This window comes from Rhinolophus sinicus, linkage group LG07 (genome assembly GCF_036562045.2).
Source record: "Rhinolophus sinicus isolate RSC01 linkage group LG07, ASM3656204v1, whole genome shotgun sequence".
NCBI classification, from domain to species: Eukaryota; Metazoa; Chordata; class Mammalia; order Chiroptera; family Rhinolophidae; genus Rhinolophus; species Rhinolophus sinicus.
In genome coordinates this window covers 82,217,301-82,347,876 of record NC_133757.1, presented here as the reverse complement: position 1 = coordinate 82,347,876, position 130,576 = coordinate 82,217,301, and the positions used below count along the sequence as shown (strand labels likewise).

Sequence of the window (130,576 nt, the reverse complement as noted above, 5' to 3'; positions counted from 1 at the left end):
TAGATGATGTATTATAGAATTGTACCCTTAAAACCTATGTAATTTTACTAACCGTTGTCACCCCAATTAATCTAATTTAAAATAAAGATTGTAATGGAACTGAAAAATTCATATCACTTGTGACATAGTAGCTGTCCTGATGTTGTAATGCAAGCCATTACTCAAATACTATTGTATTACAATTGCTTATAGTATTCAGTACAGTAACATGCTGTACAGGTTTGTAGCCTAGGAGTAATCTGCGATGCCCTGTAGCCTAGGTGTGTAGTAGGCTAGACCATCTAAGTTTGTGTAAGTGCACTCTGTGATGTCCCCTAATGACGCATTTCTCAGAATATATCGCCATCGTTAAGCAGTACTGTATCTTATTTCTTCTACAGCTTGCCTTTCTCACTAAAAATAAGATGCAAAAATCTGTTCAAAACAATAGATAGGAAATCTGACTCTTCTTTCTTAAAATTATGTATATGTCGTGTAGTATAGATAATACATACACATAGGAAAAGTTCAAATGAAGGTCTCAGTCCAACCCTAAATTTATCTCCTCAGCAACAACCACTGTAACCAGTTCCCTAATGTTTACATATCGATCACATGTATATTATTTCTTCAGATAAATATCTATAGAGTATCAGTTGATTGCTATACGCTAGGTGCTAAGGTTACAAATCTCCTTCCTGCAAAGGTGCTCCAAGTGGAGTTTGGAGGAGAGAGAGGGAGAAAGAGATGAGGTTAATCCACTCCAATAAAACTAACCCAACACATTGTTGCATATGACATATTACCAGAATATTTTTTAAAAACTGACAAGATAGGAAGAGAAATCAAGAAATTTGGCATTTGGTTGGAAGTGGGTCTTGAAGGATGAATATCAAGTCATAGGGAATGGTTAGTGCAGTGGGTAGGAAATGTTGTAAGTTGCGGGTATAGTGTCAGCAAAAACACAAAGGCATGGAGGAAATACAAGTTGTACGAATAGATAAATAGATCAAAGAAACGGAACTGCTCAAATCTTGTCTCAGGCATATAAGGACTGACAATTAAGTTTGAGAACTTGCCACAGTGTGCTTACGTTGGCAGCACTGTACAAACAGTTTGGTGAGGTTTTATAACCTTGGCAGTATATGTGTCTCACAGTTGTGCTCATGTCAACGTGTAGCGGTGTCTTGCTGAGTGGCATTCATTATCGTTATGTGTTTTTGTGTGCCATCACAAGAATGTCTAAGCTTAAATTAGAGCAATGAACATTAAATTTCTTGTTACAGCCTCTTCAATAAATGGTGCTGGGAGAATTGGATAGCCACGTGCAAAAGAATGAAACTGGACTGCTATCTGTCACCATGTACCAAAGTTAATTCAAAATGGATCAAAGACTTAAGCATAAGACCTGCACAATAAACTGCATAGAAGAAAATATAGGTACTAAACTTATGGACCTTGGGTTGAAAGAGCATTTTATGAATTTGACTCCAAAGGCAATGGAAGTAAAAGCTAAAATAAACGAATGGGACTATATGAAACTTAAAAGCTTCTGCACAGCAAAAGAAACCATCGACAAAATAAAGAGGCCACCAACTGAATGGGAGAAGATTTTTGCAAACAGTGCCTCCAATAAGGGGCTAATATCCAGAATATACAAGGAACTCATGCAACTCAACAACAAAAAAACAAACAACCCAATTGGAAAATGGGCAGACGACCTGAAGAGACATTTCTCCAAAGAGGACATACAAATGGCAAATAGACATATGAAAAAATGCTCACCATCACTAATCATCAGAGAAATGCAAATCAAAACCACAATGAGATATCACCTCACCCCAGTCAGAATGGCTATCATCAACAAGACAAATAATAACAAATGTTGGAGAGGCTGTGGAGAAAAAGGAACCCTCATACACTGTTGGTGGGAATGCAGACTGGTGCAGCCGTTATGGAAGGCAGTGTGGAGGTTCCTCAAAGAATTACGAATAGAATTGCCATATGACCCAGCAATCTCTCTCCTGGGTATCTACCCAAAAAATCTGAAAACATTTAGAGATAAAGACACGTGTGCTCCAGTGTTCATTGCAGCTTTGTTTACGGTGGCCAAGACATGGAAACAACCAAAATGTCCTTCGATAGATGAATGGATAAAGAAGTTGTGGCATATATGCACAATGGAATACTATTCGGTAAAAAAGATGATATAGGAACATTTGTGACAACATGGATGGATCTTGAGAGTGTAATGCTGAGCGAAATAAGTCAGACAGAAAAAGCAGAGAACCATGTGATTTCACTGATATGTGGTATATAAACCAAAACAACAAAAGAACAAGACAAACAAATGAGAAACAGAAACTCATAGACACAGACAATAGTTTAGTGGTTACCAGAGGGTAAGGGGGGTGGGGGGTGGGGGAGATGAAGGTAAGGGGGATCAAATATATGGTGATGGAAGGAGAACTGACTCTGGGTGATGAACACACAATGGGATGTATAGATAATGTAATACAGAATTGTACACCTGAAATCCATGTAATTTTACTAACAATTGTCACCCTAATAAATTTAATAAAATAAAATTTTAAAAAAATTATCCATACTAAAAAAAAAAAATTTCTTGTTAAACTTGGCAAGGGTGGAGTGAAATCAGGGACATGTTTATGGGGATAATGCCATGAAATAAACAGCAGTGTACAAATTGATTAAACGTTTTCCTGAGGGGAGAAAAACGCATCCTGATGAAGAGAGGTTGGGGCGGCCAGTAATGAGCAGAACTGATGAAAACATTGCAAAAATTCATCGAATTGTGCGTCAAAATCATCAGCTAACTGTGAGAAGCATAGTAGACCAAGTAAACATTGATAGAGAAACAGTTAGGAAAATCTTAACTGAAAATCTTGGCATGAGAGAGGTGTGTGCAAAAATGGTCCCGGAGCAGCTCTTGCATCACGACAATGCACCAACTCACACAGCACTGTCTGTGAGGGAGTTTTTAGCCAGTAAACAAATAACTGTATTGGAACACACTCCCTACTCACCTGATCTGGCTCCCAATGACTTATTTATTTACCCCAAGATAAAGGAAATATTGAAAGGAAGTCATTTTGATGACATTCAGGACATCAAGGGTAATGCGATGACAGCTCTGATGGCCATTCCAGAAAGAGTTCTGAAATTGCTTTGAAGGGTGGACTAGGTGCTGGCATCGGTGCATAGCTTCCCAAGGGGAGCACTTCGAAGGTGACCGTAGTGATATTCAGCAATGAGGTATGCCGCACTTTTTCTAGAGTTCGCAAACTTAATTTTCACACCTCGATGGGCATCCAGTATGTGTTAGAGGGAGTATTTCAGATCAATGGAGAAAGGAAACTGTTGGGACAATTGGCTAAAGGATTAAGTTGTTGCATCTCTATTTCACATCATTCATGAAAATAAATTCCAGATAGATTGACTCAAACATAAAAAAGAACTTTAAACTGTTAGAAGAAAAACAAGTATTCCTAACAGATTTTGCTTTATATTTTTCAAAGGTATGGTATTAGTTGCATAGCGCAATGATTAAGAGACCTTGGTTTTTGGTACTTACCACCCTGTAACTGTCACCTACCTAACTTCTCTGTGACTCAGTTGCCTAAACTGTTGAATGGGGTAATAGTGGGATTGTACTAAGGACTGGATGACATAATGCCTATATGCAAAGCACTTATCACGGTGCCTGATATGTAATAAGTGCTCAATAAATACTGGCTATTACCATAACAGTTTTTGGTGAAGTCACCTGATACCAGTATGAAATCTCCCCTCTCCCTTTTTAAATTGGGCTTTGAATTTTATTTAGTCTGTTTCTAATATTGCCATACTAGCTTCTTGTTGTTCTCGTTGTTGTCTGATAAGTCTCTTATTTTCAGCCTCTTTGCCATTTTATCTTACATGATGTTTTTTATAAACAGTACATAGCTGGATTTTGTTTTTTAACAAAGTCTGAAAGAAACTTTTTTTTTTTTTAACATTTTATTGGGAAAGGGGAACAGGACTTTATTGGGGAACACTGTGTACTTCCAGGCCTTTTTTCCAAGTCAAGTTGTTGTCCTTTCAATCTTAGTTGTGGAGGGTGCCGTTCAGCTTCAAGTTGTTGTCCTTTCAGTCTTAGTTGTGGAGGGCGCAGCTCAGCTCCAGGTCCAGTTGCCATTTTCTAGTTGCAGGGGGCGCAGCCCACCATCCCTTGCGGGAGTCGAACCGGCAACCTTGTGGTTGAGAGGACGCATTCCAACCAATTGAGCCATCTGGGAGGCAGCTCAGCTCAAGGTGCCATGTTCAATCTTAGTTGCAGGGGGCAGAGCCCACCATCCCTTGCAGGACTTGAGGAGTTGAACTGGCAACCTTGTGGTTGAGAGCCCACTGGCCCATCTGGGAATCGAACCGGCAGCCTTCGGTTAGGAGCATGGAGCTCTAACCGCCTGAGCCACCAGGCCAGCCCCTGAAAGTAACTTTTAATAGGACAATTTAATCCACTTACATTTAATGTAATTATTGATGTTTAATATATTTCTGCCCCTTATTTTACATTTATTTTCTGTTTTCTGTTTATTGTGTTTATTCGTTTTACATGGACTGAGCCAGGTCTCTTCATTCTTCTTCTCAATTTGCTCCATCTTTTCTTCAGTATGTTAATTTAAAGAAGTATAAAGTATGATCAAAATTAATTTAAGATTATTATTAGGTATTGTTTATCAATTATTTGGTACTGGGTATCAATTTATCTTTTTGCCTTTATTTTGTCATTTTATTACTAAAGTTTATCCACTTATAAAAATATTGTAAAGTATGAAAAATATTGAGAATAGGAAAATAATTTTTTATATTCTACATGTTCCAAAATTTCACTATGGTATACTCAGTAGGCTTGTTTAATATAGAAACCAGCGTCTTTCAGCTCTGGGAAATTGTTTTATGTTATTTTCTTGAATAATAGCCTCCTTTCTGTTTTTTTGTTTTTGTTTTTGCTTTTTTGTTTGTTTCTTTCTTTCTTTCTGAACCTCCTCAAACTCTTTATATTTTTGGTCTCCTTTCACACAGATTGTCAGCACTTTATATCTAATCCTTCTATTTAATTTTCATATTGGTTACCATTATTTTCATTTCTTAAAACTCTTTCTTATTCTCTGAAGGTTCCTTTTTATTGCAACTATTGTTGTTTAATCTTTTTGAAGATACAAATAAAAAGTATTTCTAAGATTTCTACTTGTTCCCAGAGATTCTTTTAGGACAGTTATGGAATCACCCTAACACTAACACTGTCACAACTGTGAATCTACTGAGGCTGTGAATTTAATTGAAGTTGTAATTCTGCTACCTGCAAGATAAAACTTTGAGGTTAGTTTTAGGTTGTTTTATCCCTGAGGCTATAAGAAATAAGGCATCATTTTAGTAAAGTGATACAAAATCCCTGATTCCCTGACAAGAGACTTGAACAAATATTTTAGGACTTTGAGCTAGTCAGTCTTTTTTTTTTAAAGCCCCACCCCATCACATATAGAAGCAACCAACTGGCCCTGTTGCCCTGAAATCCAGTTAGTGTTAAGGGGTGAAGCACTAATAGTGGAAAAACAGTTAGTTAATAATAACCTCTGGTGATCTGGAATGAGTGTCCATTGAAAGCTTTGGGACAAGTGACATTGAAGAGCAAGGAGCATGTGCATTTCCAACCTGAGTCCAGTGCATGAGTGTCCAGCACAGACCATAAACAGATTGTTCATGGAAGTCAACAGCGGCAGACAGCTGTCTGGCAGTAAGAGAAAAGTCTGTAGTGGAAGGAAGGAAGTGAGAAAGGAAGGAAATATGAGTGGGAGGGTGAGTGAGTGGGTGGGTGGATGGATGGATGGATGGACGTGGACGGACGAAAGTGTGGGTGGGTGGATGGATGAAAGGAAGGGCATCTGTGAGGTGGACCTGCAGGAGACTCAGAAATAACTGAGAAGATACTTTCAGAGGGTCATTTTCAGCATGAAAGTCCCTGCAGTTTTATGCTGTAATAACTTGGTTATAAACAAGGAATTATAATCTCATTTCGTCATCACAGGTAAAAGGCTAAGGACATTTGGTTTATACTTGTATGCTACTAAGCAGAGTGAGAGCATTAGAGAGCCAGCAAAGGCTTCTGGTTCATTTTTTGAATACTTTTAATAAATGCCACATCACCATACTCTTAATGAACCAAAAGACAATACCATGCAGAACTGGGTTCTGAAGACTCAAGCGTGTGTCAGAATCACTAGAGGACCTGTGTAAACACGACTTGCTGGGCCCACCCCAGGACTCGAGAATCTGAATTTCTAACGAGTTCCCAAGTAATGCTGATGCTGCTGGTCTGGTGACCACATCTTGCGAACTACTGATCTGGAAAGACATGGACGAGGATAGCTCTGTGTTTATAGTAACTTTGAAGATTCAGAATGTAAACAAGTTTCAAGAATATCTTAACCAGTTTGTTTTCCACTTCTGTTTTCCTTTTCATCCAATCAAAAGAGTGATATGTGACAAAAATTCATTTCTAATTAAGTTTACAATACCTCATTCAATAAGAATAAAATAAAAATTCTAAAGAACAAGAAAACATTGTGTCATAATTTGTTAGATTTGGTGGTACATAAAATAATGGTATACTTTAAAATTGATGATACCTTAGATTTGATTAAATATGTTATGAATAGAGGAGGGAGATTCTAACTCTATGGGGTGTACAAAGGAGGCAGAGTGGGGCTCTAGGGACCTACCTTGGGGGTTATGGAAGGATATACAAAAGAATGCACACTTAAAGGACTTGGCCAGGGGCAGAGCAGTGGGGAAAAAAGGCAATTCCAGGCAGAGGGGACCACATGCAAAGGCCTGGAGGCTGGAAAAAGCAAGTAGCTCAGGGCAGGTGGGCAGCCTGAGGGAGAAAGGTGGGCGATGAGACTGGAGAGGTGGATTGGGGCAGATCAGGTGGACTTTATGTGCCTACTGAGCACATTTACCCTGCGAAGTGTCCGTGGGGCTGTGAGGCAGGTGTGTGATGAGCTCAGATTCATGTTTCAGAAAGTTCTCCTGGCTGTAGGCAGAAGGATGAGACAGAGGACACCAGTTAGGAGACTGTCAAAGTTATCCCAAATCAGAGAAGTTGAGTAACTTTCCCCAAGTCATACAGTATTAAGTGGCAGAGCCAATATTTGTACCTAGGCAGTCTGGCTCTAGAGCTAACGCCCTGTAATAGCATCGGTCTGACCATTAGGTGGCACTACCTGTCCTTCTTGATCAATTCTTGCCTCCAATTATCACCCCAACCCCAGAGGACTACAGGGAAAGAACAGCAGTGCTACTTTGCTATAGAGAAAGAGAACATTGGAGGAAAAGCTGGTTTGGGGGAGAGAAACAATTCAGTTTTGGACAAGTGGATTTTGAGGTGCTGTGACTTCATGTACATTGTATATATAGCCTGGATCACAAAAGAGAGGACTCCCCCACTCAGCCAACAAACATGGTAATTAAAGCCCTGGTAATGGATTAGGTCATATAGGGAGAGATTGTAGAGAGAGAACAGAACCCTGAGTAGTATTTAAAAGTCAAGTAGTGAGGAAGTGGCTAATAGACAAGACAGGGCAAGAGTGGACAGAGAAATTGGTGGAGATGAGTAAAGTGTGGAGTCATGGAGGGCAAGGAGAGAGAGCAGACTGAATTAAGACTGAAAAACGTTCACAGGACAGAGCATGAAGGAAGTTGTTGGTATTCTTAGCAAAAGCAGTTCCAGTGGTGAGGATGGTGGTGATGGTGGTGAGCAGATGAGGGTGATGAAGACAGTGGAGGTGGTTGTGGTGATGGTGGTGGTGACCCACCCAGTTGCCTAAGCAAAAGAAAAACAACCAGGAGTTAACTCCTCTCTCTCACTTCCCAGCCCCCGCCCCCGACTTACTTCCAAGTTCTGTAGATTCTTTTTCTTTTGCCCCAGAAACTTTGTTTTTTCAGGGTTTTTTTTCTTTTTCAATTACAGTTCACATACAATATTATCTTAGTCTCAGGTGCATAACATAGTGATTAGACTTTTATATAGTTTATATAGTGATCACCCCAATAAATCTAGTATCTATCTGACACCACACATAGTTATTACAATATTATTGACTATATTCCCTATGCTGTACTTTACATCTCCATGACTATTTTGTAACTACCAATTTGTACTTCTTAATTCCTTCACCTTTTTCACCCACCCTCTAAACCCCCTTCCATCTGGCAACCATCAAAATGTTCTCTGTATCTATGAGTTTGTTTCTGTTTTGTTTATTTTTTTAAGGGGAACAGGACTTTATTGGAGAACAGTGTGTACTTCCAGGACTTTTTCCAAGTCAAGTTGTCCTTTTGATCTTAGTTGTGGAGGGCGCAGCTCAGCTGCAGGTCCAGTTGCCGTTGTTAGTTGCAGGGGGCACAGCCCACTACCCCTTGTGGGAGTCGAGGAGTTGAACGGGCAACCTTGTGGTTGAGAGCCCGCACTCCAACCAACTGAGTCATCTGCCACTGGCCCATGTGGGAATCAAACTGGCAGCCTTTGGCGTTAGGAGCACGGAGCTCCAACTGCCTGAGCCACCAGGCTGGCCCTGCTTTGTTTATTAATTTATTTTATTCTATGGATTCCACAACATATGGCATTTGACTTACTCCTCTCAGCACAATACCATCTAGGTCCATCCATGTTATTGCAGATGGCAAGATTTCATTCTTTTTATGGCTGAGCAATATTTCGTTATATATACATATATGCCACCTCCTCTTTATCCATTCATCCATTGATGGACACCCAGGCTGCCTGCACATGTTGGCTATTGTAAACAATGCTGTAATGAACATATGGTTGCACACATCCCTTCGAAGTAGCGTTTTGGTTGTCTTCAGATAAATACCCAGAAATGGTAATACTGGGTTGTTCTTTGTCTCTTTTTTTATTTTAACTTTTTTAAAAATTTTTTTAAGTGTGGTTTTCCAGGACCCATCAGTTCCAAGTCAAGTAGTTGTTTCAATCTAGGTGTGAAGGGTGCAGCTCACACTGACCCATGCAGGGATCAAACGGGCAACCCTGGTGTTACAAGCATCAAGTATTGTGCTCTAACAAACTGAGCTAACTGGCTGCCTCCTTTGTATCTTGTTATAGCCTTTGTTTTAAAGTCTGTTTTGTCTGGTATAAGTATTGCTACTCTGCTACTTAGGTTTTTTGTTTGTTTGTTGCCATTTGCATGAAATATCTTTCTCCGTCCCTTTACTTTCAGTCTATGTGTGTCTTTCGATATGAAGTGAGTCTCTTGTAGGCAGCATTTGTAAGGGTCTTGTTTTCTTATCTGTTCAGCCACCCTATATCTTTTGATTGGAATATTTAATCTATTTACATTGAAAGTAATTGTTCATGAATATGTAGTTATTGGCATTTTATTCTTCATATTTTTATCTTTTTCTTCTTCTCCTTCTTCTCCTTCTTCTTCTTCTTCTTCTTCTTCTTCTTCTTCTTCTTCTTCTTCTTCTTCTTCTTCTTCTTCTCCTTCAAGAAGTTCCTATAAACATTTCTAGAAATACTGGTTTGGTGGTGATGAACTCCTATAGCTTTTTCTTTTCTGGGAAGCTCTTTATCTGTCCTTCAATTCCAAGTGATAGCTTTGCTGGGTAGAGTAATCTTGGTTGTATATCCTTGTTTTCCATCACTTTGAATATTTCGTGCCACTTCCTTCTTGCCTGCAAAGTGTCTGTTGAGAAATCAGCTGACAGTCTATAGAAGCTCCCTTGTAGGTAACTAACTGCTTTTCTCTTGCTGCTTTTAAGATTCTCTTTGTCTTTAACCTTTGGCATTTTAATTATGATATGTCTTGGTGTTAGAGTCTTCTTTTTCATTCTTTTCCAATTGATCCATCAATTCATTCATTCAGCAATGATATCATGGGAAGCAAGGTAGATAAGAAAACTATGAGTTTACATTCTAGAAGGGAGAGACAGACAAATAAACAAGATAATGACAGATTTGGGTAATACATTTGCGGAAATAAATAGGGTGACTGAGTGTAATTTGGCAGAACTTCCTTTAGTGGGTGATCAGGGAACACCGTCTGAAAAAGTGCATTTGAAGTTGAGACACGAAAGACAAAAAGGAGGCGAACATGTGACTGTTAAGGTAGAAAGCATTCCAGGCCATGTGGAAGCACGTATCAAGGCCCTGAGGCAGAAAGGAGTGTGATGCACTCAAGGAACAGAAGAGACCACTGTGGCTGAGGAATAGGGAGCAAAGGGGGACTCATAGCAAATGAAGTGTGTCGTGCAGGAGACCCTGCTTGCTGCGCCATTTGTCATGCGCGGAGGCCTTCTCGCCACGCCATCTTTCAGGCAGGGCGGCCTGCGGGGTCTTTGCTCCCGCTCCCCACACAAGAACGCAGGATATGGTGAGGCCGAAAAGGAACACCCACGGAGCCATAGGTAGGGGAGCCATACCACCACTGTCTCACTGGAGGCTGGGCCCACCGGCCGCCAACCGACCGACCGACGACTCTTCTCCACTCTCTCAACTCTGTTCCTCTCTCTTGGATCTCCTCTTCCGCTCTCCTCGGCCCTCCGTAGTTGCAGCAGTTATAACAGCGGCCAATTGGCTAACCGGCCACAGCCGACGGCCAATCAGCCACAGCCGACTTCCATTTACCACCCAAGCCAGTACCCCTTCACGTGAGGCCGAGAGCCTGTAAACTACTCTCTGGGACTCTGTCCCCACAAAGTGTAAGATGTAGATGAGGAAAAAACATGGAGGGGCTTATGGGCCACAGAAAGAAGTCTGGTTTTTATCCTAAGTGAGATGAAGAGCCTTAGACTGGTTTAAGCAGGGGAGTGATAGAGTCTAATCTGTTTTGACAGATAACTATGGCTGCTTGGTTGAGAATGTTTTCGAGCAGAGTAGGAAAATAAGCAGGGAGACCACATAAAATATGTTGCAAAAGTGCATTAGCTATGCCTGGATTATTGTCCACCCTGGACCCCCATATCCACACTAGCATCCAATCCATAAAGCATTCAGAGAAACTCTCCCCAAAACAGAGCCAATCATATCTTCACACTGCTTTAAAACATTCAGTAATTCAAATTTCCTCTAAACTCCTCCCCAACACAATTTAAAGACAGAAAAGAAAAAGAGTGGTGTCTTCCCTACTTGAGAGATAAGAAAGCAGTGACTTTAAGACATTTTTCTGCATGTCATGAATGGAATCTCTGTTTGCGTTTTTACGATACTTTAGTAATTACTTTTTTGTTTATCGCTTGGATCCTGAATTTCTTGGATTGCCGGATGTCCAAAGAAGCACCACCTTGCCACTACTGAACCTTGAGGTAGGTCAGTTCCATAAGGACTATACTTATTTAACTGTCTGGCTTCCCCCACTAGCCTCTAATTCTATATAGGAAAGATTGTGTTAATTTTGTTCACTGTTGTAGCCCAATGAGATAGTGCAGATCCTGTCACTTAATAAATTTGTCTTAGTTAATATTTGTTGGAGGAGAGAATGACTTACAGGTCTTTTCTCCCAAACCCTACTGGATCGTGCTTCTTTAACTGTCTGGATTGCCCCTAAATGACCAAATAATATATCACCTTCTACCAGATTTGAGACTCCAGTCATATCTGGTGAGTGCCATCTTCTGGGGGGCATAATAGCCCAAGATTTGTGAAAATGATTTCCCCAGAAACTTTACATACCAACAAAGACACCCTAAATTCTGGCTTACCCAGCTCAAAAACCATAGGGCTATTTAAGGTTTATTTTGACTCCAAAGTCACTTCCTCAGACAATGCTATGTAACTGAAGGGCATGCCTTACCTAGGGTCAATTGATTCTGTCATCCCAAAAGCAATCAACAATAGCTAGAAAAACTTACTACCAAGGAAGCATACGAAAACAGTGCAGACAAGGTATAGAAAATAAATAAAAAGCAGAACCATGGGTCTGATGGTGAAAGATGAGAAGTTCACTTTTCTGAGAAAAATTTCCTGTCAGCTGACCTAAGATACTTACGTCAATTCTCATGAGATTTCCTTGAGATAGGAAAAGTGGTTGGCTTAAAGCGCAGTAGGGAGCTTCAAGAGCTGGCTGGCAAGGGTTCCCTGCATGCAGGAATGCAAGAGCCATCACTCCTTCCAGGTATGTGTAACCTTGACAATGACTGCATCTTAACCTACCCCCTATCATGAACTGCTTGGTTCAACAATTAACTGTCTTTTTCTTCTCCTCTTTCCTCTGAACTGCTTTGAACACTCCTTTTTTCTTGGATATGGTTTCCTTCCTCACCACCCTATTCAAGCTACGCTTTCAAATATCCCTAAAATTTTCATTATGGTCCAATCCAATGAGTTGTTCATCTTCTTCACAGGTTTTGTTTCATAATTGATATCCTCCCCTCCTTGATGAATTCTGTGACCTAGCGCTGCCCTGACTCTTCTCTGCCTCTCTTGCTATTGTTTCCTCCCTACTCTTTCCTTTTCCTGTACCAAGGTTATTATTAATAATAACCAATGTTTTTGAGCACTCACTATGCACCTTACGAGGTCTGCCAATTAAGTTCTCGAACTCATCCTAGGAAAAGTACTACATACCTCATTGCTGAATATCACTATGGTCACCTTTGAAGTACACCCCTTGGGAAACTATGCACCCATGCCAGTGCCTAGTCCACCCTTCAAAGCAGTTTTGGAACTCTTTTTCTGGAATGGCCATCAGAGTTGTTATCGTATTACCCTTGATGTCCTGAATGTCATCAAAATGTCTTCCTTTCCCAATATTTCCTTTATCTTCGGGTAAAGAAAAAAGTCATTGGGGACCAGATCAGGTGAGTAGGGAGGGTGGTACAATATAGTTATTTGTTTACTGGCTAAAAATTCCCACACAGACAGTGCCCTGTGAGCTGGTGCATTGTCCTGATGCAAGAGCCATGAATTGTTGGTGAAAAGTTCAGGTCATCTAACTTTTTCACACAGCCTTTTCAGCACTTCCAAATAGTAAACTTGGTTAGCTATTTGTCCAGTTGGTACAAATTCATAATGAATAATCCCTCTGATATCAAAAAAAGTTAGCAACATTGTTGCAACAAGTCTGCGAACTTAATTGTCACACCTCGTATGTATATTAACCCATTTAATCCTCACAATAGGCCCATGAGGTAGGTACTATTATTATTCGCATCTTATAGCTGAGAAAACTAGGGCACAGAGAAGTTATGTTACATGTCCAGAGTCACACAGCATATAAATGACAGAGTCAGGATTCAACCCAAGCCATCTGACTCCAGATCATTGCTATAATGTTTTTTTCCACAGGATTCTGCCTGGTGTCTTGTCTTTGTCTACTCCCTTTCCCTAGAGGAATCTCATGATGCTGTGGCTTCAACCACCACTTCAGTGCAGATGGTTCCCCAACTCAGAAATCCAGTCCGTCCTTCTGGCTCCAGGTCAAATAACTATCAATAGCCACAATATCAACCAAAGCTTACATTTATCGAGCACCTACTTTAGCCTGGCATCAAGCTGAAATTGGTTTGCCCTTTGTCACACAGCATCTCCACATTACAGATGTGAAACAGCATCACAGAGAGGGTGTATGACTTGCTCAAAGTCTCACAACTATTTAGTTACAGAGGGAGGGATACACCATAAATTCTATCAAAATATAAGCAACTTGAAGGCAAATGACGTGTCCCCTCACCTTTGCAGCCCCTTCCTCAACATCTTACCTACAAGAGGTGTTCAGTATACTGGGGGTGCCAAAAAATGCATACAAGTGGACACTTTGGTCAATGTTGCTCAAGCAGTAGTTCGCCATAATCAGAAGTGTCTGGGCACAGATGGTAACTTTGAGCACCTCTTGTAATTGCAGGAGTCAAACATGACTTGTGTTCGTTCTTTGTTATCAGTATATATTGAGTATTACAATTTTAATAGTTTTTTCCTTTCTTAAAATGTGCATACATTTTTCTGGCACCCTCTATGTATCTGTGGAATCCAATTTAAGTGAGAGTGTGCAATTTAAATGAAAGAAGCCCAAACAAGATGTTTCCTGCTTTAGGGCAACTGGAGGCAGAGTCCTAGACACTTCTGAGATGGATTATTTGTGAATTTCGGTTATGTGTGAACTCTCTGCCTTCATCACTGGATGGAACAGACAGTGTAATAGAATGAGCATCAGGTCAAGAATTAGAATGGGATTCTCATGCAAATAAAATTATCATAGAGACAGCTAACATTTATGCAATGATTTCTGTACTTTTTTTCAAATTTTTCTTTATTATAGTTTCAGGTGTACAAAACAACGTAATAGATAGACTTTACACGCCTCAAACAGTGATAACTCCCCTCCCCCAATCTACTGCCCCTCTGACATCGCATACAGCCATTACATTTCCACTGTCTCTATTCCTTATGCTGTATTCCACTTCTTGTGAATATATATATTAAATTATAGTTGACATTCAGTATCATTCAGCTTCAGCTTCAGGTGTACAGTGCAGTGATCAGGCATTTACATCATCCCTGAAGTGGTCTCCCTAATGAGACAAGTGCCCATCTGACACCCTACAAAATCTTCACAACATTATTGATTATATTCCCCAAACTGTCTTTCGTATCCCAGCAGCAATCTTGTGGTTACTGATTGTGCTGTCTAATCCCCTCACCCTCTCCCTCATCCCCACCCCACTCCCATCTAGCAACCCCTCAGTTTTTCTCTATATCTCTGAGACTGCAGACACTGTACTTTATGCCTTTCCTCATTCAGGTCAACACCCCAACCCCAGAAAGTAGGTAATGCTGTCACCATGTTTCAAGGAAACCTAAAGTAACTTGCCCAAACTTGCACAACTGGTGTCTGAGCAAATTGAAACTGAGGATCGGTTTCCTCATCAACAAAAAGAGTTAGTGGATGGTTTCTGAAGTCTCTCAGAACTCGGATTCCAGCAGGCTGATGACACGTGCACATACCATTGAGCGCGGGGTTGCTGGCTGGGCTAGAAGGAGACCCTGAAGATTAGCCTTGAGAAAATGTGACAGCACTCAGACTGCCTGAGGAAGCAGGAAGCACTTCCGCCGTGTTTAACTAGTTGGAAGCTGTTTCTGGGCCATGATTATTAACAAATGGGGTGAAAGCATGGCAATATGAACAACCAACAGGGTTCTCTTAGTGTGCACTGGTTGAAATTTAGCTCTGGCGACTAATAACCTTATTGGCAACTTTGGCTACCCCCTAAGAAAGTGGGCCCTGCTGATGAATGGATAAAGAAACTGTGGTATATACATACAATGGAATATTATTCAGCCTTTACAAAGAAGCCAGTCCTGCCATTCACAACACTGTGGATGAACCTAGAGGACATTATGCTAAGTGAAATAAGCCAGACACAGAAGGATAAACTGCATGATTCCACTTAGATGAAGTATCTAAAGTCCTCAAACTCATGGAAGCAGAAAATAAAATGGTTGTTGCCAGGGGTCGGGGGAGGGAGAATGAGGAGTTGTTTTCCATGGGAACAAAGTTTTTCTTACACAGATGAATAAGTTCCAGAGATCTGCTATAAAACATAGTACCTGTAGGTAACAATAATATCAAGTATAACTCAATAAAGCTTTTTAAAAAGTGGGACCTGGTAATGGAAGGGTCTCTGTTTGCCAAGTGGGGTGATAGGTATATAGTTTGTTGGAGCTGGGATAGACTTTGGTTCCTGTGCAGCCTGACCGAGGCTGCCATGTCAGGAGGAAGCCCAAACAAGCCCAGGCTCTGACACCACATGAAGGGAAGTAATGCCCAGCCAGTTCCAGCCCCAGCCCCTGTCTAACCGCAACAATATAAGAAACCACCCAGCCAAGTCCTTCCCAGATTTCTGACCCACAGAAATAATAATAAAATGAGAGATAATAAAAATGAACGTTGTTATTTTAAGCCACTATGTTTTTCTGATGGTTTGTTATGCAGTAGTAGATAACTGATACACAGTCCACAGAGAATTTCCTGTAATGGTTCCTCCATAATTTTATGTCTCTTCCTTCTGCTTTCCTGTTCCAGGGCTCTGCATTCTGCTGAGTTTGTCAGGCGTCATGGTTCAGAAGGCCAAAAGTGAGTGCTCAAAGCCTGGCTCTTCCATAGCCAGAGACCAGGGAGAGAGTGGATCAAGAATGAACATGGGGTCACCCACACCCTCCAACACGCTGGAGGAAAGGGGCTTATGTTGGGAACAGAACTTGGGCAGGGTTGCTCCTATCTTGTTTTGTTCTTTAATTGATCATTTCATCAAATTTGGAAATCTTTTAATTTATCTTCTTATTGTACTTTTATTTGGATATTTGTTTGTTTTTAGTAAGCATAATGTGCCCAGTGTGGAAACAGAACAGTGAATAAAACCCACACAGTCTCATGAAGTAAATATTCTAGTGGGAGAGACAGCATGCTGGTAACCGTTTCATTCTGATCATAAGTCAACAGAATATGAACCAGACCATTACAGGTTAGCTTTAATCCCTTGGAAATCTCACTAGATTGTGATTCAGCGGGTCTGGGGTGGGGCCTGAGATTCTGCATGTCCAGCCAGGGGACTCATTCTGAGAAGCCACGTTCTGTGCTGTGTTCCCCGTCATGCTCCCAGCACCCACTCCCCATGAGTCTCTCCATGAGCCCCAAAGCTTGAGATATTTCCTCATCCCCATTCTTTCCTCAAATTAAAATTCTTAGTGTATCTCTGTCTAAATGAAGTTATCCATAGGATTACATAGGTAACATATACCATTAAAAGAATATACCTTCCATAGTACCCTCCAAATACAAATTTTTATGATCATAGCTGACACTTATTACGTGCCAGACACTGCCGAAAGCACTTTGTATGTATTAATTCACTTACTCCTCACAATAATCCATTTTACAGATGAAGAAATTGAGACACAGGAAGTTTAAGACTTGGGGAAAGACACACAGCTAGTAAGTGGTGAAACAAGAATTGAACCCAGAGTCCCAAGTCTTAACCAATGCATTCCTCTTTTATAAATTCTGCAATGAACTTGAGAATAGCACAATTATATTGCATTGAAATTTTTGTGTTAAAATTAATTTGTTTCATGCCAGCCCCAATCTTTTATTGTGCGTAGGAATCCCACTTTTTCTGGGTTTGAAACCTCTTAATTTTTTTTAGATTTTTTTAAAATGTATTTTTCAATTATAGTTGACATACAATATTATATTAGTTTCAGGTGTACAACATAGTGATTAGATATTTATGAAATCTTGCCATTTGCGACAACATGGATGGATCTAGAGGATACTATGCCAAGTGAAATAAGTCTCTGTTCTTCTCAGACAGAGAAAGACAAATACTGTATGATCTCACTTATATGTGGAATCTAAAGAACAAAATAAATGAACAAACAAAACAGAAACTGACTCATAGATATAAAGAACAAACTGATGGTTGCCAGATGGGGAGGTTAGGGGGTTGGGTGAAAAAGTGAAGGGATTAAAATGTACCAATTGCCCATTATAAAAATAGTCATGAGGATGTAAAGTACAGCATAGGGAATATAATCAGTAATGTTATAATAACTCTGTATGGTGTCAGTTGGGTCCTAGACTTACGAGGGGAATCACTTCATAAGGTATATATATGGTATCTCTAATTTTTTTAATGCACTGAGATCTCACAAAAAGAAAATGGTGCAGCCTTCCTCAGCCTCTAGAGGCCCTGCTTAGAGGCAAAGCCAAATGATAACAGGAGAGTTTTTGACCCCGGTGACATCTGACCTGTTGGGTCTTCTCCCCTCAGGTACCTGTTCCCAGTGTCCCCAGAATGCTTTCTGTGTCAATGGCACTTACTGTACCTGCAGTCCGATCCCAGACGAGGAAGGGCGAGCAGGACAGTCTCTACTTGGCTGATGCTATTGTTGCTATTTAGCCTCTGTGTTCCTGAGATTCAACTCTTTTGTCTCATGAGGGCCTTTGTAGGTTCTTTGAAAATAATTTCCCTCTCCCCGAATCACTCCCCTGAATTTCCCTTGATTACAGCAAATTCCTCCCTATATCTTCCTCATCCGAGAGGAATTTTGTGATTCGTCCAGCTGCTTCCTGCTGAAGTGCATTGCAGTCCCTCTTGGACAGAACCGAAGCAACCCCACACCAGAAATCTCTTACACCTGACCCATGTCTAGTTCTTGGAAAATAGTCACTCAGCCTTTGCCCAAGTGATGGGGTGTACGGGTGTGGTAGATATCTCTCCTTTGCCCGATACAAGCCAGTGGCTCACCCTTTAGATTTTTTAGGAGGAAATGGGCACCAGTCAACTGAGTCACCACAAGATACAGACAATGCATAGTTAGCTGAGTGAACTCCTTTCAATCCTCTCTCTCCGGGACTGAGATGAAGAGGAAAGAACCCACACATATTTCTCCTCTTGGGTGGGAGTGGAGGGGTTCACAGCACAGCATCAGCTCCCTCCAGATAAATCCTTCCCCTCTTATTTGCCAACTCCTGATCCTCAATATGAGTGAAGGATATAAGAATCATATGACCAGATTCCAGACACCTCCTCCCTTGCAAATATTGTATCTTGGCCAGTTCCTCACTTGGGAATGTGGTGTCTATTCCAGTTGATGCCAATGCTGAAACTTCCCGTTTAGTAACTGTTTTTATGACAGGTTAATGTCACCATATTAACTAACTATGTGCATTTTAAGAGATCATTCTGTCAAAAATGGAGGTGATATTCGAGCATATTTGTACTTGTGGCAAAGGCACCCACAAGTACAAATAGCTTTGGGTTGGAATATGTCTAACGGGTTCAATAAAAAGGAAATGAGGTCACTGTATCCATAGTCTGGGACGTAATAGGGACATGGGTTGGAGACAGAACTGGGGGCCAATCTTGTAAAGCCACCATCATCTTTTTTATTGAGATATAATTCATACACCATAAAATTCACTTTTACAGGGTACAATTAATGGATTTTAGCATATTCCACAGTTGTGTACCACTAACTATCTAATTCCAGAACATTCCACCATCTCAAAAGGAAACTCAAAGTCATTAGCAGTCACTCCCCATTTACCCCTCCCCCCAGCCCTTGGAGACCACTAATCAATCTGGTTTTTGTTTCTATGAATTTGCCTTTTCTGGGCATTGCATATAAATGGAATCACACACGGTAACATATGGCCTTTTGTGTCTGCCTTCTTTCACTCAGCAGAATGTTTTCAAAGTTCATTTTTGTTGCAGTATGTATGAGTACTTTGTTCCTTTTTATGGCTGAATAATATTCTATTATATGGATATACCACATTTTGTTTATCTATTCATCATTTAATGGACATTTGGGTTGTTTTCGCTTTGGAGCTATTATGAATAATGCAGCTGTGAATATTGTATACAAGTTTCTGTTTGACTACCTTTTTTCAATTCTTTGGGTTATATACCTAGGAGTGGAATTGGTGAGTCATATGATAACACTGTGCTTAACTTTTTGAGAATTTCTGAACTGTTTTCCAAAATGACTGTGCCATTTTACATTCACACCAGCAATGTATGAGAGTTGCAGTTTTCCCACATCTTTTTCAACAATTCTTATGATCTGTCTCCTTTATTATAGCCAGGCTAGTGGGTATGAAGTGGTATCACATTATAGTTTTGATTTACATTTCCCTAGTGAGAATCTTTTCATGTGCTTGTTGACCATTTCTATATCTTCTTTGAAGAAATGTCTATCAAACTATTTACACATTTTTTAATTTGGTTATTTGTACTTTTATTATTGAGTTGAAATTCCTTATATACTCTGGACATTCGTCCCTTACCAGATATCAGACTGGCAAAGATTTTCTCCCATCTGTGGGTTGCCTTTTCACCCAGACCGACTCATAGCCTTTAATTTCTTCCATAGTATCTACTCCAGGCTACTAATTCAAGCATATATTTTCCAAGTATCTAATATGTGCTAGACACTGGGAATAGAAAAACAATAAACCATGTTGCCTACCCTCAACAAGCTCACAGTCTGTGGGAAAGACAAACATATAAGCAGCTTGATTACAATACACCTTGCTAACAACTGCTGAGATAAAAAAGAAAAAAGTTGCCATTTACTGTGTGCCAGGCATTATGCTAGTACAATCTAGCGAGGAAAAGAGAAATCAACCCTGAGAAACGTAGCCACTGGTGCTGACACTCTACTGTGTCTGCCATATCTTTGTAATCTTAGGCAAAAGTAGGGGGAGTAAGTACCATGAGAAACAGCTTGTTTACATTACTTAGTATCAAAGTATCTCCTGACCAGATACTATTTGAAAGGGTGAAATAGAAGCTTTACAGTGGGAAAACTTTACAAAACACTGTTTCATCTGGGGATGAAAATAAGCATCCCCAGAAATTAGACAAATGGGCATCATGTGCCTCCTGATAAGGTGCTCAGAAAAACACGAACCAATTTTGTAGTATTGGTCATGCCAAAAATTCGCATAACCTGATTTTAATCATGAGGGAACATCAGACAAACCCATATTGAGGGACAGTCTACAAAATTACTGGCCTGCACTGTTCAAAATCGTCAAGGTCACTAAAGACGAAGACAGAGTTAGGAACTCTTCCAGATTCGCCTTTCCACTTTATTAATAGTGTCCTTTGAAGCACAAAAGTTCTTTTAATGAAGTCCGATGTATTTATTTTCTCTTTTGTTGCTTGTGCTTTTGATATCATATCTAAGAAACAATTGTTTCTGACAAATGCTCAGTCTGTATAATATATTCCTCCTTGTATTAAATAATGAAAGAATCATTTCTAATTTTTAAAAATTTATTAAGGATTTCAAACTAAGAGCTGAAATGTTCTACTTTTAAATTTTTTATTAGAAGCTTCTTTGTAGAAGCATATGATTGATTTTATGAAAAAAATGTATAGTTTCTGTTCAAGGAATGTGCGATTCTCTGCGTAGGTCTCTATCTTTTTCAATCTCTATTATCATCTCTTTCTACCTCTGTCTGTCTATGTGTGTGTGTGTCTTTGTCTCTCTGACTCTCTCTCTATATATGTGTGTGTGCTTATTGATTTTATTTATTAAATCAGTTTCTCCAAATCCTTACTTAACTTATCTACTAGATTTTTCCTTTGTTTGTGTGTGCTTATTGATTGTCATATTCATTTCCTTTCTATTCTTATTTATTTTTTATCTACTATCCTGTTTACGCAAAAATAAGACCTAGCTGGACAATCAACTCTACTGCGTCTTTTGGAGCACAAATTAATATAAGACCCAGTATTGTATTATATTATGTTATATTATATTATATTATATTATATTATATTATATTATATTATATTATACCCAGTCTTATATTATAGTAAAATAAGACTGGGTCGTATGTTCATTTTTGCTCCAAAAGACACATTAGAGCTGGTTGTCCAGCTAGGTCTCATTTTTGGGGAAACACGATAGTTGTGAGAGAAATATGTAAATTAAATATCCCAGTACAATTGTATTTTCATTTGTTCTTGCTTCTTGCCTTTCTACTTGTTTTTGCTTTCTGTATTTATCTGCTATGTTGTTGGTGGGTGCATATTTATGACTGGGATATCATTTTCTGTTAAGTAGCAATACCTACGAGTAGTACCCCACTTTACCTTGTTTAGAGCTTTGAACCTTAAATTCCACTGAATCTGATATTAATATTACCCATTCTGTTTTATTTCTGTTTTAATTCTCCTAGTATCTCTTCGTATACCCTTTATTTTTAACATTCTTATCAGTCTTCTGAAAAAAGCATATAGCTGAATATCGTTTTTTTGGCCCAGTGGTCCAGTTATCTATTGCTATGTGATAAACCCCACACTTATTGGCACAAAACAACCACTTTATTAGGCTCATGGAATCTATGGGCCAGGGATTCAGACAAGGTACCTCAGAGATGGGTCTTCTCTGCCCCACGATAGCTTAGGCCTCAGCCAAAATGCTCAAATGGCTGGTGGTGACTCAAATGGCTGAGGGTTGGAATTATCCAGAGGTACCTTCGCTCCCATGTCTAGTGCCTGGGCTGGGAGGCCTCAAAGACTGGAACCGCCTGCAGTTGTCATCTGGAGCTCCTGTACTGGATCCCTCCTTGTAGCTTCAGTTAATGGCTGAATTCTGAGCGAGAATGCCCCAGCCTGGAACCTGCAGAGAACAAGGCTTCCAAGAGACCCTGGCAGAGGTGCGTGTTCTTTATGACCTTATCTGTAAGTACCATTGTGTCACTTCTGCAATTGTCTGTTTACTGAAGCAGTCACAGGCCAGCTCAGACACAAAGAGATAAGAAAACAAGCCCATATCAAAATGGAAAGAGTGTCAAATAATTTGGAGGCCATGTTTTAAAACTGCCACACCCAATCTGCTTGTCGCTGTTTTAATAGAGGATTTCCATTTATATTAATATTTGGTGTAATGGCTGACATAGTTACTCCCTCCATCTTACTTTGCATTTTTTATTAATTTTATATTAGTATTGTCTTCTCATTTGCCTTGTTTCTTATTTGTGTTTGCTTGATCAAGCTGCTGTTAGCTTCATTTTTTTCCTTTATTTATTTGGAAGTCCTATACTTTTCTATCCTATTAATGGGTACCTTCTCTTTTCTCAATTTCAGTCAAACACTTGTTCTCTGCTATTATTTGAAAAACTCACCAATTATTTCCCCCATGAAGATGCATTCTTTTCCCTATCAAGGTGCTTCATTTCACCCTTGCTTCCCCTCCCCCATTAAAGAGATGCGATCTTTAAAATGCTCTTATTTTACTTCTCTCAATTCCTCCTCTTCCCTCCCACTTCCTCCATGAATATTAATTTTACTTCAAGGTTCATCGTTCATCCTTGCTTCCTCTTTCCTTCATCTTCCCCCAAGTTCAGGTTTCTGCACTTGCTACTTTCATACTTGTTAATCTGTTGTTCGCTTGGAGCCCTTTCTTGCATGTTTTCTTTAGATTGGGTACCTGAGTAATGTCGCTCTCAATTATTTCATAATCTCACATTTATTTCACTCTAACAAGTAGATTCTCTCTTGCCTTTTTTAGTTCAATCCTCTTATCCCAATAATCCATCTATGCATATCCCAGGAATCACATAAGCTGTCTTCAAGCTTATAGGGTTGCAGATAGGAATTCCAATATCAATTTGAGTTTCATTCCTTTTTTGTGAATTGTAACTTCTGTCTCACACTTTGTAAGGTTTTTCCCAGATCATTCTTACTTTTCAGTGGCTATCGGTGTCTCACATGACTACCCTAGCTGAAAGGGATTACTTGAGAGACTACTTGACAAATAGGAATAAGATTGCCATTTCTGGCCTGAGAAACGGTGTCTTATGCCATTTCTCAATCTATTGCTAGTAATGCTATAGGCTCGAAATTCTTGAGGAGCATTCACCTGGGCCTATGTGAGACATTGCCCCTTTCTAAATCGATGTCACAACAGGACCAACCCTTGTGGTTTATATTATGATTGCAAGATGCTCTTCAGCACTAACCATTAGGAAATTTTGAAAAGATACAGGTTTATTACATACAAGGCCTAGAAATTACACAACATACCAGAGGACACACAGCAAGGTCAGGGGTGGAAGGAGAGAGTGCACATGGGTTTCACAGGCTCACCCTTTACTGGTGAATTTAAAACATAAGAGTGGAAATTTAAAGCACAGGAAGAGAAAAAAAACAATTAGCCTAAATGGTCAGTTATCAAAATCAACCAAGATCTCTAAAACAAAGGAGCCTCAGTGTGGGGAGGTGGCCTGGTGCTTCATTTAGTCCAGTGGCTGGCAGTGTGTTTATTGAGATAGCTGTCTTTGAAGTGGATACCTCTTTGAAATAGATGCCTCAGCAATCAAAGCTTAAATCAGGCACTTGCATTACGAAAAAAAAAAAAAATGTCAGGTTTACACCACAAATAGAAACAAGAGTGACATGTCTGGGCTCCCAAGCAGAGAGTGGCTATGGAGTGGGCACTACGTCACACTCTGACAACCCCAAATTTCATGTTTTCTGTACTATGCAGGGAAATTACACATTTTCACGAGCCACTTGATATCATTTTAAAGGGGCTACAGTGACTGGAGACATATTGACTTAACAAAGCCATTCTAACTCGTTTAGTTATTTTAGCAGATGCATTAGTCAGCTTGGACTGCAATAACAAAATATCACAGACTGGGTGGCTTAAACAATAGCAATTTATTTAAATTCTGGAGTCCAGGAAGCCCATAATCAAGGTTCTCGTAGATTCAATTTCGGGTGAGGCCTCTCTTCCTGGCTTATAAATGTTGCCTTCTTGCTATCTTCACATGGAATTCCCTCCTTGCGTGCACGTGGTAATGGGGAAGGGGGAAGCGCTCATGTCTCTCCTTATAAGGCCTCTAATCCTATCAGATTAGGACCCCATTCCATTTTTCTTTTTCCTTTTTTTTTTTAACTTTTTTAATTTATTTAAGTGTGTTTTTCCATCAGCTCCAAGTCAAGTGATTGTTTCAACCTAGTTGTGGAGGGCGCAGCTCACAGTGGCCCATGTGGGGATCAAACCGGCAACCTTGTTGTTAAGAGCACCGCGCTCTGACCAGCTGAGACTACCGTCCGCCCCCAGGATCCCATTCTTATGACTACATTTGATCTCAGTTACCTCCTTGGAGGCCCCATCTCCTACTACAGCCGCACTGGGTGTTAGAGCTTCAACATATGAATTGAGATGGGATACAAACATTCAGTGCATAACAGCAGACATGGTTAATGTCCCACTTACATGCCCTCAGCATTCGCTATTCGTTTGCACACAGAGCCTGAAACTTTCTCTGGCTACTGGGCACCCCTCAGGCCATTCTCAGGACAGGTGGAAGTACTGAGGAGTTAACACTCCCTGGGAGCATTCCTCCACCAATAGATGATGAGATTTGGTGGGTAAATACCCCAGACCCCTTGCCCTTTGCATGCAGTCACTCTGAAGTGTTTGTTCTGTACGGCTCCCGAGAGGTTTCCAGAGGAATTGAGCCCCAGTTGCCCACTGTGGAAACTGGCTTGATAATATCCGCTTTATTTTCTGCCATTCCTGCTCTCATTTCACCAGTTCTCTTCCAGTGTTTTCTGGTATCACCTCCCAAATAAAATACTCGCTCTTGAATCCTTGTCTCAATGTCTGCTTCTTGGAGAACCCAACCAAAGTCAATGATGAAAGGAAAGAACAAAGCTAACCATTACCTAACTGATTTTCTTTGAAAACCAGGACAGACCCTGGCAGAAAGGGTATAGCCTCTGGCAAATATTAGATGCTCAATAAATCTTTGTCAAATGAATGACCAAATTTTTCCTTTGTGTTCCAGATACGGATGAATGTAAACCACCCATTAGTATATATTGTGGAGCAAATGCTGAATGTCAGAATGTTGAAGGAAGTTTCTACTGTCGCTGTGACCCTGGATATAAACTCCTCTCTGGGGATGCACAATTCAAGAATTCTAATGAGAACACTTGTCAGAGTAAGAAAGTTCTTGTCTTCCAGTCTCCCTTCCTCATTTTTCATTGAGTCTAACACCAGAAAAGATTTGTGTGTGTGTGTGTGTGTGTGTGTGTGTGTGTGTGTGTTTGTGGTGAGGACAGGATGTGTCCCTATTTCCTAGAAGGAAATGGATGATGGAAAGAGGAGAAAAAAGAAAAGAAGGAAGTTCAGAGAAATAATGGGGTTAAGAAGGCAAGTGGACTTAGGAGCCGGAGGTGACAAAGTGGTGAATGAGACAGAATTGTTTGAATTGCGAAGAAGAGAAACCCACCCAGGTTAACATAAGCAGAAAAGATGAGTTTATGATAAGGATGTAAGGATATGTCTTGGAACTCAAGGACAAAAATACAGCTGGGCTTCTGGAACGAACTGAAACTGGGGACTCAACACTATCAGGGTGCCCCAGTCTTTGATACTCTTCGGGTCTACTCCTGTCTTCTCTTTCATTACAAACTGACTTTCTCTGCTTCCTAGTCCACAGGACAGAAAATATGGCCAACAGCTCCAAGTCTCACCATTGTTGTTGATCCAACCACCCAAAGAGAGATCGATTGACTCTCTTTGGACCTAATTGCAAAGTCTTTGGAAATACACAAATTGGCCCAGTTGGAGTCGTATGTCCACCCTTGGATCTGTGTCCAGGGGGAGGTGCTATGTTGTATGAGCATGACCAGTCTCACAGAAACTACATAGATGGGGAAAGTCTATTCCCAGGAAACATGGGACTTAGTAGACTATCTATGAGGTACTGGCTACAGGTGGAATGTTAAGAGAGAGTCTTTAATGCTAAATTCCAGGAAGCGTATTACTAGAGAAACAATAACACTAATAGCTAAATACTTATTTCTTTTACACTATGTGCCAGGTACTACACTAAGTGCTTTACATGCATTATTTCATTTACAATAATCAGATGAGGTAAGCACTGTAGTTACAGATAAAGAAACTGAGGCCTCCAGAAGTTAAGTAATGTGCCCAAGGTCAGCCAACTAATAAGCAGGGTTTTAACTTGAGTCGACCTGGATTGAGAGTCCACACCTTTAGCCACATTTGCTGCACTGCACTGTGGGTCTCAGGGAAGCCATAAAAGGGACAAAACACTCCCTTTTTGGTATAGTAGTAGTAATAATAACAATAATAACAATAATAAAAAGTTATCTCTATATATCAGTTAAGATCCAGCCTGTAAAACAGAAACCATACAAGGTTCTTTCAAACATAAGGAATTTTATAGAGAGAATTGGTACTGGTGAAGGAAGAGCTGAGAATTCAAAAGGAGGATAGGGAGGCAACCCAGAGATTGGCAATAGCAGAAATCTGCAGTCATCCTAGAAGAACGGGAGGAAGTGGTATCACCAGGTTGGGTCCATCTAATGAGAGGTTGAAACTTGGAAGCCTATGCTGGAGACACACATGAAGCAGATGGAATGAGGAAGAAATACCCTGGCTCCTTCCTTCCTCTGCTCTCCAGTATTCTGCCAATATTTCCCATTGGCTGAACCCATCAGGAAGCCACAGGGCAAGAGGTCCTGGCAAATGGAACTCTTTGTGAAACAAAACAGAGCATGGAAAAGGTAGAATCTGAGGACAAATTGACAGTTGACCAGCAACCACTGTTTTCCAAGAATATGAAGGATTTTGCTTCCAAATGTAAGTTAAGGTGAGAGCCTGGTGAGACTGTAGAGGTAGTCTATTTCAACCTGTGTTGTTTAAATATGGCCGATGGTTCTTATGAGAGTGGAGGGATCACTCCCTTCTTTCCAAACTTTCTTCAAAAAACGAATCTATGAATCTCGCTTTGTACCTCTATATTCTTAAATATATTCTATTCTATTTTTAGCCTTCCTTATATAGATTCTCAATTTTTCTTTTCACTGCTGAGATTTTTGTTCCCTGGGTCCATAGCTGAGCCAAGGTTTAGAGTTGATGGTTCCAGTTGGAGGGTGGAGAAAAGATAATTGATAATGTTATGAGAGAAGCTGGCTGAAGAATGTCCCAAAGTGTTCTCATCCTTCTCACCATCACCAACCTTGTGTCTGTTAGGATGCTTTTGGCTTTAAGTAATATTATACCTGACTAAAAGTGACTTATCAAGAGGGATAATCAATAAATCCCAATATGACAAAAAACCCAGAGATAGACAGTTTCTCATTTTGTTAATGTAACATCTCAATAACAACAGAGCTCTGGTTTGGCCTGTGTTTGCTTTCCCTTGTGACTCCAAAATAGCTGCCACAGCTCCAAACATCACATCCTCATTCACAAAGAGAAGAAGATTGGTACTCCTGAGGTTCTCTCTCTCGTCTTACCAGGAAGAAATATTGTCCTCAGAAGCCTCCCTGTAGACTTCCCCTTATGTCTGTTTGGCTACAGCTGGGTCAAATTCCTAACCCTAAACAAGTTCCTGTAATAACAGAATGCAATCTCAGGGCTCAGTCCTGGGATTGGGGGCAGTGTCAACTTCACACACCTCAACAAAATAATTTTTTTGATAGCAAGGAAGAAAAGGAGCATAGCTGCTGGGTGGGCATTCTCCAGAGTGGGCCATGACCCTCTTTTCAGACCTGCGAATGGTGCATCTACCCCAACATTAGGTCCTGGAATTGATGGTGGGAATGAGAAAACTTCTCTTGTAAAGTCTCATAGATGATCCCAGGACGAGAAAAGAGTACATGTCTCTGGAATAGAGCCTTTCTCCTTAGCTGGTAGGACAATGGAAGTGAAGCTCCAGAAAGATGGCTCCCTTGTGCTCCTCTTCATTAAGGCCATGAGGTTGGAGATCCCACAGCAGATGGGGGAAGGTTGACACAGGTCACCGCATACCACCAGCACCCCCAGATCCTCTGAGGAGCTCACGGCTGTGAGCAGCACAAGCCTGCAGCTGGAGATCAGGAAACCTCACATCACAATTATCAGGCCAACTTTGCACCAATAACATTTGCACTAGGTCAGTTCTGCTGTTCCTTTTAACTTTAACAGGGGCATCCAAGACTCCAGAATCCTTCCACAAAGCCAAGAGTCTCAGAACAAAGAGGGACAATTATGCCAAAAGGGAAACAGGACTATCTGGGGAGCCTAAGACCCAAACTCCCTAAAAAGATTAAACCAAACTGGAGAAGGATGGTGGGAAGGGGCTTTCTAGGTGCAAAGACCCCATGGGAAGTGGGATGCCTCCTCCAGAGGCTGCACTAGATTACAGAGCCCCAGCTATTCCATAGCAGCGTCCTTAGGTGACTCAGTGGCCACAGGCGGGCATCACCGAGGATGCCTGTGGATAACTGACATTGCTTGTGCCCCATCCTGAGTCCTGTGTGTGCGTTTCCACAGTTGTGGAGGGATATGAGCTTTGCGCTTAGACAAATATGGATTTGAATCTGGGCTCTACCACTTACCCCCGCATGGCTGCAGACAATTCCTTAACCACACTGTGCCTCTGTTTACTCATCTGCTTAACTGATGTAACAAGAGAACCTGACTCACGGTGTTGTTGCAAAGATTAAATGAGATAATGCATGTGAAGTGGCATTTAGCAAATGGTAACTGATGATTTGGGGGCATGGTGCCTTCTTCTGTTGGATATGTCCACATCTTCAAGAGACAGCAGAGCAGACTGGTTAAGAACACTTTGCAGGGACATGGGAGCCAAATCCCAGCAGAATGCCCTTGGGCACATACTAACTTTTCTCCATCCTGTCATAAAATTGGGCTGACAGCCATCATCCTCTCAGGGCGTACACCTCACAGGGCTGTTGCAAGGACTTAATGAGGTACTATCATTTAGAGCACTTAGGACAGTGCTTGCTAATTTTGCTAGTATTGCATCTGATTCTAAAAACAAAAACAAAAAAAGGATAAAACCCCTGCTCCAGCTAGAAAGGTCATGGGAAAGTTCAGGTAGCTCTTACCATCAAGGGTATGTTTTCTGCCAATGGGAGGCGCTCCTGCAAGATTGAAGCCCAGGTTCTCCTATTTCCCCAGATCCCAAGCTGGAGCCCACACCAGGGCCTTGGAGCTGCATGAGCTCTGAATGTGAGGCTGGGGTCCAGGTGGGGAAGGTGAGAGGAAAGAGAACAGGGTGGATAGGAAGGGACTGCTGTGCCCTAAGTCCACCGCTATCTCAGACAATCAATAAATAGTTGTTGAATGAATGAAGAATGAATGAATGAATGAATTGAATTGAATTGAATAGATTGAACCCAAAGTAAATTAGTCTTTTACTAGGGATTAGGCACCTCTGTTGACAACATACAAACAGATCGAGATTCTACCTGAGTTCTGATGTTAACTTGTTAAATTCACCTTATTTTACAAGGAAGGGCAATGTCTTTGGTTGTTTTCCTAATTTTAAGAGCTCTTCACAGTCCTTTAACATGAAGTGAGCCCATCTGGGGTTAGTTATCGCCAAGGGTGGTAGGTCCTACAAAAAAATGTATGCAGCTTTCAGCCAAAAGCACAGCTTTCTACAAATAATGTGGTTTCCAGTAGCAGACACATTCTGAACTCAAGGTTATGAGTTAGAGTGCTTGCATTGTGTTTTTAAATTTATTTTTCAATTACAGTTACCATACAATATTATATTAGTTTCAGGTGTACCATATAGTGATTAGACATTTATCTAACTTACGAAGTGATCACCCCATAGTCTAGTAGCCATCTGACACCACACATAGTTATTACAATGCTATTGACTATATTCCCTACACTGTACTTTACATCCCCATGACTATTTTATAACTGCCAATTTGTATTTCTTAATCCTTTCACCTTTTTCACCCAGCCCCTTATTCCCCCTCCCATCCAGCAAACATCAGTTTGTTCTCTGTGTCTGTGAGTTTGTTTCTGGTTTGTTTGTTCATTTATTTTGTTTTATAGATTCCACATATAAGTGAAATCATATGGTGTTTATCTTTCTCTGTCTGACTTATTCACCTAGCATAATGCCCTCAGGTCAATCCATATTGTCGCAGATGGCAAGATTTCATTCTTTTTTATGGCCAAGAAATATTCCAAGTTCTTGCACTCTTAAGACAAAATCCTCAATATTACAAGAGAGCTCTTCATCCTTTTTGGCAAACAGACTCAGCCGAAAACCAAGATACAGGCTAGGTATAGATTTAATCTCAGTCTGATGCTAACAGATGCGTAAACATTTGCTAGCGTTTCCTCGTCTTTCTAAAACAGAGATGGTTGTCCTCACAGAGCACAATAAACACACATAAGGTCCCATTAACAGTTGATAACCAGCAAATGGACACTCCCAGTCCAGTTCTAATTCCCAGCCAGACTGTATTTAAAAACCTGAGGTAATTTTCTGTTTCCTCAGGCATTTCTGTTATAATGTCTAGCCGAGAGCGAAATAAAGAATTTGGAGCTGACACTTTCCTGCCTCCTCTATGCCAGGCAGGATGTCTCTCTCACAGCAATATTGACATTTGGGGTCCAATAATTCTTTGTGGTTGTGCATTTGCAGGGGGTTGAGCAGCGTCCCAGGCCTCCACCCACCAGATGCCAATAGCATCCTCGCCCCAAATTCTGACCACCAAAAATGACTCCAGCCACTGCCAACGTCCCCTGGGGGTAAAATAACCCCCAGTTGAAAAACACTGCTTTACAACATGACAAAGAACTTGGATGCTGATCCCCTCAAACAGCAAACAAGCTTGTCAATGACCATAAAGAGTACGACTTCAGACTTTCTAAATGCAGTTACTCACCTTACCCGCCCACCTCTCCACCCTTTCACTCTGGGTTCCAACAGTAACTTCCCATGATATCTTTTACAGAGATCACCTCCACAAACACAACCAGAGGCAACAAAGAGGTGAGTGGAAGCTGAGTCCTGGAACCTTGCCAGGTAACAAATATTTGCAAAGCTCCAGATTAGAAAATGATGGTGGATAATATGTATTCTATGTGTACTACATATTATATATCATACATTGATATATTATATATCGTATACATGATATAAATTATATTTTAATATATAATGTGTGTTAATTAGAATATATGTTTATAATATAACATTATAATGCTGTGTGACTTATATTATGTTCTATATTACTATGATATATACACATATCATGGTTGCCCATAGAACAGCATAGGGACACCAACCCCCCCCCCAAGCAGTTGAAAATCCAGGTACAACTTTAAACTCACCAAAACCTTCACTACTAGTAGCCTACTATTGACCAGAAGCCTTACTGATAACATAAACAGTCGATTAATGCATATTTTGTATGTTATATGTATTCAATGCTGTATTCTTAGAATAAAGTAAGCTAGAAAAAAGCAAAACGTTATTAAGAAAATCATAAGGAAGAGAAAATACATTTATAGCATTGGAAAAAAATCCACTATAAGTGGACCCATGAAGTTCAAACTGTGTTGTTCAAGGGTCAACTGTATATCACTATGTTTATGCCTATACTCATATACTCATATGTCACTATATGTCTCACTAGAGAGAGGGAGAGACAGACAGATACAAAGAAAGAACATGTATATATGGGTGTGGGTGTGTGTGTGTGTGTGTGTGTGTGTGGGTGTGTGTGTTTACTGCCCCCTAAAGATGGGATCCTATCCCTAAAGATAGGATCTATTCCAGACCAAGAAACACAGACTAAGCAAGACTGTATTAGGCTATGCTGAGCAGCTGCAACAAAGAGGCCCAAATAATCAATGGCTTTTAAAAGATAGATCTTTATTATTTCATGAGTTAACAATCCAGAGGTGAGCAATTTAGGCTAGTGAAGGGATTCTGCTCCATGGGACTGTTAGGGGCATGCACATTCTTCCCACATTGGATATTGCTCCACCATCACCTGGCATCTTGTCCTCAACTACATGGTCAAAGCTGAGTTGCTGCCGTGTTGCATTCCTACCAGTAGGGAGAGGGGAGAGGGAGTCTAGGGCAAGTTGGGTTGCAGGATGAAAACCGGGGAGTGGAGAGAGGGGATGCATCTACTCACTATACAAGTATGATATGCTGATAAGGTTGTGATCATTTCCTTAGAGACGTGTCTGTTTTTCTAATTTCTCAATTACTGTTGACATTCAATATTATGTTAGTTTCAGGTGTACGACATAATGATTAGACATTTCTATAACTTAAGAAATGATCATTCCAATAAGTCTAGTAGTACCCATCTGGCACCACACATAGTTATTATAATATTATTGACTATATCCCCTATGCTGTGCTTTGCATCTCCGTGACTATTTTGTAACTGCAAATTGGTATTTCTTAATCCCTTCCTCTTTTTCATCCAGCTTCCTGACCCCCCTCCCTCTGGCAACCATCAGTTTCTTCTCTGTATCTATGAGTCTGTTTCTGTTTTGTTCGTTCATTTATTTTGTTCATTAGATTCCATATATAAGTAAGATCATATGATATTTGTCTTTCTCTGTCTGACTTATTTCACTTAGCATAATACTCTCTAGGTCCATCCATGTTGCTGTAGATGGCAAGATTTCATTCTTTTTTATGGCTGATCAATATTCCATTGTGTGTATGTACCACATCTTTTTTATTCAATCATCTATTGATGGGCACTTGGGTTGCTCCCATATCTTGGCTGTTGTAAACAGTGCTGCAATGAACATAGCGGTGGGTACATATATCTTTTCAAATTAGTGTTTTTGTTTACTTTGGATAAATATCCAGAAGTGGGATTGCTGGGTCATATGGTAGTTCTATTTTTAGTTTTTTGAGGAACCTCCATACTGTTTTCCGTAGTGGCTGCACCAATTTACAATCCCATCAACAGTGCACGAGGTTTCCCTTTTCTTAGAGCTATGTCTTAAAATGACAATCCAGAAGTTGTACATATGGCCACCTACCTGCCAGGGAGATTGGAACAATATGGTGTGTACTTGGGCAGCATGGCCCAGATAAAAGTTGAGGAATCATTCAATTACTAAGAGGGGGAAATGGGTATTGCAGGACAGTTAAAAGGAGAGATACCAAGGAAGTGTCTGTTGGGCAGTAATCATTTAGTGTCTGTACACCAACTCTGAATTTTAACAAAAATAATGATCCATGTCGCTGAGGACGTCTAGTCAAGCAGCATGGGCTCATCCCTTCCTCTGTCCACTCCCCACCTCACCGTGCCCTACTTCAGAGGGATTGCTCACACCTTGCCGTCCCAATTCCCAGGCCTCCAGGTACGTGCTGTTCTCTCTACCTGAAATTCCTTTTCCCAGTTTCTCATCCAGCTTGCTTCCTTCCACTCTTCTTTCCTCAAGATTCAATTCAATTGTCATGTCCTCCTGGATGGCCTCCCTAAACAACCTCCATCTGTGTTAACATCCCTTCCCCCCATGTTCCAATGATGGGAGGATGCGGAGATTAGAAGTGTAGACAGGGGTTCAAATCCTAGCACCACAGTGGCAAGTGACATGGGCAAAGGACACACCTTCTCTGTGTTAGAGTTCTCCAGAGAAACAGAACCAAAAGGAGATCTGGATATATAGAGATTTATTATAAGGAATTGGCTCATGTGATTATGAAGGCTGACAGATCCCAAGATATGCAGTTGACAAACTGGAGACTCAGGAGAGCTGGTGGCGTGGTTCCAGGGGCCCGAGAACCAGGAGAGCAGAAGTCCTGCAGGCTTGAGACACAGGAAGAGCTGATGTTTCAGTTTGAGTGTGAAGATAAAAAGCCATTGTCCCAGCTCAAGACATTTGGGCAGTCAGGCAGGAGGAAAATCTCTCTTACTTAGATGTTTTGTTCTATTCGGTCCCCCAACTGACTGGATGAGACCCACCCCTGTGAGGGAGGGCAATCTGCTTTACTCAGTCTACCCATTCAAACGTTAATTTAATCTAGAAACACCCAGAGTGATGCTTGACCAAACATCGGTGCACTTCATGGCCCAGTCAAGTTGACACATAAAACTAACCATCACACTCTCCAAGAATTGATGTACACACCTGTAAAATGTAAAATGAAGGTAATAATGGCACCCAGCTCCTTGGATGGACAGGAAGAGTAGGTGAGATAATACATGTGACATACTTGGCACAGTGATTAACTCTGGACCAATCCCATCCATGTTATCCACGTTATGACCAGAAGACTGACAACATTTACGAGACGTGTTGTCACTCCCCTAGACTGTGAGCTTCTTGAGGGCAGGAATAAGACCAAGCCCACATTGGGAGTTCAGCAAATATTCATTGAAGTAATAAATAAATAATCATGTAATCAACTGGAACATTTCGTTATAAAATGTCATTGCCAGGTTCCTCAAAAAGTTAAACATAGAGTTACCATATGACCCAGCAACTCCACTTCCAGAAATATACCCAGGAGAACTGAAAGGACGGACTCAAATAAATACTTGTACTCGCATGTTCACAGCAGCATTATTCACAATCACCAAAAGGTGGGAACAACCCAAATGCCCATCAACAGATGATGGGTAAACAGAATGCAGTCCAGCCATACAGTTGAATATTATTCAGCCATAAAAAGGAATGAAGTTCTAATACGTGTCACAATGTAGATGAAGCTTGAAGACATTGTTAAGTGAAAGAAGCCAAGCACAGAAGTCACATAGTGTATGGTTTCATTGATATGAAATATCCAGAACAGGCAAATCCATAGAGACAGAAAGCAGACTGGTGGTTGTCAGGGACTGGGAAGGGAGGATGGGGAGTGACTGCTTAATGAGCTTTTTATTGAGGTGATGAAAGTGTTTTAGAACTAGATAAAGGTGGTGGTTGCACATCATCTTGAATGTACTAAATTGCTGCTGAATTGCATACTTTAAAAGGGTGATTTTTATGCTGTGTGAATTTCATCTCAGTAAAAAAAAAAAAAATGCATTGCTGGAAAAAGATAGGTATAAAGGCATCGCACTGGGTCAGACCCCACAATAGCAATTCTGAAGGCCAGTACTTCAGCGCCTACTCTGTACAAATGGGTTTAAATCAAGAAGACTTCAGCTGTCACTTAGAGGACAGAGAGAGAGATTTTCTATATCGGGCGGGCAATGTAGGCTGTTCCTAAACTAGCACACTCAGCTCAGAGTTTCCATGAAGACTCAGACTGAAAGAGCAGAACATTAAGGAGGTGTATGCGAGCCCCTAGTTCTGAACGTTCCTCCAGCCCTTTGTAAGTATCACTCTGCTTGTAACTCTTTGGCCTGCTAGCATGTTCCTCTTAAGAGCATTCGTTCAGTCCCTGGATTCTTACTGAGCGCCTACTATTCACCAAGGACTGTTCTAGGTGATGGGAAACAGCTGTGAACAAGACGAAGTCCGCATCCTGATGGGACTTGCTGTCTAATAGCCCCCTGGGTCCCCTGGGGAGCTTGTTAAAGGGCAGGTGTGGATTTAGTACAGCAAGAGTCTGCATCCCTACCAGGCTCCCAGGTGATACTGATGCTGCTGGCCCGAGGACCACACTTGGAGTACAAGAAAGTGGGCATCGGCATAAAAGCAGTCTTTCAACTCATTGAAGTTTCCATTTTTAAAGCTTCACCTTGGCTCTCATTCTTCTCCAGCAACTGGTCCATCTCTTTGCTATCCTTCGTAGAAAATTTCTTGATTTAAAAAAGCCAATCAGAGTGTCTTCTGCGCTAGAGTCTACCTCAGAGTTTCTCTTTGTGTAATGTTGTAATAGTCGAGACGTTAGTCATTCTTTGCTGTGTGGGCTGTCCCGTGCACTACAGGGTGTGGAGTAGCATCTCTGGCCTCCCCCCACTGGACACCAGGAGCACCCTTCAGTGGTGATAATCATAAATGTCTCCAGACATTACGAAATGTCCCCTGGGGGGTCAAAATCACCCCTGGTTAAGAGTCACTGGTCTATTTCTAGCAAACTTACCACTTCCCTGTGGTAAAAGAGGTTCATAATAACTAACCTCTATCTGGTATTTACCAGGCACAGACACATAGCATCTCTTAACTCATTTAATCTTGCCAAAAACTCCATGGGGTACTCTTACTGTCCCCATCCTAAGGTGGGGAAACTGAGGCACAGAGTGATTGAGTGACTTTCCGAAGGTCGCAGAGCCGGTGAGTGGTGATGTCAGGATTTTCACTGGGTCCTCTGGCTCCAGAATCTGCTTTCTCGTGCTTTCTACTATCCCTCCGGGTTGTGGGACCTATCAGGCTAGATTTTTTTTAATTCTTATTATTTATATCTTCAAAGCTACAACAGGTTGTTGAGGATTTTGAGTCACTTCTCACTAACACGACTCTGTGGGGAACAGGAGAGAAAAATAAAGTCGCATCTAGGGCCACATCTATTCTCCAGACTACGGAATCGAATGTTCTAGAAATTGCCTTGAAAACTCCAGATCAAGAAATCCAGAAAATTCAACACAGTATTATGGGTAAGAAGATGATAAGGCCTGATGCATATGGGGGGCTGGTTACTAGCTGGGATCTGGATTAAGCAATCAGAAAAATAAATAAGTATACTCCCTGTATGAGTCCATTTATAGAAAATGCAAACTAATGTATAGGGAGAGGAGGGTGGAAGGGATAAAATAGGGGCATAAGAAAATCTGGGGAACTTGGGGGTGATAGAAATGTTGCCTACCTTGATTGTGGTGGTGGTATTACAGGTGTATCTGCCAATAAAACTCATCAAATTGTATACTTTAATGTGTGCAGTTTCTTGCACATCAATTACACCTTCCTGAAGCTATAATATATATATATATATATATATATATATATATATATATATATATATATATATATATATATATATATATATATATATATTGTCAATGATTTCCAATTCTGGGTCTCAGATTTTGGCTCAAAAGTATTTTATTAATCTGGTGGCTATATAACCTAATAGCACATGTCGAAGAAACTTCTCACTACATGTTTTAAAGATAAAAATCCTTTTATTACACTTGTCATACATATCTGTTATATAACCAAGTGACATGTGTTAATTCACTTTAACTGTGGTCATCATTTCACCATGTAGATGTGTGTCAAATCATATTGTACATCTTAAATATACACGGTTTTTATTTTTTAAAATAAAATACCAAAGCAAAACCCAAGTATTGTTTTTTAATTGGAAAAAACATATGAACAAAACTAAATTAGACCAGCCAAATCTGCCCACAACCCAGTCTTCCAACCTTATACCCACATAGATACCTGTTTGATAAAAACACACGTATTTGTTGTGTGTGTCGTGGATACGGTTGCACAACCTGCTTTTCCACTCATTACCTCACTAACATCTTTCCATGTAAGCATGTAAAGCATCATTACCTACACTGTCTTCAGTCTTTTAAAGTTGCATTGTATGGGTGTGCCATAATTTATTTACTTCCCTATTCTGGGAAATGTGGCATTTTGCCAAACAACCCTGTGATAAAGACTGCTAAAAATTTATCTGTGCATATTTGTTTGGTATTTTCTTAGGATAAATTCATAAAAGAGGAGTCGATAGGTCAAAGGGAAGAAACATTTTAGACCTATGACACATATCACGGTATTGGCCTCCAGAAATGTTTATTGCACTTTTATTTGGCTCAGGGATTTCAAAGAATTGGTGTGTGCCTAACTAGCCATTTCTGTTTTACCAACTTGTCTGAGAAAATGCTTCATGCTCTGTAGAAATAATAAGAATGAAAATAAATTTGAAAGATAAAATCTAGTGCCTAACCATCTTGGGAAAGTAGATCTGGACACTTTCTTGCTAAAATAAACTATTTCCATGTTACAAGTAACTCATCTTTCCTGATTTGGCCAGTTTCTAATTGATCGGTAACCAGGGCCCTTACGTCAGTGGGCTTCAGCCTCCCGGTCTATAAAACAGGATAATAATATTATAGTACAAATAATGCACTTAGAAGTAGGGCTAGTAATTGCTATAATTTTGATTGTTGTAGTTTCCATTCTCTTTTATTACAAAATTTTATTTAAATAGTATTTTTTTATATTCCTATCTATTTATAATAGTATCATTCTTTGTTATTTTGTTACTTGCCTTCTGTACGTTTTTAAACATATACAAAAGGAGATGTAATAAAAACCCTGCTATAGCCATCCCTTAGCTTCAACAATTTCCAACTCACAGCCAATCTTCTTTTTAAGCTAAATATTTCTATGAGTTTGGCTCTTCATTGCAATTCTTCCATGACTTCATCTCTATTCCCCATTATAGCGATAAGCCACCAATTATTTAATCATTTCCTTCTTGTTGAACATTTAGGTCATTTCCTATTTGTTCGCCATCCTGGATCTGTGCTGCTATGAACTGTCTTACAGGTTTATGTCCTCTTGACCACAACTGTTCTGAGAATAAATTTCTAGAAATGGATGTGCTAGAGAATGGTAGTTGAGAACTTGGTTTCAGGAGTTAGAGTCTCACCTAATTTCTGACTTCAGTTTCCTCATCTGAGTACCGGTCCCTCATGGGTTATATGAGGCTGTCATAAGATGACAACGTATAAAGCTCTTAACCCAGTGCCTGGCACCTCCTAGATATCTGTGGCCTGTTTCTGTTGCTGTGCATATTTTTAAAGCTTATAATAACGGTAAGCTCGCCCGGTGCTTTTCTTACCAGCTGTAGAAACTCGAGTTGTTACAGACAATTGCTCCAAGGAAGGAGAGAGGAGTTTCACCTTGAACGTCCAAATGAACGCAATGGACATTCACTGCAATGACGTCATCCAGGGAAATATACAAGGTACATATAGGGTGGCTGCATTTAGAATCCCTAAGACACACATAGCAGTGTCACTGTGTGAGTCATGAGGAAATGTCCCAGTAGGTTCCTCCCTGATGGTTTTGTTAACCTAAGACTGTGTCGTTTGACTCTTTTCTGTAAAAAACAAACAAACAAAAAGAGACATCTTCCCAAAATGAAGGCTTTCTATTCTTCAGCATGGAAGAGACTTCTTTGCAATTTGAGGGCTGTTCTGTCTCTGTCTCCGTTTCAGTTCACCCAGAAGCATTCCTGGTAATGAGTTCAAGTGTAAGGATTGATTTTATTTGGGAGGTGACCTCCAGGAAGCAGCCTCTTCTTTGCCCCTCCTCCCACCTTTCATATCATTTTCTTCTAAGGGTAAACCCTTTCTTATGTAAATCAGCTTAAGCTCTCTTGGGTTTTCCCGTACTTCTCATCCCCCAAGATTTCCCCTGTTCGATAGAGAAAAAGTTCCTGGCTACAAACACCAAGTCTGACCCAGACTGTGGGAAGGGGAAAGTCACTGAAAATTTCAACGTATTTCAACCCTCCTCTATGTGAATGTGTGTGTGTGAATATATGTGGGTAAGCACATATGTGTGCATGTGTGTGTATCTATATCTGCACATATATATCATTTCAAAAAGGTAAATAATGACTCTCAGGCAAATGTAAATGAATCATGTCAAAAGACCATATTCAACTCGTTAATTAATGAAGGAACCAATAAAATAAGACAAGTTCAAAGGCAATTTGAACAGATATACACACATGAACGTATTCAAATATGGGACAGTCACAAATGCGAAATCAAATGCTAACAAATGCAAAACCCTATAGGGAATACAATGTAATATTTGGGCTTATATTTTCCATAGGGCAGAAATCAACTGAATATCTACCAGACAAAATGTATTTGTGTCTATGAAAAACACTATTTGTGCTACTATCAGTTTTCTACATGTTATCTTCTATGCTTACAGAGCTGTGAAACAAAGTTTTTGCTTGGCAATAGAAAATAAATATAAAGATGCAGCACTTCTATAGAATCAAATAATTCCCAATGCTCAGCTCTCCACTGGCTATCTTGTACATGCACGTGTATATATATATATATATATATATATATATATATATATATACACACACACACACACACCTAGAAAAACTCCAGAACTCCAACAGTGATTATCTCTAAGTGATGGAATATTATATGGATTTTATTCCATTTTTTCCTTTTTCTCATCAAAATGTTATCATTTGTTTTTACAACAAATAAACTGTGGCATATCAAATAATGTGACACTCCACAGTAACTGAGATAAATAAACCAATTATACATGTATTGGTATGACTAAAGCTTTAAAATATTAACTGGAGTGACAAAAGAAAGTTGCAAAAGGATACCCAAGGTGTGACATCATTTATGTGAATTTTTAAACACAGAAAACAAGACTATATGTTGCTATGGAAACCTACATATATGGTAAAATTACTAACGTGTTCATGGAAAAGCTACACTTCCACTTCAAGTCCATGGTTATTTCTGGAGAAGGAAAAAAGAAAATGAAATAGTGGGAGCTTAGACGTATCTAAAACATTTTATGTCTTTAAAAAATAATTCTGAAGCCAATATGGCAAAATGATAACATATGTTAAACCTGGGTGTAGATGTCAGTTATACTTTTCTGAGTGCTTGAAATGTAAGTTAAACATTATTAGGAGATTTTAAAAAAATGTTTGGCACTGTGCTGGGGGCCCTGTGGTTTGAAAATGAAGTCTCCTGCATAATCACACAAGAAATTTAGTGCTTGTTGGGAAAACAGAATTCAATCCATATGAAATAATGAGTGGACAGTTGAATTCACATCAGCATGGCAGGCGCTGCATTTGTTCAGAGAAAGAAGCATCCTAAGCTGGCTGAGGAGCTGGGGGAGACTTCCTGAGCAAGAGGCTGGCCCTGAGCTGGGTCCTGAGGATGAGTTGGATTCCGGGAGGAAGAGCGTGGGAGGAAGAGTGAACTTCCTAGGCACACTTAGGTGTGGCGATCATGGACGTGTGACAGGTGTGGGGCAGGAAAGGTGGCAGAAGGAATGGTGCTGGCACTTTATTTTTCTGTTGTCTCAGGTCCCAGTGCAGTTGCCTTTATTTCATACTCTTCTCTTGGAAACATCATAAATGCAACTTTTTTTGATGAGATGAATAAGAAAGATCAACTTTACCTGAACTCCCAGGTAGTGAGCGCAGCTATTGGACACAGAAGGAACACATCTCTCTCCAACTCTGTGATTCTGAGTTTTCAGCAAGTGAAGGTGGGTCAAAACTGCAATTTGAACTTGCTTAGGTTTCATGATGGTAGACCAAACAATTTGCAGAGCCTACCCAGTCAGTGGTTCTGGACCTGTGCTCCCCATATGGTACCCAGGAGCTACCTGTAACTATTAAGCATTTAAAGTATGGTGGGTACCTCATTATATTCATGATGGTCCATGAAGACAGAAATTTTGTTTTGGGCCCTCATCATCCAGACTATCCTAAACCTTGGTTCTCTGTTCTCTCCCCACACCCCGCTAATGAATAGTTAGCTCGTAACAGAAACTGTTTCTATTTATCAGAGTCTAGATGGGGGGAGAGCAGGGAGAGGCATAGCAGATGAAAGGGGGAAAGGTGTTGAGTAATCAATCCCCTTTTCACTTTTCCTTCATTTGCCGTTATGGCTTGCAATATTTATCTTAATAATGCCTCTAGTCCCAAGTGGCACAGATTCTCCTATGAAAGGAAGATCAAAGAAATGGATCGTGATGGCTGGGTGCAGAAATAAAAAATAAGGAGCGAGGACAGGCTAAGGAAGAAAGAGATAAAAAAGAAGTGAACACAGTGAGGGATGGTGAGTCCCGCTAGGTGATGGGGTAGCCTAGCTTGCTAACTCCTGATCGCTGAGCATGGTGTCATCCTGGAGACTAAAGGTTGCTAAGATGAGCTCTATGTTGAATCCACTTATTACTGTTTTCGGGTATTGAGACACTAGCTCTCCAAGGCATGGTTGATAGGGTATGCACATCAGAGATGCCAAGAGAAAGAAAAATTGCTCTAGAGAAAAAAGGAAGTGGTGGACCGGTGATGGAGAAGTAGAGCTGAGAGAGAGAAGAGATCAGGACAGTGTGAAAAAGGGGAACTTAGAAACAATAGAGACCTTAGAAGAAATTTTTTTAAATCACAGGAAGATAACAGTTTGCAGTTTGTTTTGCAATGTTAACCCTTTTTCCCAACATTCCACAATAATCTTGAACAAAATTCCCATTTTTTGTTCCTGAAAATAATTGATTATTTTAAATAAAATGTGGTGGATCTGGATTGAGATTCCAAAGATTAAGTATTTTGAAGACTTAGTATTTCCATATTTCAAAAACTTAGTAAGAAAAAAGCATGTAAAGTATCTCCTTAATAATTGTTATATTGATTACATATATTGGTTTATATTGTCATGTTAAAAGTATTATTTTGAATATAATGAATTAAATGAAATATATCATTAAAATTAATTTGACCTGTTTCTTTACCTTTTTTAATACGGCTAGTAGAAAATCTCAAATTACGAAAGTGGCTCACATGCTGTTTCTCGTGGGCAGCATAATTCTAGTGCACAGAATTATTTTGGTTGCTTATTTAGTTCATATTTACATCTATGAAATTTAACCTGAGACATAATACTCATTTCTTCACAGAAGCCTGGTATTAATTATTAAGACTACATAACTCAATCAGAACAAAACTTTCACTTAATCCATTGCCTTTTCCCATTCTCTGCCCAAGCTCTTAAAGGCAGGAAGGGGAATTGCAAGACATGGATGTGATAAAATTCATTTACGCTCTTCCCTTTCAGCTCTGTTAAGAAAATAAGAGTTGAGTTGGAGGAAGTCCTACCTTTTGTGACAACAGGGACTTTCAGGGTATGATGCTAAGTGACTTAAGTCAGACAGAGAGAGACAAATACGGATGATTCCACTCATATGTGCACTCTAAAAAAGCCAAACTCATAGAAACAGAGAACAGATTGGTGGTTGCCAGGGGTCAAGGGTGAGAGAATTAGGTGAAGGTGATCAAAGGGTACAAACTTCTCATTATAAGAAGAATAAGTTCTGGGGGATCTAACATACAGCATGGGGACTCTAGTTCACAGTTACTGTACTGTATATTTGAAAGTTGCTAAGAGAGTAGATTTTAAAAGTTCTCACCACAAAATAAAAATTGTAACTGTGAAGTGATGGATGTTAACTAAACTTACGGTAATCACTTCACAATACACGAGTATACATGTATCAAATCATTGCACTGTACACTTTAAACTTATACAATGTTCTGTGTCAATTGTGGCCCAATAAAGCTGGAAAAATTAATTTAATTTAATTTAATGTAAAATTTAAGAAGTAAGAGTTAAAGGGAAAAGGTGGGGAAATGTAGGTCTTCTCTACCTGATGCATAAAATCTAGGTTTAGAATTTGTTATGTATAACATAGAGCAGCAGGAGTGGAGCTAGAACTCTGGGAATGGACCAGTGGCTTATCAAAGGGATGCAGACCCCAAACAGGAAAGCATCTGACTCGTCTCCTTGGCCCTATGAAGTGTGCCTCTAGAAGCCCTGGCACAAACAGGGGTTGAAGGCTAATTTGATTCTCTCTCTCCTGGTGATGTTTTTTTCCTATACTACCTCTCTCATCACATGAGCAATTATTGTGTTGGCAGGGACAGAACTGGTGTGAAGGGACCAGGGGAATTTGTCTTAGAGAGTATTTGGGAGAAAACTTGGTGTGAGTCTCACACTTTGTTTTTTGTCTGACTCCCACAGTAAGGGACAAAGTCATAAAACCAATGACATGTTGTATGAGTCTGGCTCCCACAGAGAGAGAGGACCGTATTTTCTGTTTTGTGAAATCCCTATAGAGCCGGGTCTGTGGGGCAGGTGTCCTGGCGGTTGGTCATCCTGTTCACTTCAAATAGAATCACCGGTCACTTCTAAGCATGGTTCTCCTCGTTCGCCACCTCGGTGTAGTAACACTCTGAGAGTTTTCCCGTCTGAGCAGAACGCAACGAGCCCATTCTATTTTCAGGTGAAGCCCCTGAGCAAAAACGTCTTTTGTGTCTTCTGGAAAAGCACAGAGGAGGGTGGCCACTGGTCCAGGGATGGCTGTTTCTTGATACAAGTGAACAAGAGTCACACTATGTGCAAATGTACCCACCTGTCCACTTTTGCTGTCCTGGTGGCCTTCACCAGCCAGGTATGCTGAAAACACTAATTCCTCCAACTAGTACTTTTTGAGGCCCTAGTAGGTGGTGATATGTGCTATAAAGAAAAGGAAAATGAGCGAGGGGTTGGCGTAACGGCAGAGGCGTGCCTCTTCAGATAAAGCGGTCAGAGGAGGATTAAATATTCAAGCTGAAGCCTGAATATTAAGAGTCAGTAGTGCTACAAAGTGGATGAACCTTGAAAACATGATGCTGAGTGAGAGAAGCCAGACACAAAAGGCCACATAGTGTCTGATTCCACTTATGTGAAATGTCCAGAACAGGCAAATCCATAGAAACAGAAAGCAAATTGGTGGTTTCAGGGGCTGGGGGAAGGAGGAAATGGCGGTAACTGTTTAATGGGAATGGAGTCTCCTTTTGGACTGATGGAAATATTCTGGAACTAAATAGAGGTGATGGTTTCACAACATAGTGAATGTACTAAATGACACTGAACTGTACACAGTAAAATGGTGAATTTCACATTATTTGGATGGAAAAGTCAGAAGGAAAGAGTCTCAGAAACAGCATCCAAAGAAGAGATACATGTTTGTATAAAGACTCTGAAGAGAGAAAAATTTGGTGTGTTCAAAAAGGAAGTGTGGCTGGGGCAGAGTGAATGAGAGGGAGTTGGAAGGAGACAAGGTTGGAGAGATGAAACCGGGAGAAATGTGCTAGACCTCAAATGCCATGGTCAGGAATTTAGATTTCATTCAAATTGCAATGGAAAGGCAATAGAGGATTTCCATTGGGAATGCTGCATATTTGTCATTAGAAGATCCCTCTGGCTCCCAGGTCAAAAGTGGATAGTGATCAAGAGAGGACTCCCACAGAGAGATGATGATGGCCAGATTCAGGTGGCAGCAGTAGAGGAGGTGGGAGAAGGTCAGATTGGACACATGTCCTAGATGTGGGGTCAGAGGACTTACTACTGACATAGGCTGGGTGATAGCACACGGGAAGTCCTGCATCCCTCTCCTCTTCTCAGGGATGAAGGTGGTACCCCCAGAACATTTGGTGCAAGTCTCTAACCTCTCCTGTTACACAGAGCAGTGGGGAAGCTAAAATTGGTTTAAAAGCATCAAATACTTCTTTCATTCATCATTACATTTATGAAATTCATCTATGAGTTGGGCATAGCCTTAGTTCATTCATTTTCATTGATGTATAATATTTTCTTGCATGACTATACTACAACTTACTTATCCATTCTACAGTTAATAGGTATCTAGGTTGTTTCCTATTGGGAGCTGTTAAAAGCAATGCTACCTTTCTGGGATGAAGCATAGACAATTCCATGTGGGACCTTCCACAATGATGAGGAAGCAACATACTCCAGATGGTGCAGCTACAGGATGGTGAAGCCTGTGATATAATGGGTTTCAGAGTGACTTTGTAGAGCAGAGTATATGCCTATCTCCAAACTCATCAAAATGTATGCACTCAATATGTGTATTATTCTGTATGTTAGGTATAGCTCAATAAAGCTGAAAAGAAAGACTTAGTCTAACACATACTTCTCACACTCTATCATCCGGCTTCATGCCTGTTTGGGATACCTTGTTCCAAGGGGGGAAAAACCATAATCCCAGAGCAGCAAAGTGTGACTGTGATCTCTCTTCACTGGGTCCCAGGTGGAGGATCCCACCCTGGCTGTGATCACCTACGTGGGGCTGAGCCTGTCTCTGCTGTGCCTCCTCCTGGCAGCCCTCACCTTCCTGCTGTGCAAAGCCATCCAGAACACCAGCACCTCGCTCCACCTGCAGCTCTCGCTCTGCCTCTTCCTGGCCCACCTGCTCTTCCTCACGGCCATCGACAGAACTGAGCCCAAGGTACTGACACGGTCCCAAAGGACCCCCTGCCCTCACCAGGGGACGTGGAGTTCATGGGCCCCTGCTGCATCGACACCTTAATCAAATGGCCTTGGGTGGTGGGAAGGTTAGCGCGGTGAGTAGCCACTTTCACACCGAGTGACGCAACGAGCAGACAAACCCTCTTGTGACAACTCCTTCATACACATCCGAGTTCTCCCCAATGGCAAGGCACAGGAGAGGTCCTGGGGCCACGCTCCCCCTGACTCCCCGCCCCCCCCCCGTGACTCTCACTCCTCCCCCAGGTGCTGTGCGCCGTCATCGCGGGTGCCTTACACTACCTCTACCTGGCGTCCTTCACCTGGATGCTGCTGGAGGGCCTGCACCTCTTCCTCACTGCACGCAACCTGACGGTGGTCAACTACTCCAGCGTGAGCAGGTTCATGAGGAAGTTCGTGTTCCCTGTGGGCTACGGAGTCCCGGCTGTGATCGTGGCCATTTCCGCAGCGTCCAGGCCTCACCTTTATGGGACACCTGATCGGTGAGCTTGACTCTCACCCTGTGACATGGACAGTTGCGGGGAGGCAGTGTTAATGATGGTGATTGAGATATCCACAGCAAATGCACTCTAATTTTCCCTTGAGTGTAACAGCTCTAATTTTTCCCTGTGAAGCGGGGAAAGATGGTGGTATGAGCAGGGAAGGTTCTGGAAGAAGGGAGTTTTGTGGTTAGGTACCAGCTTTATTCCTCCCATAATTTAGAGTTTTCAAGTCTCAGTCCCCTCATTAGTAAAATGGGGATAACGATTGTCCCCATTGCCTCACACTCACAATACTAGTGTGAAAATTCAACAGGACTGTGCTTTAAAAATACGCAATGTAGTGAATAATCAAAGCCTTCATTGCCATCAGCTGACATCTTCAGGAGATGTTGGAAAAGCTCTTTACTAGGAAAAGGTGTCATTTCATGTTCATTTTTTGTGCTTTCTCTGACCTCTCTTTGTGTCCTTTTTCCCCTTGTTCCCAGCTGCTGGCTCCACCTGAAACAAGGATTCATCTGGGGTTTCCTTGGCCCAGTCTGTGCCATTATCTGTGTGAGTGAGTATGTAGCTCTAGTGTTCCTGATGGAAGAAGCCCCAGAAGTACTGGGAGCAAGACAGTACAAGGGGCATGCATTTTCTCTATTGTGTGGTTTGATCTTTCCACCTTCCACCAAGTCAATCCCATGCACAGGAAAGTAGGAGTTGTATGCAATTTATAATGGACATGGTACATTATTTTAACCTGCATTTTGCCTGGTCTGTGTCATTCCTGCAGGTGAATTTAATATTTTTTCTCTTGGTCCTTTGGATTTTGAAAAGAAAACTCTCCTCGCTCAATAGTGATGTGTCAACCATCCAGAATACGAAGTAAGATGGAGCAAATGGTATTTCTGCTCACCCCCTTCTTGTCCCTCATACAGAACCACACACATCAGGGTCCAGGGAGTAGCAATGCCACTGTTATCTCCCAATGTCACAATTAATAGAAGCTGTATTAGCTAGAGTACAGGCTAAGCTGATGAGACAAAAAAAAAAAAAAAAGACCAAAAAATAATCCGAAAAAAAAAGAGTGAAATAGAAGTTTATGTTACTTTCATGTCACAGTCCAGAGGTGAAAAGTCCAGGGATAGTAGGGAAGCTCTGCTCCACAAAGTGATCCAGGGAGTCAGGTTCTTTCTATTGTGTTTCTCCACCATCCCTTAGGATGTTGTCTTTGTCAGTTTCGCATCCATGGTAAGGAGGTGAAATGAAAGTTGCACATTCACCATTAGCTCATATCCCATTGTCTAGATCTTAGTCATATGGTGACGTCTAACTAACTGTAAAGGAGGCTGGGAAATATCACCTCTAACTTTGGTGGCCATGTGTCCTTGAAAAAATTCAAAGAAGGAAGGGCTCTAACCCTAAAAGGAAAAGGAGGATAATGGAAAAAAACAACAGTTTCTGCCACACAACACAAGACACACACAAGAGTACTCTTTTTATCAAAAACAACCGAGAATTCCTAATCCATCAGTTACTGAAAGCTTAAATTCTATAGAAACTCTAAGAGTTGTACTTCTGAAGGATGCCCCAACAAAACTGGGTTTATCGCAATTAGTAGAGACCAATTTGTCTAATTATAACAAACTTAAATGTATAACTAAGAGTTATGTGTAATGAGTTTGGGAAGGATTTAGATTAAGATCTATTTTGTACACTATTTCAAAAAATTGGGGACTATGAGCATTTTTTTACTTTGCAGCATCTATTTTATTGGAACACATAATTTTTTTTTTCATTTTAATCACAAAGATAACACATTAACTTTTTTCATTTTTTTTTCAAAATACATAAAGTAAAAAGTGAAAATGGATAACTGCCCCTTTTCCTGCTACTTCCACTTCCCAAGAACACCAGAGTTAACAAACCTTATAAGTATGATATGAAATGTATGATTTTTTTCCCAAGATTTTTCTGTGTATTTCTGTAGAACAGACAGGCACATATACAATAGCATTACACCACATAAATTGTTCCTCAACCAGCTTTTTTCACATAAAATATTATAGTTTAAAATTAGGGAGATGACAGATAGATAGATAGATAGATAGATAATGACCTTACATCTCAGTTTGCCTGGAACAGTCCTAGTTTATGCCTGTTGACCTGTTGTAGTTACTAATAACACCCCTTTTGATTTCAAAAGCCTCTCTATTTGAATAACAAATTATATGACCTCCTCATCTATAAATAATCTAGAGAGAGAGAGAGAGAGAGAGAGATAAAAAGTGCCTAGGTTTGGAATGCTTTAGGTATATATGGTACTGATTTTATTCTACATACTGTCCTAAATACTTTAGGTATGTTAAAGTCTCACTTAATCTTTGCAGCAGCCCTGGGAAATACAATTATTATAAAGATGAAGGACCCAAGTTACAGAAAGGCAAAGTAACTTGCCCCGTGTCACAGTTGGTCAGGGCTGCCTTGGGTTTAAATTGAGGCAGGCTCGCTCCAGCGTCTTGACCAGAAACAGCTACACTATAGGGGTGTCCATGTCCATTATTACCTTTTACACATTTTCCTATTTTACTCCCCTCAGGATGCTGACACTCAAAGCAACAGCTCAGCTCTTCATCTTGGGCTGCACCTGGAGTCTGGGCATCCTGCAGGTGGGCCCAGCTGCCCGCGCCATGGCCTACCTCTTCACCATCATCAACAGCCTGCAGGGCGTCTTCATCTTCCTGGTCTACTGCGTCCTCAGCCAGCAGGTAAACATTGATCCCTGTCTTTATTGTTTTAAAGTGAAGAAAAATTTGCAGGAATATAGTTTAATGAACATTTAAATCCATGTTCTCTAAATTTTTATATGAACTTGTGAGCAGTGTGTAAATACTACCTGTATCTTCTCTACTTTGAGATGCTATTGATTGTAAGAAATGTAAATTTATTAAAGGCCTTCAGAAGGTAAATAATTACTACATCAAGGAAATGTCATGTTTTTCTTCAGAATTCTCATTTGTAATAGTCAGCTATCGCTGTGTATCAAACAACCTCAAAAAAATCTCAGTAGCTTAAACACAAATATTTACTTTTCTCCTTCTCAAGTCTGCAGGTTGGTTAGAGTTCATCTGATGTTGGCTGGGCTCAGCTTGGCTTGGCTCCAGAATGCAGATCATATTCATGTCTGTTCTTTGTGATTCATCCTGAGGCTTGGAAGAAAGGGGAGCAGTTTCCCAACATAAATTCTTCTTGTGACAATGGCAAAATCACAGGAAGCCTATTTCAAGCCTTGTGATTCTGCTTGTACCTCCACTGATATCCCATTGGCCAAAGACAGTCACATGTCCAAGCCCAAAGTCTAGGGAGAAGACGCCTTCACCCACCATGAGGCTAACACAGGGTGTAATACCCGTGTTTCCCTGAAAATGAGACCTAGCCAGACCATCAGCTCTAATGTGTCTTTTGGAGCAAATTTAATATAATTTTAAAATATTTGGAGCAAAATTAATATAAGACCCGGTCTTATTTTAATATAATATAAGACCAGGTCTAATATAATATAATATAATACCAAGTCTTATATTAATTTTTGCTCCAAAACATGCATTAGAGGTGATGGTCTGGATAGGTCTTATTTTCGGGGAAACACGGTACTACAAGTATGACAGAGGAATGAATAATTGAGATGAATACTGCAATCTACCACACTACTTAAACACATAAATTCTTAAACACATTTCCATGTGGTTGTATAGTCTCCACACTAACATGTTTTAATAGCTCTACAATGACATTAAATAATCTATTTTTTCCAACATTTTATTATGAACATTTTCAAACATATAAAATGTTGAAAGAATTATGCAGGAAACACATATACAGTAAGCCCTGGATGAAACCAATTTTACCACAGGCTAATGAATATAAACAAGAAGTGAGCATCTCATTAACATTATAACAAAATGACATTGAATGACGTGATAGTATTCGAGGACATACTGTATATCAACCACCTAGATTAACATTGAGCATAGTTGTTTTATCACATAGTCTATCCACATATCCATCCTTCTATCCATCCATTCATCTATCTCTATGTAGCTTCCGTGAATAGTCAAAGAAAACTGTAGGCAACTCTTCTCACTGGCTGTACTCACCTGAAAGAGCACAATGCAAAAGACTTGTGTGTACTGTTCCCTCAATTCGTGTCCCTTCCTGAAGCACCCTATAGTGCAAGTTTTCAGTTCTTCAATATATATATTTTACATTCAGTATGGCTACTAAATACAAGTCAATTAATGTGTCTGCATCTTCACAAAAGAAACAGTGGTGTATGTCCAACGGGAAATACTGGCTGCTTTGGGCTCATTGAGATAAGCCTCTAAGATGGTGCCTTAGTGAGGGACACTCAGGAATCATTTGGACTGCATGCTGGCTCTAGAATTGAACCCCAGGCATGGTGAAACCCTACTGTATACTATTGAACTATGTTGACATACTTGTACCAAGATTTAGTTAAATTATACTACATCTATAGAACAGGATACTATGCAACCATGATATAGAATGTTGTAAAAGACTGAAACCCCAATGAAGCTGGGATCCACATAGTCCAGGAGGTACAATGGCCCAATAAACATAGCCCATCAACCAGAAGAAATACAAAATCACTCAAGGTCTTCATTTGTGCTTCTCATGAAGAAGACACATAGTTCATGGTAACCCTTTATTGAGTTCAGCCACTAAGATTTTGAGATTGTTTGTTACTGCAGCAAAACATGTCCTGACTAACTCATATACTTTCTTTCCTGGTACTAGTACTATTCTCCTCCTCCTCCTTTCTCTCTCTCCCTCTCTCTCTCTTCCCCCTCCTCCCTTTCCTCCATCCCTCTTTCTCTCTTTCCCTCTCTTTCTCCCTTCCTCCCTTCCTTTTTACCTCACTCCTGCGTGCAGGTGCCCAAAGAACCAAACTAAGGAAAGAAAAACATCTCCTCAGTGGATGAGGGAGAGGAAGAAACTGAGTGACAGAGCAGACACTTTCTGGAGAGCAGAGGACAAGCATAGGCGTGGAACATTAAATTGTTAATTTTTGTCCAGCCACAAGAATATTGTAGGACTGGAAGGATATTCCAAATATATTAGTGAAAAAGCAAGTTTCAAAATGTTGCTCCAGAAGGTTCCATTTTTTACATAATGTATATACACATTTATTGTTTATGTTGTCGTTATATACTTGCTTATGTATGGGTATGGGTGCACATGGTGAAGCACAACAGTTCTCAAGCATCCCCACAGGGGGCATATTTAGCAATGTCTCGGGACATTTTTGATTGTCACCCCTGGGGGGAGGGGTGCTACTGGCATCCAGTGGGTAGAGGCCAGGGATGTTGTTAAACATCCTACACTGCACAGGGCAGCCCCCACCACAAAGGATGATCAGCCCCACGTGTCAATAGTGCCAAGGCTGAAAACCTCGGTGCAGCAGATACTGTTGATTGCCCCCCTCATATTCCTTTGGCATTCATCTTATAGCTTATTGCAAACACCTGTGACTCTGTGCCTGTGGGCTTCTTACCGCCCACAGGACGTGCCTGGCCCATGCACAAAACAAGCTGGTAGTTCTAGAGAGTAATGGCCCTTGACAGCAGCCATCAGCCAATGACTGATGGGAGCTGGTGGATAAATGTCCCAGATCCCTTGCCCCTGAGGTGGATGACTCTGAGATGTATCCTGTGCTATCTCCCAGAGTTCCCCAATGACACTGAGCCCAGTTGTCCACAGGGGAAAGAATTATGCACTTGTTACTTGCTGCCTTCCCTTCCCTATATCACTTTCCCATTGATCTACTGGTGTTTCCTGGGATCACCCCTCAAAGGAACTCTTTATACTTGAACCCTTGTCTCAGGGTCTGCTTATGGGGGACCTCAAGCCAAGACACATGGAAAGATACCACCAAAACATCAGTTATTTTTCACTAGATTGAGGAATTGTGTGTGATTTCTATTTTCTTCCTCTGACTATGCATATTTTGTAAATTTTCTACAACAAAGATGTATTCTATTATATGGGAAAAAAACTATTATGGTAAAATATATATAACATAAAATTTACCATTTTAACCTTGTTTAAGTGTAGAGGTCACTGGTAGTACATACATTCACATTGTCATGCAACCATCACCACCATCCATCTCTAGAACTTTTTCATCATCCCAAACTAAAACCCTCTCCCCATTAAAGAATAACAGCTCATTCTCCCCTGCCAAGCCCCTGGTAACCACTGTTCTACTTTCTGTCTCAATTTATTTAATTATTATAAGGATCTCATACATATGAAATAATACTGTATTTGTCCTTTTGTGACTGGCTTATCTCACTCAGTGTAATGTCTTCAAGATTCATCCACGTTTTAGCATGTGTCAGAATTTCATTTCTTTTTAAGTCTGAATAACATTCCATTGTGTGTATAGACCACCTTTTATAGGAAAAGTTTTTCCATAATGTCATTTACCTTTTTTCTGACTCAAGCTTTTCTCTTCTCCAATGTTAACAAAACCATCCTGGTATTTTCTTTGATGTTCCAGGTCCGAAAGTGGTGGAGAGACATCATAAAATGTAAATCTGAGTCTGAGACTTACACACTTTCCAGCAGGTTTGGCCTTTACTCAAAATCCAGTGCGGTAAGAGAATTTGTGATTTATTCTCATGTTTCACCCTTGACCCCCCGAACTTCCTCTCCTTATCTTAATACGAGCTCCCCTTCCTGGAGGCATGGAAAAGAGTTCTCTTCCTGATGACCTGGTTGGCATTCCTTATTCTCACTGTACTGTTCCTAGTGACCCTGCTCACTAACAGTGCTTAAGCTGCCTTTGGTATCTATTCTTGTCATTCAAAGAAGTGTGGGTAAAACACATCACCAGCACCACTACCATCTAAAGTAGACTCCTTTGGGAGGAGACTTACAATCATAGACACAGCCGAGTGGTCGTCATCTGAACTCCTACTATCCCAAAGAAAGGTGGACATGAGCCCAGTGGAGCTGGTGGATAACATGAAAAGGACTCCAGGAGAGGGACTGCATGCCAGCTGCTCTACATAATTATAGGGGAGAAGTGCATGGAGTAATGGGACCTCCTGGGAGAGGAAATGGTCCTATTAGAAAGGGAACCTCTCTGGAACTTGGTTGTTGGTAATTTGTTCTTCCATTGAGCTAAGTTAGGCTCATTGCACCAAAGAATGAGCTTCTAGCACCATCTGAGACTCCTCTCCATATTATCCCTTATTTGCTCTTGTAGAGAAATGAGAGGACATACTTATAAGAAGCTATGTCACTAGATGAGCAGATGGGCTCAAAGTTCATAATCCATAAAAATGCTCCTAATCTCATTTAGTTTTTGACTCTCGTGTGCACATCCACCATCTCTGCCAGCCTAAAAGCCTTAAAATATGTTATTTTTAAGCTAAACAAAATTGAGGCATTTCTGATACATTATTATCTACATTTATTGAGATAACATGTGATTTTCTCTAACAGTGGAAATATTGAGATCACTGAAAAAACATCTGTCTTTTGTTGGAGGGAGTTAAGGGGAATTCACTCAAAAATTTTCAAAAAGACCAAAAGGAAAAAAAGTCTTGGGCACTTTAGGTGATCAGAAAGAAATTTTGTGAATATTAGGCTTAAACATTCTCAATAAGAGTAAAATTGTAGTAGGTGCTAACCATTGGCTGTGACCTTTGAAAGTTTTCCCAGATAATCCAAAATAATTCCGAAAGCTGCCAGCACCCTAGCTACTATTTCCCAAAAGAAATAAGGGAAATTACTATTATTATTATTATTACTATTATTATTATTGCTTAACATTGTGGAAATTGAATAAGTGCATCTTTTTAAAGGGAATATATAATAGATTCTTTATATATTATGTATTTATTTTTTATATTTTTAATATATACAAAACACATTAGCTCTCTTGAAGAAATATGTTTGCTTTAATTAAAAGAATATCTTGAGCTTTTATTTTTCTAGGCACAGGGTATGAATAAAAAGCGATCAAAACCCTTTCTGTGGACAAATTTGGCCCTGGGTTAACTTTCTAGCTCTGTTCCCTAGAAACTTGATAACATTGGAAGGTCAGTTATGGAACTAAGCAATACTGTCTATGGGGAAAGTCATACTTTACTGGACGCAGAGCTCTGTGAATGAGCCATGTCATGCAGGGTGTCGTGCGGGGTCTCTAGTCCCACTCCCTGCATAAGAACGCAGGATATGGTGAGGCCAAAAAGGAACATCCACAGAGCCATAGATAGGGGAGTCATACCGCTATATTCTTGCTGGCAGCTGGGTTGGAGACACAGGAAGCAGGAGCCACACTATCCGTAACCTGCTGTCCACTTCTCTGCAATTCGCAACCCACACTCTGCCGTGCTAACTGCAGTCCACGCTTGCCAGCCACCATCTTCTTGCTAGCCCCCATTTGCTGCTAGTGCAGCCACAGCAGTTATATTAGTGGCCAATGGCTCACTGGTTACAGCTGACGGCCAACTAGCCACAGCTGATGGCCGTTCAATCACAGTTGATGGTCATTTACTACCTGAGCCAGCACCTTTCCACGTGAGGCCAAGAGCCTGGAAACTGCACTCCCGGCTCTGTCCCCACAAGCCACATAAGGAGGAAAGGCATAGCTTTGGACTTCCTGAATACAATGACTCTCATAACTAGGCCAGGAACTCCTAGCCTCATGGGCTGCTACAGGAGATATTGGTTCCCCTGTGGAATCTGGGGCATCTGAACAAAGCTGTAACTTGTAGGGAGCAAACAACATATTTACTGAGTTCTATAATGTGCCAGACACTTTGGTAGGCAATGGACATATGAAAAGTAATAAGATCAACACAGTCCCTACCTTCATAAAGCTTAGAGTCTAGCCCTCTTCCCAGACAAAAACCAAGATCCAGGAGACTGAAATTCTCAAGCCGGGATACTATGTCCAGAAATTTTTCCCCAAAAAAATTCTTCATCTTGGATTTTTTAGAAGTCCTCCCAATGTAAGCTAAAGAAGGCAACACCTGTCCTAGGATTCCAAATGCTAGGAGATCATGCCATCCTTGCCTTCTGGATGGAACTCTCTGGTTTTAACCCACTCCTGCTCTTTCTCTGTTTTGCTGTTGTTGTTTGTTTGTTTATTTGTTTATTTTATCCTTACGTATACCTTTAACCTAAACATCTTTGATGGGGGGATGTCTTTCCAGGACAAGTGAAAAGAAAATATTAAAACTAGAACATGCAACTCCATATGGAAAGTCATATCCATGGATCTGGTTGGCATCATGAAGAATGAAGCTGAAGACAAGGGGAATCATTATACATATCACCCTTGGAGGAGAAATGTTTAACCTATGCTTCCTGAAGTGTTTGTGCTGCATAATGGGCTCTCAATAAATGTGTGTTGAATTGGATTTCTCTTTGCTATGGTGTGTTCAATCAATGCGTGTCCCTGGATACCCAAATCATGACTGTTGCAAACATTACCTTGACTTTTTGTAAATGGAGAGGCCCCATTCAAGGTCTTTCCTCCAGTTCTTTCTCTCACTGATCCGAAACTTGCTCTTTAAACTTATCCATTCCCTCAAACCATCAGCTTTACCTCCTTTTTTATCCAAGCTACATCTCATGATCAACTAGGTCAAATGATTCTCTCTCATACCTTCAACACCTTTGCTTTCTCATGCTGATTCCACACCAACCAGGAAAAACCCCAATCCAGGACTGACCCAAAGATGGCAGGCACTGTGCATTGTCTACTCAGCAGCCATCACCACTATCACATGTTCCTTATGAACATAACCTTGGTTGTTCTCAGATTTAGGACAGCAATGTGTCTAAACCCAGAGGTCAGGTGAGATTGGTCTAAGCTCAGTGATACTAAGAAGGGGGTGATCCCCCCACCCAGGGACATTTATCAATGTCTGGAGAACACTTTTAGTTGTCATGACTGGAACAAGGAGGAAAGCTACTGCCATGTAAGTGGTAGAGGCCAGGAGTGCTGCTAAACACCCTACAATGCGCAAGGCAGACCACATACACAGAGCAAAGAATTATTCATTCCCAAAATGTCGGTAGTGCTGAGGTTGAGAAACCCTGATCTGAACTAAACATAGTGATCTTATTCTTATTTGCTAGACATTGGTTTAGAAAATTGGTTTACCAATTCCAGCCAATGAGATATAAAAAAACCCACTGGAAAATACGTTTTTCCCTTGATAAAAATAGACAAATTTAAAAACAGCCTGCCTGTGACTTTCTTTTGTTGTCTATTATCATTTAATACTATGATGCTTGGAGAAAAATGTCATTGAAATACTAAGAATGCAAGAGTGGAATGATGGAAATAATCTGGGCTTTGATGATACGGTTGAGTTGCTGAACCATCCCTTGGGCTTTTGCCTATGTAAGACAAACTCCTTTTGTTAAGCCACTTTGGGTCAGATAATCTGTTACAGCCAAAGCAGCCTTCTTTATGAACCAACCATATTTTTTCTCCTCTCCTCCATCAAAGCTGTGAGATCCCAGAATCACTCAACTTGGAGCCATTACAAATGTGTGCTTTCTGATCTAATCAAGGTCCTCAATGTTACCTAAAACTCACTCTCCCTATCTTTAGTCAATTTTCCCACATGGGGAGTTCCTGTTTTCAATTCTTTCCTCAATTCTCATCATCTTACCCTTTACATAAGGTAGCAGACCTGTCTCCTACTTCACAAAGATAAACACCAGCTGATGGAAAGTCCCTCAACTTTCTGGCGTTCCTTAAAAATATACTCACATCCACACCCATTCTTGCTTCCTTCCCTCATCAATGCCCATTGTCTCCCCCTCCATTCTTCTACAACAACGGAGGGGTCCCTCCTCTTGTTTAAACCTAGCCCCTCCCTCTGTGCTTTGGATTTCATCCCCTCCTGTCTCTTTAGCAAATATTTCTCCATTGATTATCTCTTCTCTCTCAAGTCTTCCACATCCTTTCTCCTGGTTCTTTGTCAGTGGCATTTAAGTATACTAAAGCTAGGTCAGCAAATGTTTTCTGTAAAGGGCCAAATAATAAATATTTTAGACTTTTCAGGCCATATATAGTGATAGAAATGATATAGACAGGTGGATAGATGATTGATGATACATGGTAGATAGATGATAGATAGATAGATAGATAGATAGATAGATAGATAGATAGATAGATAGATGATAGATAGATAGATAGATAGATAGATAGATAGATAGATAGATAGATGATAGATAGACACACAAAATATATGGTCTGACAATTCAGTTTGAGAACTTGTTGCAATGATATTACTAACATTTTTTTATGTCAGAGGGATTATTCATTATGAATTTGTACCCACTGGACAAACAGTTAACCAAGTTTACTATTTGGAAGTGCTGAAAAGGCTGCATGAAAGTTAGACGACCTGAACTTTTCACCAACAATTCATGGCTCTTGCATCACAACAATGCACCAGCTCACACGGCACTGTCTGTGAGGGAGTTTTTAGCCAGTAGACAAATAACTGTGTTGGAATACCCTCCCTACTCACCTGATCTGGCCCCCAGTGACTTCTTTCTTTACCCGAAGATAAAGGAAATATTGGAAGGAAGACATTTTGATGACATTCAGGACATCAAGGGTAATACGATGACAGCTCTGATGGCCATTCCAGAAAAAGAGTTCCAAAATTGCTTTGAACGGTGGACTAGGCGCTAACGTCAGTGCATAACTTCCCAAGGGGAGTACTTAGAAGGTGACCGTAGTGATATTCAACAATGAGGTATGCAGAACTTTTCCTAAAATGAGTTCGCAAACTTAATTGTCAGACCTTGTCCTGCCGGGAGCACTGTGCTCCCAAAGCCAAGGCTGCAGGTTTGATTCCCACATAGTCCAGTGAGCTGCGCCCTCTACAGCTAAGATTGTGAACAACAGCTCTCCCTGGAGATGGGCTGCCTTGAGCAGCCAGAGGTTGGCGAGAGCTGCTGTGTGCTGCAGAGGGCTGCTGTGTGCTGTAGAGGGCTACTGTGTGCCACCGCGCTACTGTTTTAAGTTCTCAACCACCAGATCTGAGCCTCAAAGAAAAATTACAACCCTAAGTGGCCCAGAGGCCCCTGAAAAAAGAATGGATGGCCCAACATAATGGACACCCAGCAAAATAGAGCTTCTGAAGGAGAAAGACAACTTCAAACAAGAATAATGAAAATAAGAATGTAAGGAGATTCAAGTACAGCACCAAAAAGATCTATGGAACTAAGTGAAATGGGAATAATTAAAGAGGAATTTTGCTGAATGAATGAATTAAAGAAAATGTTGATCACTGTTCAAGAGCCAAATTAGTAGCTTAGAAGACCACGTGGAGAAATATATCAGAGCACAAAGCAAAATGCCCAAAGATGAAAATCATGAAGGGAAAAGATCAGTCTGGGAAACCCAGGATATCTAATATGGGAATAATGGTGGGTGGTTATAAAAGTAGGGAAGGGAGCATGTTCAGATCCCTTTTACCCAAAAAAATTTTCCCTGCTGCGGTAAGCACTATCTCTTTCTTTCTCTTCACAGCCAAAGTTCTAGAAAAGCTGTTTACACTGTGATGTGCCAACTTCCTCTCATGCCCTCACGGCTCAGTCCCCTGCAGTCTGACTTCTGCCTCCAATGTGCCCAAAAATTGTTCAATGTCCCAAAGCCTTCCTCAGTGCTAAGTCTAAGGGCTGCTTCTCAGTCTCTTCTAACTTGACCTTTGGGTGATGTTTGACTCCATTGGTCCCCTTTTCTTTTCTTTTTATAATCAAGTATTTTTTGTTTTATCCAGATGTATTGAGGTATAACTAACAAATAAAAATTGTGTATATTTAAGTACCACGCAATAATCTGATCTACGTCTGCTTTATCCCCTTTTCTCCCTGAGGCTTTCTTTTCTCCTAACTTCCCTGATACCGCACTATTTTCCTGTAAGGGTGGTCAGCTGATCCCGGTTTTGACCAGATTTTCCAAGCTTTGGCACTGAAAGTCCCACATCCCCGGAATTCCTCCGTCCCAAGCAAACCAGAACCGTGTCACAAGCTTGTCTTCTCCTGTCCTATAGTGTCTTAGTTTGAGTTCACCCAAGAGTAAACACCGAGACAAGGATTCAAGTACAAGTAGTTTATTTTGGAGGTGATCCCAGGAAACACTAGCAGGGGGGGCAACGTAGTGAGGGAGGGAAGGAAAGGCAGACGTATAAGATGCCTTCAAAGATGTGTTATCCAACAGGTGACTTATGTAGGCAAAGGGAGCTCAATGCCAGCAGAGGCTTCTGGGCAAACACAGAGACACGCATCTCAGAGTCATTTCACCTGAGGGGTGAGGGAGCTGGGGTATGTGTCCACCAAGTCCAGGCTTTCATAAGTGCTGTTCCAGGAAGCACTTTCCCACCGGCACTTCTCACTTGCCACATGCCAGACCAGGTGGACGCTGGTGGCAGCTGCTGGCCATTAGAAGTGACTGAAAATGTGAGGATCAAGCAGAGAAGCAGGGCGTGACCACACACAAGATCCATTCTTCACCCAAAAGAAGTTCTAAGAATTTCGGCAAGAGGTCATGAACCACGTAAATTTCAATGTATTGTGTTCATAAGCATTTTTTTCCTTCCCCATCTCTAAGTAATGATAACTCTGTTGCTTAAGCTGAAAACCTGGGAGTCTTTCCTTACTCTTCTCTTTCTCTCTCATCCCACATCAAACAAATCCCTTGAACTACATCTTCAAAATAGTTCCAGAATTCTTCCTACCCTCACAGTTAGCTCCTGGTCCCCCTCATCTCTCACCTGCATTATGGCGATCGCCTCAGGAGACCTACACATATTACTACCCACAGACCCAGAACTCAACTCCTGGTTTCCTATCTTAGCCCAGGATGTCTCTTCCACCAAACCACGCTGTTTCTTACCCATAATTGCCAGCTGAAATGAGAGCTACAAGGTCAGGGTCCTCAGAAATAATTCAGGTTTACAGACAGTGCCTCAAAGGCAGCTAATGCTACAGAAAGAGGTCAGCCATTGGAGTAATAGACTGAGTCCAAATACCAGCTCTGCCACTTATCCAGTAAGTGACAATAGACAAGCTATGACACCCCTCTGGGCCTTGGCTTCCCCAGCTATAAAATAGGGTTGGTCACTATTGCAATCTAACAGAGTCATTGTGAAGATTAAATGAGAGCTCCTGTGTCTGTCTGGTGCTCAATACATGCTTGATAAACCATGGCTTTTGTTATTTTTACCCACCAAGAATGGCCAACCTCTGCTCCCCTGGACCCAAAGTGGTAAAGGGGACCTCTCTCGGGTTTATCTCTCTACCTGAAAGTAGACAATTGTGAGAGATGCAAAAGAGAGATAGGTTTGGGCCAGCTCCACCATAGACCACTCAGTGTGACTCAGAGACATGACCACAGACCCCTGCTTCCCCATTTCTCAACCCACATCTAGGGGGAAACTGAAGTTTGCTCTCGTTAGGTGTGGAAACTTCCCCTGACCCCAGATAAACAGTCACTTGGACCAATGATCCCCTAGATGGAGGGCTTGTAACAGCACCCCCATCCACTCTGCAGTCTATGGGCTGTAGGCGAGGGATGGTTTCAGTACTGCTAAGTTAGGAACAGGTATGGAGGTGGGGGGAGATGAGTCTAGGAGGAAGAGGAAGTAGACACCACACCACACCTCCCTCATGTCCCCTCCTCAGAATTTTCTTTCCATTAACACTTGCTCTCAGACAAAACAGGAACAATTCTGCTATTAGTCATGGGCGTTTGTTGATCAATAAATTGATTGATTTGGAGAATGTCTTATCACCCCTGGATACAACTCAGGGATTGTCCAAAGGAATCACCATGTTGCGTTGTGCTCAGCTGGGGGTAGTACCAGCTACCTGGAGAATGTTTTTCATTGTCACAATGACTGCAAGGGGGATCTCTGACATTTTGTGGGTGTTACAAGCTTATTTGTTTATGTGTTGAAGTCCTAACCCCCAGTACCTCAGAATGTGACTGTATTTGGAGCTAGGGTCTTTAAAGAGATGAGTAAGTGTGACAACATGGATGGACCTAGAGAGCATTATGTTGAGTGAAATAAGTCAGACAGAGAGAAACAAATACCATATTGATCTCACTTAATATGTGGAATCTAAAGAGGAAAAAAAATAGAAACAGACTCATAGATACAGAGAACAAACTGATAGTTTGTTGGGCAGCAAGGTGAAAAGGGTGAAGGGATTAAGAAGTACAAATTGATAGCTACAAACTAGTCATGGGGATGTAAAGTGCAGCATAGGGAGTATAGTCAATAATATTGTAATAACTATGTACGGTGTCAGATGGGTACTAAATTTATTGGGGGGATCACTTCATAAATTATATAAATGTCTAACCACTATGCTGTACACCTGAAGCTAATATAAAATAATATTAAAAGTCAACTATAATTGAAAGTTTAAAAACATTTTTTAAGACAAGAAAAAAAAAGAGGTGATTAAGGTAGAAATGAAATCATTAGGGTGGGCCCTAATCCATTATGACTGGTGTCCTTATAAGAAGAGATTAGGGCACAAACACACAGAGGGAAAACCACTTGAGGACCCAGAGAGAAGAGAGCCATCTATAAGCCAAGGAGAGAGGTCTCACCAGAAACCAATCACACCGACACCTTGATTTTGAACTTCCAGCCTCCAGAACAATGAGACAATATATTTCTGTTGTGGAAACCAGTCTATGGTACTTTATTATGGTAGCCCCAGCAAACTAACACAGTGGGCAAGGACCCCACAATGAACTGACATTTTGAGAAGCTCTAACATGGCAAGAGCTAATGACCCAAGAAGATCCACTTTACATGGCAGTAAAGTGAAATACTTCACCGAAGATCTTTATACACCACAGACATCTCAGTTGGGTAGATATCTCCATGACTGTCCTGAAGATCTGACCAAGTCGCATTCTGGCCTGGCCACACTGGACAGGGAGTCTTGCCTTTCAGCTGGTCTGCCATTCTAGAAGTTCCATGGGCCAAATTTGGCAGAGGTCCGATTCTGCTACCTAGCTTGGTCAAACCTCACCCGGACACTGAGAAAATTACTTGTCAAGAATAATCTTGCCTCACCTGCTTCATAGTAGCTGTTGCACATCAGGAACGCAGTAAGGGAGCCCACCCCCAGCGCATTGTGGTTCAGAGGACCCAGAGTATTTTCAGCTCTGGCTCAATCAATGTCCGACTCAGAGCCCCCAGAGCCAGCATCACTTCCTAAGAGCCATGATCAAAGACTTGGTGATCATGACCCCAGAACGGGGAGACCATTACTAAGACCTGGTGTCCCTCCAGCTCACCATTGGCTATGGACTGAATGTGTGTGTCCCCAATAATTTTTATGTTGAAACCCATCCCCCAGTGTGATGGGATTCAGAGGTGGGGCCTTTGGGAGGTGATTAGGTCATGATGGTGGAGCCCCCATGGATGGGATTAGTGCCCTTATAAAAGGGACCCAGAGAGCTCCCCTGTGCCTTCTACCATGTGAGGACACAGCAAAAAGGCAGTGACTATGAACCAGGAAGCGGACCTTCACCAAACACTGAATTTCCCTGCACCTTGATCTTGGACTTTCCAGCTTCCAGAACTTTAAGAAATAAATTTCTGTCGTTTATAAATCACCCACTCTATGGTACTCTGTTATAGCAGCTCGAACAGACTAAGACACCATCCAAGTGAACCCTAGAAATGGTCTGACTCCAGGGAACTTGCCACATCTAGGCTGCTGGTTCTGCCAGAGGAGTGTCCAAGACAGATCGTTGAGGGGCAGGACCTTCCATGGAGAGGCAGTTCTCATCTCCAAGAGCCAAGGGGCACTCAGGTACAGACCCCAACCGGCCTCATCCCTGGGATTCAACAGGAACATTTCCGCTCACAAATCCAATACAACACTTTGTTGCAAGGGAGGTCATTCCAGGTGCCACCTTTGTTCATGCTGGCGCAATCCTCGTCATAGATGTTGTTGGGTTCGTCTGGGCCCCAGAAGCTGGATAAAAGAAAAAGTGGGTATGGGGAGGGGTGAACAGGTGGAGCACAGAGGATTTGGGGGAGCAGTGAAACTACTTTTTTTTTTCTTTTTTTTTTTTAAAATATTAAAAATATATTTTTCTAATTTCCCACCCCCCACCCCCCGCCCCCGTTACCCTCTATTTTACATGATACTGTGATGGTACTATTTTTACATGATACTGTGAAACTACTATTTTACATGATACTGTGATGGTAGATACATGACATCATGCCCATCACGCCAATTCTATGGGTTTATCAAACCCATAGAATGTACAAAGCTTGGCGTGAACCCTACTGTATAGACTTTAGTTAATAATAAAGTGTCCATGCTGGTTCATCAGTTATAACAAATGTACCACACTAACACAGGATGTTAATAACAGAGGAAACTGTGCAGGAGAGTATACTTTGAAGCCAGGTTTGTTGGCACTGCCACTTGCTAGCTGTCTACACTTAGGTAGGTTGCTTACCCTTTCTGTGTCTCAGCTTCCTCATCTCTAAAATGGAGATGATAATAATACTTTCCTTACAGGATCATTAAGATTAAATAAATGGGTTAATATATGTAGAGTGAAAAAAAAAAAAAAGTGAGATCCTGCTTATTCTTTTGGCAAATCTAAGTCTTCCTCTTCCTCTTGTCCTGTAGCCACTCCACCTTTTCTTTTTCCCCAAAACCATCAGCCTAGTGACTTAATGTATTTGAGCAGTTGTATTAAAAGGTGGCAATTGTTGCAAAGGAGGAAAATTTAAAAGGTACAAGGACCAGAAGCCCTATCAGAAAAAAGCACCTGTGCTTCCCCAGTCCAGCCCAGCCTGGGATTCCAGAGAATCTGCTGGCTTGGACTGCACAAGGACCCACAGTGAGGAGAGAGCCCAAAAACCCCGGATACTTGCCTCAAAGTGAGGGGGGACTCATCCAGCCACCTCCAGTCCCCTTCCTGGCCCCTGTCGGTCAGCCCCAGCCAGTGCACCCGGGGAGAGCGGTGAGCCTTGGACACGAAGTTCTGCAAGTACAAACTCCATTTAGCCATCAATTCTTCTACATGACCCTCAGGGTGAGGGTCATCCCTCTGCTCTGCCTCACATACATTTAGGGCTTGTGAATGCCATCCCCAATGTCCCTCTCAGTCCCCATGGCATCCAGAGCAAGAGTAACACCTTCCTCCCACTTGAGCATGTGCGGTGTTATTTTCATGTTATTTTCTCGCATGACCTATGAACCACTTTGTGCCTCAGTTTCCTCATCTGTAAAATGGGACGATAATAGTAGCCACCTCCTCATAGGGTTGTGAGGATTCAATGAGTTAATAGTATAACATGCTCAAAACAGTGTCTGGCACACAGTAAATGCTATAGCATCTTCCTATTCAACATTGTAACATTTAAGGAATGTTTTAATAATAATAACTGATGTCTTCATACTTTTGCCCTACCCTGCAGCCCTTATCTGCATCCAGGCAGAAAAGGAAGTCATTGCTTCAGAAAAAAAAAAAATGTGAAGTGGGGGAAAGGAGAGGAATGGGTCTTCCTAGATTTTGTGTTTCAAAAGCCCAGGACTTTGGGAGAAAAAAATAGGACTTGGGCCAAAGACAAAAGATTAGGAGGAAAACATCATGATTAAAAGCAACTCCCCTCGTGACAAACTGATCTATGGTGAGATAAACCAGATCAGTAGTTGCCTGTGATGGAAGTGGAGAGATGACGGGAAAAGGACCCTGAGGGAACTCCCTGAGGTGGTGGAAACATTCTAAATCTTGATTGGGTTGACAGTCACATGGGTGTATACATCTGTCAAAACTCACCAAAGGTACATTTATGATTTGTGTATTTTACTGTATGTAAATCATACCTCACTCACCCAATCTTGTTACAAGACTAAGATACTCTAAAAGGTGGAAAGGAGAGATTACAAAGGGAAAGTAGATGTAGATGTGATGGGTGCCAGACAGAGAAGCTCTGAGTTCATCCACAATGAGCCCCAAGTGGTGACCAAAACCCCAGATGGGTTTGGAGACTCTGACAACTAGAGGGGACCTAGTCCCTACTTCCTGAGTAAAGACCCAGAGAGGTGTCAGGAAATCAGAAAGACAAAAGGGCTGCTTGGCCTATCACATTAGACTAGTGCTTAGCACATAGTAGGTGTTCGGGAAATGTTGGCTGAGTTAATAAATTAATAAGTGAGCTATGCATTTTGCACAGATTATCTCATTTGGTCCTCATTATGACCCATTGAAGCAAGTATTATTATTATCCCCATCTTATAGATGGGAAAACAGAAAGGTTAAATAACTTGTCCAGGATCATTCAGCCAGTGTATGTCCTAGTGGATACCAGTTTAGAGTAAAGACATCAAGGACCAGACATGTGGCCCCTCAACCTTGACCCCACATAAGCTGTCCATTCAGACAAAAGATGGAGGATCCCAACTGGCTGAGATTTAATGTCCACCACCCTGGTATAATGGGAGCTCAAAAGAACTAACTGAGTTGTTTAAAGCAAACAAAGGTGTATTTCTTATGCACCTGAATTTAGGGAGTATGATTTCTACCTGCCCCACTTACATTATCTAATTTACTCCCCCCTAAACCTCTCTATATTAGCTACTCATACAAACGATGCTATGAAACAGAAGAATAAAAAACACAGAGAGGACCTACAGAAAAAAATAAGATAATAAATAATCTTAATAAAATAAATTTATTTATTTTTAATAAAAATATAATAAAATAATTAATAATAATAAGCTTAATAAAATCTAAACAAACCAATAATTATATTAAATATAACTGGCCTAAAAACACCAATTACAAGCTGGATATTGTCAGACTGAATTTTTTAAAAATACAACCAAACTATATGCTGTCTATAAGAAATCCACTTTAAAAATAATGACATAGATACCTTAAAAGTAAAACGATGAGGAAAGATAAACCATGCAAACACCTGGCTCAAATCCTGGCTCTGACACTTACTAGTTGCAAGGGACCACAGGCAAGTTGCTTAAGTGTTCAGTTTCCACATCTGTGAAGTACAAATATGTGCTACGTACAAATGGTATTACTACCTAACTGTTTTGGTATTAAGTCATAAAATTATTTTAAAATATTCCTGTTCTTCTAGATATTCTCCTTCTAGATATGCACTATTTTCCTACCACCTTAAAGCATATGAGTGCCCATGTGATTTGCTTTGTGAGCCCACATCAGTGGAAGCTTTAAGAGTCAGCATATGATCTGCCCCATACAGTTTTACCATTGAGCTATGGGGACTGCTACTTCAGCATAACATAAACTTTCCTGACTCACACAAAAATGTATATGGTTGTTATGAGGAATATGCTAATGCATGTAAGACGTAAGATGCTTGGAATACAGCCTGGAGAATAGGAAGTATTAACTAAGAGTCATTATTATCTCCATGTTAGAGAAAAAAACTGAGACTGGCAGAGAATAAGTAAAGACAATCAGGATTTGAACTCAAGCAGAGCATGTCATCCCTCTTAACTTCTGTGTGATATTATGTCAGTACGAGCTTGCTATTAAAAGTTTTAGCAGCTCAAAAGCAATTCCAATTTCTCTCCATCCAGGCCAGGGAAGGGTGTGTAAATCTGGGAGAGAAACAGGCTGGTCCCAGTGGTTCTCAGGGGCTTGAAGAAGACAGCTCACCTGCTCGGCTAAGCTACTGATGATGACCAAGTGAGAGTAATTCTCTTGGCAGAACTTCCGAGCTTCATCCCATGACTTGGTGCTTGTGGAGAAGTAGTAACATGTGCCCTCAAACAGGATCCAGCCCTTGGGGCAGGTGACCCTGTCATAGTCTGGGAACAGGATAGACTGCAATGAGAGTCGATCCCATGGATTTGTGTGATGTGCTGTCTCTGCCATACCCCCGTCTCAGGACAGTTCCCCAAGTCCCACTCACTTAATAAGGCCTGGAGTTCCACTAGGGACTTGTTGGTGTCAGCTCTTACACGGTCAATGTCCTTCTTCAGGCCAGCTAGCCCTGCCATGCCAGTCACTGTCAGCAGGAAAGGACTGAAAGGTTAGAGACCCAAACCCCCATTTACCCACTCACCCACCACTGACTGCAGACACAGTGGGAAGAAGAAAGAGCTGTACTCCCCACTGCACCCACAATCTAATGGGTGGTACTAGAACTCAAAAACAACATGCTGGGACCGGCCTGGTGGCTCAGGCAGCTGGAGCTCCATGCTCCTAATGCCGAAGGCTGCCTGTTCAATTCCCACAGGGGCCAGTGGGCTCTCAACCACAGGTTGCTGGTTGGACTCCTTGACTCCCGCAAGGGATGGTGGGATGCGTCCCCTGCAACTAACAACAGCAACTGGACCTGGAGCTGAACAGCACCCTCCACAACTAAGATTGAAAGGACAAGAACTTGACTTGGAAAAAGTCCTGGAAGTACACACTGTTCCCCAATAAAATCCTGTTCCCCTTCCCCAATAAAAAAATCTTTTTAAAAAAAAGTAAATAAATAAATAACATGCTCAGTGCCCGGGGGAGTCCTAGAGTGGATCAGAGGAGGGATTAATCCCTGGGGCTTAGGGAAGAGTGGGGATGGTGGGCTTCCTGGAAGAGGTGGGTGTTGAAGGAAAACGGTGATTCAGTAACTGTTTGGGGTATGGGGAGGCAGAGCAGGCACGTTGGAAGCAAAAGTACAGAGACAAGTATTTGGGGAAGGCTGGTGCAGTAGAGCTTGAGGGAACTTCACAAGAGTTTGAGCTCAAAGTAGGATGAGGGCCAATGTCCTGTTCAAGTCAAGGGCTTCTGGGTAGTGAGAAGCCATTGATTGATGGTTTTGAGGAAAACGGTGTGGCTTGATAGGAAGTGTGGGGTGAGGGAGCATGGAATGCAGCAATTTTCAGACTTCAGCAATCATGGTGAAGACCATGCCCGCCCAGAAGATTCTTCTACGACTAATGTGTGTATTTCCACTGCTCCCACACAAACTTGCCCTCCTCCAACATGCCCTAAGGTCATCAGTAGATGGCCCTTGAGTTAGAGAACACAGAAATACAAGATATATAAATATATAGATATAGATAAAGAGAGACAGAGATAGAAATGGAGAGAGACAGAGATAGAGATGGAGAGAGACAGAGATAGAGAGAGACAGAGATAGAGATGGAAAGAAACAGAGACAGAGAGATGCAGAGTGGCAGAGAAAGAGAGAGAGAACACATATATGTTATCCTTGACACCCTTCCCTCTCACCCATCACCATTTCCCAGGTCAGGTCAATTTTACCTCCTAAACCTTTCTACTTCACCTACTTCTTTCCATCCCCACAGCTACAACCCTCATTCAAGCTGTTATCACCTCTCACCTGTTCAATTACACCAATCTCCTCTCTTTTACTTCAATGCTGTTGCCTCCAACCACACAGCCTCTGCACATGCCTGACACCCTCAACACTTCACCTAGTTAATTATTTCTCCTCCTTCACTCACTTGCAGCACCATTTCCCTAGGGAAGCCCTGTATGACACTCCCAAAGATGAGGTCAAGACTCCTCATTAGTCTTTTTCAAAGAATCACCTTCCTCCTTTGGACTATTCATCAAAATTTGAAATGTTATACTCATGTGGGTGATAGTTTGGTAAATGGGTATTTATGCCTGTGCTGTCCAACAGAAACAAAATGTGAACCACATAGGTAATTTAAAATTATCTGGCAGCTACATTTTTTGAAGTCAAAAGAAACAGGTAAAATTACTTTGAATGTTATTTTTGTTTATCCCAAAATATCCAAAATATTATAATTTCAATGTGTAATCAATATTAAAGATTATCATGAATATTATTAAGATATTCTACATTCTTTTTTGTAGCAAGGCTTTGCAATTGGTGTGTATTTTAAACTTATAACACATCTCAGTTCAGAATGACCACATTTCAAGTGCTCGGCAGCCATAGTGGCTCATGTCCACCATATTGGGCAGTGGAGGTCTAGACTCACACACACACACACACGCACGCACGCACGCACGGACAATGTCTGATGTGTGCACCAACCTACCCATTCACCACTCAAGCCTGCTATCTAGCGCAGTGCCTGGCAAAGAAGGGCTTGATTGGTCTTGGAGCTGGGTTTGAGGATCACATTGATATTCAACATGCACGGCATGAAGGGATGATTGAAAATACTCACCATTTGCTTGCCACACCATCTGCTGAAAGGTTAACATCCTCAGTTCTTCCATCACCTCCTGGTCTATGAGAAGGAGTCCAACTTGAACCCAAGTCCTCCTGTGCCTCATCCCCAGCCCGTCCCCATGCCCCGCCCTCACCCTACTCACACTTGGCTAGGGTCACAGCCAGACCAGTGCAGCTCAGGAGCACTGACAGTGCCAGCAGCAGACACAGGGAAGCCATCAGTCGTTTCTCCTGGTAGCACCCAGGAGCCCAAGACTTCTTACTGAGCCAGGGCACTGGAGTTGCTAGAGGTGGGGATCAGGACAGAGAGACCAACACTGGTGCTTCAGAAAGTGAGGAAGGGACCCTTGAGCCTTTCTCCAAAAGCAGGGGATGGAAGTCTATGGTCATGATTATATCACCAGATGGGATCAATAAGAAAATGCTGTAGAGAGCAAATCCTGCAGAAGCCCAGAGCATTCTGGAGCACTCACTATGTACCAAGCATCCTGTTACAGCCTTGTTATCTTATTGGATCTTCACCCTTATGACATAGATGTACGTATTACTCTTATTTCGTACATAGGTAAACTGAGAGGTCATGCATGACTTGGACCCAGCTCTGCCCTTAACATCTATGATGCATTGTCTCCTGCCCTCCAGCAGCTTCCAGCCAAGCTGCTTTCCATTCAAGGACCCTTGCATCTGGGGCAGAGAACGTTTCCTGTACCTTATATGCAAGTAGGAAGTGAGGCCTAAAGGATACCCGGTAGACACCCTGGGTCCCTGGGGGTCTGTCTAGACTGAGGGAGGAATAGCTTCTAAAAGGAAATGTTTCTCTGCCATAGGGTCTCACTAAAGAGCTATGGTCTGACTCAAATATACTGGCCACTGTGAGAAGAGAGGTGGGAGAACAACTGGAAGACAGACTTACTGGTTTGAGACGGCTGGAATGGAGGATGCTCCAGAGCAATGCCTGGGAGAAAGAGGGAGAGAGGTTTATTCAGAAGTCGCTGAATGACTCTGTCATCCTAGACCAACAACTCACATTCCCCTATGATTTGTTCTCTTGTCAAAATTGGGGGACTGGAAGAAGGTGTCCCCTCTCTGCCTTCTTGAAAGGTCTTCCCACAGCTTACCCTGTGGAGATGTGCGGGTGACAGGAGCAAGCTCCAGATCTATAGAGGGTCAGAAAAATAACGGTCATGCAGAGTAGGGCTTCAACCAGGTGAACAGGGAGGTCCTAGCCCTAGATTCTCACCTGTGATCGTCAGGGGCTTGCAGGGACGTGGGGTTGGTGCTGTTATCTTTCCTGAGGAGGAAGGAAAGGTCGCTCAGGTCCAGAGCAGGGCAAAGCCAGGACTAGGTCTCCCCTGCCCCCAGTCCCAGCTTACCTGCCCTTGGAGGCCTTCGTGGAGCCACTGAATCTGGAGAAGAGAAGCTCAGAGTTAGAGCTGGTCTGAGAATGAAAATGAGATTGAAGGAAGGGACAGAAACAGGATTGAGATTGCAGTGGAGGGTTAAGGATGAGGTTGGGCATGAGGTGAAATTGGGGTTAGGGATGGGTACTGGATTAAGATACAGTGACCAACCATTCTGGATTACGCAGGACTTTCCCAGTTTTAAAACTGAAAGCCTCACATCCCAGGAAATCTTTCATCCCTGGGCAAACTAGGATAGTCGGTCACCCTAAGTTAAAGACAAAGTTAAGTTTAGGGAGGGGTATGGAGTCAAGTTTAGGGTTGGGATGAGGGTTTGGATTGGGATGAGGATGGGGTTGAAGGTGGCTTGGGGATAATTCTGGACATGGGAGTAGCATTGTGATTCACGATGTCATTGGGATGAAGAATGGTATTGTAGCTGTGTTGGGGGTGGGGAAAAAGTTGAGCTGGGTTCGACTTGAGTTTGGAAAAAGGGAAGAAGTTGAGGTTGAGTTGTAGTTGTACTGGGGCATGGTGATGGCACTGGATTTGGAAATGAAGATAGGGATGGAGACATGGCTGCATTTAGAGGTGGGGAAGGGTCTAAGTTTGGGGAACAGGTGGCCCTAAAGATGGGGATGGGGTTAGTCTTGGAGCTGGCTTTAAGTATCATGTTGGGACCAGGTTCGAGTTGGAGACGGGCAGTCAAATGGCAGAGCCCAGTTCACCTACCTCATCCTGAGCCCCACGGAGCTCTGGGACCTCCCAGGTTGGCCCTAGTCTGGACTCAGAAGTGGGGGCTGTAGAGCCCCATCACATGGAATGGCCCATGTCCGAGGACACCAGAGCAGCACAGTCGGCCCTCAGGGGCCCTGGTGGGAATTGACTCAGGGAAACTTCCAAAACCTCCACTTTTATACCCATTTATCAGACTCTTGTTGAATCCCAGGCCAGATGTGGGCCACCCAAGTCTAAAGGCAAATCTGGGCCCTGGGTGTGAACACTAAGAGGTTGGGGAGCCAACGGTCTATTCTCAGTTTCTCAAACACCAACTTTCAGATCTAGCAGCCTTTGCACCCATCTGTTCTCTTCTGGGCTTCTCTTCCTGACAAACTCCTACTCAACCTTCAAGTCCTACTCCAAGGTCCCCTCCTCTAACCCCCAATCCTCCCACCACTGCAGGCAGAGCCCTCAGTTTCCCTCAGGATTTCCCCCATCTCTTGGTTTATCCCATCTTAGATCTGCTCACCTGAGGTTGTGTCCACAACTGACTTCCCCCATCAGATTGAGAGACCCTTAAGTGCAGAGCAGAGGTGTGGGTACTCCCACCATCACAGTGCCTGGCATGGGCTAGGTACACAGGAAGGTCTACAAAGTCCAGCTAATGTCCCCTGGTGACCTATCTCCCCCTCCAGCCCTCAAACCACACCCCTCTTCCTCTGGCCTCTGAGAAGTCCTCTTACCTGGCTTGGGAGGCAAGTCCTTGTAGGGTGGTGCCATGTTCTCATAATCATCATCATCCTCTTCCTCTCTGGTCCCTTCCAAAGGAAAAGCAAGTGAGCTCCCAGCCCATTTGCTCCTCTGTCCCTCAGTCCCATTCCTAGCCCCAGGGTAGGGATGCTGTAACCTGGGTCCCGACCACTCCCAGCCCCCATACCTGGCAAGTCTTGGCACCCAGAGTTAGTATACAGAGTATGCATGGCTGTAGCTAACACAAAAGCAAGCCTGAGAACATGCAGCCCGAGTCTGACAGCTTCTGCCCCTTGTCCCTTCTGCTCAAATTTCTGGGGCTCCTCTCAGTTCCCTTTTATCTTTAGAAGTCAAGTAAATGTAAATCAATCTTGAGGGGAACCTCCCCTCCACCACCTCCCCTCCCCGCCACCAGACCACACACACACATTTCTCTCGAGTTTTGATTTATGCATAGAAGTAACAGTAACAATAGCCCCCGCATTTGAGTTCCTACAGACTGCCAAGCCCTGGGTGGAAAAGATGGATAAGCTCCTTCCTGCGTGGTACTTTCCATCAAGACAGGAGAGGCAATAAACCAGTAAAGAAATATAGAAATAAACATTACAGATTTTTTGTTTTGTTTCCAATTGTGTCTAAATGTTATTTTTAAAAAACAAAACAGGGTAATGGGGTATGATGGGGGCTAATGTAGAGAGGTGATCAGAGAAGGCCTCCTGGAGGTGGTCACATTTGTATCAAGACGTTAAAATGATAGATACTAAGTACTCCCACGTTCCACAGTGAAGTGCTAGGATACTGGGTCAGTTAGCTATGGCTGCATAACAAATTACCCCAAAACTTAGTGACTTAAAACAACAATAAGCACTCATTATCTCATAGTTTTGGTGGTTCAGGAACGCAAGAGCAGCTTAATTGGGTGATTCTGGCAAAGGGTCTCTCATATGTTTGCAATCCAGCTGTTGACCAGGGCTGCAGTCATCTGAAAGCTGGACTGGAGCTGGAGGAGCCTCTTCCAAGATGGCTCCCTCACATGGCTCTTGACAAAAGGCCACAGTTCTTCACCATGGGAGCCTCTCCAAAGGACTGACTGAGTTTCCTCACCACACACTGGAGACCACAGTGGAAGCCACAGTGCCTTTTATGGTCTAACCTCACAAGTCTGATCAACTATGATCTCCTCTATACTCTGTTTGTCACATGGACCAGCTCTGAGTCACTGTGGAAGGAGACTACACAAGGGCGTGAGTACCAAGACCTCGGGATCACCGGGGCCATCTTGAAGGCTGGCTACCATGTTCATATATACAGAACTTGCAAAGGGAGTTTTTTCACATTTAACTTGACATTGACTAAAAGGTATTTTAAAAGTGAAAGCTAAAGAGAAAGGAAGAGGTCTGCCCACCCCCTGGGGAAGACAACAGTGAGGTTTTGACTCGCACCCAAAACAGCATGAAGTGAGAAGGATGAACATGGGGGAAAGGGCTGCAGGAGGAGGGGTTTACATCTTTCGGTACAGCAAGGATGTGGGGGTTTCCTGCCAGCCAAGTGAAGGTGGTGGGATAACCAAACTGAAGCCATTTGGAGAACCCTGCCCAAGAGGACAGCCTCCCTGTGTTTCTCAAAAGGACCACCATCAGCCTTTGGGGACAACAGCCTTAGAATCATCCATGACTCCTCCCTTCCCTCTCATTCCATGGCTATGGCAAACTGAATTTTCAGAAGTTGGTTGCAAACATATCTCATGTTCTACATGGTCTCATGGATTGTGACCTTGCTACTCTATTAAGGAGTAGAATCTAATTCTCCTCCCACTGGATCTGGGCTGGCCAGATCTTATAACCTGTAGGATATGGTAGAAGTGACGTCTGCCATGCAGCTTCCACCTGGTGCTGTCAGAACACGTGCTCCCAGCTGCCATGTTGTGACAAAGCGCAAGCCACATGGAGGTCACAGGGAGGTGCTCCACTCAACAGTCCCAGCTCAGCCCAGGGGCCAGACACGTGAGGGAAGACACCTCCCAATGATGCCAACCCCCAGGACATTAGAGTCGCCTCCAGCCTTATGAGTCTTCCTATCTCATGGCCAATCTGTTAGGCATTCTGGTGGGCTCCACCTTCACAACATCTCCAGCGTCTGAGCCCTTCTCACCTCCTGGTCTGAATCATCATCATCACTGTAATAACCTCCCCCTCGGCCAACCTGCTTCCACCTTTGCCCTCTGTATAGTCAAACTCATAAAAACAGAGAGTAGAAGCAGAGAGGTGGTTGCCAGGGACCAAAGGGAGGGGGAAATGGGAGATGTTGGTCAAGGGGTCCCAAGCTTCAGTTATGAAGATGAGTAAGTTCTGGAGAACTGGTGTAATCAAGGTGACTAGTTGTCAGTACTATACTGTGTACTTGAAATTTGCTAAGAGGGTAGATCTTGGGTGTTTCCACTGCCAAAAAACAAAAAACAAAAAAGGAAAATTGTAACTGTGTGAGGTGATGGCTATGTTAGTCGGCTTGGCTATGGTGAATATTTCACAGTGCACATGTATATCAAGTTGAACACCTTAAAAATATACAATTTTTGATTGTCAATTTTACCTGAAGCTGGAAGAAAAGCAAACAACAGCCTGTCTTGATTTAAACTTTTAATTTTTTGTTCATCGTGGATTTTTTAATCCCTTTTTATTTAAAAAAAAAATATTGCATTAAAATATCATTTATCTTGAGGGGGAAAAAAGAAGTCTGAAATTAAGGTAGTGGCAGAGCCAAGCTCCCTCTGTAGGCCTCAGGGGGGTTCCTTCCTTCCTCTCCCAGCTTCTGGGGGCTCCTGGCACTCCTTGGCTGGTGGCTGCATCACCCCAGTCTCTGCAATCTCTGCCTTCACATGACCTTCTCTGTGTCTCTGTGTCTCAAATCTCCCTCTCCTTTCTCTGAAGCTAGATGCTGTGCTGGCGACCTTGAAGACACAGGAAGAAGCCATGAGCCCAGGAGGACAGTTCTGGAAAAGGCAAGAAAACAGATTCTCCCACTAGATCCTCTGAGGGAAAGTGGCCTTGCTGACACCTTGGTTCAAGCCACATGAAACAATTTGAACTTCTAACCTCCAGAACTATAAAAGAATTAATTTCTGCTGTTTTAAACCACTAAATTTGTGTCGATTTGGTATAGTAACCCTAGGAAACTATTACATATCCCAAGGGACAAGACCCCAGTTCCCCTTTATGAGGGCTTTCCACTACAAATAAAAGGAAATGCAACTCAAGTTAGCTTAAGCAACAAGAAAATCCCATCCGGCCCGTGTACAAATTAGAGTATCCGGTTAGGTTGATGTAACAGAGGTTCAAAACAAGAGTGACTTCAACAAAATAGAATTTATTTCTCACCTCACCTTGTCAATATTAGCAATCTGCAGTCTCCATGAGGGAAAAAACGTCACCAGCACAGAGGGAGGGGGCGGCAGACCAACCTCCCTTTCTGGAGAAAGCTCACCCAGGCGCAAGGATGTCTCCTGTTACACTGAATGGTGGGTCTGGTCCCATTCTATAGATGGGCAAGTGGAGACTTGTCTGAAAAGGAAGGAAGGAAGGAAGAGCTGTCTGCCAGCAAATACTCATTGAGCACACAGGGGGAGCATGAGGCTCCAGGTGGATATGGGGGTCAGGGGAGAGGGAGAGGGAGGGGCAGGGGTAAGGTTACACCAGCCAAGAGATCCAATAGTATCTCTGCCTACCAAGGGCACCTTTTGAGAAGGGTGGCCTGGAGCAAGGTAGGTGCAGTGAAGATTGGATAGTCTCACTGTGTGGGAGTGATGGCCAATGCCATCCCTCGGGGCCTGGCACACAGCAGGTGCTCAGGAACTGCCGTGGGATCCAGTCCCATCACCTGGTTATAACACAAAGCCTTGGGCCCAGGCTGACCCCAGCTCTGCCCTATTCTTGCTGTGTGACCTCAGGGAAGTAGAACATCTCTGAGCAACAGTCTCCTAATATGTCCAATGGGGATAAGGATTCAGTGGTTCATTCATCCATTCAACAGATATGTTTTGGCCACCTACTATGTGTTAGGCTCTGGGCTGGGTAGTAGGGATCCATTGGTGAATAAAAAAAAAAAAAAAATCGCTTGCAATAAAAAGGAAAATCACAAAATGGAAATCATACAAAGCATGTTCTCAGAACAGAACCAAATTAAAAATCACAGAACGATATCTGGAAAACCTGCAAATATTTGAAAATTAAGTCACACTCACAGGTCAAAGAGGAAGTTGAAAATATTTTTAACCTCTCTTTCTTTTAATGAAAGAGAAAGCATACCATATCTAACTGTGTAGAGTGCAGGTAAAACAATGCTAAGAGGGAAATGCTTATATTTAAGAAGGTGATCGGGTCTATTTGAAAGTTGCTAAGAGAGTAAAATCTTTTTTTTTTCAAGTAATACTCTTAGAAATTTTTTTACATGTGTTGCTAGACACTTCTCTACATGCATTACAGAATTGTCTACACATCCACTCACTAAAATAACACTGTTCAGAACTAGACGAGCAAGGAACACTCAAAAACTTGGATTTTCACACGCGTCCTTAAACACACCTCTACATGCATTGGGTATTCTAGATACCCAATCCATACCCAGAAATAATAAATACTGTTTTCAGCGAGTAGATCTTAAAAGTTCTCATCACAAGAAAAAGAATTGTAACTAGGTATGGTGACAAATGTTACCTAGACTTATTGTGGTGTATCTTTCACAAGATACACAAATATTGAATCATTATGCTGTACACCTGAAGCTAATATAATGTTATATGTCAATCATATCTCAGTTAAAAAGAAGAAGAATGTGATCAGGGAAGGCCTGACAATTGAAATAGACCGAAGGAGGTGGGGAGAAGGCCTTGGATATCTGGAGAAAGAGCATTCCATGTTGTGCAAAGGCCCTGAGGACAGCAAGTTCCTGGTGTGTTCGAGAAACAGGAAGTCTTAGATACAAGGTCCCCTTCTCTGTGAGACTTTCTACAATAACCCTATTTAAAGTCCAAAGCCAGCCCTTCTCATACATTCCATTCATTACGTCTCTCCTTAAAAGTTATCACCATCTATCACCATCTGACATTCCATATATCTCACTTTTCATCTTGCCCACTGCCTGTCTTCCCCACCAATAGAACCTCAGCTCCATGGCCCAGAGCAAAGTAGGTGTCCAATGGATGTTTGTTGAATGAATGAGTGACCATCCTGCACACCAAGCCCTGACTAAGGCCTTCTCCCAGGCCAGGGCTCTCCAGGCTCACTCGTCTCTCCAGAACCAGCCAACTAGCCCAGTGATGCAGGCAGCAGCTCCTGGACTACTTTAGAGGCAGGCATCTTGTCTGCCCCACAGGCCAGGCAGCAGGGTAGCCTTTCCCCCCAACGGTTTTCTGGCCAGGTCTCACTGACCTTGTTTTCCCCTCCCCCGGAACTGAATTACCCAGAGCTTCTGATCTCCCATCCAGCAGACCGTGGTGAAACACAGATGCTACCCAGAATTTCCTTCTCCGCCCCCGGTCCCACTTGGGTCCTCTGAGGCTGTTCTGCTCACAGAATACTAACGCAGCCCTGCCTGAGGCAAGCCAGGATGGCGAGAGAAGGAGGGAGGAGAGGCAGGGAAGCTGTGGGAATGAACCAGGGCACCTGGCAGGCGCAGGCAGGGAACACAGGAAGGTCTTGTCACATGGGAAAAAAACAGAAACGTTGTGGGGCACGGGTGACTGAAGCTCGGCCCCCTCCCTCTTCACGCCCGCACAGGCTGCCTAATACCACCCTCACCCTAATATCATCTCCTCCAGATCCCCAACTCTGATTATGGCCAGGCTGAAGCATCTTAGGCCAAGGACATCAGCACAGAAAGGGCCACATCTCCTCCTCCACCCAGAGTCATCCCTGGCTTGGATCCCTTCAGCCTCTAGTGACATGATGTACCCAGGAGGGAGCCCCTCTGGTTGGCCTTCTAGTTAGAGTTTGACTGAATGAGAGAGCATGTGCTGGAGTGCCTGCTAGGTGCTAGGTGGTGAGTGCTTTTCATGCAAGCAACCATCTAACCGACTCCTCCAAACCACCATTTTCATTTATTCACTTGTTGATTTAACAAGTAGTTATTAAGCACCTACCGTGTGCCAGCTCCATTCTAGGTGCAGGAATACAGCAGTGAATAAGACAAAATTCCCTGCTCCACCGAGCTCACTTTTGAAAGCAGAGAAGACAGTAAACAAGATAAATGAGTCAAAAGACTTTCAGGTTAGATGGCACTAGGTACTACTGACTAGATGTCACTTCCGAAGGTCATAGAGGGGTAGTGAACTGGAACCTTAATTTGCCTCCTTAGGTCTCCTCCCAGCTCTGATCTCTGAGAAAGCAGCTGAAGCACAGAGAAAGGGGTAGGGAGGAGGGGAGACACCCAGGACAGGTCTGGGCTGTCTAGTACAGCTGTGCAGGTTGTGCACTGCACAACTCCAGGAGTGCCATTCACAAAGACCACAATGGGAATGCTGCTCCCTGGAGTCAGGAAGGGCACAAGAATCGCAAATGGATGCTATGGCTTGCGGACAAGTCACAGGTAGCCCTGGAAAAGAAGTCTCAATTACCATTGGTCTATTCTCAATAGCTTCCTTTTTTCCACTTAATATATTGTGGCCGCTTCTCCTTTTCAGCACATGAAAGTCTAGCTCAAACTTCGCCCAGGGGTGCTCCCCAGACCAGCAACATTACCATCACCTGGGAATGTGTTCAAAATGCAGAGTCCAGAGCCCCATACCCTAGACCTCCTGAGTTAGGCTCTTCTAGGCCACGTCCAGCTTTCACTCCACATGAAACTGGAGGGTTTTAGCAGAGGACTGACATGATTTGATTTCCCTTTTGAGGTTGAAAGAGGAGGGTAGGTGAGGACAGGAGACAGCTCTGCAGTCGTTCTGGGGCGAGGCGACGCTGCCGTGGACAGGGCTGGTGGCCAGGGACGTGGTTAGAAGGGGTCGTGTTCTTGATAGATTTCAACAGTGAAGCCAATGATTGGCTGCCTGAATTGAGAGAAGCGCAAGAATTGAGTATGATCCCAAGGTTTGGGGCCTGAGTACCTGGAAAAATGGAGCAGCCATTGCTCAAGACTGGAAGACAGAGGGGGAGCAGGTTTAGGAGAGAGAGTGCAGGGAATTCAGGAGTGTGGCTTGAGGGTGTGTTATAGACCCACTGTGTGTCCCCACCAAAAAAATTCCTGTGTTGAAATCCTAACCCTCGATGTGACGGTATTAGGAGGTGAGGCCTTTGGGACGTGATTAAGTCATGAGGGTGGGGCCCCAGTGAATGGGATTAGTGCTTTTATAAAAGGGACCCCAGAGAGCTCCCTTGTCCTTTCTGCCATGTGAGGACACAATGAGAACTCAGCCATCTGCAATGTGAAAGAGAGTTCTCACCAGAACCCGACCATACTGGCACCTTGATCTTGGGCTTTCATCCTCCAGAACCATGTAAAATAAATCTCTGTTGTTTATAAGCCACACAGTCTGAGACAGGGTGTGAAGTGTGAGGTGCCCACCTGGAGGTGCCCAGTTGGGTACAGACATGTACCTGCAATTCAGGATACAAGACACATCTGGAGACAAATTTGAGGGTTACCTATCTAAAGATGGTGTATTTGTTTCCTAGGGATGCCAAAACAAATGACCGCAAACTGGGTGGCTTTACACAACGGGAATTGATTCTCTCACAGTTCTGAAGGCCAGAAGTCCGAAATCAAAGTGTCGGCAGAGGCACGCTCCTTCCAAAGGCTCTCGGGGAGATTCTGTTCCCTGCCTCCTTCAGCCTCTGGTGACTCCAGGTGTTCCTTGGTTTGTTGCTAAGTCTCTCCAATCTCTGACCCCCATCTTCACAGGCCCTGCTCTTCCCTCTGTGTCTCCTCTTCTGTCAGTGCCAAGTCTCCCACTGTCTTTCTCTTAGAAAGACACTTATTCAAATGGTGGCCCACCTGGTTAATCCAACACAATTTCATCTCAAGATCCTTAACTTACTTACATTTGCAAAGGCACTTTTTCCAAATAAGGTCAGTCACATTCACAGGTTCTGATGGTTAGGAAATGTATATACCTTTGAGGGGTGGCACCATTCAACATACAGGTTGTATTAAAGCCTCACATGGAACTGTGAGTAGAGAGATGCCCTCCACCCCCCACTCTTATCTTCTTGTTCACCTGTGACCTCAAGTTCTAAAACAGCCATTCATAAAAGAAGTATGTACCGTGTTTCCCCGAAAATAAGACCTAGCCGGACCATCAGCTCGAAAGCATCTTTTGGAGCAAAAATTAATATAAGACCCGGTATTATATTATATTATATTATATTATATTATATTATATTATATTATATTATATTATAAGCTGATATTATATTATAAGCTGATATTATATTATATCATATCATATCATATCATATACTGGTCTTATATTAAAATAAGACCAGGTCTGATACTAATTTTTGCTCCAAAAGACGCATTAGAGCTGATGGTCCCGCTAGGTCTTATTTCCAGAGAAACACGGTAGTAGTAATTACAATAATAACACTTATCTAACACTATGTACCAAGCATTTCTATACGTACTTCATATAATTAACACATTTAATCCTTACAGCATTAAAATCAATATCTCCAGTTCACAAAGCGCTCAGGGCCCTTACCCAGTCCACACTACTGGGATTCTAATCCAGGCCATCCATGTCTCAAATGGCAAGAACCACAATTTGGCCCAAGCAGGGGAATCCTGCTTGCTTTAGAGAACTCACCTATTAAGAACAAAAAATAAATTTACTGAAGAAGCCAGGAAGCCACTGTCATGGGAGATCCTGTGATTAGAGCTGGCACAGAACAACCATCACTCTAAACATCTCATCACTCTTGATATTAATGCCATTCAGGCCCCAGGGGAGCACTTCCCATCTCTCTGACTGATGTTCTCGTGTGTCTGAATTCTGTGATTCTGGTTGTGCTCTTGATGGAAATGAATGCTGCTTTGCAGTGTGAGAAAGCCTTGAGCACCAGACAAACATAGGAAGGAGAAAAGACAAGTTAGTTTGTGAATTCGTTTCCTAGGGCTGCCATAACAAAGCATCACACACGAGGTGGGTTAAAAAAGCAAAAATTTAGTCTCAGTTCTGGAGGCTGGAAGTGCAAAATAAGTTGTGAACAGGGTAGTGCTTGCTCTGAAGGCTCTGGGAGAGGAGCCTTCCTGCCTGGGATCTTGACATCCCTAGGCTTATAGAAGCATCACTCCAATTTCTGCCTTCATTTCCCATGGTGTTCTCCCTGTCTGTGTGTCTGTATCCAGACTTCCCTCTTTTTATAAGGACACCAGTCCTTGGATTAGGACCCACCTGAATCCAGTATGATTTTATCTTAACTTGATTAATCTGCAAAGACTCTATTTTCAAATTAAGTCACACTTACGGGTTCCAGAGGTTAAAAGTTCAACATAGATTTCAGGGGGGAGACAACTCAATCCACAACACGTTGAAAGAAATCGATTCTTGCATAATCATTTCCCAACACTGCCAAGCCCCTATTGAATAGGCTTCTCTTTGTGTTCCAATGCAGGATTCCAGAGAGAGTAACAAATTAGCACATTTTTTACTGTTGCATATTGAGGCCAAGAAGTATTCTGCAGTATTAAACAATGTATTATACCCTTAAATTTGCATATATGTAAGCTCTAATGTAACAGGTGTGAAATGTAATACCAGTTATTTACAGTGGCAATTAGAGAAATATTAGAATTGCAACTTTGTTTTATTTTGCAAAAGTATTCAATAGGATTTATTTAAATTTCAGCTTTAAACAGTTTTATTTATAAATAACTTTATTTGCTTATTTAAATTAAATTTAATTAAAATATCTATTTTGAGTAATTTTATTTAAACTTTTGATAATAACTAAAAACATTATTTGTACCGTGTAGGGTTTTTTAAGACAAATTCGAATGTGTGTTTTTTTTAATATGATATGAAAAAAATTTTTCATTTGTACTCTAGCCTTGGGAGATCAGGGGCGCCCACAGAGGGTGAGGGAAGGCCGCGGACCCATGTTGCTCCCGCTCCACATCCCCACTCAGGTGGATTTCCAGAAGCAAGAAGACCTTCCCCACTGGCGTTCACCCGATCCCTAGTGGGACCGGGTCACACCTGTGATGTCTCCGCCAGGACACCAGGTGGCGCCAGAAATACCGGAAGTCCGCCAGAGTGGTTCATCTCTATGGTCACCGCAGCAGCCAAAGCAACCCGGAAGCCGAGGTTGGCGAAGGAGAAGTGCTTCCGAGTGGGAGTGAGGTGACCCCGACTGCCGCAGGAATCTGCGGCAACAGCGGCTATGGGGGCGCACTTGGCCCGGCGCTACGTGGGCGATTCCTCAGGGGAGCCCGACCCCCTGCGGATGCCCACCTTCCCGCCCGACTACGGCTTCTCGGGGCGCAAGGAGCGCGGTGAGGCCCAATGTGCAGGCGCGGCCGGCGGGAGCGGGGCCCCGGGGTCCCCAGGGCTGGGCTCAGCCCTGACCTCGGCCCGGAGGACTCCTGAGGACACGCGTGACCCAGCCTGCGTGTGGAAGCATTCTGGGCAGAGGACACGGTTTGAGAGAAAACCCGGGGACAAAAGAGTGACCATACTGGGCGAATGTAGTATGAAGGTGCTCGGAGGTGCTCGGAGCTGGGCTTTGTCCTCGAGTCAGTGGGTAGCCATGGGAGGGTTTATCACGGAAGGGACGTGTTCATTGTCCCGATGTCACTGCTGTGTTTCGGTATGCACAAGACAAGCTCACGCCGCACATACTGTTCTGTACGTTGCTTTTTTTATGTAGTCACATCACAAGCATATCGAGCGCCAGTCCTGGGCTAAGTCCCAGGTTGGGCCCCACGGATACAGCAGGCACTGACTAAAGGGAACTCGCAGCCCCGGGGGAAGAGAGGTAGAAGACGGCGGCGCCAGGCAGATGGTGGGGCAGTTGGAGTATCGAGGCAGGCTTCCAGGAGGCGATGGCTGGAAGCGAGACCTGAGGGGAAGGAGTAGGAGCTGCCCATACGGAGACCTAGGAGAGGGGAGAACCAGTGTTTGTAAGTCGAGGAGGGACACGATCAGATTTGCTTTGTCCGAAGTTCGTGCTGGCTGCTGGGGGGGGGGGGGGCGACGACAGGCGGTAGGAAGATTTCTCTAAGTGGGGGTCTAAGTACAGAGAGGTCTGAATTTAAGAGAACGTTGGAAGGTAGACAACTCCAGTGGCCCAACTCCTAGGAGTTGTTCAGCCCCACCGGAACCTGCAGTCCATGGTCTACCTATCCCTACCTCCTTACACATTAATCCCTCCCATTGCCTCTCTCGCCCTGCTTTGCCATCACCATCGGTTTTGCAAACACCCACAGCCCCCTGCCCCTCTCTGGTTGGGCTAAGCCAAAACCCTGGTTAAGCCCAACTCACCTCCCTGGTTCCCGTCCCTACACAGCTGATCATCACCGGAGAAAAACACTCAACCTCTGTGACTGTTCTCCCCACCACTCCTGGTTGACCCTTCCTGCTGCTGGCTTTCCATTACATTCCCAGCCGTTGGCCCTCCCAGAAGACCGTCTCACACCTGGTCTCCAACTCCAGCATCTCCTCCCCACCAGCGAGTTACTTTGCATCCTCTTACTAAGAAAATAGGAGCTGTCAAAAGACCTCTCATGGCTGCCAGCATCCCTCGGCCTCCGCCTTCACTCTTGTTAGTTCAGAGGGTCAGACGCTGCTCCGCACAAACCCCTTTGTGGAGACAAACCTTAATCTCATCCTCACCTACCCAAGGGCCGCCCCAACTATTTTCCCTCTCTCCCGCAACATTGGTTTTCCCATCAACACAGCTTTTTTCACTGTTTTAAAATCCCCTCCCAGCCCAGCTATCTCCTCACCTCACTGCAAGGGCTCTTGTCAAGCTTCTCACCCCATTGTCAAGTCTCAGTTCTAACTAACCCCACTGCAGCACCATCTGGCACAGGTGATCGCTGCCGCTTCCTGGAAGCCCCTCCTCGCCTGGCTCCCAGAACCCCACACTCATGCCCACCTCACTGTAGGCTCCTTCACTGATTCTTCCTCACCTCCGTCTCATAAATGTTGGGGAACCCCAGGGCCTTCTGTCTCCACTCCCCACTCACTCCCCTAATTCCCTGGGGGTCTCTGCTAGTCTCTTGGTTTTAAATGCCTTTTGTGTGCCAACGCTCCCAAGATTTTATCTCCAGCTGGGGCTTGACCCTGAACCCGACTCTTGGACCCCACTGCCCGCTTGGCATCTCTTCACGGTCATGTTGCACTCAGCTCCTAACCTCCCCACCAAGCCTGTGCCTCCCTCCAGCTCACACCACGTGCTCACACCAAAATCCCTGGGGCATCCCAAGGCCTGTCCTCTTACCCCAAGGCTTGTGCACCTGTTGTTCCCCTATGTGTGTGCAGGACTCACTTCCTCATCTTCAGTTGCCACCTTCTAAGGAACCCCTACATCTAAAGTTGTGACCCAGCTGCCAATACTGCCTCTCCCTCCCTTGCTTTTTCTGATACTTAGCTTTGTGGATATTCTGTGACACTAGCTCTACCTGTTTGTTCTATGTCTCCCTCCAAGGGCAAGACCCTTGTCTGCCATGTTCCTTCCTGTATCCCTAACACCTAGCACACAGTAGGTGCTTCATAAATCCCGGCTACTGAACGATTATACCATAGCACCAGGTGCAGGTGGTACCATGTTGCCAAGGAAACCAGCAGAGGGTTGTCTGTGGATCAGGGGCCTGGGGCTCAGACAAGGTGCGGGGGTGGGGACCCAGTTAGGGATCATCAGCCTGTGGAGTAGCCATCAAAGCCATGGAGATGAACGAACAAAGGTGCTCAGGAAGCCAAAGCCTAGAGATGGGTAGAAATCCAGGGGGAGGGTTGGGGGGTGGGGGGTAGCTGGAGCCGGGAAGAAAAGCGAGAAGCTGAGAAAGGGTGGTGTCCTGGGGTCTCAGTTACCCTGGTGAGAGCCATGTGGGCAGTGCTGGGTGGAGTGGAAGCTGGAGGAAGAAGGATGCAGGGGCAGGACATGAAGACTTGGGCCCCGGGGAGACACAGGGCTGAGAAGCCAGCGGGGAGTGGGGGGGGGGGGTGCAGGTGAGCTGGAAGGGCCGACGATTTCTAAGGGCCCGTCAGCCTCCTGAAGGTTGATTTGGCCCAGGGTCGGGTTTGCCAGTTGTGTGGGGCCCAGGCCCCTGGGCCAGTTCAGCTCTCCTGGAGGCAAGCACTAAGCAGGATACACGGGTAGCGCCTTATGGCCGACTCAGTTCACTTTGGAGCTGGACACTCTTAGTCCAATCCTTAGGGGCGGAGGCTAAGGCTCCAAGAGGCCACACCTGGGAGGGCAGAGCTGGGATCCAGGTCACTCCAGCAGCCCAGTCACCACACAGGGTTGTGCCCCAGAGGGGAGCACTGCACAAAGTGGGCTCTGGCTCTGCGTGAGCCCAGGGGGAGGAGAGGGAGACGAAGACCCAGTGTGGATGCTGAGGTAGTGAGGAGAGAGGGACCCTTTCCATCTGGGCCTCAGTCCAGGGCTGCCTTGTGCATTTTAGAAAAGGATCCCATCTGTCAGAGGATGGCCATCATCCACTGCCACCTGCTGCCATGTCGTCCACGGGGGACACCCTAAGCTGTAGCTCCTGGCTGCACACGGGCCACCTGGAGTCAGGCTGTGCTGGGGGCCTCCGGCAGTTATGCCCCAACAGGCCTGCCGAGCTGAGCCCCGCCTGCTCCCCTCCCCACAGAGATGGTGGCCACGCAGCAGGAGATGAACGACGCGCAGCTGGTGCTCCAGCAGCGGGACTACTGTGCCCACTACCTCATCCGGCTGCTCAAGTGCAAGCGGGACAGCTTCCCCAACTTCCTGGCCTGCAAGCACGAGCAGCACGACTGGGACTACTGCGAGCACCTCGAGTGAGCCCCCGGCCCCCAGCCCCCCAGCCCCCAGCGCCTGAGGCAAAGGACAATGAACCCACCCAAGTTTCTGGCCAGGCCCCACCTTAGTGAAACAGGACTCTGAAGGAGCCTGTGGGGTAGGGGCAGGGGAAGAGTCTGGGTGGGGCAAGGAGCTTTGCGGCCACCTGGAGCAGCAGCCAGGCCAGGGTTCCAGGTGGGAGGCCCAGGGCTCACTGGTGTCCACCAGTGAGGTAGTAGAAGACCCCAAACTTAAACCATAGGCACACAGGTATCCCCATCTCTGAGGCCTCCCCAGGGTGCTCTGGGACAGACGTTCCAGCCCCATTGGCTTCCCTGGGCTATGGGAGGGCCGTTTCCAGACAGGGAGCCTGACGCCCCTTCTCATGCTCTGCCCACAGCTACGTGAAGCGCATGAAGGAGTTTGAACGGGAGCGGAGGCTGCTCCAGCGGAAGCAGCGGCGAGAGCAGAGGGAAGCAGACCTGGCCAGAGGCCAGGGACCTGGCGAGGTGGCCCTGTAGTGGGCCCGCCCACCACCCTGTGGACCAGTGGAGAAATAAAAGCCTGCAGGCCCTCAGCCCGAGCCCTGCCCCTTCCTGTGGTGTGCTGGTCCCCAACCCCCTCAAAGAAACACAGAGTCTGAGTCCAGCTGGGCAGACAGGCTTTATTCCAGGCGCTGGAGAGCAGTGGCCCCCACTCCTCCCATAGAAGGACACGGGGTGGCAGAACGAGAGCCTGGCTGGACCCAGCCAGTGGGGGTGGGTGGCTCAGAGCAGGAAGGGGATGATTGGCATGCGCAGGGGCGGGTAGTCTCGGAACTCCTTCAGGTAGCTGCGGTGCTTGCCCTTGGCCCAGATGGTCATCTGGGTGAAGCCCACCAGGGAGAAGAGGGCCACTGTGGGGCAAAGCAGGGTGTCAGGGAGGGAGGCACGGCCTGGGGAGGCACGGCCTGGCTGAAGGAGGGGGAGTGGGCTCACCTGGGAGACACTGCGTCATGATAGCAAAGCCGATCCAGGACCCCATCTGTGGGCAGAACAGGCAGGGATGAGGGCAGACAGGCTGGGCTGGCCTGTTCTGTTGAGGCCTGGGCCACCTTCCCCCCCAACCCTTAACTTTCCAAATGGGGGGTGGGAACCAAATTCTCAGGCTAGGGGGACCCCAAGTAAAGGAGGGGCACATGACTACGCTTTCCCTCAGCCCACAAAAGCCTCAAGCCCAGCCTTACACCTCCCAACCCCTAGAGGCCACAGTCTCCATCTCCAGATGCTCTAAGTTCAGGCTGCAAAAGCAGCTGCTGAGCCAGGCAACCAGCCCTCTATTAGGGACTGGCCCCTCCACAAGGAACCGCAAGCCCCAGGAGGAAGAGGAGAGGGGAGTAGGGTAGTCCCTCACCTCATAGGTGTAGTTAGGGCAGGACACCAGCAGAAAGAGCCATGTGAAGGGGTTCTTCGTGGGGTAGGGGATCTTCCTGGCCTTGGACCCTAGTGGGTAAGATGGGAAGGACGAGTAAGACCCCCCCGGCCCAGCCTGCCTGCCCACCTGCCCACAGGAGGCCACTCACCTGCTGGCCTCAGGTCCCGCAGGGCCATGTGGATGGAGAAGTTGCCCACCTGGCAGATCTGTCAGAGGAGAAGGGTCAGCCCAGAACACCCCAGACTCCCTCCACCCCATCCCCCATGCCAGCCTGCTTACCACAAAGATGGCGAGTGCCAGTTTAACCTGCTGTGCTCCATAGGCTGAAAAGGAAGCAGAGGGGAGGCCCATGAGGGGAGCCAGCGGGGAATGCAGGCTCGCAGGGGGAGCAGAGTCCCCAAAGCCACTTACTAGGGGGCGTGTAGAGAGGGTGGTTGATGTAATAGGCCATCCACGCAGCGAAGCCCCAGTAGTAGGTGCAGTTCTGAAAGGGAGCAGAGCTGAGATGAGGCCTGGCCGGGCAGGGGACAGGTCCGGGGTGCGGGCAGGAGGGGTGGGCCTGGGACATGAGACCTGGGACTCACCTTGAAGATGTTGCGCAAGGGCATGGTGCCATGGGAGAAGCGGTGCACGAAGAGTGTCTCCAGTAGGCGCTTGATGTAGTGGAATGAATGGCAGATGCAGGCGAGGCTGGGGGGCGGGGGGTGCAGCTCAGCAGGGGCCCGATCCACAGGCCTTTACCCCCACCCCCTCACCCCACCTCCAGCGTGGCCCACTCACTGCACCACCGTGTGCCGGCTGGACGTGAAGTCGTATTTGTGGCCATAGATAAAGGGCACGCGGAAGTAGAAGAGCAGATAGATGAAAAGAGGCCCCGTGTACTCTGTCAAGAAGACCTGGAAGGATGGGGGCAGGTGAGTCACCCCAATGTGGCCGATGTGAGAAGAGGCTGTGGGCAGGGTCAGGACTCACCGTCACCCAACTGATCTGGGCCCCCAGGTCCCGGAAGTAAAGTGTGGCCGTGGTGCCCACAGGCAGCTTCTGCAGAACGTCCTCATCCTTCAGGGACTTGCCCTCTGCAGAGAGGCAAGCCAGGGCTCAGGGGCTGCCAGGGCCTTCACCCACTGCCACCGGGGTGCCCAGAGGTGGCGGAGCAGATGGCTGTACTCACTGGGGTCCAGGCGGAGGGACTGGCGGGCGGGGTACCACTGCGGATCTGTGGGGAGAGCAGAACGTCACAGCGCACAGACTGGCAGGGCCCAGCCACCCCACAACTCCCCCGTCTCCGACAAGGCCTCGGTGGCCCATGGGGGCCCGTGGGGCTCCAGGATTGGACAGGAAAGAGTGCAGGCGGAAGTGGGATGTCCTGGAATCTCAGCAAAGGTGTTCCTGCTGATAGCCACACGGGGGCGCCGCCACAGGCAAGCCCACAGAGGCCTGGGCCATCCGGGGGCAGCTCCGCAGGCCCTGTGGTCGGGGAGGCTCACAGAAGGGGTCCCACCCGGAGGCCCCTGATCAGAGGGGCCACAGAAGGCAGTATGGCTGGGCCCTGGACTTACGGCTCTTAGTGAAAAGATTCTTGATCTCTGCGATGGTGGCATGGGGCTCCACCTGCAGGAAGCACAACGCAGGAAGGTTGGCCCTGGGAGACAGCCCAGACCCCTGATCCAGGATTCCTCCTGGTAAAGGGGGATGGGCAGGGGCCTGCGCAGCTGCTATGGGAGCAGGCAGGGTGGAGGGCCAGGCCCCCTGCCCACACAGTGGAGAGGAACAGCAGGGCCTGCCATAGTGGCGACAGCAGTGGGCCTGAGGGCCGCTGTACCAGGCAGCCAGGATGCCCCTGGCTGGGCTAGGAGACAGTCTGAGCACAGGAAGCTGGGCCTGCTTCTCTGCCTCTCCTCTCCACTCCCACCCACGACTACCCCCGAGTGAAGGCCCGCAGTCCAAGCCAGACCCCCCCTGGGTAGGGAGCAGGTTCAACACCAACCTCCTTCCCAGGTCCCGAGGCCCTGGGGTCCAATGGGGCTGCCCCGCCTCCTCCTGCACTGGGAGGTCACATCCAGGGGCCAGAACTGCCCACTCACCCCGAGCTGTCAAGGGCAGGCTGGGCCCCCCACCCCACAGGCAGGGGTGGGGCTGGAGGGGCTCGCTCTTCTCCCTTGGCACCAGGAGACGCCAGAAGGAATGGCGTCATGGGCCCAGCACCCTGGCCCAGTGCAGCCAGTGCTGCAGTCCTACCTTGTCCAGGAAGCACAGCTTCTCCCGAGTCTTCGCGTCCAGAATCTCCACCTCGAAGAAGAGAACAGCCTTTTTAGGTTTCTTGGTCACCTTGGGGGGCACAGGCCGGGGTAGGCCATTGAGGCCGAAGCCAGGGCCGGGACCAAGGCCCTGGCTGGCCTCCCGAGCCACCAAGCTCACACTCAGGTCCATGCCACCCCGCTGTGCCCGCACAGCCAGCGGCCCAAACTGCCGGCCGTCAGCCCCCACCACTAACCTCCCCACGCGCAGCACTCTGGGCCAGGCCACGCGATCAAATTCTGCCGCGGTGCTGGAAAGGAGCCCACGCCTGCCCTGGCACTGCTGCTTTCTGTGCAGATGTAACCCGAGTGGCCCCACAGCCATGACCAGCTAAATATAAAACTGCCCAATCTGAGCCCCCCAGGAGCCATGGCACAGGCCTGGGAGCAGCCCCCTGGGGACTGGGTCACCCTGAAAGTGAGACTTTCTAGTGGACACAGCCCCCACGAGAGCACCAGGAAGCAGAGAGATTCCCAGGGGCAGGCAGAGAAGTACCCCCGGGCCCCTGTGCCCAGTGCTGGGTGGGGGCCAGTCACCCACACCCCGGCACCCAACTCAGGCCAGCAGAGCTCACTGGGCTTGGAGAAACCCCAGCCAGTTTGAGAATCCGTGAAGTAGATCATCCATTTCCCCTTCTGAGCTGTGAGAGACACTTGGATTATTTCCCTTGTGCATTTATGTTTCCAGGGAGGTGACAGATTCCAGGGTTATTGGTGCAGAGAGCTTCTCTATGTGTGGAAAGGGTCAGGAAACCAGGGAGTTTCCAGAAAGCACCAGGGCTGAGGCAGATGAGGCCTTGGCCCCGCCTCCCTGACCTCCCTCTCCACATATTTCTAACTAGATCCACCCAGGCCATGTTTAAGGCTACCTTCAGGGCAATCTTCCTGCCGTGTCAGCCAAACCCAGCCCCCTTGTCCAGGCCCTGAGCCCCCCAAAGCCCAGAGCACACAGCCTGTGTACGCACACATGCTCCCTCCCTGAGTCCCAGGGCAGTGGCCAGGCAGTGACAGAGGAGCAGGCGGGGGAGTGCGGGAGGGAGTCCCCAGGGATCTGCCCCACTCACCCCGCACAGGTCAGAGCAGTGAAGGTGAGAACTGCTGGAGGAGCTGCAGGGAGGCCTACCGGGCTGGATCCCGAAAGGCCTGAAAGCCATGCGTGTGGCCTCCACACCTGGGGCAGGGCTGGGTCTGACCCCAAGTCAGTCACTGGGCAGCAGGAGCTGAGGACCCTTCCCCGCCCTAGTGGGCCCTCAGTCAGCGGCAGCATGGGGAAGAGGAGAAGGGCACAAAACCCCAGGCAGGACCCCAGCCAAACTGAGGGCCTGCCACCCACCCACCTGCTAATGGGTCCTCTGCAACTGTAGGCCCCCCGAAGGAAGAGACTCCCCTCACACGCACCCCAACAGCGGGAGAGGTAGGGGACATGGTGGGCGGCACGTGGTCAGCCCTGCCACAGTCATTTCCCTCTGGGCCTCAGCCCGCAGGCACATAGGAAGGTGTGCACCTCTTGGGACTATGAGTGTCCCCTGAGACAACGCCAGCAAGGTGCCTGACAGAAGCACAGTGCCCCAAAACGTTCGGCCCGTGGAGCTGCCACACGTGGGCCTGGGTTCAGATCCCGGTTCCCCTACTGGCCAGCTGGTGGCTGCGGCACTCACCCCATTGTGGACGTGAGTGTAGGAGAGGGCCAGCACCTGAGATGTCCGGGCCAAGCTGCCCGTTGTTACTGCACTAGACAGAGCTCTGCCAAGCCATGTGGCCTCGGGGCACAGTTTACTGAACCCCTCACTGAACCCCTCTAAGCCACAGGGGTAACAAGGCCAAGCAATGGGACTTGTGGGAGAGGAAAGGGACACACACGGAATGTGCCAGAAAAGGCTGGAACAGAGGGCCCCGGGCAGGCACAGGGCCTGCCCCATGGTTGCAGGTATATTAATAGTTGCTGGGTCCCAGGCGGGCAGTGCCCACATGCCTTCTGAGCCCGTGTGGTCTACAAGAAGGCAGCACCACACCTATCAGGAGAAGAGGCCTCTGAGTTCCTGCTGAAACACTCAACAGCTTAAAATACAACCGGCAGCCTTCACTGCAGGCCAGCTGCTGGGGGAGGGCTGAAATCCTACCCTCCCCCAAACTGGGCACCACACCAGGGCCCAGGAGGAGAGGACAGCCTGTCAGGGCCCCAACTGGCTGCTGGGAGAAGAAGCTGGGTGGCAGGAGGGGGTGGCCAGGAGAGGGGCCATGCTCCCAGCAGCTGCTTCACTGTGCCCAGGCCAGCCAGAGGCCGGAGGAGACGGGCAGGCGAGCCCTCACAAAGGTAAGCTCAGCCCTCAGGGCAGCACCCAGGGGCCCGACCCCCAGGGCGGGGGCTGCCCCAGCTCAGGGCCATCATAGCAGGATCGGTCTTCACTTCCCATTTCCTACCCCCAAATCCTGGGACCCAGCAGCCATCTTCACCCCAAGAGAAGCCTGAAAGGCCGGGGATGGGGGTGTAGGACCTCTGTCTACTCTTGTTGCAGCTCCCTGTGCCTCTATAATTATTTCAAAAGAAAAAGTTCAAGTTATGCTAGGTGGGAAAACACAAAGTTTTGCTAGGTGAAAGAAGCTAGACACAAAGGGTCACATATATATAGGAAATGCCCAGAACAGGTAAATCCATAGAGACAGAAAGCAGACTGGTAGTTGCAGGGGGCTGGAGGAGGGAGAACGGGAAGTGTCAGCTAATGGTGACCTGGTCTCCTTTCGGGGTGATGGAAAGTTGTGGAACTAGACAGAAGGGGTGGGTGTACAACACTGTGAATGTACTAAATGCCACTATTCACTTTTAAATGGTTCATCTTTTATGTGAATATCATCTCAATAAAAACTTTTAAAGGGGGGGGAATCTAACAAACGGGCCCCAATTACCCATAAAAAAAAGTCTCCCAGCGCCACCCCACCCCCAGACTGAGGGCCTAAATGTAGGGAACCCCGTCATATGCTTCCCAGTCTTCAGGCCCTGAGCTCACCATCCCGCCCTGCAACCCCACCATCCCACTGCTCTGTGCCGAGCATACCTCCCATGCCCCAGGCTTGACACACACACATACACACCCACACACCCATATGCATGCCCAAGCCTGAGGCCAACCTGGGGTGGGAGCCCAGAGAAGGCCCAGGACTGGGGTCCGACAGCATAGGCTGCTGCTGAGCACAGAAGGGGAGGCAGCAGGCCCAGGCCCCAGCCCTAGGGAAAAGGCGGGCTGAGGGACAGAAAGGAGCGGTTGGCACCCCTGAGGGACCTGGGGACAGCCACTCCTGCCCCTACAGAGGGAAGGGGTTGGGAGGGGGCAGCACATTCTACTCTAGGGATGAATAAAGCGAGGCCTGTGAGGGGGGTCACTGGCCTAAGGTCCCTCAATAGCTGCAGGCAGGGAGTGTGGCCACATGGCCTGCAATGGACAGAGGACAAGGACAGAGCAGGCACCCTGGCCTGGGGCACATGCGATGACAGTTCCATGAGCCTGGGAGGAATTCTCACCCAGAGGCCTGAGATTCCGGGGCCCAGCCGACAGCTACGCGGGCAGCGGGGGTGGGGGGTACCAGGACAGGGGCGAGGCCGCAGCCCACCCAGGAGGAGCAGCAGGGACCATGCGGTGGTCTTCCCCAGCCCAAAGTACACCTGCAGCCACTGCCCAGCAGCAAGCCCCCGGCCCTTCACTGTCTTCATGTTACTGATCAAGGTAGCAGTGTAGAAAGAGGGGCGCCTTTTTCTGAGCACCTGCTCCAAGCTAGCACCAGTGCCCAGAGCCTTCAGAGAGGCCACACTCCAGGGACAGACCCTGTCTGGAGATGAGAAAACCAGAGCACAGTTACGCAACTGTAGGAGAGGCTCAGGGCCCTTGCACACACTGTTCCCGCTGCCTAGGACACTAGGGACTCGGCCCTCACCCCCACCCCCACCGGCCTTCAGTCCACTTCTCAGGGAGGCCCTTCTTGACCATCAACTTAAAATATGGACCCCAGGCCTTTCCCGCCTGCCTCCCACTGGGCTGTCAGTCATTCCCCAGCACCCGGAAAACAACCTGGCATGAAGCTGTGCCCTGTAAACACTTGTGTGAGGCCCCTGGCCAAAGACTCACCTATTTCCTGGTTGTGTGGCCCAGTCAAGCCACCCAACCCTCCGAACCTGTTTCCTCATCTACAAAGTGGGCTGCCCCACCTGCCATCTCACAGAGTTACTGTAAGATTTGCAGAGATAATAACAAACAACAAAAGTACATAAACATACCTCGCCTAGAACAAATCTTATAAGTATAATAAATATAGACCAATATTAGCAAAACAGTACTGCTAGATGACCAGGGAGCCAGGCCCCTTCTCCCCAAATCCTGACCAGGGCCATGAAGGGGCCCATCCACAGGATACCAAGGTCAAACAGGTGGTGAGATGATGCTTCATCCAGCTGCTGACAGTGAGCGCAACCCTAACAATAGCAAGACACACGTGTGGGCATGAGACGTGGGGGGGGCCTGCTGCCACCCTCCCTACCACAGTTCCCCACTGAGCGGGAGGTTACCATATCTCTGCTGCCCTCTTGTGGCCGCGGCCTCCACTCCCAGCCCCTAAAAGGGCGCAGCAGCAGCCTCCCTTCCAGTCCCACGTCCCAAGTCCAGTACAGGATGGGACCAGGATGGGACCAAGAGAGAGTGAATGCTAACCCCAGCTCTGCCACTAACCAGTCAAGAGGCTTCAGGGAGCCCTGCCTCACATTCACTCATTCCTGCCCCCCTTCTTCCCACGCCTGGGCACTGCAGTAAACAAAACCAAGTCCCTGCCTCCAGGGGACCTGCATTCATCTGTGTGCTGAGGGATAACGAGCAGGGGGCAGGGGCGTGTTCGGCCACCAAGGACATAGAAGTGAAACAGAGAAGGCGGGGACATCAGGAGTGGGGGGGTGGCCATCTTGGACAGAGCGGTCAGGGAAGACTTTCCTTAAAAATGGGCATCTGAGCAAAGGCCAGTGGAAGTGAGGGGACCAACCACGCACACATCTGGGGGAAAAGCGTTCCAGGTAAAGGGGGTGACAAGTGCAAAGACCCTGAGGCTGGACTGTGCCTAGCATGTCATGGAGCAGGAAGGAGGTCATGTGGCCTAAACAGAGTAAGTGAGGACAGAAGACAGGGAGGTGATGGGAACAGGTCACGCAGGGCCTTATGGGCCACAGGAAGTGAGGTGGGAGCCATGGAGGGTTTGTGAGCAGAAGAGCACATGACCTCATGGGTGTTCACCGGCACCCCCTCAGAATTGGTGAGGATGGGAGTGAGAAATGGAAATTCTGGACAGTCTATGAAGGTGGCGGCAACAGGATCTGCTGATGGTTTGCATGTGGCGGCGAGAGGAAGAAAAAATCTGAGGTTTCTATCTGAGCCCCACAAGGGAGGAACAGCAAGTAGGACGGGCAGCGGGAGGGGCAGGCACCACCTGAGCCCAGATGGGAAGAGCCGAGTTTGCAAATGGTGTTCCACCCTGTGTGAGCCACCAGGGAAACACATACACAGGGCCCAGGCACCAATTTCCAGGTCACCGGAGCCAGGAGCCTGGGCCCCTCTTAAGCCTGTTTCCCCATCTTTACAAACACAATGAGCCGGTGCTTCCCAGCCTCCTCCCATCTGTAAGCGCAGTGGCCTCGTGCTGAAGTCCACATCCAGGGCCTGGGACGAGGGGCTGGCACAGGCCTGAGAGTCAGCTTGAATTCAGGGTCACCATCATCACCTCCCACTTTTGCATCTGGAACTTCTGTGCATCCTAAGATGGGAGCTAACCAATGGTTTAGGTAAGGACAACAGGCCCAGAACTGCAGCAGCTTCTCAGCCACCTCTCCTCATCCTCTCCATTCATCCTATGGTGGCCAAGGGAGCAGGAGCCATGAGCTCCATTTCAGATAAGGGGTGCAGGGTACACCGAGGTCATGCAAACGCCTAAGCCCAGACCCCCCACCACACAGCCTCTGGGGCCGCACCCCCAGCCAGTGCATGCTCCGCTGCCCCCATGCAGAAATGGCACAGGGCAGCACACCCTGCTGCTAGCAGGCTCTCTGGGGCCCACAAGGGACTGTCTGCCAGGAAAGGGCCCTTCAACTGGGCTGCGTGGTGCTGGGAGCCTGGCGCCACCCAGCAAGGGCCTGCACGGGGCCTGCAGGGGAGTGTATGCCTTGGTGGACGACATCTTCTCCCGAGGCTGGAACACAAGAGGCCCACTATGTGTGCAAACCCTGCTCAGAGCAACCTAGGACTCAAGGCAAAGACGCAAAGGGCCCTACAGGTCCTTCAGCCGACCGGCCCAGGCACTCACAGCTCCCATAACCCCCACTCGGGGCACAGGGGCTGCCACACCCAAAGGCTGGAGGCCTGGCCCATCGCAGTGCCTGGCCAGTTCCCCCACTTCAAACACAGACTCTTGAGTGCATTCACCTGGACTCAGCAACAAGACTCTCGGCTCCCTTTCCCTTCCACTATCCAGAAATATCGAAGTCACACCATGCCTGCCAGGGCAGCTGAGAAGACCTTGGGCTCAGCTGCCAGGAAGCCAACACAGGCTACACCTGCTCCGCCAGAAATACCTCCTTCCCCAGTGGCCTCGCCTCGTGACCCCATTTCTCCGAGGTCCCTGGGGCCACTGTGGTAAGGGCTGAATGTCGTCACCCAGACTGGGAAGGGCAGAGAGGCTGACCACGCACTCCCAGGTCCCGAGCCAGCTCCCACCTCCTGCGCCCACTGGCCAGACAAGGGTCTGAATGCCAATGTCCCCGGTCTGTGGGACCCAGGGCCAGGAGAAGCAGAGAGAACCCTATGCAGGCTGGTAGCATCTAGACTCAAAGTAGGTTCTTCGGGTACTCAGGTCCCCCTGAGTTGGTCACTGCAATCACAGAAGGCCCAAGATGAAGGGGACGCTGGACCAACACGGTGGGGACTTGGTGAGAGGGCCTGGGCCAGCTGCTCACTGGCACCCACAGCCCACGCAGCTCCCTGGAAGTTCCTGTTCCATTTGGAAGTGCCACCACGAGGAACGTGTATCAGATGCTGACCTCATGCCAAGCACTGTGCTAAGACCTTCACCTGCATAACTCTCCTATCCTCACCTGGGCCTGTGACCCCAGTTAGGTGGATCAGATAACTGAGGCTTGAAAACAGAGGAGCCCTCACCCACGACGCATAGCCAGGAAGTGCCGGCGCCGACGCTGGCCCAGCCTGCTTGGGCCCACAGCTGCCACTCACCACCATGATGCAACACAGCTGCCACTGAAGAGCAGGACTAAACATTAACAGAAAAAGCAGGGGAAACCCTGGACCCGATTGTCTGGAAGGCACCCCCCTCCCTGCTGACACTCCAACTCCAGCACACTAGTCTTGGAAGGTCCAGACTCTGCAGAACGTGCCACCTCCAGGGGAGTGCCCTGCAGGGGTGCCTGAGGACTGAGCCTGCTCCTCCCTTGGCCATGTTATACAGAGGGCAAAAGGCGTGTCACCTCCTGACACTACAGAGGCCCAGAGAGGCCCAGCAGCTGTCACAATGCTTCTTGCACGTTTTCCTATCACAAACTAAGGCCACTAATGGATCCAGAAAAGCAGTGCCACAGAGGGGACAACACTGAGCAAGAGGCAGTGCTGCAGAAGCTGGAGTCAGACCAACCTTTCCTGCCTGAGCCCTGGCTTCTCCATCTGGCTGATGGGAATGTTCATAGAGGATCAAACACAGATGACTCCTGTGGCACACATGACAGAAGCCCTGCCCAGTGGTCCTGAACCCGGCCTGCTTGTGAGACAAGTTAGACAAGGAAATTGCGGTCTCTGATGGGGGCCCAGCATCCATAGCTTCAAAAATTCCCAGGTGACACAGGAAGGCGGCCCCCTGAACCTGGGCTGCCTTCCTTAAACAGACCCCTGCCTTTTGGCAAACGCCCAAAACCCTTACAACTGATGCAGGCTTCCCAGAGCCTCCCAGATCTTCCCAGTGGGGCCTCGGCCAACCCCTTCCCAGGGCCCTCCCCCTGGGAGATGCCAGGACCCAGCCTCCACCTCCACCATCTTCCACTGACCCTTTTAGATTGGCAGTTACCCCATTTTACAGACAAGGAGGCTGAGGCTCAGGAGAACTTGTGAGCCCAAGGGGATGTGGGCTACAAGTTCTAGGGGCAGGACCCCATCTGTTTTTGCTCCTTAGGAACTAAACGCTCTTCATCCAGGGCTGTCCCAGGCCCTGGAGCCCCGGGGGATGGCCCAGAGCTACACCCCCTACACCCCTACACCCCCTGGCCAGGTCAAGGTTGGTGACATGTGGTGTCTCTCTGCATCTCTGGGCAGGAAGGTGCTGTCAGATCGGCAAGCTGGAAAAGGCTGGAGACACTGACCCCTGAGGACACACACTGACTGGAGCAACGGGAAGGAGGGCTCATCCAGGCCAACCCCCCACCTGCACCCAGCACTCCGGCCCGAGTGCAGCACGCAGGTTAGTCCACCCCCGGGAGCTCAGCTTGTGTAATAGTGAGTCTGGGATCCACGCAGCGCGCCTCATACATGCCTCCTGCACACTCACAATGTGCCAAACACTGGGGCACGTCCTCCACACAAATTACCTCCTTTACTATTAATACCCTTTGAGGAAAGTCTCGTTTATTCACCACATAAACACAGACTGAACACCTACTACATGCCAGGCACTGTTAAGGGCTCTGGGGATTCAGCTGTGGAAGGACAGATAGAAATCCTTGCCCACGCAGAGCGGACAGTTTAGCCAAGGAATAGAGACAATTAAATAGTTACACGTATTAGAAGATGACATGTCATAGGAAAAGGGGACAGGGAGTGGCAGGTGAAGGGAGGGTGTGCAGTTTTACATAAAGTGGTCAAGAAAGGCCTCCCTAAGGGGACGTTGAGCCAAGCCCTGAAGGCAGTGAAGGCAGAGCCGTTCAGAGATCTGGGGAGAATATCCAGGCAGAGGAATAGCCTGTGCAAAGGCCCTGGGGTGCATCATGCTTGGTGTGCTCAAGCAACAGAGCAGAGGCCTGTGTGGCTGGAGAGATGGGACGAGGAGGGGAGTGGAAGGAGGTGAGGGCAGAGTAGTGACAGGTCATACAGAGTCTCACGGGCAGGGTGAGGACTTTGGCTTCTACTCAAGTGAGGTGGGAGCCATGAAGAGTTCTGGGCAGAGCAGGAACATGACCTGACTTGGGTTCTTAAAGGCTCTCTCCGGATGGTAGGGAATCAAGGGTGGAAGTAGGAATCCTAATAAGAGTCTATGGGAACAATTCTATTACTATAAAGGGAGGCTTAGACCAGGGGTCAGCAAACTAAAGCCCACAGGCCAATTTGATTCACTGTCTGCCTGTTTGTATACAAGCTAAGAAACAGTTTTTACATTTTTAAATGGTTGAAAAAAATCAAAAGAAGCCTATTTCGTAACACATGGAATTATATGAATTATATGAATTCAAATGTCAGTATCCACAAACAAAATGGTATTGGAACAGGGGCATGCACATTGGTTGACCTTTGTCTAGGGCTGCTTCTGTTACAACAGCTAATCCATTAGGCACCCTCCACTGTTTATCTGAAAGAAAAGACTGGTGACCCGGTCCCGGGGACTGACAACAGGACCTGGTCCCCAGGGACTGGTGTCACTCACTTTCTCATCTCCACGCAGGTCCCCATGAGCCAAGTGGCATGACAGGCATTACCCAGTCAGGGTGGGAGACCAGGCCCCATTTCCCGGTCCAGCCTCGGCCCCTGGGCTTCTGCCCAGAGGAGCTCCAACCAAGCCCATCAGACCTCCTATTGTAGTACGTAGGAGTGAGCCAGTGGGCTCTGCCTGAGGGTGGCTGTGGCCACCTCCTGCATAGCAATTCCGTCCCCTGTGCCCCACAGGGGCAGTAGGCTGGGGAACGAGCCCAGTCCCGGAGGCCATGGGCTGCACCCATGCAGAGCAAGTATGTGCTTGCTGCACAGAGACCTGCAAAGGGCTCAACCACATACAGAGGGAACCTCCAAAAGCCTTTTCTGCTAACGGAGAAGTTCCCGTTCTTCATTCACTCAGCAAACACTTGCTGAACCTGTCCCTTGCTGGGTACCAGGCTCGGTGATGAAGAGAAAGACCTATATGTGACAGCAAGGTGCTGGGCAGTGTCCCAGGGGCTGGGACACGATGCTGAGCACAGCCGAGAGAGGCCATGCCCCCTACCAGGCCTGCTTTTGTTCAAGCGGAACACCAGCAAAGCATCTGTCACAGAACACAAGGTCAGGATGTACCAGATGCCATGAAGAAAAGAAAGCAGGGCAGGCGGCCAGAGTGGTCAGGGAAGGCCTTTCTAAGGAAGTGCCATTTGAGCAGAAACATGAGGCTCCCTGGAGGAGGCGCAAAGGCCTTGATGCAGCACACAGCTTGGCAGGGCTTTGGAGAGTGAACTTGAGGGCAAGCAGCTGCGGAGGAGGCTGACAAGCATTTTGGGAAGTGGCTGGAGTGCCACAACCTGGTCTGGTTTGGAAAAGGATCCCTCTCCCTGTTGGAGGGGCATGCATGGAAGCAGACACCATAGTGAGTCTCAAAAACAACCCAGGCCAGAGACTCTGGTGGCTTGGAATGGGGCAAAGAGGTGGCAAGTGGTGAAAAAGACACACCAGGTCCCAGATCCTGAGTTGTCACTGACTCAAAACAAGCCACCGATTTTTAAGGTGGAAAAAAAAACTGTCTATGTCAGTATAAGATATATGATATGTATCAATCAATTGTAAGATACATCCCAACTTAAGGAATACGAAAATGGGGGGGAAATGTGCATTTTGGGATAAAGATAAGAGAGCAGTAACAAGTGCAAGAGGACTCAGCATGATCCTCTCGCTGAGGGGTGCAGGGTTTCTGAAACGTCTAACAGGCCTAGCTGCGTCTACAAAGGGAAAAGTAAATTGAGACGATGCCGGCCCCAGCTTTTCAGAGAAGGGTCGAGGAAGATGGCCGCGAATGTCTTCCCACTTGCAGTGTCTCTGCTGGCTCTGCTCTGCCCTCCGGTTGAGAATGAAAGGGAGCAAGAGGAAAGGACTCCAGGAGTCTTGACATGGACATCCTTCCCCGCGCTTTCTCCCTGGATGGTCCATGTTCCCAGACCCAGCTGGAGAGACTGTACATGGTTTCCAGTCACTGGAAATGGTGCCGCCCACTGAGGCCCCAGGTGAGCCGGAATGTGGCAGGAAGTACAATTCCTGGGCCCGCCTGGAGAAGCCTGGCAGGAAATATTCTTGGGGCCTGATGATCATGATTTAGTGCTTCCCATGGGATCCCCACTTATCCTTACAGGACAACTCAAAGTTCAGGTAACTAACTTTGGGCAAAAAAGAGGGGAAAAAAAAGAATGGCCAAAGTCCAAAAGATCTAAAGATGAGCAGTGACCAACTTCACGACAGAAGGGGGCGCACGCTAACGCAGTGAAGCTACATGTGCTCCCACCCAGAAACGCCAGTCCCTGAAGCAGCCAAGAACCGTGCAAGCTGAGAGGGTCCCTCCCCCTGGAGTTGCAGTGCCTTCTGGGGGGCACTGAGGACATGGCGAATTGCCTGAGCCCTCCCCGCACCTTGCTCTGTAGGACAGCGTCTCTAACAGACATACATAATCACTCACCCCCACCAGGGGCCGGGATGAAGAGGAGAGCAACGGGCTCACACAAACAAACACACACTCCCCTCTCTGCTATCTGAAGGTGCTAAGTCTGTGTGGAGAACTAAACCAGGAGAGGTGACAGAGTGACGAGTGTGGCCTGGCTGGGTCAGGGGGAGCCTCTCAGAGGAGGTGACATTTGAGCTGAGGCCTGAATGACAGCATTCCCAGACTGGATGAGCAGAGCTGCTGCTCCTGAAACCGTCCCAGCACTGGGGTTCCCCAGCCCTGTCCTCTGTGGGTCCCCACCCGCAGAGATTTTGTTAGACCTGAGTCTCTGGAGCAAATAGTATTCAACAATATACTGTTTCAGACTATACATCCCCAAGAATTCTGATATTACCCTCACCCCCAAAAAAGGGAAATAATCCCCCAACACCACCTCCTGGGAAGCATCCATGTGGCACTCCCCCACCCCTACTGAGTTAAGACTCCTGAGGTTCCTGGGAGGCATCTTCCCCCCACAAGAATACTGGAGGCTCCAGCTGTAACCCCTCAAGCTTCAACCTGTTTCTTGATGCTCCGTGAAGCCCCAGTGCAAGCGCTAAACCGCGCTCCCCCAACCTTAGCCGACCCACACCCACCCGGAGGTCGGGTGGGTGCTGTGCCCATGGGCCCCACCACACAAAGGGCATGCCCAGCCCAGCGCTCCCTGGTCCCTTTAAACAGGGGGAGAGGGGAAAAAAAATATTTCAGAAGGGCCAGGGGACAGCCCAAACTCTGCAGTCCCCGGCGCTGACTGACTGGTCCAGCGACTGCTTACATAAGAGCCGGGCTCGAGCAGGGACAGGGCTGTGCCAGCCTGCCAGTGACCCCGAGCTACTGAGAGGCGCTTTGTCCCTCAGACGGCTAGGAAAGGCTTGTGGCCCATCTGTAAGTAACCATGGGACTAGGGGGCGGTAAGCCCCATACCCCATCCACAGTGCATTTATCCATAATAAGGAACTACCCTGCATTTACATAACAAACACCAGAACACAGGGCCCCCAAGGACTTAAAAATAAACTGCCCCCTGGAAGTGAACCTTTTAGGTAAAACCAATAGGAAAAGGGGATTGTCATCATCCTTGGGATAAAGTCCCCCTGCGTCGGTGTCGGGGTGGCTACAAAGCCCTGCATGGCCAGCCTCATCTCTTGATGCGGGACACCCACAAAGTCTGGCCTCCAGGCCTCTGCCTCCTGCTGTTCCCTTCCCCCTCCCCCTACCCAAAGATCCCACTCTTTCAGGCCTCACTTAGATGGAAGACCTGGAGGGCAGAGGCTGTGGTTCATTTATCCCAGTATTCCTGGCCTGTGATAGGTAAAGAGAATAAAAAACTATCGGCACTAATGAAGAAGGGGATGGGCTGGAAAACATAAGCAAAGGACGACAGGGAATGCCTTGGCCGGCCTGTGCGCGGAGGGCCGGGCCCCGGGGCGGTCCTGGCAGCTCCCACGGCCTGAAGTCCCGGGGGGTGACTTTGAAGTGTGTGACATTATATCAAAATTGATCACAGGCGTCTGAGCTTCTTCCTCCATCTTCTGGGCATATTATTAGCATGAAGCCACCTCCAGGAGCCCAATCAGCCATCTTCATTGGCAATTTCTGACGCGTTCCAAAGCCACATGCAGAAAGCACTTCAGGTGGCCTCACTGACGCACCTCTGTCCTTACTTGCCCAGTGATTTGTCCTTATCCACCTAATGCATTGTACCTTGACTGTGGGCCAGGAAGTACGCTGGCCACTTCACACTCCCCAGTGGCCCTGAGACAGGTGTCCTCATCCTGGCTCCGTGGGTGAGAGAACTGAAGCTTAAGCAGGTGAAGGAACTGTCCCGAGGGCAGACTGGCAACCTCCACAGGACATGTCCTTCACGACCACACGCTTCATTCCCTCCTCAGTGCATGACCACCTGGGCCCACCTTGGGTTTGGCAGAATTGGGCTCTGCCACTCACTGTGACCATGGGCACGTCACTTTGCTCTTCTGGGCCCCTTTCCCTATTTGTCAAACAGGGATATGGACAGTACCTACTTCATCGGTTTATTGTGAGGGTTAAATAAGTCACTAGATGAAAAACACTCAGTGAGAATTACACTGGTAGTGGCTTTAGTATTAGTATTACTACGATGCTTTGGCTGTCCCCGGGTATTCAAACATTCTCAGCTGCCACTGTCAGTATCAGCAACAGGGTGTTAAGACCCAGCCTGAACTTGACCAACTAGCCCAAGATATCTGGCCTTTCTCACCCACCCAAGCCTGTCAGTGAAAGTACAGAGATTCCCCACCAAACAATTTTGTAACCAGGGACGCAAGTCCCTTCCACGCACATTCCCTCCACCTCCTCTCCTCAGGAACCAGTTATTCAAGAGGCTCTGCTGAGCTCAGCATTCCCAGTCCCAGACAGTGTAGCTCAGTTGCCCCACCCAGAGCCCTCCCTCACCCACCATGCAGCTCTTCTCACTGGACTTATCGCCTCAGGCCCACCCCACCCCCACTCCTCCACCTCAGCGTTGGAGGGGTGGGGGGAACCAAGTAGGTCAGCAGAACTTGCTAAATGTTACCTGTAGCTGCTGTGTTGTGCCTGGCACAGACCTGAGTGCCTTTCACCTATCTGCTCATCAGAGCAATAACTCCGTGAAGCCATAACCCTGTGAAGTAGAGACCACTATGCCCAGCGGAGTGGTGGTCGGTGTGCAACAGGGAGCTCAGAAGGGGTCAGAGACTGATGACAGCATTTGCCACTTTCCAGAGTTTAAATAGCCAGCAGCCCCCCAGCCTCACACCACCCTCTACTGATTTCAAGCTGTCAACCTGATGTCCCTGAATTGATACGCAAGATCAGAAGAGCCAATGTGGGCCAGCTAGGGCACACCCCTGACCCCCATTCTGTGGATGAGAACACTGGCTCTGAGGTTGCAGAACCTGCCCATGGCCTCCAGCTTTGTATGGGGCAGTTAAGCATCTGAACCCAGCTCGGATCCAAAGCCTGCAGGCTTTGCTGTCTTCCCAGGGAGGACACCGCCCAACCCAATGGGGGACTGACCACGTGGCCCTGGGAAAGGCCCTCCTCTCCGGGCCTCAGGTCCCTCATCTGTAGAGTGCAGAAGACACAAACCAGAGAGCTCCTTCAGGCCCAGGGTTCTGAGATTCTAGGGACCCACAGCAATGGCGTGGCTCAGGTGCAGAGCTGCACCACTAAGGGACAGAGGAGGGGACTCACCAGGAGAACCTGACAGTTTGAATCACGACCTTTTCAGAGCAAGAAGCCTGTGGGGTGTCAAAAGCCTAAGACCACCCCCCACTGCCACAGGCTCTTGGCATGCCAACACAAGAAAGGCCTTTAAAGCTCCCCAAGATTTCCTGGCTCACCAGTGCCCATCTGGCTCTTACCTCCAGAACTCCAAGGAGCAGCCCATCCAATTTCAGGGCAGAGGAAGACTATCTGCCAACAGTCCACAGTGGCCCACAGGGCCCCTCCCACCCTCCCCCCAAGGATGCTGTGTCCGCAGAAACATACAGACCATCAGCTGCCTGGGGCAGCATCAGCAGGGGATCCACGGCAGGGACAGAAAGTGGGACAGGCAACTGCTGCCTGGCTGGCTCTGTGACCTAGAGCAACTTAATTTACTTCTCTGAGCCTCGGTTTCCTCATCTGTAAAGTAGAATAGTCGTGCCCACCTGATCAGGTGCTCATAGGACTCAATAACCACCGGCGGTTGCCAGCATCACCATCTTCACACTATTTTGACTCCCAAGGAATCAGAGATCCCGTCTCTACCATGACATAACTGACCTTGGGCACGTTCCTAGTCCACAAAATAGGGGACAAAGAGTACCCACCTCTCAGAGTTTTTGAAAGGACTCCATAAATGCAAACTGTCCCTGCTTTTATCATTATCCAGCCACAAAATATAGCCCAGGAAGGGGGTGTTTCACAACCAGGGTCCATCCCGCCTGCAAATGCAAAATCAGCCTCAGCTCCAAAAGCATTTTCCAAAGGCCTGTCCGATGCAGCATGCAGAAGGGTAGGAGAGTGAGGGCATCAGGCAGTCTCCATCGCAGAACACACCATCTTCCTGCTAACAGGCACCAAATTTAACGTGCAAGGGTCAAAGAGACCCACATGTTAAACCAAGGCTCAATGGCCAGAAACTCCTACTTACCCCTCACCTTCTATTTCAAAAGGACACAAACATTCAGAAGTAAAATTTACAGGAAAACAACAGACACCTAGAATCCCACCTCCCAGGTTTAACAGATACTCGTATTTCATTTTACGCTAGTTATATCAGATTCCTGTTTTAAAAAAATAAAACAGATATAGCTAAAACCTTCCCCACCCCATTTCTTCCCCCTCTTACCCTCCCCAAGCAATGGTTCCTCTAATTACTGTGTAATGCCCATACATTTCTCACCTCTTATTACAATTTACCCTTTTATTAGGTATATATCCATCCATAAACAGTACATGTAAGTTTCATCTGGAACATTTTTTTAAATTTACAGACTCTTTTGCAACTTGTTTTTTTCCACTCAACAGAATGTTTGGAGATTTATTAATGGACTGAGTAAATCAAACTAGATTTTTTTTCTTCATATAATGGAATTGGGCACAACAGTTACAATGAATGAAACACAGCTGCATGTAGCACCTCCCCTTTTATGCGTACTCCTTGGTGATACATTTCCAGCAATTTCACAATGTTAAGATTGGCCCTTGCTGTCACAATTACATGGGTTTCACTCCATGAAGCAGTTGCATACAGGCTCGGAGAGGTGAAGTAAGCTGCCCTGGGTCACACAATTATTTAGTGAGTGGCAGAGCCAGGACTCGGCCCAGGCCTATCCCAAGTCCATACACCTATGACACAATTAAACATGAGTCTACTGTTCTCCTTAATTTTCACCTTCCCACTCAGTTTTCTGGCTCTAAACAATTGTCCCATGACCAGAACTCTAGTTCCAGAACTTTCACTTATTTATTCCTGTGGAGGCAGCTGAAGCAAGAACTTGCCCGAGGCCAGGCACTATATTGACCTAGGATTATTGGCAAACTGGGCACCAATAGAGTTACCCTTTGGCAGGGTGGGGCCATGGAAGATACTAAATAAGGGCAGTGGGGACCCTGAGAGGATGAGGCTTCCTTGCTCCCCAGGAAATGGGTAGTGACGTGGTCTCAGGGAGGCTGAGAGGGACTCATTCCCCTGGGAATTAATAGTCTCATTTACAAGACTCAACAGCCATTTTTCCAGTTGCTACTGGGATCATTACTTTGATCTCTTCTCTACAATGGCAAAACCTGCAATTAAACAAACAAACAAAAAAAAACACCCTATAGCCTGAGATAAGCAGTTCTCTCTGACCTCAAGACAATCCCAAGGCCTGGTCTGAACCAGGGCCCGATGGTGAGCCGTCTCAATTAGGCCACTGAAGGGACACTTTTTTCATCTCTGATCAGAGGGGAGATAGGCAGTGACAGCAAACTGTCATGAAAACACTAACAAATCTCCCCTTCAGCTGGAATCCTAACTGCCATAACATCAGTTATCAGTCCTGCTTAACTTGCTGTGTGGCACTGCTGGGAGTCCTGGACCTTTCTGTGCAATACTTATATCACTTGTAAACTGTACTTCAGTCACTTACAAATTGCATTTCAATCACTTGTTCACTGCATTTCTTCATCTGGAGAAAGCTCTGCCCACACCCTCCCACACCCCCGTCAAAGGTTTTCCGAGGGAGGCTAAGCTCTCAGTGAACAGGGGATCACTTGGGGGTGAAAGGATGGACTTAGTCCCAAACAGACAAATTCTTTGATGTAGATAGTAAGTAAAACCTTTTCTCAACCTTTGTTAAATGTGAGTGAGAGCATCCTTGCTATTTTTATTGATCTGCAACAAATACTTGAAGTAACACTAATCTGCTTGCTGTGCAAACTGGCCTAGGTGACAACAGGTCCTCCCATACAGAAACTCTGTAGCCATCACCTCAGTGGATACTTGGCAAATGTTAGAAGAGAAAGATAAGAGAGAACACAGCAAAATAACTAATTTTTTTTCTCCAAGGTCACTTTGAACATGGGGTTTGAAGCTCCCCCTTCCTTCTGGGAGGGAAAGGTTTGAGTAAGGTAAAGCATGTGCTCCAGGCCAACCAGGTCTTAGGCTGTGCCCAGTTTCCCAGAACACAAGTGCCTACCTCAAGGGTCCTCAGAGCCCTCCTTTATCTGACCGCTAACTAGCAAAAATTGAAATTAACCCCACTTTCAAAATGCCACATGGATCTTCCATCCTGCATCTTTCAAACTGAATGTGACCTTTTCTCCATGGTTACGCTGAGGGTTTCAAGAGAAAACTATATTAGAAGAACTTTGGTCTATAATCATAAAGTTGAATGGGGCATGAGCGATTACTGAATCCCTAACTCCTCATTCTTGGTACCATGTCAAAAATGATTGAGGACTGACACAACCGAAATGCCTATCAATAGACGACTGGATAACGAACCTGTGGTACATTTAGACAATGGAGTATTACTCGACCATAAAAAAGAATGAAAATTTACCATTTGAAACAACATGGATGGACCTAGAGAATATTATGCTAAGTGAAATAGTCAGACTGAGAAAGATAAATACCATATGATCTCACTTATATGTGGAATCTAAAGAACAGAATGAGCAAACAAAACAGAAATAGACTGAGAGATACAGAGAAAAGAAATGATGGTTGCTAGGTGGACGGGGGTTGAGAGACGGGGGTTGAGAGACGGGGGAGAAGGTGAAGGGATTAGAAAGCACAAATTGGTAACTACAATATTGCCATGGGGATACGAAATACAGTATGGGGAACATAATAATGTTGTAAAGGTCATGTAAGGTGCCAGATGGGTAGTGGACTTATCAGGGGGATCACTTCATAGACTGTGTAGATGCTTCAACACTGCGTTAAACACCTGAAGGTGAAGTAGAATAATATTGAATGTCAACTATAATTAAACATATATATCTACATATATACATATAGTCACAGGATGTAAAGTACAGCATAGGGAATATAGTCAATAGTATTGTAACAATTATATATGATGTCAAAGGGGTAGTAGATTGGGGGAGTTATCACTTTGTGAGGAGTGTAAATGTCTAACTATTACGTAGCTTTGTACACATGAAGCTTATTTTAAAAAATGATTGAAGACTTATGGGTCAAGGTTTCAAAAGATTCTGGGTAAATTACCAAAACTAATAATAATAAAGGGGATGGACAAAGATAGTGGTATTCAACTTGTGAATAAAAACAATGAATCCCTCCTTCCATTTATATGAGGTACCTAACAGTCAAATTAATTCATAGAGACAGAAAGTAGACTTATGATTGCCAGGAGCTGGGCAGAGGGGGGAATAGGAAGTTAGTGTTTTATGGGTACAAGAGATTCCGTTTTGCAAGATCAAAATAGAGTTCTAGAGATGGAAGGTGGTGATGGTTGCAAACAATGTGAATGTACTTAATGCCACTGAGCAGTACCCTTGAAAATGGTTAAGATAGCATATTTTATGTTATATGTATTTTACCACAATTTTTTAAGTTAGGGGGAGAAAACAAGCAATCTCTCCACCTGCTGATTTTCATTTGGGGACTAGCATGGCATACTGGCTAGCAAACTAAGACTCTGGAGTCCTGAGTTTTTCTCTCTCTGTTCTGCATTTACTAGCTGGGAACCTTTGGGCAAGTCACTTAACATCTCTGAGACTGTTTCTTCATCTACAAATGGGGATAATAAGAGTAATAGTCTCCTACCTCATAAGCTATGAGGATAAGAGAAAAAGGTAATAGAATCTCAATTAGCACAAGAGTGAGCACTTGCTAAATTATTCTTAAGATGTTAATAATAAATTAGTTTATCATTTAATGATAGTTATTTAAAAGTCAGCAACAATAAGTAACAAAATTATTAATATTATCATTTAAGTCGACAAATGTATCAGAAGACTTCATTTTATGGGAAAAAGACTCCGGGTTAGGAGTCAGAAGACGGGCTTCACGATGGCTGTGGGCGTGAGACTTCTCCTCAGTAACACAGCGATTGACAGAGATGATCTCTTAGATTATCAGAAAGCCAGATCAGCTTTGCTGTTTGGCGGGAGCCAGCGCTGGCAGTACCTCCCTCACCTCCTAAGCTTCTCGGGGACGTCCCGGTAAGGGAAGGGGTCCAAAGGTCGTGCCAGAGAGGGCTGATTGCAAAGCCCCTGCCTAAGCCCGAGGCGGCGGCATGGTGCAAGGTTTGTGCAAGACACCCTCGCATCGGGAGCAAGGGTCCTGCACCTGCCAAACTCTGCAACTCTGCTCGCTGGAGGAGCTCCCCAGGCCCTGCAGAGACCCCAAGAAAAGGCACCCCCAAAACAGCCTTGGTTGCAAAATTATAAATACTTCTCCCGCACATGCGCATTGCAATTTACGAGTGGCCCCGGGGCACCACCGCGCCCACTGCGCCTGCGCCGTCCGGCTCTCCCTTCGGGCACAGGACAGGAAAGAGGGATCCCGTGGTCCCACCAAAAAAAAAAAAGAATGGGTCTGCGGCGGCCGCTTACTCCCCGTTTCCTTGTTTCTTACCTCGTAGTGCTTCATGGCTCCCTCACACTGCAGCTGCTGCTCCTGCTGCCGCTGCTGCCTAGCTGCGCAACACGCAGAACAGAACCCTTAACGCGCTCACTACTGCCGCGCGAGACTAACAGCGGCTCCGCGTCCGTCCCGCCTCTCCCTGCCGCGCATGCCCTTCCAGCCAATCAGCGTTCAAGGCGCCCACCTTAGCCACCGCCCCGCGGGACCCGTCTGAGCCAGGACAAGCCGCTCTCGCCAAGGGGTTGACCAATCAGCTTGCGGGACCCATTCAGGGGGCGGAGCGCGGGCACAATCGAGGCGAGGAAGAAGGGGCCAGTCTACCCACCAATCAAAAGGGGCCTCCGCGCCGCTTGCTCATTTCTCCGCCCTTGGGTGGTGTCGCTGTGGAAACCAAGGGAAGCGACGGTTATATTAAGGTGGGAGGCGGGAGCAAGAAGTTGAGTGACAAGAAGGTCAGCATCCACTTGGCGGGCGGCGTGTCTGGGTGAATTCCGAGGTGGGCGGCCCTGGGGGTACTGGGAAGCAACCGGAGATGTCTAGGGGCTGGGAGTGTGGGCTGGGCGCCTGGAGGGAGAGGCCTCTCCGACGAGGGGATCCCTATCTGTCACGAATGGGAGAGAAGGAAAGGGGAAATGGGTGGCAAATAGCACCCTGTTACCCTCCAACCTGCAACCTGGGGGTGTTTTCACTATCCTTTTCAATGCAAGTCTCCGCCCCACCTTGCTCCGCCCTATAAGCAGGGGGCCCACATTTGTCTCCACCAACGCTGTCCAGTATGGTCACCACTGGCCATGTGGTTAGTGAGCCCTTGAAATGTGGCTGGTCCAATTTGAGATGTGCTGTATAAAAAATATAAAACACACCGATTTCAAAGACGGTATGAAAATGTTTTTTAAAATCTCATTAGTGACCTTTTTGTTGATTCCACGTTAAAATATTATTTTGGATATATTGGATTAAAATATATGACTAAAATTAAGTTCCCCTGTTTCTTTGTACTTTTTTTTTTCTTTGTGCTTCTTTAATGTGCCTATGGAACATTGAAAATCACAGACACAGCTCCCATTTGTGGCTGGAAGTTGGGTCTCTCACACTAGCTCTAATGGACATTGCTGGTCTAGGATGATGCCATTGTTTGTCATGAACAGGCTGGGGAGGTTGGATGCCAACACACACACATACACACACGGACTTATGCACACACTCAAGATTTCAGGACAGGGTAAGGACTGGGCAGCACGTGGACACACTCCCTCACCTTCTCATCTTTCTCCTGTTACAGACCTGCCCCTGAGGCATCATCAACTGTTGCACCCTCGGGAACCCAGAGATCTGACATCTGGGACATGGTGAGAAGTCCTCAAAGGTAGATCTCTGAGTCATAAAGCAGTAGGGTGGGGTGAAGGTGAGTCAGTACCAAGCCCTTAATCATCCAGGTTCGGTTCTAGAAACTTCTGAAGCTACAGCTTCTGGGGACCTCCGGGTAACAGCCAAAGCTGTGGTCTTCAGAAACTCCCTATCCTTTTCACCAAGCCTGTCTGGACAAAACAGGTGAAAACACAAAGGTGTTTCATAACCACGCTTTCTAAAATACTGATCTTTTTCTATTGGCATTTGTGGGGCTCATAGTATCTTGAAACCCTTTGTGTCCTCACTCCCTGCCCTATTGAAGGGGACAAAGGGAGTACTCACTCCGAGGCCACGAGTTAAAATCCTACCAAACTGAATTACTTGAGGTGCCTAATTGTGAGGTGCTGATGGGGCAGAGTTGAACCCCTAAAATCTAGCCATGTTCTGCTACTTTGCCAGTTCTGGTGAGTTCCAGCATCTCTGAAGTGGTTTGAGTAGGCATGTGTTCCATATCTCTGGGTTCCAGCTAGGTAAGGTGTTTGGTGTCATGGCCAAATAGATGACATTTTTGGAGAGATTCCACACACATTTCCACAAACTCGGAACATTCTGGAATTCACCTTTTGAGGCTGCTTTCCTGAGCCCCCCACTCACTCAACAGGCATTATATCATTTTGTGAACCTACTATGCTGTGTGCCAACTGTGGCATACAAATAATTTTCACTCCCTGCTCACCCACAAGAAGCTCATTGAAAGGCAGGTCCCAGCCTCCAGAGGAGAATTCCTGTTTTTTGGCGAGTGTTGCAGGAGTAAGGACAGCTTGTTGGCCTCATCTGGCTTCCAGTAGCCAGGCTGTCAGCAGAAATCAAATCCACCCTCAGAATGAAGACTGGCCACTTTGTTCAGCCATTCATGACACTGTACTGTAGCTCAGTCTGTGCCTATCATTGGGGACAGCTAAATCGTGCTTGTGTCCTCAGCATCGCCAACACAATTGGCTAATTCATAACAGTGACAAGTAACAACATTTGGTGTTTGCTGAGCCAACTGTACCAGGCCCCTGAGAACAGTTTCCAAAGGAAAAATTCCAGAAAGGGGTTGCATTTGGCAGTACTGAAAGATAAGTGGGGCCTCCTGGGTCTTGGATTTGGAGGACCCCACAGTCATTTGTATGTCGAAGCTCTGGTGTGTTCGGTTGTATTCAGCTCACAGTTGTATTCAGCTCACAGGCTCCTTTTGTACTTCCCACACGTGGTAAGGTAGAATCTTGATTTTACTAGAACCCGGTTTGGCTGGTTTTAGGGTACATGATTGAGCTGATTCAGAGTGTGTGAGGGAAGGTGAAGCTGAGAACAGACAAGCTGAGGCTGGTTAGCAACTTTCTGGTTGGCTGTATCAGGAGCCCCAGAGAGAAGTTTCCCAAGCCCTGCCCTGCTTTGCCTTTTTTATTTTTAGTGTGAAGCCCATAGGATGTTTTTGTTTTCCTTTGTTTTTTATTGAAGTATAATTTACATACAGTAAAATTCACTTTTCAGTATCTAGTTCTGAATACAGACAGTGGTATGACCACCACCAGTGGGGATAGAGAACATTTCTATCATTTCAAAAATTTCCCCCGTATCCCTCTGTAGCAGATCCCAGCCCCTGGCAAGCACTGATCTGCTTTCTGTCCAATACTTTTGCGTTTTCCAGAAGGTCCTATAAAACAGCATCACACAGTATATAGTCTTTTGAGTCTGGCTTCCTTCACTAACAATGTTGAGGTTTGTCTTCATTGTTTCCTGTATCAGTAACTTATTCCTTTTTATGGCTGAATAGTATTCCATTGTGTGGCTAGATCACATTAGTTTATCCATTCACCTACTGAAAGACATTTAGGTTTTAATGGCTGTCAGTAATTACGAATAAAACCTTGATAAACCTTGGCTCATGGGTTTTATGTGAACATGGATTTTCATTTCACATGGGTATTCTACTAGGATTGGGATTCCTGGCTCATATGGCTGTCATGATTTTGAAGGCCTTTTTAATAATAAGAGTTGAAAAGAGTGGTGATGCTTTTTTTTTTTTAATTAAGGCTTTATCATCATCTGAATCACGTCTTGCACTTACCAGAAGTACTCAGTGTGCCAGACACTGCACACTTCAGCATTTTACTCCCTGGGTGGCCTCAGGCAAGTCACATGACCTCTCAGAGTTTCAGTTTCCCCACTTGTAAAATGGAGGTAACACTAGGCCAATTTCCTAGGATTATTGTGTGTTAATACACACTGAGAGCTTGGAGACGGCTTGATACATAGTAGGGTCATGTCCATGTTAAGTGTTATTATAATGTGCGTTTCCTGGTCCCTCAATTTCATCCACATAGCAACCCTGGGAGATAAGACCTACTCTTATCCTCATTTTATGGAGGACACACCTAATGTTCCAAGAGATCGAGCAAGTTGTGCAAGATCTCACAGATAGTAAATAAGTAAACAGTGGGTCCAGGATTTCAACTGAGGCTGACTGATGCCAGACTCACCCGCTTAGTTCCTGTATCAGCAAGGGGTCTACCAAAGAAATAGAACCAGTAGGCTGTATGTGTTTGTGAGTGTGTGTGTGTGTGTGTGTGTGTGTATTAAGCGATTTATTTCAAGGCATTGGCTTACACAGTTATAGGGACTGGCGAGGCAAGTCTGAAATCTGTAGGGCAGACCAGCAAGCTGCATACTCTTGGCCAGGAGCTGATGCTGCTTATTCAGGGAAACCTCAGTATTTGCTTTTAAGGCCTTTCAACATTTGCTTTTAAAGCCTTGCAACTGATTGGATGAGGCCCACCCTCATTATCTAGAGTCATCCCCTGTACTTCAAGTCAACTGATTGGAGATGTTAACCTAACCACAGCTACAAAATACCTTTACAGCAACACTTTGTTTAATTGAACAACTAGATACTATAGCCCAGCAACGTTGATGCATAAAACTAACCATCACATCTTCTCTGGTTGAGTGCTGAAGCTCTGCTGAGGTTTCTGGAAGTGGAAGCCACTTTTCCAGTAACATTCTGAAGTGCCCAGTGAGTGTCCAGGTCAAAGAATCCTAAAGAAGTGTTGGAGAATTTTTTGTGGGGATTTTTTTGGGGGAAGGGTAGTTAAACAATGAAAACTTTCTGAACATGAGCCAGGTATATTAAAGGAAAGGGGAGGCCCTAAAGTTGCCCCCAAACACAACACCCAGAGCCATGTGAAGATCTTTGGAGGCCATCACATTTGTTAACTCTAAATTAAGTTTATCCTGTAAAGTAAATACTACCGTGTTTCCCTGAAAATAAGACCAGACAATCAGCTCTAATGTGTCTTTTGGAGCAAAAATTAATATAAGACCCGGTCTTGTTTTACTATAAGATTGGGTAGAATATAATATAATATGTTATAATATAATACCGGGTCTTATATTAATTTTTGCTCCAAAAGACACACTAGAGCTGATTGCCCAGCTAGGTCTTATTTGTGGGGAAACACAGTAGCATGTAAGTGTGACAAAGTCCACAAACTGAGTTTTTCTCCATAATGATTCTCCTGCTGTCTATGTATGTCACTTTTTAAAAGTCAAACTCTCTCCCTTCTCCATGACTGGTTCAGGACCCCTGCCATGCTGTGCCTGTGGACACCCAGCCCAGACCCATCCTCCCAGGTTGGCCAGTGTATATCCTAATCTAGAGTCCTTACTGACATGGTTACCCCAGGGTCAGTGAGTGACCACGGAAGGCCGGAATCCTTCTGCTGGACTGCAGGGAAGGCCTTGGTTGTCTTCCTCAGGAGTCCCAGCCTACACAAGGGCAGCAGTCCCTGGACTTTTTGCTGTGATTCTGCCAGAAAGTGGGTAGTTCAGCAGCCCCCCATTCACCAAGAGGGTTTAGTTACCCCTCTGAAAGTGCTTCCCAGACCTATCCCAGGCACTTTACAAATGTTGATTTATATCAACTTCGAAGGCCTACCAAGTGGGTACAACCACTACCCACATTGTACAGATGAGGAAGCTGAGGCCCAGAATGGCTCAGTAATCAGCCCAAAGTCACACTGCCAGGAAGTGATGGAACCAGAACAAAACCAGGCTGTCTGACTCCAGAGCTAGTGTCACACCACCCTGACCTCCCAAGAAGTACCTCCAAGAACCACCCCCCTCAGCAGCCACCACTGCCTACCCCTTTTCCTTACCCCCTTCCCAGGTGGTACCCCTTTCTGAGCCTCCTTTCCCTATCAGCCCTGTCCTTGACCACAGGCACCTCAGACTCAGAGCCAAAAGGAATCATGTTGCCCATAGAAGAGGAAACAGAGGCCCTAGAGGTGTAGGAACCACCCATGTCCCCCCAAATCATAAAGGTAATGGAGAAAAAGAAGCAGGTGCATTCAAAACAGCCAGAAATATTTATGAAGTGTCCACTGCAACTGGGTGCCAGACACTGGAGGTGGGAATCACAGGCTGGGGGGCAGGTGACATTTAGCATGAAAACCACGGAACAAGATAATTTCAGATTTTAGTGGCAGGTGTTCTTGAGAAAACGGTGAAATGAAAGGCCTGAGGAGCGCGACTGGGAAGACCTCTCAGGGAGGTGAGCTTTGGTCCCTAGGCCTCAGCTCGCTTTATAGAGGGACCTGTCTGATGAAAACAGGCACAGTCCTAGGACTCCCAATTGCACTCTCCCCATTGCAGGGAGAAGAAGGCGGGTGGGTATTCCTAGAAGGGGGATCTGGGACAGAAAGACATTCACCAACGTGCCGAAAGTCCTCGGCCGGGGCCCGACCCTGGGAGATGCGAGCCGGTAGGTACACCTCCTCCGGGGAACGGGCGGGGCCTCCCTTCCCGAGCAGCGCGTCGAAACCTCTTGACCCATGTAGGGGGCGAGGCGCGCGGCAGGGGTCACCCCGGGCATCCCGGACAGTGAAATCAGGTCGCGATTGGCTCCTCGCGCAGGGTGGGCAGGGCCTTCGAGGTGCGCGCGCCGTGGGGAGGCGTTGCCGAGGACCGAGCGTGAAGGGGCGTGGCCACGCGCGGACAGCCGTTGGCGGCGCGGCCCCCTCCACGAACGTCAAGCGTCGCGGGCTGGGCGGCGACGATTGGTCGGTGCGGTGCAGGGGGCGGGGCGGAAGGTTCTGGAGGGGGCTGGCGGGCTCTGGAAGCTTCCGCCGGACGGGTATATAGAGTCCGGGACAGGGCGGCGGCGGCGGCGGAGCTCAGGAACGGCTACAGCTGGGTGGGGGGCCGCAGGTGTGGGCCATGGGCAAAGACTATTACCAGACGTTGGGCCTGTCCCGCGGCGCGTCAGACGAGGAGATCAAGCGGGCCTACCGCCGCCAGGCGCTGCGCTACCACCCAGACAAGAACAAGGAGCCCGGCGCCGAGGAGAAGTTCAAGGAGATCGCCGAGGCCTACGATGTGCTCAGCGACCCGCGCAAGCGCGAGATCTTTGACCGCTACGGGGAAGAAGGTACGTGCGCGCGCGGCCGGGGGCGCGCCCCCGCCGTTTGACAGGTGGGGAAACAGAGGCACGGCGGCGGGGCTGCAGCATCCCGGGTGGTGGCTGCCCCAGGCGGCGAGCATCCCCCGCCCTCTGGCCATGCGCGCCTCCGCCCTCGGATTGGCAGCCGCCGGACGAGAGGAGGAGCTCTGGCCGTGCCGCTGGCGCAGAAGCTTCTAGCATGTCAGAGGCTGCCCCTCCCTGGATGCTTCCGCCCACGTCCCCGATCGCCCCCGGGTGCGGATGGAGAAGGGGACGGAGGCTTCTTCAGTTGATGGCGCTGCGTACCCCTGGCCCCAGCTCATCTGGGAGAGGTGCGGGGCCCCGCCACGCAAGGGTGCAGGACGAGGCCTTTGGCTGAGCGCCGGCCACCACCTGCGTGCAGTGAGCCTGCAAAGGGGACCGCCAGTTGTCCCCTACTTCCCTCCTGGGCCCCTGGGGGGGCGGAGTGAGCTAATTCCTGTAAACTGCTTACCCAGCCCAGGAAGTAAATGGCAGCCAGCGCCCACAGCGGCCGTCCAGGTGCAGGGAGAGGAGGGGACCGCCTCTGCCAAGCCTCGTAGGGTAGCTCTCCTCAGGGAAGAAAAAAGCAGCTTTCCTTTTTATCCAATTGCCCGTGGATGACTCACGCTGGCTTTTGGGCTTGGTGTTAACAAATGAAGTGATTTTTCACATAAGGATAATGGCAACGGTGCCAGGGTGTGAGAATTAGAAAGCTGAAAGCTGGCCCTGGATGTGCATTTTTCATCTGATCTCAGTGAATTCTTTGTTAAGTCTTTGTATTATTGTCGGGAGGGTAGGTCAGTGAAGAAGTGGCAGGATGTGGGTGGGCCCTAGAAAAAGCCATGTCAGAGCTTGAGCTCCCTCACCTCTGCTTTGCCATACTGAAGTACTTGGATGGGGAATCTGTGTCTGCTGCTACAGTGGGAGGTAAAAGCTCAGGTTCTTCCTTGTTCTTTACTGACAGGCTAAAAAAATTGCTCTTCCAGTGACCCCCAAGCACTTTTCCCTTAAGGAAAGCTTTTGGCCAGTCATTTGACTTTTTGGGATTTTGTCTTTCAGGCCTAAAGGGCGGTGGTCCCAGTGGTGGGAGCAGCGGTGGTGCTAATGGTACCTCCTTCAGCTACACATTCCATGGAGACCCTCATGCCATGTTTGCTGAGTTCTTCGGCCGAAATCCATTTGACAACTTTTTTGGGCAGAGGAACGGGGAGGAAGGCATGGACATTGACGACTCATTCTCTGGCTTCCCCATGGGCATGGGGGGCTTCCCCAACCTGAACTTTGGACGGTCTCGCCCTGCCCAAGAGCACACCCGAAAAAAGCAAGACCCCCCTGTCACCCATGACCTTAGGGTTTCCCTTGAAGAGATCTATAATGGCTGTACCAAGAAGATGAAGATCTCCCATAAACGTCTGAACCCCGATGGGAAGAGCATTCGCAATGAAGACAAAATTCTGACCATCGAAGTGAAACGGGGGTGGAAAGAAGGGACCAAAATCACCTTCCCCAAGGAGGGAGACCAGACTTCCAACAACATTCCAGCCGACATCGTCTTTGTTTTAAAGGACAAGCCACACAATATCTTTAAGAGAGATGGCTCTGATGTCATTTACCCAGCCAGGGTCACCCTGCGGGAGGTAAGGCACTAGGTGGGGCAGTGTCTGTGGAGGGAGATAGCAGATAGCGCTTTTTGCAGCAGTTTGGGGTTCTTTTTTTCATTTCTCTGTTAATTTTTTTTTTTTAATTGAGGAACAGTGTTTTCTGCAGGACCCATCAGCTCCAAGCCAAGTTGTTGTCCTGCAGTCTAGTTGTGGAGGGCGCAGCTCAGCTCCAAGTCCAGTCGCAGTTTTTGTTCTAGTTGTGGGGGGCACAGCACACCATCCCATGTGGGAATTGAACTGGCAACCTTGTTAAGAGCTTGCGCTCTAACCAACTGAGCCATCCAATTGCCCAGTGGCAGTTCATTGTCTTTAATCTGGTTGTGGAGGGCATAGCTCACTGGCCCATGTGGGAATTGAACCGGCAACCCTGTTGCTAAGAGCTCACGCTCTAACTGAGCCATCCAACCACCCCGGTGTTTGTTTAACAGCTATTTCTGAGTGGTGCCCCCAGACTTGGGGGTGCGGCAGGAGCAAGGCTGGCCAGGACTCTGTTTTTCAGGAGCTTTCGTGCTGATGATCTGGGTAGATCTGGAGGGCAGGGTCTAGCTACGCTCTTACTCTACCCAGATAGTTTCTGGGCAGGAGTGGAGCTTCCTAAGGTAATTGCCATCTAACGCTGTCACTTTGCTTTCCAAGGCTCTGTGTGGCTGTACTGTGAACGTCCCCACTCTGGGAGGCAAAAACATACCCGTCGTGTTCAAAGATGTCATCAGGCCAGGCATGCGGCGAAAAGTTCCTGGAGAAGGCCTCCCCCTCCCCAAAACGCCCGAGAAACGTGGGGACCTCATTATTGAATTTGAAGTGATCTTTCCCGAAAGGATTCCCCCGTCATCAAGAACCGTACTTGAGCAGGTTCTTCCGATGTAGCCATCTCCGTCCCCCAAGGACTGACCAGGGACCTTTCCAGAGCTCAAAGATTTCCGGACCATTCCACCAGTAGTGGACCCATGAGACAGCGGGAGGGCCCAGGGAGGGCTTTCGTCCTGCTAAATGTTTTCCAGAGAATATATTACAATCTTTCAAAGGCGCGAACTAGACTTCAGTGGTTTTTCAAGCGATAGGGCAGCAGGTGGTGGGGACAGCAGAAGGCATTCCAGTCTGCCCCATAGGTCCTGCAGCCCTGCTGGGATGGGCCCAGCCCTCCCCGTTGTAGGCCCTACTCAGGACCAGGCGGCAGCCGCACTACTGGATTTGAGCCCTCTGTCGTCCCTTTGCTTGTGGCCGTTAGGTGATGTCAATCTGCTATCCTGGTTACCAGACCCTGTACGCTCTTCAGTTTCTGTTGTATGACCAGTTTATGTTTTATTCTGTATTTGTCTCCCACATTTTGCTCTTCCTCTGAAGAATCCTGTCTTTTGCCATCTCAAATTGAGAACCTAGACTATTTTTGCAGAACTGCCTGGCCGGCGCCCACAAGCAATACCTCGTTTCCAGCAGGACCAAGGAAGCCAGTCTCAGTGAGTGAGAGTGACTTATGCAGCCATCTCTCCCTTGGGGGTCAGGGGCCCTCTCAACCTCTGGGTCCTGGGGCTGAGTATGCTCGCTTATGGATCACTCTTTCCTTTCCTATAAGGTCATTTTTGGCACACTGGGGCCTCCCAGTGGCCTAGATCATTTTTTGTTTAATGGACTCTGGACTCTTTCAAAGGGATCTGATCCTTTTGAATTTTGCACAGCCCTAGATATAATCCCTTTTGATAAAAGGGTCTTTACTCCTGATTACAGGAGCACTGTGGAACGTCTGTAAATGTTTTTATAATTCTGTGTAAATTCGTGTACACTCAAAGCAGTCCATGGCAGCTGCTGCTCTCTGTACAGGCCCATGATGGAATTCAGAAGGAACTTGGGAGTGGGGGGGTTGGAACCAGTGTCTGTTCCCTGCAGGCCAATCTGGTGCTCAGACTTTTAGACTCATTGTAAGTTGCCACTGCCAACACAAGACCAAAGCGTGTGACTTGTCCTTGTGCAGCCTGACAGCATTAAAAACTGATGCTAAACCTCAGCGGAGAGGTCCTGCGACTCTGTTTGAGGGTTCTGCTGAATGGGGCTGGAGCGGGGCTTGGGCATTCCACCAAACGCAGCCAGGGCAGAGTTCTCTGTGAGAGAGAACTCTTCTCTCGTTTGCTCAATGTGGGGTGGGGGACGTCAGCCCACCTGGACTTTTGGATCCAGGCATCCAGAGACCCCAGTGCATTCAGAGCCTGTTTTTTTGTGAAGGTTGGGGCCAAAGTTAAGCATGTTCCCTTCTGGTCTTCCAGGACCTGGTGGCAGGAGCCCAGGGGTGGGCACGGTCTGCCCTCTTCATCCCCCTCCACTCCTTTCTTGCTGGAACAGGCTGGCTAGCAGGCAGCCCCTAGCCAAGCGGGACAGTGATTCCAGCCCAGTTCTGGTGGTAGCCCCACCCTGGGGAAAACCATTTCCTGCCCTCATTTCATTTGCAGGCCACTGAAGCTGCTTTTAATTTGTAACTTTTTTTAAGGAACTGGTTTTATTATAAGGTAAGTAATTACACAGGCTGTAAGCAATGTATTGCTACTTTGCTACAAAACATCTTAAACACCATATTAAAGTGAACCTAGGAGTGGCTTTCCCTTCCCACTTGAAACCATTTAACCACTGAAAACAATCTAGGGGTAGTACTGTCCAAGAGAACTTTCTGCAGTGAAGGGACTGTTGTCTAAATGGAAATTACGATTAAATAAAATCAAAAATTCAGTTTCTCAGTCATTTCAGCCACATTTCAAATCCTCAGCAGCCACACGTGGCAAGTAGCAACTATAGGACAGCGTAGAAATAGAGGGCTTTGCACTCAAATCTCAGACACCAGTCTAAGAAGGGCAGAGACATTGACTCATTCTGTTTTGGATGTGACTCCATATATTGGAGCCAAAAGAGACTCATCACAAGAAATGTCTACTGAACTACCTCAGGCATCAAGATGACAGTTACTGCAGAATTGGCCCTGGCTTCACTTGGGGTCACAGATCCCCAGGGCTGCCATTCCTCTGCCCCCAGTCTCCATTATGTAGCAGGTCCCTGTGAACTTCATGTCTAAGTGCCGTGGGCATAAAAGTGCACAGTAATGGGAACTCACAGAAATAACCTACTGAGGGCATGGGGGGCAGTGTGATTGTTCAGGAAAGCGGCCGTGGTGAAAAAAGATAAGACTCAAGTGGACAGAAAGCCTGCCTCAAATGCATATTTTTTGCCCACACTGGATCTGGTTGTGTGTGTCCAGAGTTTGGTGGGTCCGCTAGCAGACCCTTCCTTTCTGGGCTGTCCTTCATTGGATTCCTTCCCTACACTGCCTCTCAGAGCACGTATCAGAGTTTCTTCCCTGTCAGTACGTGCAGAGCTGCCCCTTTGACCCATCTAAATGCATTGCACCAGCAGTGTCACATTTTAACAGGCTTTAAACATAGTACAAAAGTCAAAGTGTACATCCAGCCTGTTGTGAGAAGTCGAGTGGCCTCCCACCTCGGCCTGCAGCTCTTTCCCTCTGTGCCAGGGTAGGCAAGCCATGGCATCAGAGAGGCCCTTTATATTTTTTCATTTTTTTGTGCATCTTCAGAGAGTGCTTATGTAAGCACAAGTACAATTTCTAAATTTTCAGTTAAAGTTGTTGGCTGTGGAATCGCAGTACCAAACTTCTAATGGCACATAGAGGGAGAATCTCCACTCCACTGTTCAATCACCCACAGCAAATGTTCGCAGTGTCTCCTGTGCTTTTCCTGAGATGTACAAATGCAGTTTTCTGTCTTTACACAAATGGTACATATTGTACACTCTGCACTTTGTTCTCTTATATTGGAGGCATGAAGAGCTTCCTCATTCGTTACTCTACACCTTTATTCTGCCATGCCTACCCAGGTGGGTGTGAAGATCCAACTGAATGGTGGCCCGTTTCTCTCCCCTAGCCATTGTCCTCACTTCCAAGTTTGAGTCATACAGTTCAACCACTTTCTAGCTGTGTGACCTTGGGCAAGTGACAACCTCTCTGTGCCTCGGTTTCTTCGATTGTATAATGGGCATAATGATACAGAAGGTACTCACTTCTCCAAGGTTTCTCTTTCCATGGTTTCAGTTAACCTCAGCCAACCGTTGTCCAAAATATTAAATGGCAAATTCTAGAAATAATTTCTGTTTTAAATTAAATGCCATTCTGAGTAGCTTGATGAAGTCTCCATCCTAGTCATTCCTTTGGCCAGCTTATCCACACTGTATATGCTACCTAACCCTGTCCCTCACTCCCCACCTCCACCCCCACCCCCGTTACTCAGCCATCTCTGTCATCACAGTGCTTATGTTCAAGTAACCCCCATTTTACTTAACAATGGCCCCAAAGCACAAGAATAGTGATGCTGGCAATTTCGTATATGCCAAAGAGAAGCTGTAAAGTGCTTCCTTTAAGTGGAACGGTGAAAGTTCTCAATAAGAAAGACCACATTCACATAACTTTTATTATAGTGTATTATAATTGTTCTATTATTGTTAATCTCTGCTGATTTATAAATTAAACTTTATCATGGTATGTATAGAGAAAAACATAGTATATATGGGGTTCCGTATCATCTGTGGTTTCAGGCATCCACTGGGGGTCTTGGACCATTGTTTCCCACGGATAAGGGGGTACTGCTGTAGAACTTCTTCTAGAGTTGTAGGGACTTCCACATACAGATACCCACACGCGAGGGCCTGGTGTAGAACCAGTACTGTGTCAGTTACTAGAATACTATACACCCTTAAGTGAAGCTCTCTCGGCCCACAGCCCTTAACCCCAAAAACCAGGTGTCCCAAGTCTTTTAGGTCAGTGCGCTCAGTCAGCTTCAAAAACCAAATCCCCAGATGAGCTGCTGAGACCATCAGCTCGAGCCCTGGACCCCGTCCAGCCCAAGGACACTCTACCTAAAGCAGGCTCACTCCCTAGCTGTCTTGTGACAACCTGCTCACTCAACAGAGGCAGCAGAACAGCGGGCTGTGGGGCTGAGCCGCCCTGGCTCTGAATCCTGGATCTGCCACTGCTGCTGTGTGTCCTTGAGCAAGTGACTTCACTTCTCTGGGTCTCAATGCCCTCCTTTGAAAACCAGGGTCAAATGAAGGTACAGACTTCATAGCGGTGTTATGAAAACTGGGAGAGGTGGGGTGGGGGGTGGGGGGGGAGGTGAGGGTAAGGGGGATCGAATATATGGTGATGGAAGAACTGACTCTGGGTGATGAACATACAATGGGATTTATAGATGATGTAATACAGAATTGTACACCTGAAATCTATGTAATTTTACTAACAATTGTCACCCCAATAAATTTAATTAAAAAAAAAAAAAAAGAAAACTGGGAGAGGTAATGTATCAGGAGGCAAAAGAATATGGTGTTAAGATCTTGGCTTCTGGAGGGTGGCTGTGCTGAGTTCAAATGTTGCTCACTGCATCCCCCTGAGCAAATGACAAAACCTCTCAGAGCCTCAGTTTCCTCCCATGTGAAACAGGACTAATTATAGCAGCCACCCCTCTTCACTCCCCCAGAGTGAGAAGTCAGACAGCTAACCCCCAAGGAGAACTGTACACAGGCCTGGCCCAGAGCAATTAATAGGCAGCATTTCTAAAGCACTCAGCAGAAAACCTGCCCCAGGTCTCCTTGAATATTACTTATTCTCATTAGTTACTAATTATTGAAGCACACAGTATGGTGCCTGACACATCATAAGCACTTGTCCATTCAATATTTATTTAATACCTACTGTGTGCCCAGCCTTGTTCTTGATGCTGGGGACACAGCAGTGAGTAAAACTGGACAAAATCCCTGCTCTTGCAGAGACGACAGTCGAGTGGGGCGGGGGAGAAAGAAAATAAGAATAAATATATAAAGCATCTAATATGCTAGATAGTGATGAAAGTGATGAAGAAATATAAAACAAGCGGGTAGGGTGTTGGGTGCAATTTTAGGTAACAAGGTCAGTAAATGTGTCACTGAACAGATGACAGTTGAGCAAAGACTTAGAGGTAAGGAGGAAGCCAGGTGGATAGTGAGGGAAGAACATTGCAGACAGAGGGAGCAGCCTGTGCAAAGGCCCTGAGGTAGGAGCATACCTGAGTTGTTTAAGGAACAGCCAGGAGCCCAGTGAGGCCAGAGTAGAGTGAATGAGGAAAGATGAGAGGAGAGGAGATGGGAAGAGATGAGGATAGGTAGGGGGGTGATGGGGCAATTGGTACATGGCCTGGTGGGCTGCAGGGAGAACTTTGGCTTTTCCTCTGAGTAAGGTAGGAGCTTGTGAGCGTTTTGGTTTTGTCTTAATTTTCCTTCCCTGGGGGTGGAGAGGTGGAGTGTCATTTGATTGTAAGATAACTTCAAGTTCCTGAAATCTGTCATCATCAGTCTCTTGAAATTTCAATATACCAACTTTCCATCTTAAAATAGCACAACACAAACAAGTACCTATATTTTCTATTAAAATCTAGTCCTTAAAGTACATGTACTCCTGTTCCCTCCCACAGACCTGACAACATTTTCACAGTCTGCTGATTCCATACTTGCCCAAGATGAGGTGGGGGAGGGAGTCTGGAACTCTGATTATTCAGTCAGACATCTTCCCTCTTTGTCATGAGGGGAGGAGAGACAACCTTAGGAACACTCCAGAAAGTACCCCTTCAGAGCAATGGAATTTCCTTGAGGTCACCCACCATCTTTGCATCACCAGTGCCCAGAGTGGTGCCTGGCCCAGAACTGACTCTTTGAGTGTTTGTTGAATGAATCATTGAGTGACAAATGTGATTCAGACAAGAGGTCCTGTAACATTTGTCCTATGACCACTCATGTCAGGGAGTGTGCAGAGAAAAGACAACCCAGGCCAGAGGTCTGCTGTGGTCCCTCCGGGAAGGGCCCCCCACACACATTCCACTTCCTTCAACTACCTGGGAATGGATGTTCTCTCTGGCTCCAGGAAAGCCCCTCTATCCTGGGGCCCTGCTCCTATGTCATAATTCATGTATTCGTCATTGGGCACAGCTCCTGAGGGCCAGCTCAACAGTAGGCACCAGGGGAACCGAACCCAGTGAGCAGCAAAGACAGCAATCTGGGGGTCTTCACAGTCTTCTGGGAAACACAGACCTAACTATAAAACAAAGGTTTTAGTTTCTTGCGGCTGACACATCAAAGTACCACAAACTGGCGGGCTTAAAACAACAGGAATTTATTCTCTCAAGTTCTGGAAACCAAACCCAATGTGTGGGCAGGATGGGTTCCTTCTGGAGGCTCTGAGGGAGAATCTATCCCAAGACCTCTCTCCTGGCTGCTGGTGGCTGCCAGCCACCCTTGGCAGTCCTTGGTTTTAGCTGCAGCACTCCAATCTCTGCCTCCATCTTTACATGGCAGCTCTCCTCTGTGTGTCTCTGGGTCTTTGTCTTATAAAGAAAGACACAATGTCATTGGATTGAGGGCCCACCCTAATCCAAAATAACCTCACCTCGAGATCCTTCATTATGTCTGCAAAGACCCTTATTCAAACCAAGGTCATATTCACAGAGTCGGGTATATAAATGTTTCTTGGGGGGCGGGGGGGTTGCACCATTCAGCCCATTACACTGGGCAGGGGACTTCCTATGATCAGAGAGGTTGGAGGACAGAGGTCTGGCTGGCCCTGGGCACACAGGCCAGGGGTCAGGAGTTCGTCAGGGTTCAGTGATGAACCACTGGAGCTGAGGCCCATGGAGGAGACCCCTAGGTAGACGAGGGGTGTGGACCCAGAAAGCCTGGGGAGCAGGAGGCCCTAAGGCTGGGTGTGGCAGGAACAGAGAAAGCAGGAGAGTAGGGTGAGGCGTGCCTAAGATTAAGACAGGCCAGTCATCAGGGCCCTGCTGAGACAGGCCTGGGAGCCTGAGGTGGAGGAGAATCAGGCTGAAAGAGTTTGAGTCAGGAGGGATATGGTGTGATTTGCTTTTACCTAGAAGTTCGTGCTGGGACCTGGGCGATTTGTCTCATTGGGGGCCCAACTTTCCTTAGGAAGGTTATGCTGGACATCAACATGGCCTGGCCTGACTCCAGACGAAATACTTCAGTGAAGGGTATTTTGAGGACATATGGACTCATGGTGGGGCTGGGGGAGGGGCATCGGCAAAGAAGGAGGGGACCTGACTCGGGTGCTCACGGGCACCCTCTGGCTGTTGTGAGGGAAACAGACTCGGGGTGCAGCAAAGGCAGAGCTGGGAGACCAGAGAGAGAAGTCGACTGCCGGAGATGATGGGTCTGGACCAGGTGGGGGCCAAGGTGGTGGGAAATGATTGGAGATGTATTTTGAAAGGCAATATGCCCATCGGCCCTCCAGAAAACAGCACTGCTGCTATGTTTTATCGTGACTTCCTAAAATCAAATAGCCAGGGCAGGTGCCCCAGCCAGTGCTCAGACCTGAGGCCACAGGACCCAGGGCCACCTTTTCTGCTTCCCCTCCAGGCCTGTCCTGCTGAGTCCAGTCCTGCTGGGCTATAGGGGGAGCCCAATTTACTGGCCACAAAGCCAGGCAATCAAGCTCTGAGATCACTCTGGCCAGGATAATGTCCCTCCTCAGTCTGCCCTGCGCCCACCTCTCAGAGTCAGGCTCCGAATTGAGGAAGGTGAAATCCACAACCCCAGAGGGATATTACATGTGCTGGGGTTGGAGCTGTAGCCTCACATTCATCAGTTGCTGTGCCACTTTGAGCCAGTGGCGCCCCCTCTCTGAGCCTCAGTCTCCTCCTCTATATAATGGGGACCACATCCAGTGGGATTACTCCTGAAAAGCAGCCAGCACAGGGCCTGGCACACAGTCAGAGCTTAATAAAGGTTTCTATTTCTATCATGTTTCTATTATGACATACAGTGTTTATTCATCCTTGTGCTCTCAGTGCAGTTGAATGATAGCAGCTGGTGTTCACTGAGCACTTCCTATCTGCCAGGCATTTGACACAGAATAGCTCATTTCATCCTAATATAATGGTAACAACTTTAGAATTATTATACCCATTTATGATGATGATGATGATCCCCATTTTACAGATGAGGAGACTGAGGCACAAGGGGGATGGGGTTCACCCAGGGTCACAGCTGGCAAGCAGCGCATGTTATGGAGAACTATAACTGTACGCTACCACACAACCCAAAGTGGACTAGAGATGGAATAAAGACACAGGGAAAGTAAAACCATTGAATGACTAGGAGGAAATGTAAAAAGATATCTTTGTGACTGAGGAATAGAAAGGCCCTCCTTAATGAAATTTCATGGGCAGAAACCACAAAATGGATAACTTCTATTACACTGAAATTAGGAATTTCCTTCCAATGAAGAATATCACAAACAAAGTGAATCATCACATGACAGAATGGGAGATTATATTTGCAAAGTGAAACACTGTAGCTACCTCACAGGGTCATTAGGGGAGTTACATGTTTTAATAAATATAAAATTCTTAGAACAGTGTTTGGCATATAGGAAGCTCTACCTAAACATTACCTATCATTGTTGAAACTGACAGGGTTCAATATCCCAGCTTTATTCAGTAGAACTGTGCAATAGCATATGTAATTTTAAGTTTCCTGGTAGATATATTAAAATAGTAAAAAGAAACAGATGAAATTAATTTGAATAATACATTTTCTTTAGCCCAATACATCCACATTATTATTATTATGACGTGTAGTCAGTATAAAAACAAGTTAATGAGATGTGATATTTTACATCCTCTTTTCTTTCTACTTAGTCTTAGAAATCTGGTGTGTATTTCACACCAACAGTATATCTCAATTTGTATTAGCCACATTTCAAGTCCTCAATAACTACATGAGAGCGGAGCATTCACGTTAGACAAATCCAATTGGACAGTCCAGATCTAAACTCTGAGGAACTCATGCAAATGGACAAGAAAAGATAGTAAGCTCAAGTGCAAAATGGACAAAAGCTATGAACAGGCAATTTACAGAGGAGGCGAACCAGAAGGCCATCAGGCAAATGACGGCATGTGCAAAATGATTAGAAATCAGAGAAATGTAATACAAAGCAATGGTGATATCACTTAACAGTGAGTCAGATTGACAAAAATTAGAAAGCTGGAAAATGCCAACAGTTGGCAGAAATGTGGGTATATGGGCCCCTTCCACACTGCCAGTGGGTGAGATGGGGACAGCTAGTCTGCGGGGGGGGGGGGGGGGAGGCACTCAATAGCAATTGAGTGTGCCCTGTGACTCAGCATCTCTGCATCCAGGACTCTCTCCTAGGGAGAGTCTTACCAGGTCCCTAAAGGGCATGTCCATGGCTGCCCACTGTGGTGTGGTGATCTGGAGGCTGCCTGGAGACCAACCTTGGGAAACAGAAGAGTAAGATATGAGGGATGCATCTCATGGAGCACCAAGCATAAGTTAGAAGAAAATAATCAAAGGGTGGCAAGATGGCTCAGTTGTTTAGAGCGCGAGCTCTGAACAACAGGGTTGCTGGTTCAATTCCCACATGGGCCAGTGAGCTGTGCCCTCCACAACTAGATTGAAGGATAACAACTTGGAGCTGATGGGCCTTGGAGAAACACACTGTTCCCCAATAGTCCCCAATTAAAAAAGAAAAGAAAAGAAAATAGTCAAGACATTAGCAACACCAGATGGATCTTCAAGGTACAGTGCAAAACAAGCAATACTGTGCTGAGTGTAAAAAAAAGTAAGAAGCCCAATACAGTAGAACGCCCACACAAAACAGTGCACATTTTCAAGGAAAGACACAAACACAAATGTGCGCATTTTTAAACCCACTGGAGGGTCACCTCTGGGGATGGGAGGGAAATGAGAGTATTTTCCCCCAATGTTTATTTTGAAATTTCAAAAGCTATAGAAAATTTAACAAGAATAATATAATGAATACCCATACACATGTACCACTCTCCTGGATTCAGTGGCAATTGTTACTATTTTACCACATTTTCTTTCTCTCTCTATGTATTAATACTAATGTGTACCATATTGTATTGTATATAAAATATTGTATACATACATAATTTTTTTCTAAACCATTTGACAGTTGCAGCCATCACAAATTTACCACTAAATAATTCAGCCTGTAACACCTAATAAGACGATTCTTTTATGTAACCACAATACAATGC

The 130,576-nt window shown here is 45.7% G+C and overlaps 5 protein-coding genes across 7 annotated transcripts; 3 read left to right on the top strand and 2 right to left on the bottom strand.

Annotated features, from left to right (window-relative positions):
- The first annotated feature begins 12,081 nt into the window (after window positions 1–12,081).
- Window positions 12,082–56,311, top strand: ADGRE3 (adhesion G protein-coupled receptor E3). The gene is made up of 19 exons (XM_074338118.1): window positions 12,082–12,176; window positions 16,083–16,133; window positions 17,830–17,923; window positions 20,901–20,910; window positions 21,148–21,168; window positions 23,619–23,622; window positions 25,380–25,535; window positions 31,339–31,376; window positions 36,723–36,906; window positions 39,114–39,236; window positions 41,364–41,548; window positions 44,345–44,512; window positions 46,154–46,351; window positions 46,636–46,871; window positions 47,357–47,423; window positions 47,647–47,738; window positions 49,453–49,621; window positions 53,437–53,532; window positions 56,105–56,311. The coding sequence occupies exons 1-19, from the start codon at window positions 12,152–12,154 to the stop codon at window positions 56,111–56,113; spliced, it is 1,926 nt and encodes a 641-aa protein (XP_074194219.1). The 5' UTR covers window positions 12,082–12,151; the 3' UTR covers window positions 56,114–56,311.
- A 6,298-nt stretch (window positions 56,312–62,609) lies between these two features.
- CLEC17A (C-type lectin domain containing 17A) lies at window positions 62,610–79,268 on the bottom strand. 2 transcript variants are annotated; one of them, XM_074338116.1, is made up of 13 exons: window positions 79,130–79,268; window positions 76,376–76,553; window positions 72,990–73,064; window positions 71,500–71,532; window positions 71,367–71,417; window positions 71,245–71,283; window positions 71,040–71,081; window positions 70,270–70,410; window positions 70,122–70,184; window positions 67,877–67,972; window positions 67,621–67,772; window positions 64,850–64,959; window positions 62,610–63,929 (listed from the first exon to the last, which is right to left on the bottom strand). In XM_074338116.1, the coding sequence occupies exons 3-13, from the start codon at window positions 73,024–73,026 to the stop codon at window positions 63,797–63,799; spliced, it is 897 nt and encodes a 298-aa protein (XP_074194217.1). In that variant the 5' UTR covers window positions 73,027–73,064; window positions 76,376–76,553; window positions 79,130–79,268; the 3' UTR covers window positions 62,610–63,796. The 2 variants fall into 2 exon arrangements, with proteins under 2 accessions (XP_074194217.1, XP_019601721.2); XM_019746162.2 differs by lacking the exons at window positions 76,376–76,553; window positions 79,130–79,268 and adding an exon at window positions 73,184–73,315.
- Window positions 79,269–83,280: 4,012 nt separating this feature from the next.
- On the top strand, window positions 83,281–87,552 carry NDUFB7 (NADH:ubiquinone oxidoreductase subunit B7). The gene is made up of 3 exons (XM_074338117.1): window positions 83,281–83,475; window positions 86,800–86,968; window positions 87,370–87,552. Exons 1-3 carry the CDS (start codon window positions 83,364–83,366, stop codon window positions 87,488–87,490), a joined length of 402 nt encoding a protein of 133 aa, XP_074194218.1. The 5' UTR covers window positions 83,281–83,363; the 3' UTR covers window positions 87,491–87,552.
- A 61-nt stretch (window positions 87,553–87,613) lies between these two features.
- On the bottom strand, window positions 87,614–111,100 carry TECR (trans-2,3-enoyl-CoA reductase). The gene is made up of 13 exons (XM_019746164.2): window positions 110,943–111,100; window positions 90,621–90,671; window positions 89,942–89,993; window positions 89,554–89,598; window positions 89,355–89,458; window positions 89,163–89,278; window positions 88,967–89,072; window positions 88,794–88,866; window positions 88,662–88,705; window positions 88,531–88,588; window positions 88,362–88,450; window positions 87,947–87,992; window positions 87,614–87,864 (listed from the first exon to the last, which is right to left on the bottom strand). The coding sequence occupies exons 1-13, from the start codon at window positions 110,955–110,957 to the stop codon at window positions 87,737–87,739; spliced, it is 927 nt and encodes a 308-aa protein (XP_019601723.1). The 5' UTR covers window positions 110,958–111,100; the 3' UTR covers window positions 87,614–87,736.
- DNAJB1 (DnaJ heat shock protein family (Hsp40) member B1) lies at window positions 92,858–121,467 on the top strand. Of its 2 annotated transcripts, XM_019746153.2 has the most exons (6): window positions 92,858–92,993; window positions 99,019–99,163; window positions 112,234–112,300; window positions 116,997–117,771; window positions 118,864–119,441; window positions 120,102–121,467. In XM_019746153.2, exons 4-6 carry the CDS (start codon window positions 117,561–117,563, stop codon window positions 120,330–120,332), a joined length of 1,020 nt encoding a protein of 339 aa, XP_019601712.1. In that variant the 5' UTR covers window positions 92,858–92,993; window positions 99,019–99,163; window positions 112,234–112,300; window positions 116,997–117,560; the 3' UTR covers window positions 120,333–121,467. The 2 variants fall into 2 exon arrangements, with proteins under 2 accessions (XP_019601712.1, XP_074194209.1); XM_074338108.1 differs by lacking the exons at window positions 92,858–92,993; window positions 99,019–99,163; window positions 112,234–112,300; window positions 116,997–117,771 and adding an exon at window positions 117,887–118,115.
- Window positions 121,468–130,576: the final 9,109 nt, after the last annotated feature.

What these genes read in the sequence shown, in the direction of transcription:
- TECR (XM_019746164.2), bottom strand. An exon ending in AGCTGTGCTTCCTGGACAAG is followed by an intron (nt 89,994 to 90,620) that starts GTAGGACTGCAG and finishes TGCTTCCTGCAG; the next exon opens with GTGGAGCCCCATGCCACCAT. An exon ending in TGGCACTCGCCATCTTTGTG is followed by an intron (nt 88,589 to 88,661) that starts GTAAGCAGGCTG and finishes CTCCTCTGACAG; the next exon opens with ATCTGCCAGGTGGGCAACTT.
- NDUFB7 (XM_074338117.1), top strand. Translation starts at nt 83,364, where the DNA reads ATGGGGGCGCACTTGGCCCGGCGCTACGTGGGCGATTCCTCAGGGGAG. An exon ending in CTCGGGGCGCAAGGAGCGCG is followed by an intron (nt 83,476 to 86,799) that starts GTGAGGCCCAAT and finishes CCCTCCCCACAG; the next exon opens with AGATGGTGGCCACGCAGCAG. An exon ending in GACTACTGCGAGCACCTCGA is followed by an intron (nt 86,969 to 87,369) that starts GTGAGCCCCCGG and finishes CTCTGCCCACAG; the next exon opens with CTACGTGAAGCGCATGAAGG.
- DNAJB1 (XM_019746153.2), top strand. Translation starts at nt 117,561, where the DNA reads ATGGGCAAAGACTATTACCAGACGTTGGGCCTGTCCCGCGGCGCGTCA. An exon ending in TGACCGCTACGGGGAAGAAG is followed by an intron (nt 117,772 to 118,863) that starts GTACGTGCGCGC and finishes TTTGTCTTTCAG; the next exon opens with GCCTAAAGGGCGGTGGTCCC. An exon ending in CCAGGGTCACCCTGCGGGAG is followed by an intron (nt 119,442 to 120,101) that starts GTAAGGCACTAG and finishes TTGCTTTCCAAG; the next exon opens with GCTCTGTGTGGCTGTACTGT.
- ADGRE3 (XM_074338118.1), top strand. Translation starts at nt 12,152, where the DNA reads ATGCAAGAGCCATCACTCCTTCCAG. An exon ending in TGAGTTTTCAGCAAGTGAAG is followed by an intron (nt 41,549 to 44,344) that starts GTGGGTCAAAAC and finishes TTCTATTTTCAG; the next exon opens with GTGAAGCCCCTGAGCAAAAA. An exon ending in CTTTATGGGACACCTGATCG is followed by an intron (nt 46,872 to 47,356) that starts GTGAGCTTGACT and finishes CCTTGTTCCCAG; the next exon opens with CTGCTGGCTCCACCTGAAAC.
- CLEC17A (XM_019746162.2), bottom strand. Translation starts at nt 73,226, where the DNA reads ATGCATACTCTGTATACTAACTCTGGGTGCCAAGACTTGCCAG. An exon ending in ATTCCAGCCGTCTCAAACCA is followed by an intron (nt 70,411 to 71,039) that starts GTAAGTCTGTCT and finishes CCCCACCTCTAG; the next exon opens with CAACTCCAGTGCCCTGGCTC. An exon ending in GGAACTCCAGGCCTTATTAA is followed by an intron (nt 67,773 to 67,876) that starts GTGAGTGGGACT and finishes TCCTGTTCCCAG; the next exon opens with ACTATGACAGGGTCACCTGC.